Source organism: Nycticebus coucang, chromosome 12, assembly GCF_027406575.1.
Source record: "Nycticebus coucang isolate mNycCou1 chromosome 12, mNycCou1.pri, whole genome shotgun sequence".
NCBI classification, from domain to species: Eukaryota; Metazoa; Chordata; class Mammalia; order Primates; family Lorisidae; genus Nycticebus; species Nycticebus coucang.
This window is the reverse complement of record NC_069791.1, coordinates 84,532,804-84,676,982: the sequence shown is the minus strand read 5'-3', so window position 1 is coordinate 84,676,982 and position 144,179 is coordinate 84,532,804. Positions and strand designations below refer to the sequence as shown.

The window sequence follows — 144,179 nt, the reverse complement described above, 5'->3', positions numbered from 1 at the left end:
CTCAAAACAAGCACAGATTTCTAGGCTCCACCCCCAGAGTTGTGTTAGGTCTAATGCAATAGAACTTGTATTCCCAGCACACAATGATGCAGCTGCTACTGGGTAGAGGCCAGACTCTGAGAGCCACTGAGTAAAGGCTAAAGTGATTTATCAAGGAGAGCTTGCACTGCACCATTCATATTCCATATTAAATGAAGCTTCAAGAGAACAAAGTTTTGCATTCATGTAATAGTCCCAGCATGAACAATCCAGGTTGGTGGGAAGACCCTGCTCCATAAATTCCTGCAAGGGTATCGGGTTCCCTCCACGTGTGGCCTCACCCTCCCTTCACATGCATTGTGAGCCCTGGTCCCTGCCATACCCACCTCCCAGTGCTGGGGAAAGGTGGAGGAGGGGAAATCCAGTGCACACAGCTTCTGGACCAGGCGGGGAGGAAGCTGCATTCAGGGAAGGGCGTGCCTGAGATCCAGGAGCATCTGCAGCAGAAGTGAGAGGGCACAGACCAGCAATGACAAGGAAGAACTCAGGAACATCCCAACACTTTGGCACATCCTCTTTTGTTCCTTTGCTACTTCCATCTGTTTCCCATTGGACATGAGAAGAATAATAATTTAAAATTAAAATGGCCCAAAAGGTGGTTTCTGGAGCAAATCTTCATGTAGCTCAGCTCTACCAGGGCTCACTTCCTTCCCTCTCCAACTCTCTTACCCCACCTATCCACTCCAGCACCTGTGCTCTCTGTCTTCCAGAGCCATGGTGTGTGGAAAGCAGGGTCACTTAATAGAATGACCTTGGAGCTCTAGGTCCTGGACTGGGAGCAAAATGACTATAGAGTCTCCCTGGGCCCCTTCAGCCCAGTAGCGGTAAGGACAGTCAAACCTGCATCCAGGGTCCACTGGCCCCACTGTCTGCTGTGTGGTGACTTGCACTGCACCATTCATATTCCATGTGTTGCTAAAATATTTTACACACTAAGTGAGTCAAGGTCATTGAATTTGTGGAGAGATGGCTTCAGGTGTTTTCTCAGAATGTATCACCAGCTGAAACACCAAGGCTTTGAATGATTACGGGGAGCCCAGAGCAACTCATGGGTAAAGGGCCTGTTTTATTTCCCTTTGGAGAGTTTTAGCTCAGGTTGCCAAATGCCCTTCCACAGGAGTTGATGACAAATGTCTTAATTAAAGTAAGGGTTTTGGATGTAGTAGCTTTATCTCCTTCTGAAATGAAGAATGAAGCAACAATAAGATACACAACTGATGTAAAGGGGACCCGCAGTATCTTGTTGGAAATCACAGGAAAACTGGCTTTTAGTGATGATGATAACAATGAAGATGATGACAATAACATCAATGGTCACAGAATTTGTTGGTTACATATTAGGCACCAGGATCTTACATTGTGTGCATCCCATGGTATACCTACAATTACTATAAATGGAGACTCAGACAAGTTCAAATACTTGCCAAGGTCACACCACTTGCACATTAGTCTAAGGCGTGCACGTTTCATCACGTCAAATATTAAAACAGGCTACCCTAGTGCTAAACCCCAGCCCTCAGATAAGGGTTTTTTGACCCACAAAGTGCATTAAATTTTTTAAATTGATTGCCAATATTTAAGTATTGGGTTTTTTTTTAATATTACTGAAAGTATCCCACTTTCTGGCTTTTGTAGAAAATTCATAACATCTAACATGGCCAAAACCACAATCCCTACATGGTAAATGTTGTCCAGAGATGTCCACCTTAGATCCCACTTGTGTTTGCCCTTTTGCCAAAGTCCCCACCTACGAAATCCCTCTTGTTAGATCATAGGCTAGCCCATAGGCATTTGCATTTTCAACTCTACCACTTCCTCAAGAGGATGTGCAGGCTGGTGACCAGCCAACTGGCTGTTCTACACTGTGGGCGTCCTTGACCTGCTCCAAGGGTCAGAGACTAGAGACTGGCTTGGGAACTTGGTTGGCCTTCCAGATCCCTGGGAGGACCTGTCAGGGGCAGGGTATGAGCTGAGTCTGATGGTCCAGAAGCCACCATGGCATTTTCCTTGAAAAGCATGACACAAGCTTAGATGGAAAGATGAAATTGGTTTAGGAGGGAGTAAATTCTGCTGGGAGAAAACAATCTGCCTGGCACAAACATGATCAATGCCTGCTCAGTGAATTCCCCCAGAAACTGTGAAATTGCATAAAAGATTTGATCAAAGTCTCCATCAGCCACCAAGCTGTAATGACTTCTGTGATTTTTTTTAACCAGATTTTAATTTTTATGTTTATTATTTGGGGACTGATGGAGCAGAGGAAACACCTCAGCCTCCAAATTCCACTTTCATTCTCTCCTGTGAAGCACATGAAGGACTCAGGAAAACTCAATTGCAAAAGAAAAGCATTTGGCTTAGAGTGTTTCATGTTTTGTTCCCATTCCCAGGCTTGGAGACAGCTCGGGAACTTAATTAAAATCAATAGAAAAAAAGAATTGAATAAATCACAACATGAATATCTCTGAAATTCTATATCAGAGCACAGCAGCACAGAGATAAAAAAGAAAAAGATGTCTGTTCCCTCTCTCCCTCTGGAAAGACGGAAAATTAAAATCATCTCAGAGTGTACTTGATATCTCTCTCCCCCGCTCTTTCTTCCTCCCTCCCTCTGAAAACAGGAATATGATGAAGAAACTGTTAAGAGGTCAAAGGCCAAAAAAAAAAATAAAATAAAATAAAAAGAGGTCAAAGGCCAAAGGGTACAACACAGGAAAGATCTCCCTCCTTGACTACACAGAAAGCTGTTACATTCAGCTTCTTCGGCTTCTTCATGCAACCCTATAATGCCTTGTGCTTAGCTCTATTTTGCAAATGAGGGTAAATAATTCTCCCCAAGTTTACCTGGGCTTCATGTGGCTGGTGCTGCCCATCCTTCACCTTGAACTTGGCAAGACTGCCATCTCCAAAATAGCCCAGGGATGCTCCCTAGTGCTGGTGGGTAAATTATTTTCAGGGAATCTGAATCGCACCCTGAAAGAGATGGAAAAGGACTCCACAGGGCTGCCAGCCTGACCCCAAGCCTCTCAGCACACTTCAACCACTCTGCCCCCAAGAGAATTCAGCTAGTTCCTCTCTGGCTGCAGAGGAGGGAATTCTACTCTAGCCTTGAAAGCACACTTAAGCTTTTAACATCCCTCATTGTCTGTTGAGCAGGGCTTCCTCTAATCTAATCTGAATCTTCTGGGTTACGGGCAGATTATGTTCTTGGAATAAATCTGAGAATGAGTGATGGACCCTTCTTTCCCTCCTGCCTCCCTCCCTCCATCTTCCCCAAAGTTCGGCCTTTGTTTCCCAAAACATATAAAACAACCACCAGTGTCTGGTGCAAATTAAATATTAAGTTCTTCCTTTTGTGTTTTCCTTCTTCCACACCTGAGCTCTGAGGCTGCAGAGGGGAATGGCCATCACTGTCCTTCTCTTGGGGGAGCTTGCAGTCTAGAAGGAAGGACTGTGTTTAAACACGGAGCTGCGATGCAAAGAGATCAGTGTAGTAATAGATCCAAAACCACAGCAAGGCCCCAGGGAAGGACCTGCTCTGACCTTTCTTCATCCAGGTCCATGTTGAGTCACCACCTGCTTAAACCCTTCCCATTGTCCTTAGGACAGAGGCCAAGTCCCTGAGGCTCTGCATGGTGGTGGCCTCTTTTCTGACTCTCCCTCTCACTCTCTCAGCCCAACCATGCTGCGATGAACTTCCTGGAGGATTTCTGCCTTCATGCTCCTCTGGCCAAATCCTATTTATCTTTCATATCTCTGCTTAAATACCAGTGTCTGAGGAAGCCTTTCAGGACCTCTCCCCCTCCCAAAGGCAGGCACACATTTCTTATTATATGTTCAAGCTACGCAGTTAACGCTAAGAAGCTTCCTTTTCTAACCACTCAGCACATGTTATCTCTCAATGTCAATCTTTCTGGATAGACAGAAAGCAGCACTGGGCAGAGAAGGCTTCAAGTATAGAGGAGACAGTATTTTGGTTAGATCTTGATGGCCAGTGGGAGAAAAGGAAAGTCAGAGGGAGTGTGAACGTAAAGAATGTGTTGGATTTGCATCATAGCACATGCATCAGTGAACTATTATAACCCTTAAGAAAAACAACCTCAATCTCAGTGGCTTACAGCAAGAATCATTTCCCTTATGTGCACAGGTCTGCAGGTTGACTGCAGTTAAGGCCACGTGTGGCTGATAGCTCTGCTGTGAGATGCAGGTTGGCTGCATTGACTCCAGGCTCTAGGTTGGATAGACTTAGAGCAGTTTCATGTATGTTTGTTATAGACCTGCACCAAAGAGCCAAGGCCACCTGGGACATGCCCTTTTCATGATGGAACACCTGAGCCCAAGAGGATGATCAGGAACATGCAAGAACTTTTGCACCTTAACCCAGAATGAACACTCAGTCTCTCACCCCCATTCCATTGGGCAAGGCAAGCCATGAGACCAAGCCCAAAATTGGTGGGGTGGGAAAAGGCACTGTGCCTCTACTGGGAGGAACCACAGAGTCACATGGCAAAGAACACAGATCTATGGTGGTAAATGGGGAGCGGGGAGAAGGTATGAAAAATAGCAAAAAGGATTCCGTTTCTCACAGAAAGAGCAGAAGAAAAGGAAGAGAGAGAGGGAAGACTCCACATAGTACCCAGGCTTCTATATGTGCAAAACACTGAAGTGTGTGTCCTTCTCTGAGGCAGGAAATACAGGAGGGAGAGAACACTGGAGCAGGAGGGATGCAAAGTTCTGTTTTGAGTACATTGAATATGTGATGCCACTGGAAAACCCACATAGAAAGGTCTGAACTTCACTGGATCCCAAGGTCTGTGTCTCCAAGGAAAGGTCTGAGCATCGGTGTAAAGATGGCAATCAAAGCTTCAGGGGATGAAAGAGTCTAAAAACCCTTCCCTGCCTCCTATGCAACTAGGGTTGCTCACCTAGTTCCAGACAATATGTTGAAAGGAAAGATGTCTCAGGAGGGCTTCTAAAAGCATTCTTTCTTTTTTTAGCCAGTAAATAGGTAGATGTATGTAAAAGAGGTGCTAATGTTTCTCCTTCTCACTGCCCTGCCTTAAACACAGCAGAACACACCTGCCACAATATTTACTCACTATGAGATTGACAAATATGAGGAAGAAAGGCTAATGAGCCAAAGAGGTTAAGGGAAAAGTGTAGAAGGAACTTGGGTCCTCATGACGCCACTGCACAACACTAATACCTCCAGAGATCATTTCAGGGGAACAGTCAGTATTTTTACCATTTAAGCAACTGTTACCCAAACAATCTGCCATTCACAGATGACTGTGCTCCTAATTGACGCAAGAGCTATGGGCTACACCTGGAGGAAATTACAATAGATATTTATTAATGGAAGAGGGAAAGTCTGTGATATAGGCAGGAAAAGAAAAAGAGGCAGATATCTTAGAATGTGGAGAAAACATCAAAATATAATCAGAGCCCAAGTCTGCAAAGAGTTTTATTTAGACAATGCACCAAAATTATCCACTGAATTTCACAAGTAGGTCATTGGTTTCCTTGATGAAAGAAATTTGGGGGTAAGAAAAAAATAGAATGAAAGATCACAAAAAGGAGCAGAGGGCATCAGGGAAGCTTCAGGAAACATTCATCCCTTCCTCCCTTTTGACTGAGACTCCGGGGAAGAACCATATGGCCCAGAGATGGTCATTTAGCAGTACCAAATCCCCCTGACTTAAGCCATTATGTCAGAGGTTGGTGTGTGCTCACGTTGGGCTAATCAAAGTGGTGTGGTGGGCTTTGTGTTAAGTCAAAGAGATTCTCTCTCTAAAAAAAAATTGTTACATATTTAATTTAGAAAGATTGTTATAGTACCAAAGGAGAGGGAGAAAATATAGTATGTTACAGCACAAAGCATGAACAGCCACTCTGTAATGTTGAAATACTGTCAGTCTGTGATTAACACACTGTGCATCAGTCTGAAATCACAGATACTCTTTTTTTTTAATTTCACACATTTCTTTTTAATTTTTTAAATTTGACTACTAGAAAATTTGAAATTACCGATTTGTGGGGTTTTGTTTTTTTTTTTTTCTTTTTTTTTTTTATTGTTGGGGATTCATTGAGGGTACAATAAGCCAGGTTACATTGATTGCAATTGTTAGGTAAAGTCTCTCTTGCAATCATGTCTTGCCCCCATAAAGTGTGACACACACCAAGGCCCCACCCCCTCCCTCCTTCCCTCTTTCTGCTTCCCCCCCATAACCTTAATTGTCATTAATTGTCCTCATATCAAAATTGAGTACATAGGATTCATGCTTCTCCATTCTTGTGATGCTTTACTAAGAATAATGTCTTCCACGTCCATCCAGGTTAATACGAAGGATGTAAAGTCTCCATTTTTTTTAATGGCTGAATAGCATTCCATGGTATACATATACCACAGCTTGTTAATCCATTCCTGGGTTGGTGGGCATTTAGGCTGTTTCCACATTTTGGCGATTGTAAATTGAGCTGCAATAAACAGTCTAGTACAAGTGTCCTTATGATAAAAGGATTTTTTTCCTTCTGGGTAGATGCCCAGTAATGGGATTGCAGGATCAAATGGGAGGTCTAGCTTGAGTGCTTTGAGGTTTCTCCATACTTCCTTCCAGAAAGGTTGTACTAGTTTGCAGTCCCACCAGCAGTGTAAAAGTGTTCCCTTCTCTCCACATCCACGCCAGCATCTGCAGTTTTGAGATTTTGTGATGTGGGCCATTCTCACTGGGGTTAGATGATATCTCAGGGTTGTTTTGGGGAGGCGGAGCAAGATGGCAGTCGAGTAACAGCTTCCTTGCATCTGGGCACCGTGAGTCTGGGGAGATAGGACTCCAGGCATCTCTGGCTGGTGGGATCTGCCTATCATCACCCCTGAGAGGATACAGGGAGTCAGCGAGAGACTTCTGGACCCCAAGAGGAGGACTAAAACAGTGGAAAACCCACAGATACTCTTTTTTACACTGGATTTGAACCTGGAAAGATGTGAGGATCAAGTCTTGTTGCCACAATAAAGAAGGGGACTGAAGATGGGTCCAGTCCAGAAAAAAGCACGAAGGAGGAAAAGGGAGAAACTAGGTGACATTAGGTGAGCCCTGAAAGCCACACATGTCCCAGGCTTGGGTAATAAATGTCCTTATCATTCTCTTACAATGTGGGGCCAAATGTCTGCCACTTGTGTGGAAAGATTCTTGGTAAAAGGAGTGAAAAGGACTAGCGAAAGTCAAGGTCATGGACTATCCACTCTACTTTCAAACGCTGGCACTAATAGGTAGTGATTCAATGGCTCTCCAGCCCTCCCCCAGGATTACCCTGTTTAGTCACCATCATTCAGTCTGTAGCTTTAATTTCTGCCTTATGTGTTAGGAGAAGGAGGAGGAAGCTGGCTGGTTGTCTTGATCCCTTTCTGTCTAAGCACACTGGCATCTGATGTTCCTTCCCTCCAACAGCAGAAGATGACTTACCACTCCCTGTTTTTGTTTGCATTTGTTTTCATCAGCCTCCAGCAAGATGCTATGAGTGATTGCTCCCAAAAAGTGTATCCAAGAGAAAGCACTAATTTCACAGTTACCAGTAGTCTCTCTGCTAGAATGCAGTCCTGCTGGGATTTTCTACATGGGGCCAGAGCTCTTTGCCAAGATCTCTGAGTAATTCTCTGAGCATGGCCTGCAAAAGGCCCTGAATTACAGCAGGGCAGAGGCTACTGCTGGAGGCTAAGTGGCTGCAGCTGTGCAGGTCAACGGTTTGGAGAAGCAGGGATCTGGTGATGATTACAGTCATAGGACCACTCGATGCCATCAGTGCTCCACCCACCATCCCAGAGCCCTCCAGGAGGGAAATAACAAGAGGTAGAGGAGCCAGGAACCTACAAATGCCCTGATATGAGAACCTTCTGATATGCAGTTACCTCTTCCCATTAAGAGGAGCCTGGGTGAGCATTGACTGATCAATTTTAGCTTCACATGAGAGATCAATGACACCAGATGCAGACCAGAGAGAGATGGTATGCTGTATCTGTCATGATGTGGTTTGGGACTAGGAATCCACTCTGAGATCAACTACAAAACAACAAACCCAGGAAGCATCAGAAAGGGGAGAGCTGGAAAAATACCAAAACCTAAAGTAAGAATCACAGACTCAAATGACCTTAGGGCTAAAGCAAGAAAAATAACTACATAAACCATTCTGGAAAAAGTTCATGAGAACTAGAAAACATATGTCCTATTAAACTAAGCAACTGCTATTCAACGCAAACTAGGTAGAAGGAAGGGATAGTGTTGTCCTGTTGTCCTAGAGAGGCCAGAAATCTGTAGGATTATTTTAAGTGAAAATTTTTAATTTTCAAATATTAGTCACTAATTCAATTCATTCTTTTTTTTCTTTTTTTAAGACAAATGGACTTCTAGTTTCTGGTCCTGCACATACAGAACTTAAAAAGTTAACACTCCGTCCTAACAACCTGTTAAAAGCTGAAAAAATAGAAATCAGCAACACTTCTTAGATCTATCAGAGAAGTGAAGTCATGGTACAAACTGCTGCCCCGAAAGTGGAGAAACGTACAGGCAAGGTACAGAAAATCACAAATTACCAGAGCAGAAGCCCATAAGCAAAAACCTTGAAAAAAGGTAGGAAAATCTCAACTGTGAATGATAAGTTGCCATAGACTCAGTGTAGACAAGTCTGAGAGTAAAAAACTCCAGAGGGACTCAGTCTTGGGACCTGATGTATCTTAACCACACTTTGATGAGTTTTAACTTCTATGATCTCAGCCTGGTTCTCACAGCCAATATCAGAGAAAAATCCCCTTGGGCTTCCAACAGCAGGAGGGACAAAGGAACTGTCTTAAATACACCAGAGGATTCTGTTCTTAACAAGGTCTGCCCTCAGGGGAAATTATTTTTTCAGAACTTAACCTGCTAGAGTTTTATCAAAGATTAACTGGCCTGGGGGAAGGGAAATACCCAACTCTAACCCCATCTAGTCATCCTGTCCTATCTGGGGGAGAGAGGAGCTGAGAAGCACTGGTGAAGTTCACCAACCAGAGGCATAGGCTCACAGAAAGACCTAGACCTAACAGAGGACTGCAGAATGCTTCCTCTCCCCACCTTACCAACACACTTACTAAAGACCCATCATTTTTTGTGCCTTTTACTCAGCACATCATGTCCAACTTTCAACATAAAATTATAAGGCATATAAAAAGACAAAAACATAATCTGAAGAAATTGAACAAGCATGAGAATTAGAGTCAGATATGGTAAGAATGTTGGAATTATCAGATCAGGAATTTTTGAAAACTATGATTAATATACTAAGTACTTTGATGGAAAAAATAGATAACGTATAAAAACAGATGGATTGTGTAAAGATAGAGATGAAAATTCTAAGAAACAATCAAAAAGAAATACTAGAGATGAAAAACACTAACAGAAATGAAGAATGCCTTTGATGGGCTTATAAGTAGACTGAATATGGAAGAATCTCAGGAAGAGATCTCTATTCTCAGGAAGAATCTCTGAGCTTGAGGATGTAACAGTAAAAACTTACAAAACTGAAATGAAGAAAGAAAAAATACTAAAGAAAACAGAACAAAATGTCAGAAAAAAAAAAACCTGTGGGACAACTACAAAAGATTTCCAATACATGTATTGGGAATATCAGAAGGAGAAGGAAAACAAGAAGCAGAGAAATATTGATTTGTGATAGAGAAATTGATAATTGCTCTCAAACTAAATGTCAGACACCAAATCAAAAATCCAGAAACTCAAAGAACACCAAGCAGGATGAATACCCCACACACAAGAAAACACATATAGGTATATTGCATTTGAATTTCAGAAAATAAAACATAAAAAAATAAATCTTGAAAGAAGCCAGAGGGAGAAAAACAATCTCACCCACTGAGGAAAAAAGGTAAGAATTACATATGACTTCTCTTCAGACACAATCCAAGTAAGAAGACAGTGGAGTGAAATATTTAAAATACTGAGAGAAAAATAAAAACACCAACCTAGAATTTTGTACTCTTCAAAATTATCTCTCAAGAATTAAGGAAAAATAATGATTTTTCTCAGGCAAAAATTGAAAGACTTTGTTGCCAATAGACCTGCCTTTCAAAAAATGTTAAACAAAGTTCTTCAGAAAAAAAAAGAAAAGTAATGTAGGTAAAAACTCAGGTCTACATAAAGAAAGGAAGAACATCAGAGAATGAATAAGTAAAAGTAAAATAAAATGTATATTTTCTTCTTATTCTTAATTAATTTAGTACATAACAGTTTGTTTGAAATAGTAATAGCAGTGTATTTGAGTATGTATGCTTGTGTGTGTATGTATACATCTGTCAGTGTGTAATTGAAATTAATGACCACAGTGCCATACGGAATAGGAAAGAAGAATTAGAAATATTTTGTTATTATAATGTAAGGTTATCTACCTACATGTGAAGCTATATACTATTATTTGGAAGTGGACTTGGGTGGTTGTAAATGTATATTGCAAAGTCTAGGGAAAACACATTTAAAGAAGAAAGGGAAAAAGAAGTAAAATTAATATAATACAAGAGAAAATCTCACATAAGATTCTCAATTAAAACCACAAAAGGTAGAAAAACATAGAAGACAAAAATAGAAACAAAAAAGCAACAAATAGAAAACAATAAAAATTATGATAGATGTTACTCTAACTATATCAATAATTCAACACCAATAGTCTAAATACACCAATTAAAAGACAGACATTCTCAAGACCCAATATATATGTTCTCTACAAGAAACCTACTTTAAATATAGAGACACATATTGGTTAAAAGTAAAAAGATATAGAAAGATATACCCTACTAACACTAATCAAAAGAAAGTAGGAATAATGCTATAAATTTAAGACATAGCAAACTGTAGAACAGGGATGTCCAACTTTTTTTTCCTCTGCTGCATATTGGAAGAATAAGAGTTGTCTTGGGCCACATATTAAATACATAAACACTAACAAAAGCTGATTTGCCCAAAAAATGTTCATGCAGACTTTTTTGGTATCTGGCACCACAAATAAGCAAAAAAAAAAAAATCCTCACAAAGTCAGCATGCAGCTTATGGGCCACAGGCTGGATATCCCTGTAGTAGAGACAGGAAAGTAATCAGGGATAAAGTGGGGCATGACATAAAGGTGTTAATATATTCCAAGAAGAAATAACAACCCTTATTATATATGTACCTAAAAATAGATCATAAAAATATGGGTTGCAAAGCTTGAATGAACCACAAGGAGAAATAAAGAAGTCCACTATTACAGTTAGAGATTTTGACACCCCCTATCAGAAGTAGAAAATCAGTAAGGACAAAGCTGAACTCAACCAGAACCATCAATCAACTGTGTATAATGGATGCTTGTAGACTGCTTCATCCAATAGCAGCAGAATACATATTCTTCTCAAGCTCGTATGAAATACTCACCAAGATAGACCACATTCTGGGCTATAAAGCATGCCTTACTAATTTTAAAATAGAAGAGATTATGTTATGTCTGGTTTTGGATCACAGTGGAACTAAACTGGAAATTAATAAATTCTTCTTTAAATGTGTTTTCCCTAGACTTTGCAATATATAGATAGCTGGAAAATTCCACAATACTTGGACTTCAAGCAGCAAACTTCTAAATAACATATACATCAAACAAAAAATCCAAAGACAAATTTTAAAATATTCTCAACTAGATGAAAATGAAAATACAACTTACCAAACTTTGTGGGATGCAGGGGAAGCAGTGCTTAGAGGGTAATTTATAGCATTGAATGCATATATCAGAAAAGAAGGAAAATATAAAATCAATAAGCCAAGATTTCACCCTGGGAAATTAGAAAAAGAACATCAAATGTAATCCAAAGTAAGCAGAAGAAGCAATATAATAAAAAAATTAGGGTAGAAATCAATGAAACTTAAAACAGGAAATCAAAAGAGAAATCAACAAAAAAAAACTAGTTATTTGAAAAAATCAATCAAATCTATATTCCTCTAGCCAGGATAACTAAGAAAAGAGAGAAAATGCAAATTACTAACATCAGAAATGAAAAATGGAGTATCACTACAAACCCTGTGGACATTAAAACAATACTAGAATATTATGAACAACTTCATGCTCACAAGTTTGATAACCAGGATGAAATGGACCAATTCCTTGAAAACACAATCTGCCAAAGCTCACACAAGAAGAAACAGACCATCAAAGTAGGCTAATATCCATCAAAAAATGTAATTAATAACCAATAACCTTCCCAAATGGAAAACATCAAGCCCAGATGGGTTCACTAGTGAATTCTACCAAGAAAATTCTTTCTTTTAAGAAAGAAATTAAACCAATTCTCTACAATCTCATCCAGAATACAAGCAAAAGGTTCTCCACAACAGATGAGGTTGTGTGTATGGGGAGACAGGTGGTGTATGGGAACTCTTTTTCCCTTCTACTAATTTTTTTCCTATGGACCTAAAACTACTCCTAAACAGTTGATTAATATTTAAAAAGCAACAAAAACAAAGCAATATGCCACCAAACCATTTTGGTCTACTGAGTTTTGGCAGAAGAGGTAACGTGGGCAATCCCAATACTTCATAAAGAGAGGACTAATGGAGAAACTGGGCCATCTCTTCATCCATTCTTCCACCCACCTATCCATCTAACAGTTCACCTATTTATTCATTAACTCAGTCAACAGCAATACCTCCTACACTCATGTCAACATAGAACACAGTTAAATTAAACAACAAATATTTATTAGGTGCCTATTGATCTTTTAAACACTGTTACAGGGTCTGGTGTACAAAATAAATGAAAATCAAAAATTTTTTTCTTATGTGATTCATAATCTGGTGAAGACATTGAACAAACAAACAAGTTTTCGAACACGGTGACCTCTCTTTAGAAGGTGGTTAGTACAGCGGAGGAGGAGACCCAATTTTTAACGGAGTGGAAGGGATGGGTTTGGAAGACAATACTTGAGCAGACTTAGGGAAAGGGAGGGGAAACTATAAGGATGGCGAGCACTCTGAATGGAAAGAACAAGAAGTATAAAATCTCTGAGGCAGGAGCATGTGTGAGAAATAGCAAGGAGGCCAGTGAAAGAAGCCCAGAGACCAATGGGAGATGAGAGCAGAGAGGAACAGGAGACAGATTATGTACTCCATGGTCAGTACCTCACCTTCACCATGAGCAGCTAAGAAGCCACTGGTTTCCATCGAAGAAGTGACATGACGTGTTTGGTTGGTTGGTTGGTTGGTTGGCTGGTTTCTAATGCAATGAGTGGTAATCTCTGTCCACAAATTCAGAAAGAAAAGGAATATCACCTCATTTCCCTTAAGCCAACATCATTGTCACTGTTCTCTCACATCTTAGTCATAACGATACCTCCTTCCTTTATCTGAGGTTACACTCCAACAAGCAAGGTGTACAGGAAGGCCCCAATGTAAAGATGTGACTCTAGCTGAATTATATCACGGTCATCTCTGTGTCCTTGTGCCTGACCTCTAAGACGTTCTAAGTCATGAATGGGACGTGGCTTGAGACTCCTTGCTAAAAAGACTCCCTGTCTTCTTATCCAGGGTTTGCAAACTATATTTGTTCAGGTAACTCTAGGTGCTGAAACAAATTAATCCAATATGATAGAGGCTTAACAAAATAGAAGTTAATTTTTTGCTCATGTGATTGTTCAGGGCAGGTGATCCTGGTTGGTGAGAAACTTGTCTCCATGGAGTGATATGACAGCTTAACCATTTTCCATATTTTATACATCTACAACTCCCTAGAGAATCAAAGTTCCTCTGTATCCCGGGAGAAGGGTAAAGACAGAGAAGAAAAGACCCATCCATGTTTTAACCATGTTAGCTTAGAATTCATATACACCCCTTCTGTTTATATTGCACTAGAGGACTAGAGGAGAACTAGTCCCATGACCCCTCACAGAGATAGAAAGATTAGAAGAGATTGCCAACTAATACTGGGAGGTCTGAAAGATAATCAGGCTGAGTCTGAGCCAATGAGGACACCCTGATTGGCCACAGGTAGGTTGAGTGTAGATGCGTTACATTAATGTCAACATCCTCCATAGATGGTTCACTTTGTTAACTTGCTTAGCTCCCCAGGGCAAGCCATCCAACCTCTCTGAGCCTTTGCTTCCCCCATTAGATTTGCTGCTACATAAACCATACAAAGCACTTAGCACAGGGCTTGATGTTTAGGAAACACTCAGGAAATGGTATCCAATATTTAAACTACAAATTACAGACACCTGGAATCCAAATCTTTAATCGTATCCAGAGCCCCGAACCTACGGGGTTTGACCCTGATATAGGTTCTGTCCCAGTATTATGAGATGCTGGTCTTTTGACAACTCCATGGTTTTTGTCTATTACTGCCCCTCTTGTGTGAGTTAACTTAGGAGAGGGGCTTTCTGTTCTGGGAAAACAAATGCTCTTAACCAGAAGAGCAGACCAGATGACAGAACAGGTGCGAGGGCTTCCTGGGAAGTTAGAGCAGAGGATGCAAATAGACATCTTAATAAAATGTCAGGGAAGGAAAGGAGGGAAGAAGAAAGATAGGTAAAAAGGATGGAGCAAAGGAAGGAAGAGAAGATTGAAAGAAAGATGGAGAAAGGATGGATGGGAAGATGCAAAGATGGGAGGGAGAGAGTGAAGAAGGAAGGGAGACAGGGAAGGATGAAACTTGGAAAGAAGAAGAGCTGAGTTCTCTGAAAGCCTCCTCTACAACTTACAGATTTCTCTGGCTAGGGCCAAGCACCACTGTGAGCTGCGCCTGTTCCCAAATGCCCAGGGCTGAGCTACCACTAAGCAGCCTTGAGTGCAGCAGCAAGCCCCCTGCATCCACTGCTTAATAAAAATGTCGTCATTTTATTGTCAAGAGCACGTGCCAATCTCATCCAAATCAATTAATTCCTTAATCACACTGTGAATGGAGCAGGATATGAAGCGCCCACGTGGGAGCGATGAATATTAGTCGTATTTAACTGCCAAATGCTTCTGATACCATAAAGCATCTTTGAGGTTGCACAATAAAATCCAGAGTTTAATTGGTGGGTAACAAGGCCCCAGGCAATTGTACCTTATTAATGCTGACAACAGGAATATGTATGCAAGGCCGCAACAGCCGGCTACGTAGAGCAATGCCAGCCGCCAGCCCCAGAAACAAGAAGTGATTAATGTGTAGTCCAGTTGTGGAAAGATTTAGGATCTCTTTCACCACTGGATCTTTGTCAAACACAAAGATGTAAATACATTGTGTCCCCCATCTATCTGTACCCCAAGACATGTTTTGGAAATGGCAGAGGAATGGAGAATAAAGGCTAATGGGTATAGGTGGGTAGACACTGGAGAAAGATCTGATGCAAGCTGGTTGGTGCTGCCCTATCTGGTTGTACAAGTTGTGTACTGCACAAGGCTTCTGGTTGAAAGGGGATGAGTAGGGACTGAAACTTTTGCCTGAGTTCTGCCCAGCAAGCCATATGTTTTGGTATAGGGCTAAATCTTCCCTAAAAAGAATAGGTTTTTCTCTAATCTAACCATACAAAGGGCAAAACCTTTTCTAATTTATCCAACCTCACTGGACACTATTTTCTAATTTATTCATTCCAAAGGGTCACTTTTTTTTCTCATTTGCACAGAGGCATATGGGCCAGTAATTGCCCTGAACTAAGCCCAGGATGGTATGCACAGCCTTTAGAAACTATCAAAACACAAATGGGTGTAGGAGCATAAATTCCAAAGCCTCACTTCTTATCCTGGCCTGGAACAGTCAAAAATAGGGACTGTCACTGAGTTTAATAAGTTTCTCTGTGTGTTGGGGCGAGGATAGGAGGTTGGCAGGCCTGGCTTCATACTTCTCAAGAGCCACCAATTTAGACCTTGATGTCATCTCGAAATTGGGTGGTAGATATAGTCGCAGAGAAATCCTGGCAGGATAAAAAAGAAGAAATCATTCATTTAAAGGATTTAAGCCTGTGTCCCAGTACCAGACCCTGTATCTGGAATATAGCAGGCATTGATTTTTTTAAATAAATCCTGTAATTATCATGTGAATACTATAATTATATTTTACCATGCTTTTGCCTATTAAAAGCATTAAATGTAAACACTTTAAAAACACAATTTTGCTTATCCTACTCTGAGGCATTTCTTTACTTTAAAAAAAAAAAAAAATATATATATATATATATATATCAGGCAATGGCTTGAAGTTCTTTCTACCTCTGAGCAGTACTGGGTATTACAATCATAGGAGACAAAAGCCTCACCCCTGCATGTGTGACCTTGAGCACCTCTTACTCCTCTGTCACCAGCAGGCTGGGATCTCCTTGAGATCATACTATGCCTTATTTATCTCTGCATGCAAAAATCTAGTTCAGCGTCTGACACACAGTAGGGACCAGTAATGTGTTAATGTGCTTACTCTATGCTAAAAACTGTAAATAAGAATTTCATACGTATTAACTCATTCGTTCCTCATTTTAGCCCTAAAGGGGGCATTATCCCCTGTGCTGGTCACTTACCTACTATCTCTCAGCCCCTAAAACACTCTCTATATCACACTCCAGGGGGCATCACATATTTTCTGGAAAGGGCTAGATAGTAATTATTTTTGACTTTGCAGGCCTTAAGTTCTGTTTAAACTGCTCAAATTTGCCGTTGTAGCATAAAAACAACCATAGATGATCCATAAACAAATGAATGTGGCTGGGATTTATGAACACTGAAGTATGAATTTCATGTAAGTTTCACATGTCATCATTTCTTGTTTGTTTGTTTTTCCAAACATTTAAAAATGTCAGAACATTCTTAAATCCTAGGCCGTATTTGAACAGGCAGCACTCCAATGTAGCCTATGGGCCCTACTTAGCTAGCCTCTGCTTTGCACTGGAGCTGAATGTCCACTAAAATTCCTAGGATTCCTTGATGCCTGGCTCCAGATTCTGCCAAAAGGGGGCACTTCTGAGAGAAGTACAGGAGGAGGAAGGAAGGATTCACTCATTTTTAGCTGCTGTCAGTGTCCCTCTGACTGCAGAGGACAGCCAAGACTCTGGGCTTCAGCTTCTTTTGCTGCTCCCAGCATCAGGCACATAGTTTCCTCAGAGATGTAAACAGCAGCGACGCGGTATCCCCAGAGTCCTTAGAATGATCCGTAGACCACCTCCACCATCCAAGAACCTGCTTACAAGAGATCATGATATGAGCTCCTAAATTCTATAATATTATCTCTTCAGTCTTATTCCTCAGCACTAGGATATAAGTGTGGTTGCCGCTTTCTGCATTTCTAATATCCAGGACACAGTAACCTGCCCCTTTTGCTCTTTCAGTCTCCTAACACAGCCATAACCCATTCCCTATGTTTAATCCCCTCCATTTGAAATACCTATTTCTATTTTTCTGACCAACTTCCAACTGGTATGTCCCCATTTTATAGACCAGAAAACTGAGGCTTCTAGAAATTTAGGTCTTGTCTAGGTCAACAAAGCAAGTAAATCATGAGTATTTGTCTGGTATCACAGTAGAGGGATTGAAACCCATGACTGTCTGAGCCCCAAGAGTATATGCTCTTGGCCAGCGTGTGCTGCAGAAGGAAGAATTCGCTACCTGCACTGTTCTCAGGGAACCTAGCACAGTCTAAGCACCCCAGAGGCACCACATTCTCATGGTTGAATGAATAAATGAATGGTCTTTTATCTCTGAGCCTAACACTGGCCTGGGCATAAGGTACAATACATGACTGTCAAAATAAAAGGAGAATAAATGTTTTAGATCATTAGTTCTCAACTCTGGCTGCATATTAAAATTTTATTAAAAACTTAAATCATACCCAGGCCTTATCCTAGAGCAAACAACTCCAAATCAGGCATCAGTATTTTTTATGAGTTGCAAGTGATTCTAACACACAGCCAGAGCTGAGAATTACAGCTTTAGGCAAAGCTTAGCTGGAGCCTTGTTCTTCCCAAGATATTGCAAATCTCTCTGAGGAGGGTCACTGGAGCGAGGTGTGCTGCATTCTCCCTCGAAGGCTTGTCTTCATCACCCCAGGAGCACTAGCACATCTGAAGGTGAAGGTTCCTTTGTTTGGTCAGTATAGGACTTTTTTCCGAAGATAAAAAAAATCAGATTTAGATTCAATCATATTTTCTGAGCACCTCCTATGTTCTAAGCATTGTATACAATTCCTCTTAACAGACACATAAGGTAGCTACCATCGAGAGATAGAATATACAAAGGGACAATGGCCAGACGCTATATGACAATAGAATTCTAGAATTATGACCCCTAAGCTCTGCAGCAATTGTCTCAGAACTGTCAGGACTTGGTTGACTTCTCTATTTTTTGCCCCAGCTTCTAACTCAGGACCACCCAGCGAAGCCAAAGATGCTCCCTCCCAAATCACTCTTGAGAGATGCTCCATGCTCCACCTCCCTCCATGTTTCCCCATGTCAACAATCTCCACACAGAGTGTGCCAGAAACTTCCCTTTTGTTTACTGTGCAGCTTGGCTCCCTGCTTAGTCTTGGAGTTGACAAAGCATGAGCAATGACTCACCGGGCTGACCCCCTTGCTACACTAAGCTCTGGATAAGAAGCTTTTATTTGTTCTCATCTGAGTGCTCTTTGTTTATTTTCACATAGTTATCTATAATATTTTGATTGGCCAATGTTTTATGGTACAGATGATGAAATGTAATCTCAAATAATTTAGATTATATGTCTCAGGTCACACAGCTGAAAAGGGGCAAAGTGAACTCTGGAGAAGTAAGTTAGTATTATGAAGAGCAGTGAAGTGCAAGGTTGAAACGGGATAGGAGTAAGAAGGAATGGTTAAAATCCTACCGTTGTGGTTACTTAATACTGTCTGTGGCTTAGGTCCCTCTTATCAGTAATGAACATATAATACTTCACAAGGATTATACTGAACTGAGTACCCATCAATTAAAAATTCCAGAATAAGACTCATGGATTAAAACCCTGATTAAATTATGCACGAGCAGAGTGTTCTTCAGAAAACTGCTCACCCCCACTGAGCCCCAGTATTTTCATCCACAAAAATGGGAATAATTAATTAGGGAAGAAAAGGCGATCAAGGGTATCCACATAGGGTCAGAAGGGATCAAACTTTCACTCTTTGCAGATGATATGATCGTATATCTGGAAAACACTAGGGATTCGACTACAAAACTTTTAGAAGTGATCAAGGAATACAGCAATGTCTCAGGCTACAAAATCAACACCCATTAATCTGTAGCCTTTATATATACCAACATAACCAAGCCGAAAAAACAGTCAAGGACTCTATTCCTTTCACAGTAGTGCCAAAGAAGATGAAATATTGGGGAGTATACCTAACAAAGGACTTGAAAGATCTCTATAAAGAGAACTATGAAACTTTAAGAAAAGAAATAGCTGAAGATGTTAACAAATGGAAAAATATACCATGCTCATGGCTGGGGAGAATCAACATTGTTAAAATGTCTATACTACCCAAAGCCATATATAATTTTAATGCAATTCCTATTAAAGCTCCATTGTCATATTTTAAAGATCTTGAAAAAATAATACTTCGTTTTATATGGAATCAGAAAAAAACCTCGAATAGCCAAAACATTACTCAGCAATAAAAACAAAGCTGGAGGAATCATGCTACCAGACCTGAGACTGTACTATAAATTGATAGTGATCAAAACAGCATGGTACTGGCACAAAAACAGAGAAGTAGATGTCTGGAACAGAATAGAGAACCAAGAGATGAATCCAGCTACTTACAGTTATTTGATCTTTGACTAGCCAATTATTCAGTAGGGAAAAGACTCCCTATTTAATACATGGTGCTGGGTGAACTGGCTGGCGACCTGTAGAAGATTGAAACTGGATCCACACCTTTCATCATTAACTAAGATAGACTCTCACTGGATAAAAGATTTAAACTTAAGACATGAAACTATAAAAATACTTGAATAAAGTGCAGGGAAAACTCTTGATGGAATCAGCCTGGGTGAATATTTTATGAGGAGGACTCCCCAGGCAATTGATGCAGTATCAAAAATACACTAGTGGGATCTGATCAAACTAAAAAGCTTCTGCACAGCCAAAAACATAGTAAGTAAAGCAAGCAGACAGCCCTCAGAATGGGAGAAAATATTTGCAGGTTATACCTCCGATAAAGGTTTAATAACCAGAATCCACAGAGAACTCAAATGTATTAGCAAGAAAAGAACACGTGACCCCATCTCAGAGTGGTCAAGAGACTTGAAGAGAAACTTCTCTAAAGAAGACAGACACACAATCTACAAACACATGAAAAAAAGCTCATCATCCTTATTCATCAGAGAAATGCAAATCAAAACTACTTTGAGATATCACCTAACCCCAGTAAGAGTAGCCCACATAACAAAAGCCCCAAACCAGAGATGCTGGCGTGGATGTGGAGAAAAGGGCACACTTCTACACTGCTGGTGGGAATGCACACTAATACATTCCTTCTGGAAGGATGTTTGGAGAATACTTAGAGATCTAAAAATAGACCTGCCATTCGATCCTATAATTCCTTTACTAGGTTTATACCTAGAAGACCAAAAATCACAATAGAACAAAGACATCTGTACCAGAATGTTCAGTGCAGCCCAATTCATAATTGCTAAGTCATGGAAGAAGCCCAAGTGCCCATCAACCCACGAATAGACTAGCAAATTGTGGTACATGTATACCATGAAATATTATGCAGCCTTAAAGAAAGATGGAGACATTACCTCTTTCATGTTTACATGGATGGAGCTGGAACATATTCTTCTTAGCAAAGTATCTCAGGAATGGAAGAAAAAGTATCCAATATGCTCAGCCCTACTATGAAGCTAAATTATAGCTTTCACATGAAGGCTATAACCCAACTATAGCACAAGACTACGGGGAAAGGGCCAGGGAAGGGAGGGGGAGGTTATGGTAGAGGGAGGGTAATGGATGGGGCCACACCTACAGTGCATCTTAGAATGGGTACAGGTGAAACTTACTAAATGCATAATACAAATGCCTACATACAGTAACTAAGAAAATGCCATGAAGACTACACTGAATGGTTTGATGAGAATATTTCAGATTGTATATGAAACCAGCAGATTGTACCCCTTGATTGCACTAATGTACACAGCTATGATTTAACAATAAAAATAAATACATTAAAAAGAAAAAAGGGATGTATACCTGTATGTGTGTCTGTAACAGAATGAAAGGAGAGAAAAAAATAAAAAATTGAAAATTAAAAAAAAAATGAGAATAATTATGGTCTGTTTATCACATGGTTATTAAGAGAATTAAATGAGGTACTTTTTTTAAAAAAAGCATTTTATGTGACACTTACTATGTACCAGGCCCTGTAAGAAGTGTTTTATGGACATTAGTTTATTTAATTTTCATAACAGGGCTATAAGTTAGGCACTCATTATCATCTCCAGTTTACAGTTGAGGAAACTGAAGGAAAAGGAAATTAGGTAACTTAGAAAGACCTACCTACATTAGGAAAAGGAAGACCTTTATTGAAACTCCTATCATCAGCACACAATTCTGCCTCTTCAATAATAAAATATCCAAAGGATTTACCTCAGTGTCTGACACATTATAAGCCCAATGGTTGGAGCGATGATTAGTAGTTTATTAGTCTGACTTCAAAACTATTTCCAATATAGACAGACTAATGCCTTTCAGGAAGCAAATATACTATAAAATGATCACTTACTGTAACAGAGAGAAAGAGAGAATAAATTCATGACAGAAGTTCACATAAAAAGAAATATAAAAAGACTTTTAAATATATGGAAAATATGCTAAACTTTAGTATTTTTTAATTTACCTTTTTAATGAGATACTATTTTTTAGGCTGGCAAAATTCAAAAGTTGGAACAAAGCAAAAATGTCCAATTACACCACTTCTACTCAACATTGTGCAAAGACCCATGAAAGATATAAATACTAAAAAATAAGTAAAAATCTCTTTATTCAAAGATGACATGATTGTATGCGTAAAAAATTCAAAGGACTCTGACCAAAAACTCTATAACTAGTACGATAATTTAGCAAAATTATAAAATACAAGTTGAATATAAAAATCCAATTGTATTTCTATATACTACTAACAAAGACTGGAAAATGAAATAAAATATTATTTGCAATAGTTTAAAAAACATAAAATGTTTATGAGTTGATTAAATAAATACGATTTAAGAACTACGTGCTATAATATTATAAAACAGCAAAACATTGCTGAATGAAATAAAGTAAGACTTAATAAATGGAAAGATATACTATGTTCATGGATTAAAAGACTTAATTTTGTTAAGATGACAGTCTCATCACTTTGAATTATAAATTTGATACAGATTCAGTCAAAGCCTCAGCAGCCTTTTTTAATAGAAATCTACAAACTGATTCTAAAATTTACGTCTAAATGTAAAGACGATTCTAAAATAGTCAAAACAATCTTGAAAAACAAAGTTGGAGGACCTCCATGATCTGACTTCAGAACTTATAATAAAGCAAAAATTATCAAGAGAGCATGTCATTAGTATAAGGATGACAACAATAGGAGAGAGAATCCAGAAAAGACCCTTACAATTACACAGTCAGTTGATATTTTTTTTGTACTATGGTGTCCAAGCAATTCAGCATGGGAAAGAAACACCTTTTCAACCAACAGTATTGGAACAACTGGATAAACATCTGGACAAAACTGTCACAAATTTGACCTCTATCTCACACCTTATATGAGGTCCTTCCATTAAGTTCATGAACTTGCCACTATGAGCTTATGTTGGCAGCACTGTACAAACAACTCAGTAAGTTTTCATAACCTTTGTATACATGTGTCAGTGTCTCACAGTTATGTTCATGTCAATGTATGGTGCGGTGTCTGCCTAAGTGGAATTCATTATTGTTGTTGCATGTTTTTGTGTGCCATTGCAGAAGTGTGAGAGCTTGAATTAGAGCAATGAACAAACATTAATTTCTTGTTAAACTTGGCAAGAGTGGAAATGAAATCAGGGACATATTAGTCCAAGTTTATGGGGATAATGACATGTAAAAAATGGCAGTGTACAAATAGATTAAATATTTTTCTGAGGGGAGAGAAACTGTCACTGATGAAGAGAGGTCAGGGTGGCCAGTAGGAAGCAGAACTGACAAAAACGTTGCGAAAAATTGTCAAATTGTGTGGAAATCATCATCTGGCTCTAAGAAGTATAAGAGACCAAGTAAACATTGATAGAGAAACAGGAAAATCTTTTTCTTTTTTAAATTTTTTTTTATTAAGTCTTTTGTACATAGATCATAAATACATTTATGCCATTTTCAGTGTGTTGATTATTTGTACAAATTGGAGTCTTACATCATACTAATCAACATAGCTTTCACCTCATTTACCCAATTATAGCATTAGGACATTTGTGTTCTACACGTGACAGATCCAACTTGTACTCGCAATGTGCTCCATAGTTGTGGTCCCCCTACTACTCCTACTATCCCTCCCACCCTCCCGTCCACCCTTCCCTCCTTCATCCTAGGCTAAAGTTGTGTTTCATTTTTCATATGCAAGTGTGAATTATTATAAATTGGTTTCACAGTAGTACTGAGTACATTGGATACATTTTTTTCCATTCCTGAGATACTTTACTAAGAAGAATATTTTCCAGCTCCATCCATGTAAACATAAAAGAGGTAAAGTCTCCATTTTTTTACTGCTGCATAGTATTCCATGGTATACAGGAAAATCTTAACTGAAACTCTTGGCATGAGAAAGGTGTGGCTCTTGCATCACAACAATACATCAGCTTACAACACACTGTGCAGAAGTTTTAGTCAGTTAACAAATAACAGCATTGAAATACCTTCCTACTCATCTGATCTTGTCTCCAGTGATTTTCTTTCTTTGCCAGAAGATAAAGGATATATTGAAAGTAAGATACATTGATGGCATTCAGAACATCAAGGATAATACAACAACAGTTCTGATGATATTCCAGAAAAAGAGTTCCAGAAACTTTTTGAAGGGTGGACTAAGTACTGGCATTGGTTTGTACTCCAATGGGAGTACTTCACAGGTGACTGTAGTGACATTCACCAGTGAGGTATGTAGCACTTTTTCTAAAATCAGTTCACAAACTTATCAGACCTCATATACAGACCTATATCATTAATGAATACCAATGCAAAAATACTCAATTAAATCCTAGCAAATGGAATTCAGCTATACATCAAAAAAAACAAAATACATCACAACCAGACTGGTTTCATTCTAGAGATGCAAAGCTGGTTCCACATACGCAAATCCATAAATGTTATTCACCACATAAATAGAATCAAAAACAAAGACCATATGATTCTTTCAAAAGACTCAGAAAAAGCATTTGACAAAATATAGCATCTTTTTCTGACAAGAACACCTAGTAAAATGGGCATATATGGGAATTTCTTAAACTAATAAAAGCCATCTACAACAAACCCACAGTCAATATCATATTGAACAGAGAAAAACTGCCACTTAGAACTAGAACAAGACGAGGATGCCCACTATTGCCACTACCATTCAACATAGGGCTAAAAGTCCTAGCTAATGTAATCAGGCAAGAGAATGACATCAAAGGTATCCAAATGGGAACAGAGGAAATCAAACTTTCCTCTGATGATATGATCTTATACTTAGAAAATCCAAGGACTCACCTGCAAGACTCCTGGAAGTGATAAAGAATACAGTAATGTCTTGGGACTAAAATCAATGTTATAAAATAAGTGTTCGCAAATCAGTCGCCTTCGTATACACCAACAATCAAGCTGAGAGTCAAATCAAAGACACAATACCCTTCCCACTAGCATCAAAGAAAATGAAATACCCTGGAATATACCTAACAAAGGATATGAAGGATCTCTGCAGAGGGAATTGTGAAACCCTGGGGAAAAAAATAACAGAAGACATTAACAAATGGAAGAACATACCATACTGATGGCCAAGAAGAATCAACATTGTTAAAATGACTGTACTACCCAAAGCAATCTATAGATACAATGCAATTCCCATTAAAAACCAAAATCATACTTTGAAGAACTTGGAAAGTTTCATATGGAACCAGAAAAAAACCTGAATAGCCAACACAACTCCATGCAATAAAAACAAATCTGGAGGCCTTGTGTTATCAGGCTTCAGATTATACTACATCTATAGTAATCAAAACAGCATGGTATTGGCAGAAAAATAGAGACATGGATCTATGGAACATAACTGAGAACCCAGAAGTGAAACCAGCCTCACACTGCCAACTAAAAATATTAATGAGTCTGTGGAGCAACCAGAACTCTTTATGCATTGTTGCTGGGAGTATAAAATGGCACAGCTACTTTGAAAAACAATTTGGCAGTCTCTTATGTAGTTAAAAAATATACCCACTCTGTGATCCAGCAGTTCTATTACTGGGCATATATCCAAGATAAATGGAAACATAGGTCCACATAATGAGTTATTCAAAAATGTTATTGAGACCTTTATTTATAATAGAACCAAACCATGGAGAATGGATAAACAAATCTTGATATGTGATATTTTTGATATATATATTCTTGATATATAACAGAACACTACTCAGCAATGAAAAGGGAAGAAGTACTGGTAATAACATGCAGGCATTTCACAAAAGAAGTGAGACCCAAGAGTGCACACTGTGTGGCTCCATTTATATAAAATTCAAGACCAACATCTATAGTGATAAAAATCAGATTGGTGGTTGCTTCTTGGAGCAGGGTCAAAACTGATTGGAAGGGCGGCGCCTGTGGCTCAGTCGGTAAGGTGCTGGCCCCATATACTGAGGGTGATGGGTTCAAAGCCGGCCCCGGCTGAACTGCAACCAAAAAATAGCCGGGTGTTGTGGCAGGCGCCTGTAGTCCCAGCTACTTGGGAGGCTGAGGCAAGAGAATCACTTAAAACCCTGGAGTTGGAGGGTGCTGTGAGCTGTGTGAGGCCACGGCACTCTACCGAGGGCCATAAAGTGAGACTCTGTCTCTACAAAAAAAAAAAACTGATTGGAAAGGAGCATGAGAAAAATTTCCAAAGTGACAGAATTGTTCTCTGTCATGATTGGAGTTTTGTCAAGTCCCACTGAACTGTACACTTAAGGTTTGCACATATTACTATTTGTAAATTATTCACCAATTTTTTAAAGGCTTCCACAATGTTTGACAATAGATTGTGAGGATATGAGAAATTCACCAGCATACATTTCTGGTAGGTGGTACAACCTCTCCAGAAGGCAACTTTGACAATTTTTGTTTTGTTTTTTTTTTGAGACAGTCATCCTCTGTAGAGTGCTGTACCATCACAGCTCACAGCAACCTCAAACTCTTAAGCTTAAGCAATTCTCTTACCTCAGCCTCCCAAGTAGCTGAGACTACAGGCATCTGCCACAACACCTGGCTATGTTGTTGTTGTTATTTTTTTGCAAGCCTGAGCTGTGTTCAAACCCACTGGTCCTGGTGCACATGGCTGGTGCTCTAATCACTGAGATACAGGTGCCGAGCCAATAATATTTTTAAAATGAGCAGAACCCATACACTTGACCCAGTCATTTCACTTCCAAGAATCATCCTACTGATATAGATGCATGATGTATAAACACACACAGAAGAATATTTATGGAAAAATTATTTGTGGTAGCAAAAGACTGTAAATAGCATAATGATCCACCTATAAGGAAAGGTCAAATAAATGAAAGTCCTACATTTTAATAGAATAGAATGTAGCTGTTAAAATAATAAAGGAGATTGCTATGTACTGATACAAAACAATATTCAAGATATATGGTATATTGGTACACACACACAAAGTATAGAATGGAGCTGATAATATACTTCCATCAATGGAAAAATAAATGTACACACGTAATATATCTTGAAAGGTACATAAAACACTGGACTTAGCTGTTGGGTCTGGGAGATTGGAAGACTGGAGGTGAAACACGGGGAAAGAACTATTTTCTTGGTATTACCTCTTTTATTGTATGAGGTTTTCGGTTTTGTTGGTTTTTTTCTAAGCAAGTATATTATATAAATCAAGATTTAAAAAAAAGGAAACAAAAACCAATACTTGTGGGGCCAATCCATCTTCCATGGGACTTGAGCCAGATGCCGGTAGTTCCATAAATCCCTGGTTCGTCCTGTTCCTCCTGTGGTAGCTCACCCCAACATTTTTGTCTCCACTGTCTCCCTCTCTCCTCACCTCTGACCTTGGCCCCATCCACCGTCTTGCCCTTCACCTTCCCTTTCAAGCCACCTTGTGTCCCATGTACTTTCCCACTTAACGGCACCCTTCACCACTCAGCATGCCAATTAATGGATTTTTCAGCTTTTACTTATACCCAGCTTTTCCCAAGTGAAACAGAGCCACCCATAGCCGGGGACCATGTCTAGCCAAGTCAGATATATGTATGCCCCAAAATGAGACCATGAAATATCCCTGTAATTTTCAGATGCCTTAAGACATACACTCTTAAATATTTAGTAGATTATGAATGACTCATACCTTTAGTCCAGCTTTTAAATATAACTTTTTTACAAGCCTATGTGGACAGTTTGACCCCAACCCCAAATGTGAACACACTCATGGCTGATCTGATGAATATGAGGATAGGTGCATGAGAATCTCTGTGCAATATTAATGAGGTCATCTTTGGGGCTTTGGACCTGCCATCAGGGCAGATTCACTGCTCACAGCCTTTCTCTATGATCCCACAGTTTATAGTCTGCCGTAGAGAGATTTGTGGGGAATCACAGAACCTGGACTGAGGCCTGAATCTGCTACTGATTCTCTGTGGCCCTAAGCACACACATTCTCTCTCTGGGCCTCTGGGCCCTTCCTCACTACACTCAATAATTTTTACAGCCTTTGCAGCATTCTGTTTGGGACTTAGAATGTCTGTGATTATAATTATATTTCATGATAAAATAGGAGAACATAAGCAATAAGAATTTTTTTCAAAACTCTTAAAAAGTGGTTTAAAAAGGAAGAAATGTCACATTTCATTTAATCCTTGCTATTCCAACAGCACTGGCATCACCTGGGACCTGGTAAGGAGTGCAGGCTCTCAGGCCTCTTCCCAGACCTGCATTAAAGGCACAGTCATCCCATCGCTTTATCTACTGATATTTTTCTGAGTCCTGTAACTAATCTGTTGTGACAGCCACACACATTTTAAGGACAGTGAGGTCTTAATTTTTGTGCTACAGAGAGTCATCGAAAGGTGGCTTTTAAGGACTAAAGTTGTTGGTCAAATTTGCATTATAGAGAAATCCTGGGGTGATTAAGAGGAGACCAGCTTAAAGGAGGTGAGACTACAGCAAGGACAAAAGAAGCCGACCAAGAGTGAACTAAGGCGGTGAGGGTGCAAGGTTGGAGAGGAGCAGACTCAGTACGTTTTATGCTACAGAATCTTCAGGACCTGATCACTAATTGCATGTGAAGGGAGGATTAGGGAGATAAACAAGGAGGGCTTCTAAGTGTCAGGATTAGGTACTTTAATGTTTCCTTACAAGGAGATGAATGTGACAGAGGGAATCTGTTTGGGAGAGATGTCATAAGAGCTGTTCAACAGGTAGAACTTGGAAAAAGTTGGGCTAGAAATGGAATTTAGGAAACCATCACCATAGTAATAGGAAATAGTAGATTGACTCAGCCAGGGAAAGAGAGAATGAAAAGCTGGGGACTCCAATATCCAGAAAGGGACTGTTAAAAAGGAAACTTGTGAAAGAGTCTGAGAAGGAAGAACTGCAGGCAAATCAGCCCAGGTGGGCATCCCGGGGGCCAGAGAGGCCACTGCAGGGAGGAAGGTGAGGCCGACTCTAACAAACGCACCAGGAGCTGAGCCAGAGAAGTGTCAGCTGGGTTTAGCTACACAGGGTTATTGAAGGAATTTTCGAAGCAATTTCAAGGGGTTGATGGGGTGGAGCTGGATGGTGGTGGATTGAGTGAGGAATAGTAGGAAGGAGGGGGTGGCCTGATTTTAAACAGATTCTCCATGATAAGAAGAGGAACAAGAAGACAATGGCAGTGATTTTTCAATCCTGGCTGATTATAGAATCACCTGGAGAAGATTCCAAACACATTGATTCCTAGACTTGCCGCCACCTCAGATAGTTGTAATTGCTCTGTGGTGTGACCCAGGCCATCTGCTCTTAAAATCCCCCGAGGTGGTGCTGCTCTGCTGTTTTGAGTCCCAGAACCTCTGAGCAAAAGGAATGTGAGCAGGAAGAGAGTGTTGTTACAAAAATTCATTCCAGGCAGGAGAGATTCTTGAGCACTTCGAAATGGTGATGGCCAACAGTAGAGAAATGGAAGACTGTCACTGGGCCAGAATCCCTGCGTGGGCAGGAGGAGTTGGTACCTCAAACACAGGCAGAGTTCGCTGAACACAGGCACATTCCCTCGACCTTTAGAGGCGCTTTCCTCTAAATGGGAAGAAGGGAGGGAAGAAAGAGAAGATGTAGGATCTGGTAAGGAAGAAAAGAAAGATGAGGGGCTTTTTCCAACTGACCACAGTCTCTTTTGTAAAACTGGGAGGGGGTTAGTTTTCTAAGAGGAAGGGAGAGATGGGAACAGTGAGTTTGATAAGAAGGAAGGTTTGGACTCGTGTTGACTGTGCCCCTGGGGGCAGAGCAGAGGCACTCTCAGCTGAGACCAGAGACCAGGGATTAGCATGGAAACTCCACCATGGGTGCAGAGCCTTGCTCTGTGCTGGCCACTGCTCTGCCACCAGGGTTTAATTCCACATGCTTGACAACTACCGAGATGAATGAATGTGGTGTGACTTTTTATTTCAAATTAGTACGAGCGTACAAATTTTTAGGTTACATTGTTCTCATTTCCAAGGAAAAGTTCAAGTTGTAGTCAAGCCCTTCACCCAGGGGCATGCTGTCTGCTGTCACTTTGTGCACATTAGGTTGGAGAATTCTCAAAGAGCTAAAAGTAATGTGACATTTTTACCTCCTCAGCACCCTTTGGCAGGCCCGGATAAGAGCCTAGAGGCAATTCAGTAGAGCTGTGGTTCAGAGGGTGAGGCTAACCTGGGAAGAAGCCGTGGAAAGCAGGGTCCTGATCACAGAGCAGGAGTAGGCCATGCCAGAGAAGAGTTTTATCTTCCAAGCAAAAAGTAGAGAGACCCAGAGAGATTAGGACAGATCTGCCCTTCCAAAAGTTCACTCTGGGCTACGAGGAGATTATTTCAGAGAGAAGTAAGAGCTGTTATAATCATCCAGGTGAGAGAAGAGGGATCAGATGATCCTGGGAGGCTCCCACTGCAGCAGCGAGTCAGTTTGAAGAAGGCAAATTCTAATCATTCTAAGGGGCAGCTTAATAATTGTCAGAACTGCCCAAATGTGGGCCAGGCTGCTTCGAGGAGCAGCTCCCATCATCCAGTGGGGCTCTATCTGGGGAAGGAAGGTGAGCTGAGGGTCTGAGAGCACATTCTTTGAATCTGTGGGACCCAAACAACCATCTTCCTTGCCCTCACCCTCTGAAGGAGACCTCGTGGCCTCCGCTGGATGGGACCCGCCTCTCCTCTGCTTTACCAAATTGCTTTGCTGTGTTTAAAAGCCAAAGAGGAAAATAAACTCCAGCCCAAGGAGGAAGCAATTTTTGGCATTAAATAAAAGGAATGTTTTTATCCTGCAATGAAAACGCTGTGATCTTGGAACACAATTTGCATAAACAGACAGTTTGGCTATAAACAACCTCACCAGTAACTGGTATTTACATATAGAACAACTCAGTCAAAACCCAATTAAAGGCTCTGATGGATTGGGGACTGTCAAAACATTTAAAAGGCTTCACAGCAGCCTGGCGATTTATATGCCTCGGTTGGACCAGGAGTTCCTGATTTCTGCCCCCATCTGCTCTTTGCCCAGCCCCTAGCCTCCTGCCCACCACCTACCCCCTGTCTGGAACCCTGGCCTCCAGCAGGGCAGGGAAGGTAGGAGAGACTGAGAGGGAGCCCGCTGGCCCTGGGGAAGGGAACAGGCCCAGGCCGTTGTCCCTGGCTGGCCATGTGGAAAGCAGGGACAAGAGCCCATGTAGAGATTGGGCACATGAGGATCAAAGAGCATCTGTGCAGGTGAGGCAGGACTGCAGGAGGATACAGCCAGTGATGATGCCTGAAGTCAGGCCATCAGCACTACAGTGGCTCAGCTTCCAAATCTTCTAAGGAAGTAAATGATGGAAGAACAAGATAGGAAGTTAGAACCAACCCTTCCACCCATCCCCCAAAGAGCCAAGTTGGTCAGGGCTAAAACTGAGCCAGTATGCTGGGGAAACTTCAAGGGGAGGGTGGTTCCTAGGGCAAGAGGGTCACCCAGGGCAGGATGGAGACAATTACCAGGCCTGAGGCTTCCAAGATGGGCCTGCCCCAGGCACAGCTGGGGCCAACTGAGCTTTTAGGAGATGCTAGCTCAGAGCTGGCAGAGCAAAGGCCTGTACCCTGGTGCTGCCGAGACCCACTCTGTCACCGAGGCTCTCCACATGTCTCTTTGGCTTCTTTCACGATGCAAACCGTGCCTGGCATCCTCCTGGCCAAGGAACACAGAGCAAGCTGTGATGCACAAAGGAAAAGAAGGAGGGAGCAAGGAAGGGGAAAGAGAGAAGAGACAGAGGAAGGAAGGCAGGGAGGAGGGAGGGGAAAATAGAGAAAGAAGAGTAGGCAAGAAAAGAAGGAAGGTAGGGAGGGAGAGTGAGTTTCAGAATTTTCCAGGAGTGGCATACTGCGACCCCACAGAGGCCTCAGAAACACCAGAGCAGAAACCCCTGATTTCTGCACTAAGTGCGGGAAATCGGAGCAGCAGTCGACAAGCTGTTCTTTGCCACTCCTGAGCAAACCATCTGTCATGTTGCTTTCTAGAATATTTACTCCTGTGGACTTTAGGACCTTCATTCTCCAGATTTATAAAAACTGAGTGAGTACATACTATGTGCCAGCCACTGTGCTAAGCACCTTCTTGCATGGGGTCCCCTATCCCCCATAACCTCCTGCACATCCACTAGTAGGAAAAGGGACCTGACAACAAAGCCAATTCCGTGACCTCAAGATAGGTCTGCAAGCTGCAGCCATCACTTTGGATGTGTTGTTTTCATGTGGCAATAAAACATAACCACTAATGATCAAGCACTTACTATATACCCAGCACAATGCGGGATATATTATATTCATAATTCATTTAATACTGAAAATGTTCCTGTGGAAAATACTATTACCCCATTTTACAGTGAGGAAATTGGGGTTCAGAGAGTAGAAGACTCTTATTGAAGCTGATATGCTAGAAACTCGTGAAACCGGAAGTCTGTTTGAATTCACAGCCTGCTACGTTAGACCAGGTGCTTCTGGTTTCTGACTACACACCATCCCACTTCAGCTGTTGACATCTTAGTTGGGAATAGATAAAGCAAAACTAAACCAACTTCACCCTACTGAATCACCATCAAGGTGCAGCCTCAATATTGCCCTTCCTCCTTTCTCTGGCATCCCAACCAAATTCTCTACAGGCTCTGAATCCCCAAACACCCACCAAAACAAAACATGTGGCCCTTAGAAGATCGAGGATATTGGAGAAAGAAATGGAGATATTTGGACATCTCCTCCCTTCTTTATGTGGACTCAAGTCCATTGTTACTTAATGTCGAAAGTCAAGCAATTCAACCTTTCACTGCCAGTGCTCACTCATCCTCTGGCCCTGTGAACTCCCTGAGCTCTTCTCCTGCACATCCCACCATCCGTGCTCCCACCTTATCAGACATCCCTCCTCCTTTATAAAAACCGTCTGTGATTTCCTCATTGCAGAGTCATTATATTTACTCTGTCCCTATTACAAGCATCTTGATCACAGCCCAATTTACAGCTCACCACACTGTACTAGAGTGAGTTATTTGTAGGACTACATCTCCCAGTGGACAAGTTCCTTGAGGAAAGAGACAGTCAGGTAAACAATTCACCTTCACAAGCTTGGTCCAAAGCCTTGCACATAGTAGCTATTCAATAAATGTCCCGTGAATGAATGAATGAAAGGGCTTTCACAAAGACAAGACTTCTGGGAGTCCAGGCCAGTAGTTCAATCTAAGCATTCTACTTACTTGTTGGTCTTAGATAAATCATGAAAACCCTTTATCTTTTCCCTGATTTGGGGTAGTCCCTTATTTCAGATATTTTCCCTCCTTTCTATCAATGTTTAGAGTTTCTTACACTACTACTTTTCTGAATCCTGAAGCAGACCTTCTCCAGGCAAAGACAAGCTCTGTGGAGTTGAACAGAACTGATTATAAACCCCGTCTCCCAACCTGCAACTGGCCTCCTGTGTGATCTTGAAATGAGTAATCTGCAGCTTCTTTGGGGGTCAAATGCAGACATTCTACCCCACAAAGCTGCAGTGAGATGTCACAAGGTATACCTTTGTACAGTACAGCAAGCTCCAGGCTCCTAGGCACCACTCAGGAAATATAAGTTCCCTTCATAGAGATTCCTGAAGGCAAACGACCCTTACAGACCATCTAATCTAGCAACCTGTCTGTTGCTTCAATTTGATACCTGGGACAGATGGGTATTTGGCCTTTCTGAGGTATCCCAGCAATGGAGAATCGTAATAACAGTAAGAAAAGTAATAGCAACGTGTTTCCAGATCTTTTCATTTATAAAGCACTTTTGTAGAATCATGAATTAATGTCCTCGGTAAAAATGTGGCTCTGAGGTACAAAGGGGTCACTGACAGATGAGCCTCTGAAGCAGATGTGGTCCAAGGCCACTTGCCTTGAGCACTGTCTTCTAAGTGATTTCCACATGATGGGAATCTGCGAGTGGGGGGTGTTTGAGATAGAGTCATGCTCTGTGGCCCAGGCTAGAGTACAATGGCCTTATTATAGCTCACTACAGCCTCAAACTCATGGACTCAAGCAATCCTCCTTCCTCAGCCTCCCAAGTAGCAGGAATTATAGGCACATGCAACATGCACAACTTATTTTTCTACTTCTAGTAGAGAGAGTGTCTTGCTTAAGTTGGTCTCAAACTCCTGAGCTCAAACTATCCTCCTGCCTCAGCCTCCCAGAGTGTTATGATACAGGCATGAGCCACCATGCCCGGCCAGAATTGAGTTCTCTGCTGTACCTTTTTCTCCATGCTTCTCCCTCACAACATGTTCAGCAGGAAGTATGCACAATGTCAGATCCCAAAAAGACCATTGTTATCATTACCTCCATTTCTACCACTCTAGCTGAATGACTGTATTGATCAAGGTTCTTTTGGCTATAGTGATAGAAAATACCACTCAAAATGACATATGAAAATAATAATAATAGAAACAATAATTATAGTAATACTAGTTACAATAATACAGGCTCGTTTCACATAACTGAAAAATATAGGTGTGGGCTTTTCAGGAATGTTTAGGTCCAGGCCTAGACAATTCATTAGATCCCAAACTCTTCCCAGTTCTCTTTTCCTTTCCATCAGCCTTGATGTTGGCCAGATCCTATAATGGAGACCTCTTACAACCCCTGGATTACATACATTGTAGCCCTCCCAGGAATACGTGCCGGTCATGTAAAGCGTCCATACATGAAAAGTGACTGAGGCTGGTCACACACCTACCTCCGAAGTTGGAGGCATATTCAAATTCAGGCATATTTATATTTTTAAACTGGGAATGGAGAATGAATGAGTTTCCCAAAAAGAACCTGGGTGCTGTAACCAGAAAAGGGAAGGAAGAGATGCTAAACAATCAGGACAAGCCAAAGTAACAGCTGTCTCCTTCAGTGACTTTCTGGAGCTTCCGCTTCCACCTATGAACACGATGACATTAAAAATTCCTACCCCTTAGGGTTGCTGCAAACTGGGAACAAGTACAACTCCTTTTGCCGCAATTATAAGTGAGAGTTTGCCCTTTTATAGGTCTCTGCCCTCTGAGTCTGCATCACTGCCTTTATGGTGAGTCAGGACATTGTTCCCAGCCTACACTGTTGGGAAGGAGTCTTCACTGGGCTTCTGCCTTCCTAGCTCGCCCCGTCTGGCAGCACCCCTTCAGTGCCTTGCAGCCAGATTAATCTTCCATTTCAGCAGAGTTCAGGGAGCTACAGAGCTCAGTGGTGTTTAACTTGGCTTGCACTCAACCTCATGAATTTAAAGGCCATCTGAGCTGAACTACTCATCTGTTCCTTCTCGACTCCCCCGTGTGAGTACATTTCCACACCCATCTTTCAATACCCACCATCTGAGCTGCATACATATCTCTTTCTCAGGAAAGATCAGAGCTGAAAAAAAAATTAAAAATTAAAAAATATATATATGTCTGTTTGTATGTATCTCCAACCCTAGAATTTGCGTCCCTCATTCTATTATCTCATAAAACATCATGTTCATATCATAATTTCAATCCAGAGAGAGGATTTGTCATCTGAGCTCCAAGATGCATACAAATTGCCCTTCTAAACCTCTGGCTACAATAAGCAAACTTCAGAAGCCGACAGTTTACTTGATAAATACCTAATAAAGCTTAAATAATTATTGAAAGCAGACAAATGGAAGAGTGCAGTGGCAAGAGGTGTTGTGGTGATAAATCACAGGGAAGAAGGCAGAGCCCCAGCAATACAAGGGGAAGCTGATTCCAGGAAGTCAAAGAGAGACTGAGAGGCAGGGACTAGAGTCCTAGAAAGAATCGTCTGTGAGTGAGTATCTGAAAAAGCCAAGAGCTGTACAAGATGGGCTTTCTAGAGGCAACTATTTAATGCTTAATGTATAACCTTTCTCAGCTCATCTGGAAGAGAGTCCAGGGAGAATACAGTCCATCTCCCTGTCTGTATTGGACTACCCAGCTACAGAGGGAGTTCGGGGTCCAGGTATCATCCCACTTCTGAGATCTACCCTGCTCTAGGTCCAATCTTGAGGATGGAAGAATTCAAATGTCTCCATTCCATGAACTTGACCTAGAGTCCCATCCCTAATGAACCACAAGAAGGTATCCCAAACCCACCCTTCCTTCACTTATTCAACAAATATTAAGGCCAACCATGTGATGTAAATTAAAAAAGCTTTCAGTCTAACCAAAGATGGATATGGGAGCAAATAATTAAACACGCAATGATATGTGCTGAAAGTAGAAGTTGTAGGAGATCATAGGGTTTAATCTGGTCTGGGACAACATGAATAGGGAAACCTTCCCAGAGGAAACAAGACTTAACCTGAGATCTGAAGGCTGAATAGGAGTGGAGAAGGGAGTTTCAGAGAGCACGAATAACAAGCATGAAGGCCTTGGGACATGGGAGTTTTGTGGAGAGAAATCCTGAAACCTTAGCTCTTCCACTAATGCTACGGTAAGGCAGTTTCCTCCCTCTTAGGAACCTTCCCACAGGATGAATTTCTGATTCCAAGTTTCTAAGTCCATTACTGACAAGTTGCCATTCACTAAGGTGAGTTTTCTATTGCCCATTTTAGAGATGAGAACATTGAGTCCCAGATCTGCCTTGAGCTGGTTGCTGCATAGGAGAGCATAGATTGTGTTTCTGCTCTGGACACCATCCTCCATACACCAGACCTGCCTTTGCCCCTCTTTTCTCCTCTGCCCCAGCCTAGTGAACTTCTCTGATTATTCAGAATACTTCTGGGAGAAGATGCTTCCCTGTCCTGCCATATTCCCAGTCAGGGACAAGAACACTCCTGGAGTCCTAGATGAGTACATTCCCAGGGATACTTCTCTAATGTCCCCCTGATTGTCCAGCTATCATTAAACACACACACACACACACCACAGATGCAGACCACCTGGCTGGACCTGGGCTTCCTCTGACTTTCCACATATACTGGGGCCTCTCCTTCTCTTCTGAACCCTGAGTCAACTACTATGGCTGCATCCATTTCCAAAACCTTATCTTCTGAAGTGCAAAGAAGCTGCAACCAGCCCTCATTTGGTTGGGATTAACCTATGATAGACATTCTGCTTGTGAAATATGGAAATTACTGGGGGTCTTATTTGTCCATTCTCAAAGTCAGTCAACAAGTCAACAATACGGCTTTGAGCCACCATAGTGTTCTCTCCTACAACTAGCATAATTCTTACACCTTCTGCCTACTGACAAAGTTCTGAATATTTTAGATACCCTTGCATTTGGATAAATTATAAAAAAACCTTTTGAACATCATCACCAGGGTGATACAGGAGAGATCCCCTCCTCAGTTTAAGGCTAGTTAAGGACTAACCTTGATGTTTTGAACACTGGATATGACTAAATCTATGGTTCCAAAAAGCAAACAAAAAAATCTATCTTTTTAAAGTGGTTTATGGTTTCTGTGTAGTAGTATGTCAGAAACTTCTCCCAGTCTGGGGTTTAATCTTTATACAGAAGTATGTCATAGCCACAGCTCCTTCGGTTATGAGTTGGAGAAATAAAAACCTAAACCAGCTTAAGAAAAACAGCAATTCAGTGTCTTAGGAAACTAGGAAGGACACTAAGGTAGCTCCTACAATCAAAGACATATAAAACCCAGAGCTTCAAGGGTTCAGCCTTACCAAGTGCCTCTTTCCTACTTTTTTGAGCCCTGTGTTTTATCTCTGTTTCTAGTTTTATTCAAAAACAGCAATGACAACAAAACTCTCCATATTATGGGAAAAACAGCCACAGACAGCCCCAAATTCACTTCCTTTCAGCATACCCAAATAGCAGATGAGAGAAGTCTCTACTCCGTATAAATTTCAGGGAAGAACTCTGGTTGGTCCTGACTGTATCATGTTTTGACACCAAAGGTACTGTGATTGGTCAGATCTGGGTCACATGACCATCCTAATTGCAAAGAAGGTCAGGGACCATGATCAGAAGCAGGGAAATGAGTGCAGTGGTTTAATTATGGCTACCTGCAGCCTTAACTTCTTGGGCTCTAGCAGTCTTCCTGCTTCAGCCTCTTGAGTAGCCAAAAGTACAGGTGTGTACCGTCATGCTTTGCTAATTTTCTTTCTTTTTTTTTTTCCTTTTCTAGAGGCAGGGTCTTGCTATGTTGCTCAAGCTGATCTTGAACTCCTGCCCTCAATCAATCCTCAGCCTCCCAAAGTGCTAGGATTATAGGCATGAGCTACTATATCCAGGTAAAATGTGTTTTTTTAAATCTCTGAAGTATTTATACCTTTGATCCAAGAATTCAATTTCTATGACTGTGGGTTTAGGAGGGAAAGGTGTAGAAAGTTATATTTACATATAATAATCCTCATTGTAGCACTGTTTTCAATATCAAGAATAAATAAATAAAACCTATAATATTCAATAAATTTTTATACAGTGATTAAATGGGGTATTATTAATCTTTAAAGATTATGGTGGCTGTCTATACACGTTGACATGAAAAGAAGTTTATGTTAATAATTTTTATTTAAAAATCAGTTACAAAAATATTTAATCAATTTTTAGTTTATAAAAAAGAGTATTTACTTTTGGAAGCAGCATTTAGAATGGGAACAGAGGTGGGTTTCTTGAGTGCAAGAATGTTCTGTTTCTTGATATGCTGGTTAAAAGGGTGCATTCACCTTGTGAAAATTCATCAACCTGCCTATTTATGATATTTGAACTTTCTTCATGTAATATATACCATACTTTAGTAAAAATACTTTGCGCAAATGCACAAATGTAAAGAGAAATGCTTGGTGTGATTATTCCTGAATAAAGTAATAATAGTGACTTAAACTTCATTCTTTATACAAATCTTTATTGTCTCTTTTTACAATATGTGTTTGTATTATTTTTATACTCAGAAAAAAATGCTATTTCCATGGGAGATGGGAAAATGATGAAATCAAAGAACTAGAATTTCAGCGGGGAGTAAGAAGGACTGATCAGTTTGTGTAAGACTTAAAGATACAAACCAGTCTACAGAGAGAAGGCATAAGGGAATGTGTTGGTTAGCATAGGTGCTATAACAAATAGAACAAAATACAATGGCTCAAACACAATGGAAGTTTGCTTCTCCCTCATGTGGTCAGTTTAGGGAAGGTATTTCACATGGGCGGAGAGCTCTGCTCTACATTGACATTCAGGAACCCAGAATGGTGGTAAGTTTTCCTTCTTAAACACTTCAGAGATCTCTGTGATCATTACCATTCATTAGCAGAGGAAGTGAGAAGGAGCATAGGAGCATAAAGACATGCCCATTGGAGATTTTGAGTGGGTACTGAAAGGGGTTCACATTTGTCTGTTTCTATTTCACTGGAAAGAAACTTGGTCACACCACACCTAATTGCAAGGGAGGCTTGAAATTGCAGTACCTTACTGAGCATCTACACGTCCCCATGTATTTTATTGCTGTGGAAGAAGAGGAGAATGAGCGTTAGTGACAATCCACAGTTTATATCACATTACCGTGGGGCATAGAAGCAAGAAGGGGAAGTAGGAGGGAAAGAAATAGGAAGTTGACTTCATCAGAGAACCATGATAGTCAGTGTAAGATCCACATCAAAGTGGTCCAGGTACATGGCCTCAGCTCATTCCAGGCCATGGTGATGCTCAGCATTCACAGATACGTACGTATCATAGGTAGCAATGACCTGGCTCTACCGGACTGTCTGATTTGGCATGAGCTTAATAAAAGCTTTGTTCATAATGCAAAACAGAAGCACAATCATGTCCTCTGGGCAGGAGTTTGGAGAGGCTCCCCCAGGAGCATATCTACGACAGAAGATTGATTGCAAGGCGGCCCTTCCCCATGGACCCAGTACTAATAGGTCTTATTCAGAGTCTGAACAGGGCTGAGCTTCCAGGTAAGGCCTGAAAATTCCAGCTGGCATAGAAAGGAACCAACATGAACAAAGGTGAATGATGTCACTGCCTCCTTTTGCCTCTCTGGTAGGGAGTGACAATGAAACAAAGCACTAGGTTTGACATTTCACAAGTCACCAAATTCTACCCACCTTTGTCTTTCCCAAAATAATTATGCACAAAAGAGCCCTCAATTTCCCCATCTGCATCACTGGACCCTTTAGGAAGTGCATCGGATATCCATTCACAAACCCCAGACCCTCTCTGTAATGACAACAGTCGGTCTCAGCACAAAGAAAGTTGAGCAGTGTCTGCAAGCAATGTGTGTGTGGCAGACGCACAAATATGTGTCCAAATGAATTTTATCCAAAACGTATTAGCTGATAACATGTGCCCCAAAATCAATATGAGAATTATCTCCTCCACACAATTGGCACAAAAGAAGGAAATTTTCAGCATCCCTTCAACATGGCCCAGCTATTGTCAACCCTGGCGTGCGATATAATTAATGCATAAGTGACTACACATCAGGATTTCGATTTGCACAATTATGTGCATGGACCATTTTTTCCCCTTTATGGATCCTCAGCACTTAACTTACTCAATGGTTTTTATTTGCATTGATCACATTTTATGGTATGATTAAATTTGTATGGAAGAGAACCAATTAGTTTTGTTTTACACTTATTGAATGCACTTTAGAGTCAGACAAATTAACTCTCCACAGTTAGGTTAATTTATCCAGTGGCAGGAGGCTTGAAGGGCCAGGTAGGTACTTACCCATAGCTGGGTAGGGTGGTCATGGGGGACAGGGTCTGATGGAGCTGGGCTCCTGAGAAATGGACAAAGTGTCCTGCATCCCACCAGCCAGGAAGTCTCTGTGGAATCCAGTGAGGTTTCTCTAAGAGAAAGAACACCAGGCTTTTAGCTCCGTCTACATTTCAGGAGCCCATCAAGCTTTGTCTGAAAAGGAAACCTTTTCCCCTACAAAATGAAAGAGCAATGGAGTAGAAATCAGTCCTAGTGCCCCACCTCAATTACTTGGTAACAGAATCCAAGCTCATACCACTCACAGTACAACAGGAAGTCGAGAGACAAGGTGTTGAGGCAAGGAAAGCAACTTTATTTGGAAGACCAGAAAACCAACAAGATGGTGGACTGGTGTTCCAAAGAACCATCCTACGTTTGTATGAACTTTAGGCTCCTTTTATTGTTCAGGGAAGGGAGAAGAAGAGAGGATTGAGGAATGTGGCTACGTGCTCTGAGGCAGGCTGTACTGAAACTAATGAGGGGCTGTGTGCTTCAGGGCAGATTGTTTAATTCAGAAGTTACAGGTTAATGAGGGATGGTCAGTCTTGGTGTCAGGAAGTCTGTAGCTGAGGCTGTCTGAATCTCAGCTCCCAAACTTTGCAGAAATTGCCACCATTTCTTGAAAACAACTCATAAAGTCTAGCAGTCAGTTAAAAAGTTCCAGGGCTCTGGTCATCACATCCTAAGTCTAAGATCAGTCAGTGGTTTCTTCTGAGGCCTCTCCCCTTGACTTGCAGACAGCTTCTTCCTTGCTGCAGCCTCTCCTGGCCTGTGCATCCCTGGTGTCTCTCCTTGCTGCGTCCAAATTTCCTCCTCTTATAAAAATACTCAGATTGGATTAAGGCCCACAATACGGGCCTCACTTTTACTTAATCACCTCTTTAAAGGCCCTATCTCCAAAAACAATCATATCCTGAAGGTTATGGCTTAAAAATATGAATTTTACAGGACACAATTCAGTCCAGAATAGCACCACTTTATATTACATATTTATCTGCAATCATAAACTCCACGGGAGACTTTGTTTTCCTCACCACATAAACCTAATACTTAAGACAATGCCTGGTACATAACAGGTACTAATAAACACTTGTCAAATGACTGAATGAACAGAGCTTGGTATGACAGTTTCAATAGATCCTGCCTCCAGCACAAAGGCATCCATAGACCGAAGACCCTTCGGACCACTGCCCCAGAATCAGCTTCTGTTGCATTTTCCCTGTGACCCCAGAATTCAGAGAAAGCCCTGGGACTGACTTATTTGGTGTTTTTATTCCTAAAGCCATGGAAACCTTGAGCTTCAGGATTAAAGGGGAACTTAGCATCACTGGATTCGACTTACTCAGCAGTGAAAGAAACTCCTTAATGGCATTCTTTTGGGAGGTGGACAGAGTTTCACTCTGTTGCCCAGGCTAGACTGCCATGGTATAAGCCTTGTTCACAGCAACCTCAAACTCCTGGGTTAAAGTGATTTTCCTGCCTCAGCCTCCTAAGTTTGAGCACTCACCACAACTCCCAGCTAATTTTTCTATTTTTTAGTAGAGGTGAGGTCTTCTCTTGCTCAGACTAGTCTCAACCTCCTGAGGTCAAGCTCAGGCTGGTCTTGGACTCTTGAGCTCAAGAAAAGCAATCTTCCCTCCTTGGTCTCCCAAAGTGCTAGGATTATAGACATGAGCCACTATGCTGGGCCCTTTATAGAATTTCTTGATAACTTTTCTATAATCAGCCCCTTACCGCTGGAAGCAGCCAGTTCTATGGGTGAATGGTTCTGACTGTTAGAACCTGTTTTGGGCACGCAGAAAACAAACATTTTTTTTTTTACAAGTGATTTATAACAGTGAAAACTGAAAACAACTATCTATAAGTAGACACATGGAGAGTCCACTGATTTACCCATACAGTGGAGCGGTTTTTGTCAATTCAAATTAATTCATTGTATCTACATGCAATTAAATATGTCTCAAAAAACACAATATTGATATGTGCAATATAATACTATGCACACATACATATATTAACCTGTGTATATTTTATTTTTTTATTCTTAAAGATGGGAGAGGGCAAACTCAGAAATCTGCATATATTTTATATGTATATATGTAACATTATTAAATGTTGTATATTGCATAGTAAAAGTACGAAAACATATAGGAAGGACACATATCAACCTCAGAGTAGGTTGCTTCTGGGGAAGGAAGGAGAGGGGACACCTGAGAGTGGTCTCCAGCTCTATCTGCTACATTTATTTAACAGAAGCTCCAAGTAAATATGGCAGAATGTCAACATCTGTTGCATCCTAATGGTAGGTATACAGTTGAATGTTTATTTTCTGAACTTCTCCAATGATTGATGTCTTAATTTTTCTAATGTATTTTAGTGGACAGGAGAATGTGTCATTTTTAACTCAACTGACATGAGGCTCCACATTCCAGGTACTGATAGAAGCCAGGAGTGCTGGAATAAATTCTCTTTGTCTTCCATGCCATATCTGTGGTCTTTCTAGGCAGGGGGGAAGATGCGAGTGACCTTACCACCAGCCTTTAGGTTGTCAACATATGTGCGTATAAGGTCCAATATTTTGGTTGAATGGCACCTAGACATACAGGCTTGTACTTATTCAGTCATTTAATATTTGTAGAATACTGCTATGTGAATACTCATATTCTTCTCCTCCAGGCCCATAGTCTAGTGAGAGAAATAGATACCTAATCAGGTAACTAGGGGCAGTGCTGAGCTGGAGAGCTTGCACACAGAGGAAGATATGACTGACCTGCCTTAGGAGGAAGTGGAAGATGCTCAGCTAGAAAGATAACCCCTAGGGGAGCTTTAGGGAATGACTTGGGCATTCCCCAGAGGGTAAGGCATGAAAAGGCTCCCAGGCAGAGGCCGAAGGAATGAAAAGGAATGGCTCATGTGGTGTGGTGGTAGCAGAGGGGCAGGTGATAGGGAAATAGTGGAGGATGGTGAGTAAAGCCTCCTGTCACTCATGTCAGTGTCTTCACATGTGGTTGTGATTGTGTGTGTTTTTTATATTGTCTCTTGTAAGACTTGATACTAGCAAATAATATAAATAGGTGAGTATAAAGGTAGCTGGGGACGAGGTTGTTCCCTCAACTCAGTGAAATTGCAACTTACCTGCCCGTGTCATTGGAACCACCAATATCTGTTTCCATACACAACAGGTGATATCTGTGTTCTCTTTCATGCATAAAGCTCTGTTTTAGAGTGCTCTGATTTTTGTGTTTAGAGACTTTACAGGCTTCAACAGGAAGACAGTAGGAAATAAATCAGGAGGTGTAGGAAGGACCAGATAATAAAAAGCTTTGGGCTTTATCCTATAGGAATCTGGGAAGGATCTAGGAGCAAGAGAGTGAGCAACTGTGGTTAATCTTTCCTGTTTGTGTTATTGCTTTGGAAACCATGCGGAATGAGATTTGGGGAAGGAAAACCATTGAGGAGGCATTAAACATAGAGTGAAGATAGACTTCAGGCAATGCATGTGGATTATTTAGATTAAGGATTAATCCCTCCCACAACCCCTTAAACTGTGATGTCTCCGTACAGCGAAAGTGTATGACTTGCTCAGTCCCAACACAGTTGTTCCTGGCTACACATCAATCTTTTGAGAGTCTCTAGGAACCCAGGCTCCCTCTGTGTTGTGGCTCTGCCATCTCCAATGCTTGCCTCCCCATTTTACTGTGCTCATCTATATCAAATCAGCAACCAGGGAAAGTGCATGGGCAAACAAGCATGAGACAGCTTACAGGCCAGGTCTGTAAGTGGCATGAGCCACTTCTGCTCATGTTCTGTTGGAGAGAACTCAGTCACACAGTCACATGAAATGGAGTTAGCTGTGTCCCCAGAAAGAAGAGGTAATGGATTTGCTAAATAGTTTTCCAGCCCATGCCACAGGTCTAAGCAGAAAGGACCAGATTGAAGGGCATATTTTAAAACTACTGAAGGCCACCATAAACACTCTGGATGGGGTTGTCTGCCCATGGCTGGGAGCTCTCAGCAGGTAAGCTGGACCTTCTCCAGGGAGCAAATTCAGAAGCTACTCCATGGGAAATCTTAGAGTCAGCCCCTGCCACAGCACAGGGGCACATGAGGTCAGATACAGAGTCTCAGGGAAATGGATAGACTGAGGTGGAGAGTAGGACTCAGAGGCATAAACCAGGGGGTGTTACTCAGGAGAGACAGAGAGGAAATACTCACTGTTAGGTCCCATGCTTGTGCAAAGTCCAATATGCCAATATTCCAGGGGCTGGAAAAACACAGATTCTGAAAGGCAAAACGGGCTGAAGATCAAAGGCCAAAAAGTCTCCAATACTTGATTTAAAGACTAAGTTTTTAAGACAAGAAAACATGTGTAGCAAGGCTGATCTCTCCATGACTAAAAACCATTGTGTGCCTGTTAGTTACCAATAATTAGCATTTACTATGTTCCAGGCACAGACCTAAGCACTTACATACATTATCTTATTTAATTTTCAAACTAACTGTGTAGAAAAGGAATCCTTATAACCCTGATAGGAATGCAGCCATTTTAGAAAATCAGGCCAGAAACCAAAAATCCCCTCTCCAGCCTCTGGGAGTGCCTCAAGGCCAGAGTTCCTGGAAATACCCTACCCATAATACTGACCCTAAGGATAGGCCCATGATCCCCACCCACAGTAGAGATGAGCCCTTAGTGGTACTCCAGGATTGCCCCCCATTCTAGCTATACTGATAAGTCTAACATGTGTGGGAGCTGAGCTGACACCTACCTGGTCAGTTTCCACTCTGCTTCGCCCCTCTATTAAAGTCTTTCCTTGTTGCTGGACTGGCCTCCTCTCCTTTCTTGCAGACCCTCATGCCGTTTCTATGCCAGAATCTCTCACTCTGGGAAATAGACCCTATGATAAATTCCACGTTATAAATGGGAGAAATGAGACATCAAAAGAGACTAAACAACTTGCCGCAGGTCACTGATTTGCAGTCTGGCATTCAAGCCCAGCAAGTCTAACTTTATGACAGCTGTGCCCCGTCGCCTCTCCAAGAAAATGACTGGGAGCTATGCCTGCCTGGCCTCCTTGAGGAGACTTCTCCTGGGTGACTTCAACATTTTGTTACTGTTTGTGGTGCTTTCCAGTTTTTCATGGTGTGCTCACATCTCTTTTCACCTAATTTGACTACAACCCTAAAGGGTAGTTGTCATGGCGCTCCTCCTCTTGTGCACAAAGGAAGCAAAGCCCAGAGATAACGCATGACACTCCCAAGTTACCTGGTCAATAAGTGACACATTGAATCCAGGTCTCTTGCTTCCTCTGTCAGTGGACCTTCTGCCATAACCACATTTCAAAAAACATGCAGGCATGCAGGGTGCAGAAGAACTTTAGGGGGAATGTGGAGCAGAAATTATAATTGCATCATTTCAAGACACAATTTACGCTTTTCCTTTCCCAGAAAGTCAAACTGAGGCCCAGAAACTTATCTCCAAAGAGAACCATCTACCTGGAACCAAAGTGAGGAGTTTTACTTCTGTCTTGTGCTAAGGCCTTTTGCAGACTCTGGGGGGAACAATGCTTTGATATGTTAACTAGTGTGGGAGGGTGTATTTTCATTCCTAGAAGTTCCTGCTGCTCCAGGTGCTTCCTCTGCCCACACAGCGCTGGGGTGCCAGCATCCTGCCCCAGCCAAGGCATGTTGAGCTCTGACGCTCTGAACACGAAGACTTTTGTGAGTCAAAGACATTCAGTGACCCTAGAATTCACCCTCAAAAACATAGAAAACACATTCCCCAGACCAGATAAACATTTACCAGGCTTGAGGGAAGAAGGAAAATTAGAGGATAGGAAAGTTTGGCTTTGATGAGTCAACAAGATGTGCCCTCCCCGCAAGACTGATTGTAGGGTAGGAACCGGAGGAATTGCAGAACCCTGAGATAGCTGTGGGGACTCAAAAGCAGAGAAGACCCATGTTCTCCATCCCAGAACTAAAGTTTCTGAATATGGCAGGACCCCAGAGCCCCTGTACCAAGCCATAGTGGGAGCAGAAAAGCTTTCTGTGTACATCCTGAGAAGGTGAGCCTGAGACAGGCTAGCAGAGTTGGCCTCAGACCCTGCATGGAATAAGAACCACAGAATCTCTCTACGGGCCCTCAGTGGAGAGGTGGTGTGAACTAAAGCAATTGGTAGCTGGGCAGGAAGGAAGAGACAGCAGGGACCTCTATGGATGGAAGACAAGGCCAGATGGGGATTCCACGCGTCACAGGGGAAACCAGCAGAGAAGGATGACAACACCAAGACCAAATGCTCTGTCTTCTTCCTCCTCTCCCAGTGATACCTGCTGAGGTCTTGGCACCTCCAAATTTAGACGTGACCCCAGGCAGAGGGAGAATGCCCACCTGACTAATGTTCAGTTCTACCAGCTGAGTCAAAATCACATATATTTTTAAATTCTATTTATTCTACTCCTGAGATTATAAGATGAGATTTATACCCACCATATAACTAGGGCCCCTCAACCCCCAGAGCCCAGCTCCACCTCTCAGCTGCACCAAGAGATTCCCAGACTGAGAAGAGACTGGATTTCTGGGGAGATTGGCTCCTTCACTGCCTCCAGCTGCCTATGACAATAACAAATGGCTCTGCTGGAACAGGCGATGGGGTGGCAGGATCCAGGAGCATCCTGGAAGAAGGTCCCTCTGCAGCAGAGTTGCCACTGGCTAGCTGCAGACTAACCACAAAAGTCATGGAGAGATGGAAGGATGCTGGGCCTGACAATTGACATCTTCATCCCTGGATGGGTCGTGGGATTCCCCTTTCTCCTCTTCCAAGAACCCCTGGCCCTCACCTTGTTAGGACCCCTCTCAGCTTGGCTTCAGCAGAACCCAGTATCTTCCATTCTGCTCTTCCTTACTACCTCCAAAGACAACCCTCTGGCTCTTTTCCTAATTTAAGAAAAAAATGCAGTCACAGTGGAGAAAAGAGAGACACAATTATTGTCATCATTGTGATGTTGGTTAACATTGGTAGTGTCTGAGGCATGTCCAAGTGCTTTGCCAGTGTTGTATCTGTTCACCCTCACTACTGACACTATTATTGGCCATATTTGTGGTGAAAGTAATACTATTGGGACCCAGGTTTCCTGACTCCAAAACCCATAAGCTTAACCACTATGTTCATGGTTATTAGAAAGGCTACAGTTTTCAGGGCTCAACTCAGAAACATAACCTGGATTGTGATACCAAAATCATTCTCTATCCCACCAGGTAAAGAAGCTGTCTCTTCCTGGATGGGCCAAGTTATGGGATGGAATAAAGCTGTCCCTGAAGACCATAGGAATCTATACCTACGGTTAAAAGAATCTGGGAACAGTTGTGTTTGGCACGTCATTCTTCTCTACCTGTGTGTTCCAGCTGCCAAAACGTCTAAATGAACACCAGGAGTCAGCTATCCATCAGCTGGCTCACCTCAGCTGCCAGAAGACTATGCAGATGTTTGCCTGGATGAGGGTTAATGACAGCATCACTCACCTGGCTTTCACAGGCTTACAAAATTATACTCTCTATTCCTTTCTAAATACTTTGCATGAAAGAGACTTATGTCCTAGCAGGAGACAGTTTGAAGCTAACTCCCAGAACAGATTACCAGACAGCATTTTCTTGAGCTAGAACTTGAAGAAGTTATTGTGCTGCTCTATAGGGAACAGTTGGGCGGGTGTTGATGCTAACGCACAAAAAATAAATGAACCAGGTTGTAGGTAGGATTATTGATGTCCCATCCATCATTTTAAAGCCAATGATATGACTAAAACCTTGAGGCACAAAGGCCTTTAACTCTTTCATTTGTAAATTGCAGAAACTGGCCAAAACAAACCAACAAGAACAAAACAAAAATAAGAAAAAGGGAAGGAAGAAAGGAGGAAGTGGCCTTGTTAGATCCCGTAACTGAAAGGTCCATGTGTATTTCAGGTGTGGCTGGATCTGGGTGTTTTTAATAATGCCATCAGAAATCTGTCTCCCCATCTCTTGCATCTTTTTCTTTTGTGTTGTCTCCATTCTCTACCCTCATGATGGCAGGTTATTGAATGAAATCTCCAGATTCATATCAACCCAGCTCAGCAGCCCTAATGGAAAGAGTGTTTGTCTTTCCTAACAGCTACTGCAAAAGTTCTAAGACTGACTCATTCATGCAGTTTCTTTTTTTTTTTTTTTTTTTATTGTTGGGGATTCATTGAGGGTACAATAAGCCAGGTTACACTGATTGCAATTGTTAGGTAAAGTCCCTCTTGCAATCATGTCTTGCCCCCATAAAGTGTGACACACACCAAGGCCCCACCCACCTCCCTCCTTCCCTCTTTCTGTTTCCCCCCCCATAACCATAATTGTCATTAATTGTCCTCATTCATGCAGTTTCAATCACATACTCATCCCTACAACTACCAATTCCCACAACTCAAAATGGCCGGCTCTGGCTCTTGAGCTCAATTCTAGAGCCAGAATAAAGTTTGCTTAACCAGATAACAGAAAGTGAGAAATCGGGGATTCTTCCAGTGTAGCAAGAAGAGGAGAAAGTCTGGGTAGTCCACTCCACTAAGGAGGACATGCTGAGGAACCAGAATTGACTGACTACCTCTCTGAGCCAGGAGCTCTCTTCTATGTCAGCCCATAAAGCTTCCCAGCATTCCCATAAAGTACCTTTGATCCTCCCAATATTTTTGTTGTTGTTGAGGAATCTCAGACTCCAAAAAGGCAACCAGTTTGCTCCATGCAACACGGGCTCATGTTCAAAATCACACTAACTAATTTTATTGGCAGGGCTCCATCTTCTGTTCTATGACGTAGCCCAGAAAGACAATTGAAAATCCAATTTTAAAAAGTATCCCCGTTCCAAAACAAATGCTATGTGATGAGATTACTGTGCACTAATTACTATTCTTCTCTGAGCTGTAGGTCCACAGTTGTAAAATGAGAATGTTATCCTAAATTAGTGGTGGTAACCAGTAGCAGAGGAGTTTAGGAGTGACATGGTTTTTGAAAACCTAGAGGATATTTTCTCTTTCAGCCAACAAAACCCTGCCAAATGTGATGTTCTGCTTCTTTTGGACCCAACAAACATAGAATTGTCCCTCAATGACCTTGAGCACTCAGTTTAAAAATCACAACGACCTTGAGCACTCAGTTTAAAAACCAAGGTGGCCTCAGTGCTTTGGGCACATTATCTCGTTTAATCTTTTCTGTTTTTCTTTCTAGTTATGCAACACTTCAGACATATGGAAAATAATGTGTCAGACACATATATACTCTTTTCCAAGATTAAACAGATGTTAACATTTCATCATGTTGCACTAAAACTCCTTGTAAAGAAATAAAATGTTACAAACACTAGTAAACTGCCCCTCGTCAATTTCTCTTATTCTTTCTCTTTTTTCCTCCTTCCCTAGAGTAACCCCAATAATGAACAAGGTTAATGCATGAACATGTTTGTGTTAATTTAATTGTTGTATAGATGTATATACTATATATCATATTTTATATGTGCATGTGCACATAAAAATATGCGTGTACATGTAGAATTTTGTGTTTAAAATTTTTATGTGCGATATCTTTTATTTTTTTTTCTTTTTTTTAACTTTATTCAAATTAATATGAGGGTACAATATTTAGGTTACATTGTTCCCACTTCCAGGGTAAAGTTCCATTTGTAGAAGAGCCCCTCACCCAGGGGGCTTGTTATACAGCCTCACAATGTGCACATCAGGTGAGATCCCGCCTCCTGCCCTCCCTCCTCCCCCTGCCATGCATCCTCCCCTCTCCCTCTTCCCTCTACCCCCTGAACTGGACAATAATGTGTTTTACTGTTCTTAGGAACATGTAATTATTTATGTATTGATTTCATATTAGTATGGAGTAAATTGAATATTTATTTTTCCATTCTTGTAATACTTTACTAAGAAGAATATATATTTCTTTTTTATTATTATTAAATCATAGCTGTGTACATTGATATGATCATGGGGCATCATACACTTGCTTCATAGACCGTTTGACACACTTTCATCACACTGGTTAACATAGCCTTCCTGGCATTCTCTCAGTTACTGTGCCAAGACACTTACATTCCACATTTACCAAGTTTCACATATACCCTTGTAAGATGCACCGCTGGTGTAATCCCACCAATCACCCTCCCTCTACCCACCTTCTCCTTCCCTCCCCTCCCTTTCCCCCTTCCCTCTATTCTTAGGTTGTAACCTAATAACTGCACTTCTCTCAAACTTTTTTTTTAATTCTCATGTCTCTCATTCACTCATTTAAACTGCGATATCATATCCTATTGTGAATAAACCACAACTTATTTATTATTCCCTAAATGAGAGAAATGTTGGTGGCTTTTACATTCTTGCAGTTACAAAGTACAGAAGTAAGAATTCTTAGATAGTTCTCCTTGGGCACATAAGGGAGTTTTTCTAGCACAAACATTTAAAAACGGAATTGGTAGGTAATCAATGTGGACATCTTCAACTTTACTAGGGAATGCCAAACTGCTGTTCCAAGTGGTTTTTACCAATTTATGTTCTCATCAGAAACATGAACTTCTATCTCTCCATGTCCTCACCAATGCTTGTGTTGCCAGATTTATTGATTCTGTCAATCCGAAAAGTACAGAATGGTATTTCACTGTTATATTTTGGATAGACCCAATAGTGGCATTGAGAACATTTTTATAGTTTGTTGGATATCAGATTTCTTTCTTTGAATGGTTTTTACATGTACTTTGACATTATTGGGTTCTCTGTTTCTTAAAGATTTGGAGGGGTCTTAATACAGTCTAGACCAGTGGTTCTCAACCTTCCTAATGCCACGACCCTTTAATACAATTCCTCATGTTGTGATGACCCCAACCATGAAATTATTTTTGTTGCTAATTCATAACTGTAGTTTTGCTATTATTATAAATTGCAATGTAATATCTGATATGCAGGATGTATTTAGGGAACCCCTGTAAAAGGGTCATTCCACCCCCAAGGGGGTCGCAACCCACAGGTTAAGAACTGCTGGTCTAGACGCTAATCCTTTAAAAATTATATGGTCTGTAAGTATCTTCTACTCCCGGGGTACAAGATGCTCTTTGTCACACAGAAGTTTTTATTTAATGTAGTGGTGTCTATCAGTATTCTCTCCTGTGGCTTTATTTTATTCTGTTGTATTTAAAATCCTTTTCACCATCAACCATGTCATAAAAAAGATTCTCCTAGGCACTCTTCTGAAGGTTTTACATCCTTGACTTTCACATGTATAATTTGAATACATCTGGAATACACTTTTTCATAAGTTGTAAAGTTAACCACCTCGTTTTATCTCTTTCCATGTGGATAGCAAGTTGTCTCAGCACTAATAGTTCACTAATTCATAATGTTACGTATTCATACAAAACACCCTTATTACATGAAGGTCTGGGTCTGGTGGATTGGGAACATTGCTCTATTTTGTTGAGTTTTAATTCTGTGTGGCATCTCCAGATATTACATTATTGTTGTGTGTTTACACCAAATCCACCCACACTCTGCTTTGTGACTCTCGGGCAAGGACTTTGCAAACCCCACTTTTGCTTTGCCTGTTGCTCCTATTAGACTTTGCTGGGAGAGGAATAAGGGACTCACTCCTTCCTTTCTGTGTGTGTTTCTGTGAGCATCCCTCCACCCTCACTTCTTCAGCCAGGGAGCAGCAGTTCTGTCATGGAACTCTACCAGGTGCTTACCCAGCTGGCAGTTTTCCCAACTCTTGCCGAGCCAGCTTCATCATGTCCCCCTCAGAGACACCAACTGAGGCATCATCCCTTCAGAACTCCGAGTTTCAGCTTCCTCTGTTCCCTAGTCCCAGACTTAGTAGATGACTTCTGTTGTCACTGGCTCTGTGAAACCTTTGTGTTCCATTTATCCCTCCATTGACTGCTCTCCACCAACAATTGTACATGTAGTTTACAGTTCCTTATATCAAATCCTCTTTGTTCAAACAACTGATGAGGTTTCTGTCTCTTGACTATGCCCTGACTGATACAGCAGCTCTACAGTAACTTTGACGCCTAAGAAGGAAATATTTCAATCTGATAACTTAGATGGCTACTAAGCGACAAGAAAGAGAGAAAGAAAGAAAAGAAAGAAGGAAGGGAGACAAGGAAGAATGTTTTTCTTCTTCAACATTATCTAGGTTCTTTTTGGCCATTTTTTTCCCACATGAATTTTGTAGACCTTTTGGCAATGTTCTACCAAAATAATAATATTATTAATTATAGCAGGCATCGAGATATTTTATAGCAATTGCACAAATGTATAGATAAATATATGAAAAATAACCATCTTAACTAAGATTTACTAATCTATGCACACAGCATTATTTTTCCATTTTGGGGGGTGTTCTCAGTTATTTTTCCATAGGATGTTATATTTTTCTCCATAAAGTTTATATACATCTGCTAGATTTATTCCTAATTAATTTATAATTTTTTGTGATGGTACATTGAATCTTTGTAATTACCTTTTTTAATTGTTTCTAGCTGGCTTTTAAAAGCACAGCTATTTTTTTTTCTGTATATTGAACATGTTTCCAGCAACTTGCTGAACTCTTGTTTTTGTTATTAATGTGATAGTATAGTCTATAGATTTTTCTTTTTTTTTTTATTAAATCATAACTGTATACAATGATATGATTATGGGGCATCATACACTCACTTCATAAACCATTTGACACATTTTTAAATACCCAATGTACACAGCCCTACTATGAAACTAATTTAGTCTATAGATTTTTCTATGTAACCATGTTAGGTATAAATAGCGACAGTTTTGTTTCTTCCTTCACAATTGTTATGCCTGTTATTTCTTTGCCTGTACACGTACAGGCATGTGTTTGTGTGTCTTACTACCGTCACCATGACTCTGTTCAATATTGAGTAGAAGAACTTCCTTTTCTAGCCAAGATGATAAAACAGATACCAGACTTACCTTCTCACCTGAAAAACCTAAAAGAAAATGTAAAATATTACAAAGCAATGGTTCTCAAGACATTGAACATTAGGCAAAGAAGATCAGTCATTTCTGAGAGACAGGAAATAAACAAGGTGAGCCCTATAATGGCCCAACTTATTGGCAAGAGATCTTTCCATCTTTCCAGGTGGGTGACCCCAAGCAGAGCAAGTGACTCTGCTGAATTAAGGAGATAGAGCTGATCCAGGGAGGCCAGGATAGCCAGAGTTATCAGGACAGGATACCAGAGAGAAAGGCTAATCAGAAAGAGATCTCCAAAGGTATTCAGTAGGTGCTTGGTGAGTCTTCAGCTGCCTACCAATCATCTCAGGAATATTAGAAAACTCCTGTGAAGGATTATAGGATACAATATTCAGAAATCATACAAGGCCAGGAAATAATGCCTATTCCCACCATTCATAGAGGGAAAAAAGCACCATTCACTGAGCACTGGGTAGTGTAATCAAAGGGTTTTGCCTCAGTAGTGGGATAAAACTCACCCACAACTAAATGTTAAGTCTCATGTAACAAAACTCAAATGCAAGGCCCAAGAGGATCAAATGGGTTTCAAGTAACATAATAACATCCAAGAACAAAGTTCAAGAGTGGTCATAGGAGGAAAAAAAACATCTAGCACACAATAAGATGACATTTAAAACCAGAAAGCACATCAGAGGTTGCCTATGCAGGAAGGAAGATAATAAATAGCACCAGAAAACATTCGCAGATAACTGACATGTTCATTGATGGATTGTGGTAAAGGTTGCATGGGTATATACACATGTCAAAACATACCAGACTGCACACATTAAATACGTCCTATTTATTATTATAAATATCGATTGTACTTCAGTGAAGCTGTTTTTAAAATAGCAGAAATTATGGGACACAGGCAGCAATAGAGATGTACTGTTGCCAACGCTAAAAAAAAATGTTACTTACATTTCACCATTTGTATATGGTGACTATGAATTTTGGTAAGTGCTTTTGGATGCAAAATAATATGTCCTGTATTCTTCTTGTTAAAATTCTTTCTGCCTATCCTTTTATCTTATGGTGTGTTTTAAGAACTTGGGTCTACTCTTTCTCTTGGTGCAAACTAAGGGATTTCCAGTGCCTAACCTTGAAACAGAAAACCCTTTCAACTGCTATTGAGAGAAATTTCAGGAAGAAGTAAATGTTTCTTCCATCCCCAAAGAGCTAAGGGAAAAACAATAGACTGTATACCTGCATCATGAAACTACTGCAAAAGTGAAATGATGAGAATATTAACACATTCATCAGCTTTACGTCCCTAGTGAGGGTGGAGAATGGTGTGTAAATACCAAACTGTTCTGTTCCCTGTTACTATAAACCTGTATGTGGAAATAGTCACACAAAGGAATCTATTAAGTCACCCAGTCATCAGATATTACCAGTGAAATATAACCTGTACCTTAAATGTCTTCAATTTTAAGCAATTTAAGTTCTTCCTCCATAATTTGTTGCACTGGTAGTAAAATTTAAATTGACATCTGTTTGCTGAAAGGTGCAAATCTTTGGAAGTTTCCATGTGACAGAAGAGGAGCAGGATTTGGTTATTTCCTTTTTTGTGGATAGAAGTATAATAAATTCCATGGCTGTTGGCATCCTCATTCAACCTAAGGAGCTGACAGTCTTTTCTCCTTAAGTAGCAATATTTTTCATCAAGTTTAAGGAACTTTACTCCATTCCAACTCACTAAAACGTTTTTTCTTAATTTCTTCATTTTTCTAAATTTTATAATTTCCTCATTTTTTAATGGTGATTATTATTTTTTTTTAATTAAATCATAGCTGTGTACATTAATGCAATCATGGGGCACCATGCACTGGATTTATATACAATTTAAAATATTTTCATAAAACTGGTTAACTAGCCTTCCTGGCATTTTCTTAGTTATTGTGTTAAGACATTTTTATGAATTTTATAATTCCTTCATTTTTATAAATTTGAGAATTTCATTTTTATAAATTGTACTGAATTTATTGGAAGAATAATGTGGTTTTGTGTTTATATCTTAATACAGTGAACTACGTTAACTAGATATTTTTGGATTTTATTTTTTAATTTTTATTGTATACAGTATATTTAAAGTGCACACTATGACGTTTTGAAATCTTGATATACTTCTACATAGTGAAGTGATTATTACATTGAGCAAATTAACATAGTTAACACACCCATTATCTTATGTAACCACCTTGCTTTGGGTACATGCATGTGTGACAGTATACCTACAATCTTCATTTGAAAATTTTCTACTCATGTCTTTTTTTTTTTTAATTAAATCATCCTGTGTACATTAATGCGATCATGGGGCACCATACACTGGTTTTATAGACCATTTGACATATTTTCATCACACTGGTTAACATAGCCTTCCTGGCATTTTCTTAGTTATTGTGTTAAGACATTTATATTCTACATTTACTAAGTTTCACATGTACCCTTATAAGATGCACCACAGGTGTAATCCCACCAATCACCCTCCCTCCACCCTACTTCCCCCCTCACTTCCCTCCCTCTCCCCCTTCCCAATATTCTTAGGATATAACTGGGTTATGGCTTTATATGAAAGCCATAAATTAGTTTCATAGTAGGGCTGAGTACATTGGATACTTTTACCTCCATTCTTGAGATACTTTACTAAGAAGAATATGTTCCAGCTCCATCCACATAAACATGAAAGAGGTAAAGTCTCCATCTTTCTTTAAGGCTGATAATATTCCATGCTGTACATATACGACAATTTATTAATCCATTCGTGGATCGATGGGCACTTGGGCTTTTTCCATGACTTAGCAATTATGAATTGGGCTGCAATAAACATTCTGGTACAAATATCTTTGTTATGATGTGATTTTTGGTCTTCTGGGCATATGCCTAGTAGTGGAATTATAGGATTGAATGGCAGATCTATTTTTAGATCTCTAAGTGTTCTCCACACATCTTTCCAAAAGGAATGTATTAATTTGCATTCCCACCAGCAGTGTAGAAGGGTTCCCTTTTCTCCACATCCACACCAACATCTCTGGTCTTGGGATTTTGGGATATGAGCTAATCTTACTGGAGTTAGATGATATCTCAAAGTAGTTTTGATTTGCATTTCTCTGATGATTAAGGATGATGAGCATATTTTCATATGTCTGTAGGCCATGCACCTGTCTTCTTCAGAGAAGTTTCTCTTCAAGTCCCTTGCCCAGACTGCAATGGGATCACTTCTTCTTTTCTTGCTTATATGTTTGAGTTCTCTGTGGATTCTGGTTATTAAACCTTTGTCGGAGACATAACCTGCAAATATCATCTCCCATTTTGAGGGCTGTCTGCTTGCTTTACTTACTGTGTTCTTGGCTGTGCAGAAGCTTTTTAGTTTGATCAGATCCCAGTAGTGTATTTTTAAAGCTGCTTCAATTGCACAGAGGGTCCTCCTCGTAACATATTCGCCCAGACTGATCTCTTCAAGAGTTTTCCCTGCACTCTCTTCTGTATTTTTATAGTTTCGTGTCTTAAGCTTAAATCTTTCATCCAATGAGAGTCTATCTTAGTTAATGGTGAAAGGTGTGGGTCCAGTTTCAGACTTTCACAGATCACCAGCCAGTTCACCCAGCACCATTTGTTAAATAGGGAATCTTTTCCCCACTGAATGTTTTTAATTGGCTTGTCAAAGATCAAATAACGGTAAGTAGCTGGATTCATCTCTTGGTTCTCTATTCTGTTCCAGACATCTACTTCTCTGTTTTTGTGCCAGTACCATGCTGTTTTGATCACTATCGATTTATAGTATAGTTGAGGTCTGGTAGCGTGATTCCTCCTGCTTTCTTTTTATTGCTGAGTAATGTCTTGGCTATTTGAGGTTTTTTCTGATTCCATATAAAATGAAGTATTATTTTTTCAAGATCTTTAAAGTATGACAATGGAGCTTTAATAGGAATCACATTAAAATTGTATATTGCTTTGGGTAGTATGGACATTTTAACAATGTTGATTCTTCCCAGCCATGAGTATGGTATGTTTTTCCATTTGTTAACATTTTCAGCTATTTCTTTTCTTAGAGTTTCATAGTTCTCTTTATAGAGATCTTTCACATCCTTTGTTAGATAAACGCCCAAATATTTCATCTTCTTTGGCACTACTGTGAATGGAATAGAGTCCTTAACTGTTTTTGCAGCTTGACTATTGTTGGTACATATAAAGGCTACCGATTTATGAATTTTGATTTTGTAACCAGAGATGCTGTATTCCTTGATCACTTCTAAGAGTTTTTGTAGTAGAATCCCTGGTGTTTTCCAGATATACAATCATATAAACTGTGAAGAGCGAAAGTTTGATCTCTTCTGACCCTATATGGATACCCTTGATCGCCTTTTCTTCCCTAATTGTGATGGCGAAAACTTCCATTACAATGTTCAAGAGCAATGGAGACAATGGGCAGCCTTGTCTAGTTCCTGATCTGAGTGGAAATGATTCCAATTTAACTCCATTCAATACGATATTGGCTGTGGGTTTGCTGTAGATGGCCTCTATCAGTTTAAGAAATGTCCCTTCTATACCCATTTTCTTAAGTGTTCTGATCATGAAGGGATGCTGGATATTATCAAAAGCTTTTTCTGTATCAATTGAGAGAATCATATGGTCTTTGTTTTTTAATTTGTTTATGTGCTGAATTATATTTATAGATTTATGTATATTGAACCAGCCTTGAGACCCTGAAATAAAACTGACTTGGTCATGATGTGTAATTTGTTTGATGTGTTGCTGGATTCTGTTCGTTAGGATCCTGTTGAATATTTTTGCATCTATATTCATTAGTGATATTGGTCTATAATTTTCTTTTCTTGTTGAGTCTTTTCCTGGTTTGGGGATCAGGGTGATGTTTGATTCATAGAACATGTTGGGTAGTATTCCTTCTTTTTGTATGCTTTGGAACAGGTTGAGTAATATAGGTACTAGTTCCTCATTGAAGGTTTCGTAGAATTCTGACAAGAAGCCATCTGGACCCAGGCTTTTCTTTTTAGGGAGATTTTGTATGGTTGATACTATTTCAGAACTTGATATAGGCCTGTTCAACATTTCCACTTGATTCTGGCTAAGTCCTGGAAGGTGATGTGCTTCCAAGTATTAGTTAATATCCATCAGATTTTCATATTTCTGAGAATAAAGTTTCTTATAATATTCATTAAGGATTTTATGAATTTCTGAGGAGTCTGTGGTTATTTTGTCTTTGTCATTTCCGATTGATGTGATTAGAAATTTTACTCTTTTTTTCCTGGTTAGGTTAGCCAAAGGTTTATCTATTTTATTGACCTTTTCAAAATACCAACTTTTTGATTTATTGATCTGTTGTATAATTATTTTGTTTTCAATTTCATTTAATTCTGCTCTAATTTTGGTTATTTCTTTTCTTCTACTGGCTTTGGGATTGGATAGTTCTTCCTTTTCCAGTTGCTTGAGATGTCCCATTAAGTTGTTAACTTCCTCTCTTTCCATTCTATTGGGGAAGGCTTGCATTGCTATAAATTTCCTTCTTAGGACTGCCTTTGCAGTATCCCAGAGGTTCTGATAATTCATGTCTTCCTTGTCGTTTTGTTCCAAAAATTTGGCAATTTCCTTCTAATCTCATCTCTGACCCAGCTATCATTCAGCATAAGGTTATTTAACTTCCATGTTTTTGTATGACTATGCAGATTCCTGTTGTTACTGAGTTCAACTTTTATTCCCTGTTGGTCTGAGAAGATGGAAAGAATAATTTCTATTCCTTTAAATTTACTGAGGTTAGACTTGTGACCTAAGATGTAATCAATTTTGGAGTATGTTCCGTGGGCTGATGAGAAGTATGTGTATTCAGTTTTGGGGGGATAAAATGTTCTATAGATGTCTGCTAAATCCAAATGTTGGATGGTTAGGTTTATCTAAATTTTCTTTGCTCTGCTTCTTATTGGGAGTTCTATCCAACACTGCCAAAGGAGTGTTGAAATCTCTGACTATTATGGATCTGGAGGAAATCAAGTTGCTCATGTTTGTTAGAGTTTCTCTTATAAATTGAGGTGCAGTCTGGTTGGGTACATAAATATTAATATATTAATAATTGAAATCTCATCGTATTGAGTATTACCTTTAACGAATATGAAGTGACCATTCTTATCCTTCCTTACTTTTGTTGTTTTAAAGACTATTGCATCTGCAAATAGAATTGCAACACCTGCTTTTTACTGATTCCCATTTGCCTGAAATATGGATGACCATCCTTTCACCCTGAGTCTATATTTATCTTTTAAGGTAAGATGTGATTCTTGTATGCAGCAAATATCTGGCCTGAGTTTTTGTATCCAGTCAGCCAACCTGTGCCTTCTTTAGAGGATAGTTTAAGCCATTCACATTAATGGAGAATATTGATAAGTCTGGTAAAATTTTGGGTATCGAGTTTTTCAAAAGTCCAGTGGACATTTTTAATCCTTTCACCACTATGGAAGTTGGAGTTTGATCAAAAGTTTCTGAGTGAGTTTACTTTTGTGATAGAAGATTGGGCTGGTCATTATGGAGGATAGGTCTGAGAATATCCTGAAGAGCTGCTTTGGTTATGGCAAATTTCTTCAACATGTGAATGTCATTAAAGTATTTAATTTCTCCATCATAAATGAAACTCAGTTTAGATAGATACAGGATCTGGGGTTGAAAGTTATTTTGTTTTAGGAGATTAAAAGTCAGTGACCACCCTCTTCTGGCTTGAAAAGTTTTAGCAGAGAGATCTGCAGTCATTCTAATATTCTTCCCTTTATAGGTAATGTTTTTCTTACATCTGGCTGCTTTCAGAATTTTCTCCTTCATATTAACTTTAGTGAAGTTAATTATGATATGCCTGGCGGATGTCTTTTTCGAATTGAGTCATGCTGGGGTTCTGAAACTGTCTGCTATCTGAATTTTAGAATCTCTTGGCATATCTGGAAAATTCTCTTTCATAATTTCATGGAGAAGGGCCTCTGTGCCTTGTGAAGCCACTTCATTGCTTTCAGGGATTCCAATGAGGCAGATATTAGCCTTCTTTGAATTATCCCAGAGCTCTCTGAGAGAATGATCCATTTTTGCTCTCCATTTCTCTTCCTCTTTGAGAGTTTGGGAGCATTCAAAAGCTTTGTCTTCAATGTCAGAAATCCTTTCTTCTGCTTGCTCCACTTTGTTACTGAGGGATTCTGCTGTATTTTTCAGAAATTTGAGGACTGCAAATTCTTGCTTCCATGTGTCAAAATCTTTGGTGGTTTTGTCTTTAATTTCATTGAATTATTGAGACAACTTTTGAATTTCTCCTCTTATTTCTAATTGCAACTTTTGAATTGCTCCTCGAATTTCTAATTCCATTCTATTAATCTTGTTTGTGATCCAAATTCTGAATTTGATTCCTGACATCTCAGCTATCTGTTTATGAATGGGGTTTTCAGTTACATCTGCCATATTTTTCCTTTGAGTGGTTGATATACTCTGGTTATTCATGTTGCCAGAGTTTTTTCCCTGATTCCGCCCAATGATTATTTTACAACATTTGACTTTTCCCCTGAATCTTTGCTGAGGACCTGTACAGTGCTATGGCCTGAGAAACTGGGGACATGTTTGGTGTGGTGGGGCTAAGTGGCTCTGTCTTCTTTTCAGCTGGTCTCTGTTCAACCCTAGGGAAACAGTTACTCTGGGTTGAAGTCTCAGCTGTGGAGAAATACCAGCAATTAAGTCACCCCACCCCCTACAGGCAATAATTGGAAAAGGAAAATCAAAGCTTCCTACAACTACACACCCAGGGCACCACTTGGATAGTCCTCGGGTAATTGCCTCAGTTCAAATGGTCCAAATCAATTGTCTTAGTCAGCTCTGTCTCAGGTGGAAGAGTTTAAAAGGTCTCTGGCAACTAGATCACAGGGGTCTGCTGATAACTCAAATATGACTTGCTCTGGTGTTCCGTGAGGTTAGGAGGACCCACCCAGCAAATAGATTAGTCTGGGAGGGTTGATGCCTCCTTCACAACCTTGCACCTCTGTCACCCCCAGTCACTGATAACCCCTCATGGCTGTGACCCTGTTGTCTCCAATGAGCTGATACTCCAGGTGTTTGCACCTACCTGAATCACAAGGAGATCAATGTCTCTTCAGCCAGGCCACTGCTGTCTGCCTCTATCCAGCAGACGAAGGTGTGGCCTGACAACCTCGGGTGCTTGATGGAGGCTGGGGGTGGAGGTGTCCACTCAGTTCCATTCCCACCCCTGATTGGTGTTGCTGACCGAACAGAACAACTTTGCAGAATTTTTTTCTGTCCCTGCTAAATTCCTCTGCAGAAGAGAAGCTGTTTTGAGTTCACAGAACTTGCGCCTCAGGCCCTGTCTTTGCTGTTGCCCAGTAGTTTGTATTCGCAGCACAGTTAGCTGTCAGTTCTAGCCTCCTGCCCTCCTTTGTCTAGGCTGACGATCCCCTGAGGGCCAGTTGCGTCTTAGGCTCAGTAAAGCAGTCCTCTGGGTCAGCCCTGCCCTGGGAGTCTGCAGCACTGCATGTGCATTTTCTAGTCCCCATGCTCCACCCAGGCCGGTACTGCTTCAGGCAACCCTTTACTCACGGGGCCTGCATTTCCGTCCCAGATCTTCCACCAGTGGTTGCCACCTGAGAAGATGCCCAGCCTCCTCTGGTTGCCCAGAGAGACAGAGGGTGTAACTCCAGAATATCCAGGGGTGAGTCCTATTGTTGTCAAAAATGGCTGCTGCTCTGCGCCTTGGGGCACCGCTGCTCTGGCGAGTTCATTCCCTCTCAGACGACCGTCCTCTCCTCACTCCTGTGCTGCAAAATCAGCACTGACCAGCTGAAGTCCAGACCCTGCCTACACCCCTTGAGAAATCACCCAAGAGTCTAAACTCCTGGGGATCAGGCCTCCAGACCTCAGAGTGAGAATGGAGGGGAGTGCTGGGAGCTCAGAATTGCAGGTAGAGAATATATACAGTTTTACACAGTTTTATGCCTGGCAGGAGAGTGCTCTGGCACCCTAGTAGAGGAAGTAGGTCCAGTTTTTAGAGGGTCTTTCCCGTGGAGTATAATGGGAGGACTTTTGAACTCTGCTCATTTATTTATGGGGTACTCGAGCCATTCTAATTGGGGAGATGACTCCTGTCTGCTTGGTGATGGATTTTATACCTTTTGTTTGTATCCTTGGGGTCACAGCTCGCCTCAGTGGGGTTGATGTGCATTCTTCAACCTTCTCTCTTGGCACAGCTCTAATCCACCAGGTTACTTGCTAAATTTCTGTCCTTTAACTCTCCTTCTGGATGGGAGCCTCTGTGGAAAGCTGGCTTCAGTCAGCCATCTTGTCTCTGCCCCACTCTCCCCCCAGATGTCTGCTCATGTCTTTTGCCTGCTTTTCTTTTTTTTTTTTTTTTTTTTTTTGTTTTTTGGCTTTATGGTTGTGACTTTATTGCGTTTTGTTGTTGTTGTTTTTAATTTTATTGTATTTTTTTTTGTAACACACTATGACCCCCAACTCCTCTCTCTCCTTCCATTTGTAATAGGATTTTTTGGTTGTTTCTCACTGATTTGCTTGAGTTCTTTGCAGATTCTGGTTATCAGCCCTTTATCAGATGTACAGCATGCAAATATTTTCTCCCATTCTGTTGGTTGTCTATTTGCTCTTTTGATTGTGTCCTTGGTTTTGCAGACGCCTTTTAATTTGACCAGGTCCCACTCATTTATTTATTTTTGTTGTTGCTGAGGTCTTCATGAATTTTCTGCCTAGGCTGTTATCTATAAGAGTTTCTGCAACATTTTCTTCTAGGATTCTTACAGTTTCCTGCCTTAGGTTTAAATCGTTTATCTATCATGAGTCAATTTTTGTGAATGATAAGAAGCATGGGTCCTATTTCAGTCTTTTACATACAACTTCCAGTTTTCCTAGCAGCATTTGTTGAACAGGGGTTCCTTTCCCCAGTGTATGTTTTTATCTGTTTTGTCAAAAATCAGATTGGAATATAAGGGTGCATACTGTGGGATACTACCCAGCCATTAAAAAATGGTTATCTAGTGTCTTTTTGGAGAACCTACAGCAAATTGGAAACCATTCTTCTAAGTGAAACATCACAAGAAGGAAGAAACAAACACATGTACTCAATACCAAATTGGAACTAATGCACCCATACTTCAGTGCACATGTGGAAGTAAATCGCAATGAAAGTCAAGCTGGGGGAAAGGAAAGAAGGAATGAGTAAATGCACACCTACTGGGTGCAGTGCACACTATCTGGGTCAAGGGCACATTTACATGTATAACTTTGACTCAATCTGTACAGAAACAAAGTATATAAACACAACATGAACCCCATAACATTCTTAAATAAAAATAATCTAAGAAAAGTAACTAAAATCTACTCTCTTGGCAAAGTATAATATTATGGTATAATAATATTGTAATAGCACATAATACAATATTATTAACAATACCTTCATGCTGTAAATTGAAGAGGACTCTAGACTTACTCATCCTATATAACTGCAACTTTGTACATTTTTAAAAAATAAACTATTCTTATGTTGCTGGAAAAAATCCTACTTGGTCATATTGTCCCTTTAATACAAGTTGCTGAGGTTTGTTTGCAGATGTTTCACTTTTAAGATCTTTGTTCCTAAGTATAATTTGAAAATTATTTTCTGTCACCCTGCTATTCTATTACATGATTCTAGTTTCCAGGTTCTATTATCCTCATAAAAGGCATTAGAGAGCTTCCTTTTGTTCTTTCTTGCATTAGAGATTATCCGTTCCTTAAATGTTTGGTAAAATGCACTTATGTTTGGAGGAGTCTTCTTTTCTAAGAAATAACCTCAAAACACACTTTTGCCCCTACCTATATTTCTTTTCTTTCTTTTATTTTCCTTTTTTTTTTTTTTTTTGTTCAGATACAGGGTCTTGCTTTGCTGTTCCTGGCTGGAGAGGGTTGGCCTGCTCATAGTTCACTCCTGGGCTCCAGAGGTCTTCCCACCTCAGCCTCCCAAAATGCTAGCATTACAAGTGTGAGCCACCACACCTGGCTTACTATTTTACAAGTCCAAAGGTTTTCTTTATCATTCACATATATACATTTCCTAATTTCCATTGTGATTTTTTTCTTTGGTACATAGATTATCTACACATGTGTTGTTGAATTCTAAACTACATATCTGTTTTCTCAGTTTATAGTTTTATGGCATTGTGTTTAAAGAGTGTGGTATTTATTGATAGTTTAGATTTACTATGTGGCTGGATCATAGTCATTTTTTTTTAAACATTACATGAATTTTAAATATTACTTGCAAAATTCTACAAAATTTGAGCTATGTTCATTAGCTCAAAACTTGCTGGTTTTGTTATCCATATTTTCTACAGACTTATATTTTTTCTTTCTTTTTTTATTAAATCATAGCTGTGTACAATAATGCAATCATGAGGTACAATGTGCTTGTTCCATATACAGTCTGAAATATTTTCACCGAACTGGTTAACATTGCCTTCATGGCATTTTCTTAATTATTGTGTTCAAACCCTTATACTCTACACTTAGTAAACTTTACCTGCACCCTTCCAAGATGCAGCCTAGGTGTGGACCCACCAATCACCCTCCCTCCACCCTTCCTTCCCCTACCTTCCCCTCCCTTGCTCCCTTCCACATATTCTTGTACTGAGATTGGGTTATAGCCTTCATATGAAAGCTATAAATTAGTTTCATATTAGGGCTGAGTACATTGGGTACTTTTTCTTCCATTCTTGGGATACCTTGCTAAGAAGAATATTTTCCAGATCCATCCATGTAAACATGAAAGAGGTATACTCTCCATCTTTCTTTACGGCTGCATGGTATCACGCAACTATGGTACAAATTGTGGTACCACAATTGTGGTACAAATACCACAATTTATTAATCCATTCATGAGTCAATGGACACTGGGATTTTTCCATGACTTAGCAATTATGAATTGGGCTGCAATAAACATTCTGCTACAAATATCTTTGTTATAATGCAATTTTTTTGGTCTTCTGGATATGTACCTAGTAGAGGAATTATAGGATCGAATGGCAGATCTATTTCTAGATCACTATGTATTCTCCAAACATTTTTCCAAAAGGACCATATTAGTTTGCATTCCCGCCAGCAGTGTAGAAGTGTTCCCTTTTCTCCACATCCATGCCAACATCTCTGGTCTTGGGATTTTGTGATATGGGCTAATCTTAATGGAGTTAGATGATATCTCAAAGTAGTTTTAATTTGCATTTCTCTGATGATTAAAGATGATGAGCATTTTTTCATGTGTCTGTAGGCCATGTGCCTGTCTTCTTCAGAGAAGTTTCTCTTCAAGTCCCTTGCCCAGCCTACGATGGGATCACTTGTTCTTTTCGTGCTAATACGTTTGAGATCACTGTGGATTCTGGTTATTAAACCTTTGTTGGAGACATATCCTGCAAATATCTTCTCCTATTCTGAGGGCTGTCTGTTTGCTCTACTTACTGTGTTCTTGGCTGTGCAGAAGCTTTTTAGTTTGATCAGGTCCCATTAGTGTATTTTTGATGCAGCTTCAATTGCCCTGGAGGGTCCTCCTCATAAAATATTTGCCCAGGCAGATTCCTTTAAGAGTTTTCCCTGTGCTTTCTTCTAGTATTTTTATAGCTTCATGTCTTAAATTTAAATCTTTAATCCAGTGAGAGTCTATCTTAGTTGAAGATGAAAAGTGTGGGTCCAATTTCAGTCTTCTACAGGTTGCCAGCCAGTTCCCCTAGCAACATTTGTTAAATAGGGATTCTTTTCCCCACTGAATGTTTTTAATTGGCTTGTCAAATATCAAATAACGGTAAGTAGCTGGATTCATTTCTTGGTTCTCTATTCTGTTCCATACATCTACCTCTCTGTTTTTGTGCCAGTACCATGCTGCTTTGATCACTATTGATTTATACTATAGTCTGAGGTCTGGTAGCATGATTCCTCCTGCTTTGTTTTTATTTCTGAGTAATGTCTTGGCTATTCAAGGTTTTTTTCTGACTTCATATAAAATGATGTATTATTGTTTTGAGATCTTTAAAGTATGACAATGGAGCTTTAATAGGGATTGCATTAAAATTGTATATTGCTTTGGTTAGTATAGTCATTTTGACAATGTTGATATTTCCTAGCCATGAGCATGGTACATTTTTCCATTTGTGAACATCTTCAGCTATTTCTTTTCTTCGAGTTTCATAGTTCTCTTTATAGACATCTTTCACGTTCCTTGTTAGATAAACTCCCAAATATTTTATCTTCTTTGGTGCTACTGTAAATGGAATAGAGTTCTTGATTGTTTTTTCACCTTGGCTATTGTTGGTATATATAAGGGCTACAGATTTATGGGTGTTGATTTTGTATCCTAAGACACTGCTGTATTCTTTGATCACTTCTAAGAGTTTTTCAGTAGAATTCCTGGTGTTTTCCAGATATACAATCATATCATCTGTGCAGAGTGAAAGTTTGATCTCTTCTGACCCTATATGGATACCCTTGATCGCCTCTTCTTCCCTAATTGTGATGGCTAAAACTTCCATTACAATGTTAAAGAGCAGTGGAGACAATGGGCAACCTTGCCTGGTTCTGATCTGAGTGGAAATGGTTTCGATTTAACTCTGTACAAAACAATATTGGTTGTAGGTTCATTGTAGATGGTCTCTATTAGTTTAAGAAATGTCTCTTCTATACCCATTTTCTTAAGTGTTCTGATCATGAAGGGATGCTGGATATTATCAAAAGCTTTTTCTGCATCAATTGAGAGAATCATATGGTCTTTATTTTTTAATTTGTTTATGTGCTGAATTATATTTATAGATTTATGTATATTGAACCAGCCTTGAGACCCTGGGATAAAACCCACTTGGTTGTGGTGTATAGTTTTTGGGTGTGTTGCTGAATTCTGTTTGCTATGATCTTGTTGAATATTTTTGCATCTATATTCATTAGTGATATTGGTCTATAATTTTCTTTTCTTGTTGGGTCTTTTCCTGGTTTGGGGATCAAGGTAATGTTTGCTTCACAGAATGTGTTGGGTAGTATTCCTTCTTTTTCTATATTTTGGAAAAGTTTGAGTAATATAGGTACTAGTTCCTCTTTAAAAGTTTGGTAGAATTCTGATGCGAAGCCATCTCATCCTGGGCTCTACTTTTTAGAGAGATTTTGTATAGTTGATGCTAGTTTGAACTTGATATAGGCTGGTTTAACATTTCCACCTCATTCTGGCTAAGTCTTGGGAGGTGGCATGCTTCCAAGTATTTGTCAATTTCCTTCAGATTTTTGTATTTTGGAGAATAAAGTTTCTTGTAGTATTCATTAAGGATTTTTTTGAATTTCTGAGGAGTCTGTTGTTATTTCGTCTTTACTATTTCTGATTGATGAAATTAGAGATTTTACTCTTTTATTCCTGGTTAGGTTAGCTAAAGGTTTATCTATTTTATTGACCTTTTCAAAAAACCAACTTTTTGATTTATTGATCTGTTGTATAATTCTTTTGTTTTCAATTTCATTTAATTCTGCTCTAATTTTGGTTATTTCTTTTCTTCTGCTAGGTTTGGGATTGGAATGTTCTTCCTTTTCCAATGGTTTGAGATCTCCCATTAAGTTGTGAACTTCCTCTCTTTCTGTTCTCTTGAGGAAGGCTTGCAGTGCTATAAATTTTCCTCTTAGACTGCCTTTGTAGTATCCCAGAGGTTCTGATAATTCATGTCTTCATTGTCATTTTGTTCCAAAAATTTATTTCCTTCTTAATTTCGTCTATGACCTAGCTATCATTCAGCATGAGGTTATTCAGTTTCCATGTTTTTGTATGCGTATACAGGTTCTTGTTGTTACTGAGTTCCACTTTTATTCCATGATGATCAGAGAAGATGCAAGGAATAATTTCTATTCTTTTTAACTTGCTGAGGTTAGATTTGTGACCTAAGATGTGACCGATTTTGGAGTATGTTCCATGAGCTGATGAGAAGAATGTGTATTCAGTTGTGTTAGGATGAAATGTTCTGTAAATGTCTGTTAAATCCAATTGTTGGGTGTTTACATTTAAATCGAAAATGTCTTCATTTAGCTTCTTCCTGGAGGATCTATCCAACACTGCTAAAGGGGTGTTAAAATTTTCGACTACTATGGAGCTGGAGGAAATCAAGTTGCTTATGTCTGTTAGAGTTTGGGTGCATAAATATTAATAATTGAAATCTCATCATATTGAGTCTTGACCTTAACAAATATGTACTGACCCTCCTTATCTTTCCTTTCTCTTGTTGGTTTAAAGCCTATTGTATCTGCAAATAAAATTGCAACACCTGCTTTTTTCTGTTTTCCATTTTTTCAGGAATATAGATGACCATCCCTTCACCCTGAGTCTATATTTATCTTTTAAGGTAAGATGAGATTCTTGTATGCAGTAAATATCTGGCCTGAGTTTTTGTATCCAGTCAGACAGCCTGTGCCTCTTTAGAGGACAATTTAATCCATTCGCTTTAATTGAGAATATTGATAGGCCTGGTATAATTTTGGGTATCGAGTTTTTTGAAAGACCAGTGGACATTTTTAATCCTTTTGCCACTGTGGAAGTTGGAATTTGACCAAAAGTTTCAGAGTGAGTTAACATTTGTGGTGGAGAGTTGTGCTGGCCATTATGGAGGATAGGTCTGAGGATATCCTGGAGAGTTGGTTTAGTTATGGCAAATTTCTTCAACATATGAATGTCATTAAAGTATTTAATTTCTCCATCATAAATGAAACTCAGTTTAGCTGGATACAGGATCCTGGGTTGGGAGTTATTTTGTTTTAGGAGATTAAAAGTCGATGACCACCCTCTTCTGGCTTGAAAAGTTTCAGCAGAGAGATCTGCAGTCATTCTAATATTCTTCCCTTTGTAGGTTATGATTTTTTTTATGTCTGGCTGCTTTCAGGATTTTCTCCTTCATATTATCTTTAGTAAAGTTAATTATGATGTGCCTGGGGGATGTCTTATTCAGGTTGAGTCGTGCTGGAGTTCTGAAACTATCTGCTATCTGGATTTCAGGATCTCTTGGCATGTCTGGAAAGTTCTCTTTCATAATCTCATGAAGAAGGGCTTCTGTAGCTTGTGAAGCTACTTCATCACATCAGGGATCCCTATAAGATGAATATTGGTTTTCTTCGAGTTATCCCAGAGCTCTCTGAGAAAGTGATCTGTTTTTGCTCTCCATTTCTCTTCCTCTTTGAATGTTTGGAATAGTTCAAAAGCTTTGTCTTTGATGTCGGAAATCCTTTCTTCTGCCTGTTCCATTCTGTTACTGAGAGATTCTACTGTATTTCTCATATCATGTAAGGATGCAAATTCGTTTCTCAATGTTTCTAAATCTTTGGTGACTTTGTCTTTGAATTCATTGAATTCTTGAGACATCTTCTGAATTAATCCTACAATTTCTACCTCCATCTTTACTTTCATTCTGTTGATCTCATTTGCAATCCAAATTCTAAATTCAATATCAGACATCTCAGCTATCTGTTTGTGAACGGGATCCTCTGGTTTGGCTGGTTTGTCATTCCTTGGGAGAGTTGAACTGTTCTGTTTATTCATGTTGCCAGAGTTTTTCCACTGATTCCACCCCATGATTGTTTTTCAGTGATTAGCTACATGAGCAGGTAAGGTGAAACTGGACTGGAAATTTCTACTGTTGTGGTTGACCAGCTCTTCACCTAGGAACTGGGACTGGTGACTACAGCTTTTCCTCTACAATTTTGCAAAGGACCTGTACAGTACTACAGTGTGACTCTAGAGGCCTGCTTGGTATAGTGGGGGTAGGTGGCTCTGTCTTTTTTTCAGCTGATTTCTGTCAAATCCTAATGAATCAGTGACTCTGGGCTGCAGTCTCAGCTTTGGTGAAATACAAGCAACTAGGACATCCCTTCCCCAACTGGTAATATCTGGAAGAAGACAATAAAACCTTCCCACTGCAGTAAAACCTGGGTCCCACCTTGGAGGGTCCTCAGGTAATTTGTCCAGTTCAAGAGTTCCAGACCATTTGTCCCAGACAGCCCCCACTCTCTAGCTGGAAAGTTCAAGAAGACTCCAGCAACTAGATGTTAGGGGTATATTGGCAGCTCAAGTGTGATTTGATTCCCTCTGGTGCTCCGAAGGGTCAGAAAGGCCCATCCAGTAGGAGGTTTAGAGCCAGGGGGTTGATACCTCTTACCCCACCTTGGTCATCCTTCACCACTGGACTCTGGTCACCCCAGTCTCTGGTAGTCCCACCGGCACTTTCTGTTAACCCAGTCTCTGTGGCCCTGTTCTGTCCAATAAGCAAATGTGCCAGGGTTTTGTGCCTGCCAGAGTCAAAGTGAGGTTGTTGCCTCCTCCTCGTGGTTACCACAGTCTGCCACGATCCAGCAGGGGAAGCTGAGGTCTGCCTGCCTCGGTGCTCAATGGTGGCTGAAGTAAGTTCCACCAGAGCTCAGTCCAAACCTGAAAATAGTTTCTTTGAAGTCGAAGCTTGCCTGAGCAGGGAAGAAGAGCAATTATCTATTTCATCTCTCAGCTTGGCTCCCCTCCTTTGGCTTTGTTGGGTTCTGCTGTTATCTCTGCCTCCGGACTGGAGCTCCTGTTGGGAGCTGGCTCCAACCAGCCATCATCCCCTATACCCCCTTGTTCTGGCTGGTTGCCATTTTTGGAGTTTCTATATAAGTTTATTTCCTAACTGTTGCCCAACCTTGGCTGCTCTGTTTCAGATAGCACTCCTATCCAACCTCCAAACTCGGTGCAGAAGTCCTCGCTTCACAAATCTTTCCACTCTGCTCCCAGGTTCTCCCGCAAACTGGCAACTGCAATTGGCTGTGGGGGAGGGGATGGCTCCTGCCAGCGCTCCTGCCCCTGTGGTGCGCGGACGCCTTTTCCTCAGTTTCCATAGCTCAGAGTCTCATTTTTGAGTCCATCAACTTGCCAGTTCACCACACACCCCAAATTGCCAGTCCACACCAATATTCCCCACCAGGAATGGTCAGATCTATTTAATCACTCCTGTTGTTCCGGGAAAAAAAGGTGTCTGCCATTTTGGACAATTCAAAATGTCTGTTTCCCAGATGGGATCCCCTCCCCTCAATTTTCCATTGGGCTGCCTAGCCCTCTGTAGCTCTGAGTGGCACCCCTTTCTAGTCACCAAACTCCGCTCAGGAATCCACACTTCACCAAAATTTTCATCAATTAGATTTTGCCACAAACTGTGAACTACTATCCTCCTTGAGGGAGGGGGCAGCTGCCAGCCGCCAGCCACTGGACGGGCAGGGGAAATCTCTACAGCAGAGTCCGTGGTTTTGAATAACACCTCAAATACAGCAATCTGCCAATTCGCTGCATGTCTCAAGCTGTCTACCCACACCAATAATCCACTTGGGGAAAAGATCTAGAGCCCCCTCCCTCTCACCTGATGACTTGGGAGAAATGGGATACACATCTGTCCCATCCACCATCATGCTCTGCCTCTACATTCTTATAATTTTTTGTTTGTTTCACCTGTCAAGTACTGAGAGAGATGCTAAACTCATCCATTTTGATTGTGAATTTGTATACTTTGATTTTGTCAACCTACTTTATTTATTTTTAATTTATCTTTATAAACTATACAAGTCCAGAAGTGTTATATATTCCTGACAGATTATTCCTACTACCATTACATACAACCCTTTTTTCATTAATATTTCTCTTTATAAATATTTTGGGTTTATTACTATAGATGCTTAAGATTTGTTTTGACTAGTATTTGCTTGTATATAGTTTTCATTTGTAATTGATTATATAAAAGAGGGGTCAGCAAACTATATTCTAAAGACCAAACCCCATCACCACTTGCTTTTGTAAACAAAGTTTTATTGGAACACAGCCACATTCATTCATTTCCATATTGCCTATATCTGCTTTTGGTCTGCAACAACAGAGTTTAGCAATTGTCATGAAGACTTTATGGCTGACAAAGCCCTAAAATATTTATTATGTGGTTCTTTACATAAAAAGTTTCTTGACCACTGTGATATAATATTAAATAGATCCAGATGAGTATTTATAGCATATGGGTAAGACAGGAAGCAATGCCATGCACATCTGTGTCCCCAATATCCAGTGTAAGAAATAAAACTACACAAGCACCTTTGAGTTGTTTTTAGGTTTCTCCCTGATCTCAGCCTGGCCATTCTCCCTCAGATTCAGCCTCTGCCTACCCATCATTTTATATTTATCATTCCATTGCTTTTTCTTTATAACTTTACCATGTTTATATTCATAAACAACATAATGTTTTATTTCCCTTAGGTTTTCAACTTTAAATAAATAGAATCATGGCATATTATTCACCAACAATTTTATTTTTTCATTCAATTCATTGTGTTTTTGAGATGTGTCCTTGTGGGTGCATGTAGCTGCACCTCATTTTCACTGCTCTATAGAATCCCATTGTAGGTACCAAAATGTAATTTTCCCTTCCAAAGCTGATAAGTATTCCCCATCCTTCTGCTCTGAAAAGGCATATTTCTGTGTACCTTCCTGTTTGTATCACACGCTACACATGATCCAGTATTTACCCAGGATAAATATATAGAGTCCCGGTGAATTTCCTGGCTATAATTATCTTCACTTTCACCAGAAAAGACCAAATTACATTCCAAAGTGGCTACAAATTCACCCTCCCATCAGAAATATAAGATTTGCCATCATGCCTTAGACTCACCAACAATTGACATAGTCTTCATCTCAGTAAATTAGATAATGTGCTATCTTATGGTTGTTTTAATTTTTATTTCTCAGAATATTGACAAATGTACCATCTTTTCATGTGGTGGAGACAGTTATATTTTCACTTCTGTGAATTTCTTTACAAGTTATTTGTCCATTTTTCACTTTCATTATCCTCACAGTATGGCTTGCATTTTAACTCCTTTTTGTTTGTTGTTTTTCTCAGGAGGTTATTTTTTATGTCATCCAATTTATTAATCCTTCCCTTTATGATTTTTGCTTGTCATGTTTTGTTTTAAACACATTGTTAACTGGCAGGAGGTGGAGCAAGATGGCGGCCGAGTAACAGCTTCCCTGCAACTGGGCACAGTGAGTCCAGAGATAAGACTCCAGGCATCTCTGCCTGGTGGGATCTGCCTATAGTCATCCCTTTGAGGATACAGGGAGTCAGAAAGGGATTTCTGGACCCCAAGAGGAGGACAAAAACAGTGGAAAACTGGCAAGAGGTTGCGTGTGTTTGATCGACCTAATCCCGCTGGCAACCATAAGTACAAGCAGCAGTGAGACTGCAAACCGGAAAGGCCTTACCTGTGAACTGTTTTGGTGTTTTTGGACTTGGCACTCAGTTGAACTGCCTTGGGGAGAGCTTGAGCAGGAGTGCGGAGAACTTTGGGCATTGTCTAGGGCCCCAGACTGAGCTGCTGAGCCGGATGGAGCTAATACTATTCACCTGTGGGCCACAGGGAGCCATTGTGAGAGAACTACCCTGGCAAGCTGCACCCTCAGGGTCGCAGAGCAAGGACAGGCGGGAGCTAGTAACCTAGTGACTGAGCAGCCTGACAGCCTTAACTCTCAGGGGCAGAGTGAGACCGGTTTTGGCACAATGGATCCTCAGCCTTTGCCCTGGGTAGAGTGCCGTGGCATCACAGCTAATAGCAACCTCAAACTCATGGGCTTGGCACCACCCGGACCTCCATAAAAGCTGCGCCCGCCGGGCCTCCACATGCCCTGACCAGGCTGTGGGAACCACACAACCCCATGTCCTCCCTCCCTCCTGTACCCTCTCTGCCTCCACACTGGCCTGCTTGTCTGGCCAGGGACACTGGTAGCCAGGTGCCCTCTGGAGCCCTCCCTGCCTCTCTGCAGAGCCCTTCTCCTGGCCAGAGACTACTGGAGCCTTGGGCTCTCTGTGCCAATCTCACTGGGTGCCAGGCACTACCAGAACCATGCGCACCACATCCCTCCCTGTTGTGAGATCTGGGTGTGTCACACTCTGGACCTGCTTCCACAACCAGAACTCCCTAGCTGGGGCAACCACAGAGGAACTACACAGGATCACACCCTACAACTATCCAGCAACAATAGAGTGATCCTGCTAGTGTCTAATCTTGGAGAGACACCTCCCCAACTCTGAGGACGGCCAGAGGCAATGGTGAAAAACAATTATGAGGCGAAATCAACAGAAAATCTCTGGCAACATGAATAATCAGAGTAGATCAACTGACTCAATGATCAATGGGGCAGACACAGCACAAGATCCAATGCACAAACAAATAGCTGAGATGTCAGAAATCGAATGCAGAATCTGGATAGCAAATAAAATCAAATTAGAATTCCAAGCAGTAACCCAAAAGATATCTCAAGAATTCAACTAATTTAAAGACCAAATGACCAAAGATTTTGACACATTGAGACAAGAAGTTGCAGCCCTCATAGATCTGAGAAACACAGTAGAATCCCTCAGCAACAGAATGGAGCAAGCACAAGAAAGTATTTCTGACATTGAAGACAAAGCTTTCGAACGCTCCCAAACTCTCAAAGAGGAAGAGAAATGGAAAGCAAAAACAGACCACTCTCTCAGAGAGCTCTGGGACAATTCGAAGAAAACCATACATTCATCTTATAGGGATCCCCGAAAGCGAGGAAGTGGCTTCACAAGGCACAGAGTCTCTTCTCCATGAGATTATGAAGAACAATCCAGACATGCCAAGAGATTCTGAAATTCAGATAGCAGACAGTTTCAGAACTCCAGCATGACTCACCCAAATAAGACATCCCCAGGACCCATCATAATCAATTTCGCTAAAGTTAATATGAAGGAGAAAATTCTGAAAGCAGCCAGATGAAAGAAAACCATCTTCTACAAGGGCAAGAATATTAGAATAACTGCAGATCTCTCTGATGAAACCTTTCAAGTTAGAAGAGGATGGTTATCGACTTTTAACCTCCTAAAACAAAATAACTTTCAACCCAGGATCCTGTACCCAGCTAAACTGAGTTTCATTTATGATGGAGAAATTAAATACTTTAATGACATTCACATGTTGAAGAAATTTGCAATAACTAAACCAGTTCTCCAGGATATTCTCAGACCTATCCTCCATAAAGACCAGCATAATCCTCCACCACAAAAGTAAACCCACAAAAAAATTCTGATCAAATTTCAACTTTCACAGTCCAAAAGGATTAAAAATGTCCACCAGACTCTCGAAAGGCTTCTCAATATTCTCAATTAATGTGAATGGTTTAAATTGTCCTCCAAAGAGGCACAGGTTGGCTGACTGGATACAAAAACTCAAGCCAGATATCTGCTGCATACAAGAATTGCATCTTACATTAAAAGACAAATATAGACTCAAGGTGAAGGGATGGTCATCTATACTACAGGCAAATGGAAAGCAGAAAAAAGCACACGTTGCTATCCTATTCACAGATGCAATAGGCTTTAAACCAACCAAAATAAGGAAGGATAAGGATGGACACTTCATATTTGTTCAACATAATATTCAATATGAGACCTCAATTATTAATATTTATGCACCCAACCAGAATGCACCTCAATTTATAAAAGAAACTCTAACAGACATGAGCAACTTGGTCTCCTACAGTTGCATAATAGTTGGAGAATTTAACACCCCTTTAGCAGTGCTGGAGAAATCCTCCAAAAAGAAGCTAAGCAAAGACATTTTAGATTTAAACTAAATGATTCAACATCTGGACTTAACAGACATCTACAGAACATTTCATCCCAACAAAACTGAATACACATTCTTCTCATCAGCCCACGGAACACACTCCAAAATTGACCACAACCTAGGCCACAAATCTAACCTCAGCAAATTTTAAAAAGTAGAAGTTATTCCTTGCCTCCCCTCAGACCATCATGGAATAAAAGTTGAACTCAATAACAACAGGAACCTGCACACCCATACAAAAACATGGAAGCTAAACTACCTTATGCTGAAGGATAGATTGGTTATAGACGAGATTAAGAAGAAAAATCACCAAATTTTTGGAACAAAACAACAATCAAGACACGAATGATCAGAACCTCTGGGATTCTGCAAAGGCAGTCCTAAGAGGTAAATTTATAGCACTGAAAGCCTTCCTCAAGAAAATGGAAAGAGAGGGGAACAAGATGGCAGCCGAGTAACAGCTTCCTTGCATCTGGGCACCATGAGTCTGGGGAGATAGGACGCCACGCATCTCTGGCTGGTGGGAACTGCCTATCATTACTCCTATGAGGATACAGGGAGTCAGCGAGAGACTTCTGGACCCCAAGAAGAGGACTAAAACCGTGGAAAACCGGCAAGTGGTCGCGTGTGTTCAATCCGTCTAAACCCGCCCACAACTGTAAGTTCAGTAGCAGCGAGACTGCAAACCAGAAAGGCCTTACCTGTGAACAGTTTTGATGTCCTTGGACTTGGCACTGAGTTGAACTGCCTTGGGGAAGGCCTGAGCGGGAGTGCGGAGAACTTTGGCCATTGTCTAGGGCCCCAGTCTGAGCCGCTGAGCCAGACAGAGCTAATAGTGTTTGGCGGTGGGTCACACAGATCCATTGTCAGTGATCTGCCCCTGCAAGCTCCGCCCTCAGGGTCACAGAGCTAGAAACGGGTGGGAGCTGGTAACCCAGCAACCAAGTAGCCTAAGGGTGGGGTCTGAGCCGCCTTGCAGCCCTAACCCTCAGGGGCAGACTGAGACTGGTTTTGGCACACTGGGTAAGTGGATAGCCACTTCAGCAGCGATTCCAACGAGAATGCTGGGAAAGCTTCTGCTCAGCAAGTTTACAAGTTCAAAGTGCCTTTTAAGTAGGCTGAAGAGAGATTTAGGGTGTCTACCTGCTGGGGTTTGAGAAATCAGCAGCCTCCAGTCGTATCAGAACTGTGACTAACATCTCATACCCCAGAAGACCACGTGTTGCCCAGACAATATTCAATAACATATACAAACTGCTTTGTTTTTGGTTGTGTATTTTTTACTTTTTTTTTTGTTTGGTTGTTTTTTTTTTGCTTGTTTATTTTGACGTTGCTGATGTTCTTTTGTTTTTTTAATTTCAATCTTTTCCACACAGATCCCTTTTTCTTTCTCAATTTTCCTAGTTTAATTATAATTTCCCATTGCTGCCTTTTTTAATAACTTCAACTTCATTTTTGCTAGTGTTTCTACCGATATAATTTGGTTTTTCACCCAATTTTATCCCTGTAAAGTTTTCTGTTTGCTTGTTTTGGTTTGATTTATAGCATTTTTGTCTTTGCTCTCTACTTGGTGGAGGTGGGGTACTGTGTCTGATCAGGTTAGCAAAGAGCTGCTGACCTCAAGGGAACCACGCAACTGGGCACCCCCAGAAGGTGGGGTTTTTTAAGGTTGTGTAAAAGTACCCTACTGTACACCTATATTGCCCTGCCTCCCTCTTTCTGTGCCTCTCTTCTTTTTGTCAATATTCCTTATACCCACCCCCTCTCCTTTCTCTATCTTTCTTTTTTTCTTATCACTCGGTCCTCCTTTCTTTCATCCCCTTTTTTCTGCTCTTCAACCTTCTCACCCTTCTGCTCCTCACAAGAGATCTTATGGAATTGGAAAAAGAAGAACAATCTAAGCCTAAACTCAGTAGAAGAAAAGAAATATTCAAAATCAAATCAGAGATCAATGAAATTGAAAACAAAAGAATCATTTAGAAAATTAATGAAACAAGGAGTTGGTTTTTTGAAAAAATAAATAAAATAGATAAACCATTGGCCAGACTAACTAGAAATAGAAATAGAAAAGTAAAATCTCTAATAACCTCAATCAGAAACGATAAAGGGGAAATAACAACTGATCCCACAGAGATACAAGAGATCATCTCTGAATACTACCAGCAACTCTATGCCCAGAAATTTGACAATGTGAAGGAAATGGATCAATATTTGGAATCACACCCTCTCCCTAGACTTAGCCAGGAAGAAATAGACCTCCTGAACAGACCAATTTCAAGCACTGAGATCAAAGAAACAATAAAAAAGCTTCCAACTGAAAAATACCCTGGACCAGATGGCTTCACTCCAGAATTCTATCAAACCTTCAAGGAAGAGCTTATTCCTGTACTGCAGAAATTATTCCAAAAAACTGAGGAAGAAGGAATCTTCCCCAACACATTCTATGAAGCAAACATCACCCTGATACCAAAACCAGGAAAAGACCCAAGGAAAAAAGAGAATTTCAGACCAATCTCACTCATGAATATAGATGGAAAAATTCTCAACAAAATCCTAGCCAATAGATTACAGCTTATCATCAAACAAGTCATTCATCATGATCAAGTAGGCTTCATCCCAGGGATGCAAGGCTGGTTTAACATACGCAAGTCCATAAACGTTATCCACCATATTAACAGAGGCAAAACTAAAGATCATATGATCCTCTCAATAGATGCAGAGAAAGCATTTGATAAAATCCAGCATCCTTTTCTAATTAGAACACTGAAGAGTATAGGCATAGGTGGCACATTTCTAAAACTGATTGAAGCTATCTATGACAAACCCACAGCCAATATTTTACTGAATGTAGTAAAACTGAAAGCTTTTCCTCTTAGAACTGGAACCAGACAAGGTTGTCCTCTGTCACCTTTACTATTCAACATAGTGCTGGAAGTTCTAGCCAATACAATTAGGCAAGACAAGGAAATAAAGGGAATCCAAATGGGAGCAGAGGAGGTCAAACTCTCCCTCTTTGCTGACGACATGATCTTATACTTAGAGAACCCCAAAGACTCAACCACAAGACTCCTAGAAGTCATCAAAAAATACAGTAATGTTTCAGGATATAAAATCAATGTCCACAAGTCAGTAGCCTTTGTATACACCAATAACAGTCAAGATGAGAAGCTAATTAAGGACACAACTCCCTTCACCATAGTTTCAAAGAAAATGAAATACCTAGGAATATACCTAACGAAGGAGGTGAAGGACCTCTATAAAGAAAACTATGAAATCCTCAGAAAGGAAATAGCGGAGGATATTAACAAATGGAAGAACATACCATGCTCATGGATGGGAAGAATTAACATTGTTAAAATGTCTATACTTCCCAAAGCAATCTAGCTATTCAATGCCATTCCTATCAAAGTACCTACATCGTACTTTCAAGATTTGGAAAAAATGATTCTGCGTTTTGTATGGAACCGGAAAAAACCCTGTATAGCTAAGGCAGTTCTTAGTAACAAAAATAAAGCTGGGGGCATCAGCATACCAGATTTTAGTCTGTACTACAAAGCCATAGTGCTCAAGACAGCATGGTACTGGCACAAAAACACAGACATAGACACTTGGAATCAAATTGAACACCAAGAAATGAAACTAACATCTTACAACCACCTAATCTTTGATAAACCAAACAAGAACTTACCTTGGGGGAAAGACTCCCTATTCAATAAATGGTGTTGGGAGAACTGGATGTCTACATGTAAAAGACTGAAACTGGACCCATACCTTTCCCCACTCACAAAAATTGATTCAAGATGGATAAAGGACTTAAATTTAAGGCATGAAACAATAAAAATCCTCAAAGAAAGCATAGGAAAAACACTGGAAGATATTGGCCTGGGGGAAGACTTCATGAAGAAGACTGCCATGGCAATTGCAACAACAACAAAAATAAACAAATGGGACTTCATTAAACTGAAAAGCTTCTGTACAGCTAAGGACACAATAACCAAAGCAAAGAGACAACCTACACAATGGGAAAGGATATTTGCATATTTTCAATCAGACAAAAGCTTGATAACCAGGATCTATAGAGAACTCAAATTAATCCACATGAAAAAAGCCAACAATCCCATCTATCAATGGGCAAGAGACATGAATAGAACTTTCTCTAAAGACGACAGACGAATGGCTAACAAACACGTGAAAAAATGTTCATCATCTCTATATATTAGAGAAATGAGAATCAAAACAACCCTGAGATATCATCTAACCCCGGTGAGAATGGCCCACATCACAAAATCTCAAAACTGCAGATGCTGGCGTGGATGTGGAGAGAAGGGAACACTTTTACACTGCTGGTGGGACTGCAAACTAGTACAACCTTTCTGGAAGGAAGTATGGAGAAACCTCAAAGCACTCAAGCTAGACCTCCCATTTGATCCTGCAATCCCATTACTGGGCATCTACCCAGAAGGAAAAAAATCCTTTTATCATAAGGACACTTGTACTAGACTGTTTATTGCAGCTCAATTTACCGTTGCCAAAATGTAGAAACAGCCTAAATGCCCACCAACCCAGGAATGGGTTAACAAGCTGTGGTATATGTATACCATGGAATACTATTCAGCCATTAAAAAAAAATGGAGACTTTACATCCTTCGTATTAACCTGGATGGACGTGGAAGACATTATTCTTAGTAAAGCATCACAAAAATGGAGAAGCATGAATCCTATGTACTCAATCTTGATATGAGGACAATTAATGACAATTAAGGTTATGGGGGGGAAGCAGAAAGAGGGATGGAGGGAGGATGGTGGGGCCTTAGTGTGTGTCACACTTTATGGGGGCAAGACATGATTGCAAGAGGGACTTTACCTAACAATTGCAATCAGTGTAACTGGCTTATTGTACCCTCAATGAATCCCCAACAATAAAAAAAAAAGAATAGGGAGAAGGGGGAAAGGGAGGGGAGGGAGGGGGGAAGGAAGTGGAGGAAGGGGGATTAATGGGATTACACCTGCGGTGCATCTTACAAGGGTACATGTGAATCCTAGTAAATGTGGAATGAAAAGGTCTTAGCAAAATAACTAAGAAAATGCCATGAAAGCTATGTTAACTAGTGTGATGAAAATGTGTCAAATGGTCTATGAACCAAGTGTATGGTACCCCATGATCATACTAATGTACACAGCTATGATTTAATAAAAAAAAAATAATTAATTAATTAAAAAAAAATCAACACCCATGAATCTGTAGCCTTTATATATACCAACGATAACGAAGCCAAAAAAACAGTCAAGGACTCTATTCCTTTCACATTAGTGCCAAAGAAGATGAAATATTTGAGAGTATACCTAACAAAGGACGTGGAAGATCTCTACAAAGAGAACTAGGAAACTTTAAGAAAAGAAATAGCTGAAGATGTTAACAAATGGAAAGACATACCATGCTCATGGCGGGGAAGAATCAACATTGTTAAAATGTCTATACTACCCAAAGTAATATATAATTTTAATGCAATTCCTATTAAAGCTCCATTGTCATACTTTAAAGATCTTGAAAAAATAATACTTAGTTTTATATGGAATGAGAAAAAACCTCGAATAGCCAAAACATTACTCAGCAATAAAAAGCTCCAAATTCCTCCAAAGCTGGAGGAATCATGCTACCAGACCTGAGACTGTACTACAAATCCATAGTGATCAAAACAGCATGGTACTGGCAGAAAAGCAGAGAAGTAGATGTCTGGAACAGAATAGAGAACCAAGAGATGAATCCAGCTACTTACTGTTATTTGATATTTGACAAGCCAATTAAAAACATTCAGTGGGGAAAAGATTCCCTATTTAACAAATGGTGCTGGGTGAACTGGCTGGCAACCTGTAGAAGATTGAAATTGGACCCACACCTTTCACCACTAACTAAGATAGACTCTCACTGGATAGAAGATTTAAACTTAAGACATGAAACTATAAAAAATACTTGAAGAAAGTGCAGTGAAAACTCTTGATGGAATCGGCCTGGGTGAATACTTTATGAGGAGGACTCCCCAGACAATTGAAGCAGTATCAACAACACACTCTTGGGACCTGATCAAACTAAAAAGCTTCTGCACAGCCAAGAACATAGTAAGTAAGGCAAGCAGACAGCCCTCAAAATGGGAGAAAATATTTGCAGGTTATACCTCCAATAAAGGTCTAATAACCAAAATCCACAGAGAACTCAAACGTATTAGCAAGAAAAGAACAAGTGATCTCATCTCAGGGTGGGCAAGGGACTTGAAGAGAAACTTTAAAGAAGACAGATGCGCCATCTACAAACACATGGGAAAAAGCTCTTAATCCTTAATCAACAGAGAAATGCAAATCAAAACTACTTTGAGATACCACCTAACCCCAGTAAGAGTAGCCCACATAACAAAATCCCCAAACCATGGGCGGCGCCTGTGGCTCAGTGAGTAGGGCGCTGGCCCCACATGCCGAGGGTGGCGGGTTCAAACCCAGCCCCGGCCAAACTGCAACAGAAAAATAGCCGGGTGTTGTGGCGGGCACCTGTAGTCCCAGCTGCTTGGGAGGCTGAGGCAAGAGAATCGCGTAAGCCCAAGAGTTAGAGGTTGCTGTGAGCCGTGTGACGCCACGGCACTCTACCCGAGGGCAGTACGGTGAGACTCTGTCTCAACAAAAAAAAAAAAAATCCCAAAACCAGAGATGTTGGCGTGGATGTGGAGAAAAGGGCACACTTCTACTCTTCTGGTGGGAATGCACACTAATATGTTCCTTCTGGAAGGATTTTTGGAGAATACTTAGAGAATACCTGCCATTCGATCCTATAATTCCTTTACTAGGTTTATACCCAGAAGAGCAAAAATCACAATATAACAAAGACATCTGTACCAGAATGTTTATTGCAGCCCAATTCATAATTGCTAAGTCATGGAAGAAGCTGAAGTGCCCATCGACCCACGAATGGACTAGCAAATTGTGGTACATGTATACCATGGAATATTATGCAGCCTTAAAGAAAGATGGAGAGTTTACCTCTTTCGTGTTTACATGGATGGATCTGGAACATATTCTTAGCAAAGTATCTCAGGAATGGAAGAAAAAGTATCCAATGTCCTCAGCCCTACTATGAAGCTAAATTATAGCTTTCACATGAAGGCTATAACCCAACTATAGCACAAGACTATGAGCAAAGCACCAAGGAAGGGGAAGGAAGCGGGAAGGTTAGGGTGGCTGGAGGGGAATGGGTGGGGTCACACCTACGGTGCATCTTAGAATGGGTACAGGGGAAACTTACCAAATGCAGAATACAAATGTCTACATACAATAACTAAGAAAATGCCATGAAGGCTATGTTGAACAGTTTGATGAGAATATTTCAGATTGTATATGAAACCAGCACATTGTACCCCTTGATCGCACTAATGTACACAGCTATGATTTAACACTAAAAAATAAATAAATAAATAAATATTGTTAACTGACTCAAAGTGACAAATAAGTTCGCCAATATTTTCTTCTAAACAATTTTGTTTGCCTTTCACATTTAGCCACCTGTGATTGAATCCACCTGTAATTAATTTTAAGGTTGTTGTGAGGGAGGGATACAACTAGTGCATCCCTATGTCACATTATCTTAATTAGCATGCATTTGTTATAATTTTAACTAATATAGCTTTATATTAGTTTTAATGTGAGATAAGATAAATGTCCCCTTACTTTTCTTCTTTATGAATGTCATACGTATTCTTAGTCCTTTATTCTTCCATAAAATTTAGTACCATATTAGCATCAAATTCTACAAAGAAAAAAAATCTGTCGGAATCTTGATGTGAATAGCATGACACTTTAGATCAGCTTGGGAAGAACCGACACCTTTATCCTACATAAAATTGAGTCTTCTTATCCACACATAAAATATCCCTTTATGTCTCCTTTAACTTCTATCAATAATGTTTTATAATTTTCTCCTTAAATATCTTGCAAACCTTTAGATTAGGTTTCTTTAAATACAGTGTTATAAATGGTATATATTTTATTACACTTTGTACCCATTGGAGGCTGGTTATTACAATGCAATTTATTTTTATGCATTAAATTGTGTGTAAGAATTGTGTTAAATTCTCTTTTATTAATTCTAATAATTTATCTATAAGCTCTTTTGAGACTTTTCTATGTAAATATTGTATCATCTAAGAATCTTCCCAGTTTTCTTCTTCTCTAACTTTATAGCTTTTTTATTTTTTTATGTTACTGTGCTGGCTAGGACTGCCAAGATAATGTTAAATAAAAGTAGTGACAGTAGATATTATTTTGTTGTTCTTAATCTTCAAAGGGATGTTTTTCTCAATTTTATATTAAATTTGACATTTCTGAGAGTATTTTTGGTATGTCTAAGGGAAATTCCCTTCCATTCTTCTCTTGCTAAGAAATTTTATCAAATTTTTGTACACATATTAAAATTGTTGCAAGCTATTTCTCCTTTAAGCTGTAATGGAGTGAATTAAATTAATCGATTTACTACTATGATACAAATTCACATCCCTAAAATAAACTCAGCCTGAACATCATGTGTTCCCCGTTTAACGTATTGCTGGATTCTTTTTTTGTAACAACTTTTTTTCCATGTTCATAAATGAGATTGGCCTTAAATTTTACTACCTTATACTATTCTTATTAGCTTTGAGTGTAAATGTTCTGCCTCATGAAATGAGTGAGGAATATTTCCTCTTTGTTTTTACTCAGTAAAATGTCCATGAAAGAAAAATCCGAGACTGATATTTTATTTTCTCATCTTGAGGATCCTCAATATAAATCTTAGTACGAGATATATGTGAGGAACATGAGGCCTGTGTTTGAAAGTCATACAAGGTCTTTTTCTACCCAGAGATTAGAAATAGACAAACTTTCTATCTATCCTTGAGTAAAGAGTAGATATTTTTCCTGGTTTATCATTTCTCAAAATATGAAACCTTTTAAGCGTCCTGGAGGCTCAGTTCCAGCATCCCATGTTGTGTGGCTAAAGACCTTGTCTCTATACTCAGTGCATACTACAACTCACTCCTCATATTCTGAAATACACACACACACACACACCCTAGATGGGCATCCTCCTGTTTACATGTCTGTTCTCCTAGTTTTCAGGCAATTAAGCATCTCTATCTCCCTTTCCTTTTCTACAAGCTCATCTAAGCATTTAAAATTATAACCATACTATTTCCAGCATTTCTAGATGTTTCTAATGGGAATACTTTTTGGTTTCTGATGAGTCACATTGTTGGTGACACAGCACTCCCTCAGTGACTCTTTACAATAATGTTGTGACACAGGGATTATCATCCCAAATTCACAGATGAGGAAGATAAACTGAAAGAAATCAAGCACTTTGTTCAAGATTATTCAGCCAGTAAATATCAGAATCAGGATTTAAACCAAAGAATGGCTGATGCCAAAGTCTGCATTCCTAACCACAACTCCAAGTTTCTATTCTTCATGAAGTGCTTCTGATCCAAGATTACCCATTTACCAGGAAATTATAGAAGGGATACAATTCTGTGATCCAGTCATAAGCCCAATTATAGATGCATCCCAAGAAGAAAATCTTCCCTTTTATTCCTATAGTCAAGACTCTGGAGTCCCTTTACTCAATAATTGGTTTTAAAAAAAGTTTTTAAAGTTACAAAGCAAAATACAAACCAGAATGTTAAATTACAGCAAATAAAACAAAGCACTAACACACAATACATAAATTACTCACTAAAATCAGTAAGAATAAAAACCAACCTAATGGGGAAATGAACAAGTCAGATAAGCATAAAATTCACAAAAGAAAAAATATGAATGTGTAATCTGAGTATTAATTTTTAAATGCACTAGACCTAAGTATAAGAGCTAAATATATCAAACTATTAGAAAGAAACATAAAAGTAAATCTTCCTGACTTTTTTTTTTTTTTTTTTGGTAGAGACAGTCTCACTTTATGGCCCTCGGTAGAGTGCTGTGGCCTCACACAGCTCACAGCAACCTCCAACTCCTGGGCTTAAGCGATTCTCTTGCCTCAGCCTCCCAAGTAGCTGGGACTACAGGCGCCCGCCACAGTGCCCAGCTATTTTTTTTGGTTGCAGTTCAGCCAGGGCCGGGCTTGAACCCGCCACCCTCGGTATATGGGGCCGGCGCCCTACCGACTGAGCCACAGGAGCCGCCCTCTTCCTGACTTTTTGTGAGACAATAGTTTCTTAACTGTAATCCTAAAAGCACAATATAAAAATGGAAAAATATAGATAAATTGGACTTTATCAAAATTAAAAACTGCAAAAAATGCCAAGAACATAAAAAGACAATTCACAATTTGACAAAAGATATTTACATATCACATGTTGATAAGGAACTTCTATCTAAAACACAGAATGAACTCAAACTCAAAAATAAAAAGATAAATAATCTTTTCTTTTTTTAAGACAGAGTTTCATTATGTCCCCCTTGGTAAAGTGCTGTGGCGTCACAGCTCATAGCAAACTCAAATTCTTGGGCTTAAGCGATTCTTTTGCCTCAGCCATCCAAGTAGCTGGGATTACAGGCGCCTGCCACAGTGCCCAGCTATTTTTTTGTTGCAATTGTCATTGTTGCTTAGCTGACCCAGGCTGGTTTCAAACCTGCCAGCCTGGGTGTATGTGGCCAGCACCCTACCCACTAAGCCATGGGCACCCATTTAATATGGGCTTTGCCCATATTAAAATAACCTATTTTAATAGGTTATTTTAATAAAATATTTTTATTTTATTTAATAAAATATTATTTAATAAAATAATTTAATAAAATAACCTATTTTAATATGGGCAAAGGATCTGAACAGACATTCTCCAAAGAAGGTATACAAATAGCAAACAAGCACGTGAAAAGGTTCAACACCATTACCTGTCAGGGAAATACAAATCAAAACCACAATGAGATACCACTTCCCATCTGCTAGAATGACTATACCAACAATGAAAAGAAAGAAAGACAATAAGTATTGGTAAAGATATGGAGAAATAAGAATGCTCATTTATTGCTGATGAGACTACCCTTTTCCCCGAAAATAAGACACTGTCTTATATTAAGGTGTACTCCCAAAGATGCGCTAGGTCTTATTTTCAGGGGACATCTTATCTTTCCTGTGAGTAGGTCTTATTTTCGGGAAAACAGGGTATAAAAGGATACAGTCACTTTGGACAAGAGTTTATCAGTCCTTCAAAAAGTTAAGTATATAGAATTATTATATGATTCAGTGATTCCACTGGTAGGTATATACCCAAGAGAAATAAAAGAGGAAAGCCACAGAAAAACTAGTAAAGGAATGTTCATAGTGGCAATATTCACAATAGCCAAAAAGTGGAGCCAACTCAAATGTCCATCAACAGATAAGTGGATAAACAAAAGGTATCTACAATGGAATATTATCTGGTCATAAAAAGGAATAAAGTATTGATACATACTACAACATGGATAAACCTTGAGTGAAAAACAAATAAAAGACCACATAACATATGATTCCAGGATATATATGGAATGGAATTTATGCAAAATATTCAACATAGACAAATAGAGTTACAGAAGGTGAATTAGCGATTGTCTTGGAAGAAGGAGAAGAGATGAGGAGTGACTCTAGTGGGTACATATTTGCTCTCAGGGAGATGAAAATATTCTAAAATTAGGTTACAGTGATGGCTGTACAATACTGTAACTATACTAAGCACATTAAATCACGCATGTTAAATGGATGAATTATATCTCAATAAAGCTGTTTATAAAAAGAAGCAGAGAAAAATAATGAGACGCTTTTATTTAACTATCAACTTTTTTTTTCCCCAAATGATGCTAATACCATGCCTTGGCAAGGGTTCAAGAAAATCAGTACTAGCAGAAATGTAAATTGATGCAATTTTCTAGAACAGTTTTAAGCACATATCAAAATCCTGAAAATGTGAATAGCCTTTATTTCATCAATTTCCCCTGTAGGAACTACAGCCTATGGTAGTATATCTATAGATAGACACAAAGCTTTATGTATCATGAGGCTAATTGTATTATTATTATTATTATTGAGGCAGAGTCCCAAGCTATCGCCCTGGGTAGAGTGCCGTGGCATCAGAGCCCCCAGCAACCTCCAACTCCTGGGTTCAAGCGATTCTCTTGTCTCAGCCTCCTAAGTAGCTGGGACCACAGGCACTCGCCACAATGCCCAGCCATTTTTTGGTTGTAGTTGTCATTGTTGTTCAGCAGGCCTGGGCTGGATTCGAACCTGCCAGCTCTGATATATGTGGCTGGCGCCTTAGCCACTTAAGCTATAGACACCAAGCCAACTTTTTGTTTTTCTTTTTGAGATAGAATCTCACCCTGTCACCCTCAGTAGAGTGCTGTGGTACCACAGCAACCTCCAGTTCTTGGACTTAGGCTTAATTCTCTTGCCTCAGTCTGTGGAGTAGCTGAGACTACAGGTGCCTACCACAATGCCCGGCTATTTTTTTAATTAAATCATAGCTGTGTACATTAATCATGGGGTACCAAGCTCTGGTTTTATATAGAATTTGAAATATTTTCATCACACTGGTTAATGTAGCCTACAGTGCATCTTATACGGGTACATGTGAAACTTACTAAATGTAGAATATAAATGTTTTAACACAGTAACTAAGAAAAAGCCAGAACAGCTATTTTTTTTTGTCGCAGTTTGGCCAGGGCCAGGTTCAAACCGGCCACCCTCAATATATGGGGCCGGCGCCCACTGAGCCATAGGCACTACCCCTGTATTATTATTTTTAATAGCAAAACAAAAGACCCCTAAATATACAACAATGAGAAAATAATTAAAGACAATATATGACAACATACTATCCATTCATTAAAAATCATGTACACATAAAAGGCAGTAGCAAAGAGAAATTGCCACCATGGTTCACAATAAGTAAAAGAACAGTCTACAAAGAAATATGTAGTGAATAATTTTAATACTGTCAAAAATATTGAAAATACATACTTCAAGATAGTAACAGTGATTTTCTCAATGTGATAGGATAATACACAATCATTTTTATTTGCTTCTTTGCTCTTTATTATTCTAATTTTCCCTAGAGAACATGTACTGAGCTGTTAAAGGTAGGGAAGGTGGAATTTTAATTTTAATGTGATTAGGATTTTCCACTTTCCTGGCCATCCTTCCCTAAAATACAATTGATGGCTTATAAGATTTGAAAGTCAAGAACCTCTGAGTTAATTTCTAAGATGCTCTCCAATCTTAGACTATGACTCTGATATTCCATGCTTAGACAATTTCCTTTTATAATCTACCAAAGAAGTTCTCAGAGACAGGACAGGACCTTTCCATTTTCCTATAAACTGGGCCCCCCACTTCCAGAGAAGGAGGAGTTGTGGTCTTGAAAAATAAGGTTATCAGCAGTCAGCAGAACAAGACATTGTGAGATGAGGTGAGCCAAACACTGCAGAGACCTGGAAACGATTTTTCTCTCCCAAAATATAATTAATCAATTATGTCCAAAGAAGTGGAATCAATATTTTTATAAATGAGATGTTCATACTCCAAGAAGGAATTGTTGTTGTGGTCACCTAATATTTCACCTGCTAATCCAATGTAAATTGTGAGCTGTGTTGAGATGATGTTTTCAGCATTTGCCAACCAAACTTTTTTCCCCTTTGGCATTCCAGTCACAACTTCCCAATTCTTTTGTCCAGACCCTGGCAGATGCTATGTGCCAGGGTCTCTTAATAAACAATACACCAGTAATAACAAACCTTGTATTCACCGGCTGTCCTCCTTGCCCAGGCCTTTGGAATATTGTCACATTGATTTTCCCAGCATCCTCTAGGATATAGGGAAATGATGTGCAATTGGGGACCCCGTCAAGGCTTAGATAAATTGCAGCTTAATTGAACCCTTTTAATGCAAGAAACATTTATTAAGTGCCTACTATGCACCACGACTCCTGCAGGCACTAGAGCTCCAAAGATAAATGTCACAGTCACTGCCCCCTGGGACTCACAACTTCGTGAAGAAGACAGGCAAGGAATCAGCAGTTGCATTACATCATCACAGGCTCTGAGCTATAGATCACAGCACAGCATTATGGGAATACAGAGGAAGGAACAATGAACTTTTCTTACAGTGATAAAGAGCAGTTCCTTGCAATTCTTGAGGGTAAGGAATTGTTCAGGAAGCAGATGAAGGTTAAAGAAGTGTTCTGGCAAAAGAAGGGAAACTGAGAAAAAGAATATTCCATTCAAAGAATGGGAAGAGGGAAGATTCCAGAAAGGCAGACCAGGGCGGGGTTCTGGCAGGCTTCATCCAGGAGCCCTTGCAGTGGACAGCTGTTGATCCACCCACCCTGCAGCCACCTCTCCTTCTTCTGATACAACCTTCCACTTTGGCCTTGGGGACCCATCCTTTCACCTCACAGTCCCATCAACTTCAGGCATTCATAGGCAACACTCACCAGCCCCCACCCAGGTCACACTGATTGGTTCAGGGACGGGTGCATGACTCGGTTCAGTCCTGGAATTGTGAATTCTGGGATTTTTGATAGATAGTTGGGGAAAAGGCACTGTCCTTCAACTGCGGTTGCGAGACTGGTATATTGAGCACTTGGAGTGCCCCAGGCCCCTGGGGAGAGGCTGCCTCCGCAGAAGGTAACGTAAAGAAAAGGCAAGCCAAGAAGGAAACAGGTTCAAGACCAGCCTGAGCCAAAGTGAGACCTCCTCTCTAAAAATAGCCAGGCATTATGGTGGGCACCTGTAGTCTCAGCAACTTGAGAGGCTGAGACAGGAGAATCATTTAAGCCCAAGAGTTGAGTTTGCTGTGAGCTATGATTCCATAGCACTCTACGGAGGGCAGCATAGTGAGACTCTGTCTCACAAAAAAAAAAAAAAAAAAAAGAATGTAATTAATTTCAACTGGATAGGTACTATGAAGAACCTCAAGGTGCTAAGGAAACACACCTAAAAGCAGTCTGGGAAATCAGGTGAGATCTCCCCAAGAAGATGTCAGTAAGCTAAGACATGAGGTGCAACCATGAGCTGGGCAAGGAAACAAGGACAAGGCTGGGGGTGATGAGGGGGTTTTAGGCAAAGCTGGTTCAAGGTAAAGAGGTGCCAGGTGAAAAAGTCCAGAGGCATGAAGGAACTTGGCTTAATAGACTAAATGAAAGAAGAAAAAGGTTGCAGGAGCAGAGTGAACAAAGCTTCAAACTTATATTTCCAGAGAAGACACTGGAAAGATTCTAGGTTATGAGTCACCCTACTGCTTCCAAATTCCCAGCAGTAGCCTTCTCCTTAGCCTCACTGCTCCCACTCTTTCTCACCTAATACAGTGCATCTTCCAGCCAGCAGCCAGAGGTAATCTTCTGAAAAGGTAAAACTACTAATCACATCACCCCTTTATTTAAAGCCATCAAGGAACCTCTCTTCATCCCTTCATCGGCAGCACACACACCTTCCCAGCCTCTGGTCATTGTCCTTTTACTCTCTGCTCCCATGATACTATTTTAGCTCCCACATGTAAGTAAGAACGTGTGATATTTGTCCTTCTGCACCTGGCTTATTTCTCTTAACATAATGACCTCCAGTTTCATCCATCACAGGATTCCATTTGTTTTTATAACTGAATAGTATTCACTGTGTACACCCAGTACCTATGCGTGTGCACCACATTTTCTGCATGCATTCTTCCACTGATGGACACCTAGGCTGATCCCATATCTTTGCAATTGTGAATAGTGCTGCAGTAAACATGGTAGATGGAAGGCATATCTAATGCTGGATAGGGTGACTATAGTTCACACCAATGCATTGTATATTTCAAAAGCTAGAAGAGAGGATTTGAAATGTTTCCAACCCAGAGAAAAATTAAATGCTTGAGGTCATGGAAATCCTAAATACCCTGACTTGGTCATCACACAGTCTAAGCACATAACAAAAAGTCACTTGTACCCCATAAATATGTACAAATATTATGTATCAATTTAAAAAGTAAATTTAAAGATAAAAGATAAATCTAATCACATTTCTTTTAAAAAAAAAAAATCAATGGTCAACATTTCCCCTCTACCCCCAGCCTCTGGTAACCTTCATTCTATTCTCTGAGTCTATGAATTGGACTTTTTTAGAGTCCACATATAAGTGTGATGATGTGGTGTTTGTCTTTCTGTACTGGCCTGTTTTACTTAGCGTAATGTCTTCCACACGCATATGTTGTTACAGACAACAGACCTTTCTCCATTGTTAAGGCCAAGTGCTGTTCCATTGTGTATATACACCACAAGTTCTTCATCCATCCACCCTTTTATAAGCACCTGTGCTGCTTCCCTATCTTAGCCTTTGTGAATAATACTGCAATGAACAGCATTGTACAGAATGGTGGCTATGATCAATAATTATGTATTATATATTTTAATTTTCTAAAAGAGTAGGTTTTAAATGTTCTCACCGCAAAAAAATGTAAGCGAGCACCCGTAGCTCAGTGGTTAGGGTGCCACCACATACACCAGGAAAGGCAGGTTCAAACCTGGCCCAGGCCTGCTAAACAACAATGACAACTACAACAAGAAAAATAGCTGGGCATTGTGGCAGTCACCAGTATTCCCAGCTATTTGAGAGGCTGAGGCAAGAGAATCACTTAAACCCAAGAGTTTGAGGTTGCTGTGAGCTGTGACGCCACAGTGCTCTACTGAGGATGACATGGTGAGACTCTGTCTCAAGAAAAAAAAAAAATTAAGGGAGGTGATGAATGCCACCATGAGCATGATTAAATCATTCCACAATATAAACATCATATCACTCCAAACATATACAGTCATTATTTGTCAATTAAAATTAAATAAATTTTAAATAGGGGGGGAGGAGACAAGATAGCTGACTGAAGCCAGCTTTCCACAGAGGCTCCCGTTCAGAAGGAGAGTTAAAGGACAAAAATTCAGCAAGTAACCTGGTGGATTTGAGCTGCACTAAGAGAGAAGGTTGTAGAACGCACGTCAACCCCGCTGAGGCGAGCTGCGACCACAAGGATACAAACAAAAGGTACAAAATCCATCACCAAGAGGACGGGAGTACCCTCCCCCATGAGAACGGCTCAGAGTGCCCCACAAACAATTGGGCAGAGTTCAAAGGTCCTCCCACTACACTCCACGGGAGAGACCCTCTAAAAACTGGACCTGCCTCCCCTACTAGGGTGCCACGGCGTCCTCCTGCCAGGCATAGAACTGTATAAATTGTATATAGTCTCTACCTGGAATCCTGAGCTCCCAGCACTCTCCTTCGCTCACACTGGGGTCTGGAGGACAGTCCCGGTCGGTCGGCGGAGAGGGGACTGCACCAGAGTGGCAGTTCCCTGAGGCACAGTGCGACAGCCGTCTTTTGGTGATAATACGGCCAGGCATAAAACTGTGTAAAGCTGTGTGTGTTCTCTGCCCGCAACCCCAGGCTTCTAGCGCTCCCCACGCTCCCCTCTGCTCTCACTCCAAGGTCTGGAGGCCTGTCCCCCAGGGGTCCAGACTCTTGGGCGATTGCTCGAGGGGTGTAGACAGTGCTGGGCTGCAGCCTGTCGTGCAGACTCTGGGGTACAGAGCGGAGACAGGACGATTGGCCGGAGGGGAGCTACACCGGAGCAACGGTTGCCTGAGCCATAAGGCAGCAGCCCTCTTTTGCTAGCAATACGGCTCACTACAGAATATTCTGAAGCCACACCCCCTGTCTCCCTGGGCAACCAGAGACTCTGAGTTTGCCTGAGGCAACATAAACTTGCAAACCAGAGAAACTCCCAGGGCAGGGCTGACCCAGAGGTCCGCTTTACTAAACCTAAGATGCACCTGGCCCTCAGGGGATCGCCAGCCTATAGACAATACAAGAGCAAAGACAAGCTGATTTGGAAATCAATTCAGCTTCTCTTCTGCAGGGGAAACGCAGAGTTGTTCTGTTCTGTTCTGTCAGTAACATTAATCAGGGGTGAGACTGGACTGAGTGAAAACCCCTCAACCTTCATCTAGCACCCGAGGTTGTCAGGCCTCACCTCCTCCTGCTGGAGAGAGGCAGAGCGCAGCGGCCTAGCAGACTTCCTTGTGATTCAGGCAGGTACAAACTCCTGGAGTACTGATTCACTAGGCAACTGGGTCAGCCAACTGCAGGGCTATCAGTGACTGGGTGTGAAGTGGTGCAAGGTGGGGAAGGAGGCAGCAACCTTCCCAGACTGATTTATAGGCTGGGTGGCTTCTCCTGACTCCACGCAGCACTGGAGCAAGCCACACCAGAGTAATCACCAGACCCCTGTGATCCAGTTCCCAGAGACCTCTTAAACTCTCTCACCCAAGATAGGTGCAGACTGAGACAATTGATTTGGACATTTTTGAACTGAACCAATCACCTGAGGACAAATCAGGTGGTGCCCTAGGTGCACGGTGGTAGGAAGGTTTGATTTTTCTTTTCCAATTGTTTGCCGGTGGGGGGTGGGGTGACTTAATTGCTGATATTTCTCCACAGCTAAGACTTCAATCCAAAGTATCTGTTTCACTAGGGTGCAACAGAAACCAGGTGAAAATAAGGCAGAACCATTTAGCCCCACCACACCATACAGGGCCCCCGTTTCTCAGACCACAACACTGTACGGGCCCTCGACAAAGCCCCAGGGGAAAAAATCAGAGGGAGTAAAACAACCATGGGGCGGAATCAGCGGGAAAACTCTGGTAACATGAATAACCAGAATAGATCAACCCCCCCCCCAAGGAAAGATATGGCAGATGCAATTGAAGATCCCCTTCATAAACAACTGGCTGAGATGTCAAAAATCGAATTCAGAATTTGGATTGCAGACAAGATTAACAAAGTGGAATTAGGAATTCGAGGAGAAATTCAAAAGTTGTCTCAAGAATGTACTGAATTTAAAGACAAAACCACCAAAGACTTAGACACACTGAAGCAAGAATTTGCAGCCCTCAAAGATATGAAAAATACAGTAGAATCCCTCAGCAACAGAATGGAGCAAGCAGAAGAAAGGATTTCTGACATTGAAGATAAAGCCTTTTAACGCTCCCAAACTCTCAAAGAGGAAGAGAAATGGAGAGCAAAAATGGATCATTCTCTCCGAGAGCTCTGGGATAATTCGAAGAAGGCAAATATCCGAATCATAGGAATTCCAGAAACAGATGAAGTGGCCTTGCTGGGCACAGAGGCCCTTCTGCATGAAATTATGAAAGAGAATTTTCCAGACATGCCTAGAGATTCTGAAATTCAGATAGTGGACAGCTTCAGAACCCCAGCACGACTCAACCCCAATAAGACATCCCCCAGGCATATAATAATTAACTTCACTAAAATTAATATGAAGGAGAAAATCCTCAAAGCTGCCAGGAGAAAGAAAACCATTACCTTCAAAGGCAAGAATATTAGAATGACTGCAGATCTCTTTGCTGAAACTTTTCAAGCCAGAAGAGGGTGGTCACTGACTTTTAATCTCCTAAAGCAAAATAACTTTCAACCCCGGATCTTGTATCCAGCTAAACTGAGTTTCATTTATGATGGAGAAATTAAATACTTTAATGACATTCATATGTTGAAGAAATTTGCCATAACCAAACCAGCTCTTCAGGATATTCTCAGACCTATCCTCCATAATGACCAACCCAATCCTATACCACAAAAGTAAACTCACTCAGAAACTTCGGATCAAACTCCAATTTCCACACTGGCAAAAGGATTAAAAATGGCCACTGGACTTTTGAAAATCTCGATACCCAAAGCTTCACCAGACTTATCAATATTCTCCATTAATGTGAATGGCTTAAACTGGCCTCTAAAGAGGCATAGGTTAGCTGACTGGATACAAAAACTCAGGCCAGATATCTGTTGCATACAAGAGTCACATCTTAACCTAAAAGACAAATACAGACTCAGGGTGAAAGGATGGTCATCCATATTTCAGGCAAATGGTAATCAGAAAAAAGCAGGTGTTGCAATTTTATTTGCAGATACAATAGGCTTTAAACCAACAAAAGTAAGGAAGGACAAGAACGGTCACTTCATATTTGTTAAGGGTAATACTCACTATGATGAGATCTCCATTATTAATATCTATGCACCCAACCAGAATGCACCTCAATTTATAAGAGAAACTCTAACAGACATGAGCAACTTGATTTCCTCCAGCTCCATAATCGTCGCAGATTTCAACACTCCTTTGGCAGTGTTGGATCGATCCTCCAATAAGAAGCTGAGCAAAGAAATCTTAGATTTAAACCTAACCATCCAACATTTGGATTTAGCAGACTTCTAGAGAACATTTCATCCCAACAAAACTGAATACACATACTTCTCATCAGCCCATGGAACTTACTCCAAAATCGATCACATCTTAGGTCACAAGTCTAACCTCAGTAAATTTAAAGGAATAGAAATTATTCCATGCATCTTCTTGGACCACCATGGAATAAAACTTGAGCTGAGTAACAACAGTAATCTGCATACTCATAAAAAACATGGAAGTTAAATAACCTTATGCTGAATGATAGCTGGGTCAGAGATGAGATTAAGAAAGAAATCGCCAATTTTTTGGAACAAAACAACAATGAAGACACGAACTATCAGAACCTCTGGGACACCGCAAAGGCAGTTCTAAGAGGGAAATTTATAGCACTGCAAGCCTTCCTCAAGAGAACGGAAAGAGAGGAAGTTAACAACTTAATGGGACATCTCAAGCAACTGGAAAAGGAAGAATATTCCAACCCCCACCCAGTAGAAGAAAAGAAATAACCAAAATTAGAGCAGAATTAAATGAAATTGAAAACAAAAGAATAATACAACAGATCAATAAATCAAAAAGCTGGTTTTTCGAAAAGGTCAATAAAATAGATAAACCTTTGGCCAACCTAATCAGGAAAAAAAGAGTAAAATCTCTAATCTCATCAATCAGAAACAACAAAGACGAAATAACAACAGACTCCTCAGAAATCAAAAAAATCCTTAATGAATATTGCAAGAAACTTTATTCTCAGAAATATGAAAATCTGAAGGAAATTGACCAATACTTGGAAGCACGTCACCTTCCAAGACTTAGCCAGAATCAAGTGGAAATGTTGAACAGGCCCATATCAAGTTCGGAAATAGAATCAACCATACAAAACCTCCCTAAAAAGAAAAGCCCAGGACCAGATGGTTTCACGTCTGAATTCTACCAAACCTTTAACGAGGAATTAGTACCTATATTACTTAACCTTTTCCAAAAGGTAGAAAAAGAAGGAAGACTACCCAACACGTTCTATGAAGCAAACATCACCCTGATCCCCAAACCAGGGAAAGACCCAACAAGAAAAGAAAATTATAGACTGATATCACTAATGAATATAGATGCAAAAATATTCAACAAGATCCTAACAAACAGAATCCAGCAACACATCAAACAAATTATACATCATGACCAAGTCGGTTTTATCCCAGGGTCTCAAGGCTGGTTCAATATACGTAAATCTATAAATGTAATCCAGCACATAAACAAATTAAAAAACAAAGACCATATGATTCTCTCAATCGATGCAGAAAAAGCTTTTGATAATATCCAGCATCCCTTCATGATCAGAACACTTAAGAAAATCGGTATAGAAGGGACATTTCTTAAACTGATAGAGACCATCTACAGCAAACCCACAGCCAGTATCATATTGAATGGAGTTAAATTGGAATCATTTCCACTCAGATCAGGAACCAGACAAGGCTGCCCATTGTCTCCATTGCTTTTTTAACATTGTAATGGAAGTTTTAGCCACTGCAATTAGGGAAGAAAAGGCAATCAAGGGTATCCATATAGGGTCAGAAGAGATCAAACTTTCACTCTTCGCGGATGATATGATAGTATATCTGGAAAACACTAGGGACTCTACTACAAAACTCTTAGAAGTGATCAAGGAATACAGCAGCGTCTCAGGTTACAAAATCAACATTCATAAATCGGTAGCCTTTATATATACCAACAACAGTCAAGTTGAAAAAACAGTTAAGGACTCTATCCCATTCACAGTAGTGCCAAAGAAGATGAAATACTTGGGAATTTATCTAACAAAGGACGTGAAAGATCTCTATAAAGAGAACTATGAAACTCTAAGAAAAGAAATAGCTGAAAATATTAACAAATGGAAAAACATACCATGCTCATGGCTGGGAAGAATCAACATAGTTAAAATGTCTATACTACCCAAAGCAATATATAATTTCAATGCAATTCCTATTAAAGCTCCACTGTCATACTTTAAAGATCTGGAAAAAACAATACTTCGTTTTATATGGAATCAGAAAAAACCTCGAATAGCCAAGACATTACTCAGAAATAAAAACAAAGCAGGAGGAATTATGCTACCAGACCTCAGACTATACTACAAATCAATAGTGATCAAAACAGCATGGTATTGGCACAAAAACAGAGAGGTAGATGTCTGGAATAGAATAGAGAATCAAGAGATGAATCCAGCTACTTACTGTTATTTAATCTTTGACAAGCCAATTAAAAACATTCAGTGGGGAAAAGATTCCCTATTTAACAAATGGTGCTGCGTGAACTGGCTGGCAACCTGTAAAAGACTGAAAGTGGACCCACACCTTTCACCATTAACTAAGATAGACTCTCACTGGATCAAAGATTTAAACTTAAGACATGAAACTATAAAAATACTAGAGGAGAGTGCAGGGAAAACTCTTGAAGAAATCGGGATGGGCGAGTATTTTATGAGGAGGACCCCCTGGGCAATTGAAGCAGCTTCAAAAATACACCACTGGGACTTGATCAAACTAAAAACCTTCTGCACAGCCAAGAACACAGTAAGTAAAGCAAGCAAACAGCCCTCAGAATGGGAGAAGATATTTGCAGGTTATGTCTCCGACAAAGGTTTAATAACCAGAATCCACAGAGAACTCAAACGCATTAGCAAGAATAGAACAAGGGATCCCATCACAGGCTGGGCAAGGGATTTGAAGAGAAACTTCTCTGAAGAAGACAGGCGTGCGGCCTTCAGACATATGAAAAAATGCTCGTCATCTTTAATCATCAGAGAAATGCAAATCAAAACTACTTTGAGATACCATCTAACTCCAGTGAGACTAACCTATATCACAAAATCCCAAGACCAGAGATGTTGGCGTGGATGTGGAGAAAAGGGCACACTTTTGCACTGCTGGTGGGAATGCAAATTAATACATTCCTTTTGGAAAGAGATATGGAGAACACTTAGAGATCTAAAAATAGATCTGCCATTCAATACTGTAATTCCTCTACTGGGTATATACCCAGAAGACCAAAAATCACGTCATAACAAAGATATTTGTACCAGAATGTTTATTGCAGCCCAATTCATAATTGCTAAGTCATGGAAGAAGCCCAGGTGCCCATCGATCCACGAATGGATTAATAAATTGTGGTATATGTACACCATGGAATATTATGCAGCCTTAAAGAAAGATGGAGACTTTACCTCTTTCATGTTTACATGGATGGAGCTGGATCATATTCTTCTTAGTAAAGTATCTTAAGAATGGAAGAGAAAGTACCCAATGTACTCAGCCCTACTATGAGACTAATTTAGGGTTTTCACATGAAAGCTATAACCCAGTTACAACCTAAGAATAGGGGGAAGGGGGAAAGAGAGGGGAGGGAGGGGGGAGATGGGTAGAGGGAAGGGGATTGGTGGGATTACACCAGCGGTGCATCTTACAAGGGTATATGTGAAACTTGGTAAACGGTCTGTGAAGCTAGTGAATGATGCCCCATGATCATATCAATGTACACAGCTATGATTTAATAAAAAAAAAAAACACCTATGGCAGGATCAGTGGCAAAAGAAAATAAATAAATAAATAAATAAAATAAATTTTAAATAGGTAGCTAAATAAATACAGGCCACCAATGGCTCCTGGTCACACACTCAGAATAAAACCCATGGCCAAGGGTTTGGCTCTGTGTCCTGGTGTCGAAACAACTCTGCCGTATGGGTCTTCCTGCTGTCTCAGGGCCATGCCACACTCGTTCCCACCTCCATGCTTTTTTCCTGGGATGCTCTTTCATCAGATGTTGACATGTCATTCAAGTCTCAACTCAAATGTTACCACCTAAAGACACATTAGCCAAACACCAGCTCCTCCCCTTACTCTCCATTCCTCACCATTTTCATTTTCTTCCTGGCACTTGTTACTATCTGACACTGTGTTAGAATTCAGTTCTCTATCAATCATCTGCCTCTGCCTAGAAGGTGGGTATTCCACGAAGGTATAGAAGGTATAGCCTTGTTGCCTATACTATCAATGAATTGATTGAATGGATGAATGAATATCCAACTTACTAATAAGAATCTCACTTAGGTGACTGATCCACATGTAATTCAAACTCAGTATGCCCCTAATTACACTTGACTATGCCACCCTGCAGGAGACACCAATGCTCTGTCCATACCACTGGATCCCATGGCTGGTTTTACACTGCTATTGTCCTGTGGTTTCCACTCCTGACAGGCAGCCCATGTTCCTTCATCAGGGGCTGCACACAGACTGCTGGAACCCACTATTTCTCTATGTGCACAGGGCCATAGCAGCTAGGAATTTATGTCCTCACTGGGGACAGTTTTTAACCAACAACTCACAGGTGCAGGGATATAAATACTTCAGGTCTCATGCCCATGACAGGGACATCTCAGGGGTTGACATGGCTTCTTCCCCTCACTGTCTCAGGGCTCTCCTGCAGGGCTGAGCCACAGCTACCCTGTACCTTCTACTGAACACACTATTGCTTACTCTCCTGCCTTTCTCTGTCCTACTTACTTATGTTCCTACCCATGTTCCCTGGGATCACTTGCTGATAAAAAGAACACTTCACAGGAATTGTGCTCTCAGGATCAGACTCTGCTTCCCAAAACTACTCCTCCAATCTTCCCCATCTCAGGGTGTACTTTCTCTACCCAGTCATTGATCCAAGCAGACACCAAACCCATTCTGACCTCCTCCACGATATAACCAACAGACTCCCTTGTCCCGATCACTGTTGGTTTAGTCCATTTTTCTTCATCCCCAATCCCAACTGCCCCTCAGCCTGACTCCAAGCATGGTCCCAGTCCATTGAAACCTGGTGGTGGCAGGAAGGGTAGCATCTACAGGAAGCTTCCTTATCTAACCCAAGCAATCAACATAGCACTTATAATCCAGCACATATCATGTCTACCCTGGATCCCACCTTCGTTTTCCACCAGACAGTCTACGGACTGCTTTCTGCAGGGTTCCATCACCTGTGTTGCACTATAATAGATTTCCTCCTTTACTTGATAGGAATCTATCAACCACCTACTTCAAGCCAGACACTGTGCTGAGCTAGTGAGGTAATAAAAGGCACGGCTGCAGACTTCAAGAAATTCATTGTCAGAGGAGGAGGATGCAAGATGGCTGACTGGAGCTAGCTTTCCACAGAGGCTCCCATCCATCAGGAGAGTTAAAGAACAGAAGTTTATCAAGTAAGCTGATGGTTTGGAGCTGAGCAAAGATAGAAGATTGAAGAATGCACATCATCCCTGCAGAGACAAGCTGTGACCCCAAGGAAACAAACAATAGGTACAAAACCCATCGCAAAGTGGACAGGAGTCTCCTCCCCCACGAGAACAGCTTGCAGGGTACTTTCAACAAATAAGCAAGCAGAGTTCAGATGTTTTCTTTTTCTATTCTATGAGAGAGCCACTAAAAATCAGATCTCCTTCCCAGAGAGGACCCACTAGTGTTCCATGGCACTCTCTTGCCAGGCATAAAACTGAACATATACTCTTACCCACAATTCTGAACTCCCAGCACTCCCCTCCACTCCCACCGAGTGGTCTGGAAGCCTGTCCTCCACAGAGTCCAGACTCTTGGGCATTTTCTCAAAAGGGGGAAAGGGAGGGGAGAGAGGAGGGAGGGTGATTGGTGGGATTACACCTGTGGTGCATCTTACAAGGGTATATGTGAAACTTAGTAAATGTGGAATGTAAATGTCTTAACACAATAAGTAAGAAATTGCCAGGAAGGCTATGTTAACCAGTGTGATGAAAATGTGTCAAACGGTCTATAAAACCAGTATATATGGTGCCCCATGATCGCATTAATGTACACAGCTATGATTTAATTAAAAAAAAGACATTAAAATTTAAAAAAAAAAAGAGGTATGGACAAGGTGTGACCTGCTACAAGTCAGTGCTGAATCAGCGGCATGGGTATAAAGCGGGGACTATGGTGCAAAGGAGCCATACAGGAGAGTGATAAATGGTGCCTCGCCACACAGCGCAGCAGCAGCAATGGGAACAATAGGGCTCACACCCCTAGTGATATTTTGGAGAATCATTTCCCATCTTTCTTAGCATCCAGAGGGAGCTGGGCCTCTACTCGAGTGGCAGCCACAGAAATGCAAGCCCCATGAGCAAAGGGTATGCCTGAGGTAGTACCTGCCTGGGTGGGGCACAGTGGGCACAGAGACTAGAATACACATGCACAGAGGTGGCATACTCCCAGGGTGGGGCTGAGTCAGAATTGCTGCTTTTGTGAGCCCAAGATGCACCCACCCCCCAGCGGAGCATAGCTGGGACAAAAGCAGGCATGGCAGCAGCATCAGCTCAGGGAGAGGCAGGAACTGAAAGCCCTTTGTGAGCTCTAACAATGCCCACCCCAACACAGAGTGTGGCGGAGGCAGAGGGGCCAGTTCTGTGAGAATTGGCTCAGTGGCAGCACCACAGGGCGGGGCTTAGTCACGGTTTCTGTGAACTCAAAGAGCACCTGGCCCTCAGTAGAATACAGCTGGGACAGAAATGCAAATTCTGTGAGAATATAAGTGGCAGCAACATCAGTCTGGGGCAGGGCTGGAACTGAGTGAAACTCCCCAGCTTCCATTAAGCACACAAGGTAGCCAGGCTTCAGCTCCCTTTGCCGACTGGTGGCAGAGTGCGGTGGTCGGGCCGAGGAGACCTAGATCTCCCTGTGACTCAGGCAGGTGCAAAAGCCTGGTGCATCTGCTCATTGGAGGGAACTGGGCCACAGCCCTGCGGGGTTACCACAGTGACTGGGTGTGACAGAAGTACAAGGTGGGGAAGGAGGCATCAACCACCCCAGACTAATTCATTGGCCTGCTATCTAGTTGCTGAGACCTTTTGAACTCTCCCACTTGAGACTTGGTGCTGACTGGGACAATTGATTTGGAACTCTTGACCTGGGCCTATCACCTGAGGACCATCCAAGGTGGTACCCTAGTTGTGTTGTTGTGGGAAGGTTTGATTTTCCTTTTCCAGTTGTTGCCCATGGGGAAGCGAGGTCTCTTAGCTGCTTATATTTCTCCATAGCTGAAACGTCAACCTAGAGTTACTGATTCGCTAGGATTGGACAGAAACCAGCTGAATGTAAGACAGAGCCACCTAGTCCCACCACACCAAGCAGGTTCCCAGTGTCTCAGGCTATAGTACTTAAGGGTCCTTTGCAAAGCCATAGGGGAAAAACCTTCAGTCACCAGTCCCAGCTCTTGGTCAAAGAGCTGATTAATAACTACTCCAGGAGCCCCCAGTCTAATTTCACCTTACCTGCTCATCTAGCCAAATGGTGAAAAATAAACATGGGGTGAAATCAGTGGAAATACGCTGGCAACATGAATAATCAGAGTAGATCAACTCCCCCAAGGAACAACAAGGTGGACACACCAGAAAATCCCATTCATAAACAAGTGGCTGAGATATAAGTAATTGAGTTTAGAATTTGGATGTCAAATAAAATTAACAGAATGGAAGTAAAGTTGGATTTAGAAATTCTAGGAATCATTCAACATTGTCTCAAGACTTCAATGATTCAAAGACAAAAAATCACCAAAAATTTTGACACATTGAGACAAGAATTTGCAGCCCTCAAAGATCTGAAAAATATAGTAGAATCCCTCAGTAACTAAATGGAGTAAGCAGAAGAAAGGATTTCTGACATTGAAGACAAAGCTTTAGAATGCTCCCAAACACTCAAAGAGGAAGAAAAGTAGAGAGCAAAATGGATCATTCTCTCAGAGAGGTCTAGGATAATTAAAAAAAAAAAAAACCTAATATTCACCTTATAGGAATTCCCAAAAGTGATGAGGTTGCTTAGAAAGGCCCAGATGCTCTATTCCAACAGATAATCGAGAACTTCCCAAACATGGCAAGAGATTCTGAAATTCATACAACAGACAGTTTCAGAACCCCAGCATGACTCAATCCAAATAAAGCATCTCCCAGACACATTATAATTAACTTCACCAAAGTTAATGTGAAGGAGGAAATTCTGCAAGCAGCCAGATGAAAGAAAACCATAACCTACAAAGAGAAGAATATTAGAATGACTGCAGATCTCTCTGCTGAAACTTTTCAAGCCAGAAATGGATGGTCATCAACCTTTAGACTCCTAAAACAAAATAACATTCAACCCAGGATCCTGTATCCAGCTAAACTGAGTTTCATTTATGATGGAGAAATTAAATACTTTAATGACATTCACATGTTGAAGAAATTTACTATAACTAAACCAGCTCTCCAGGACATTCTCAGATGCATCCTCCACAATCGCAAGCACAATGCTCTACCACCAAAGTAAACTCACTCAGAAACTCTTGATCAAATTCCAACTTCCACAGTAGTGAAAGGATTAAAAATATCCACTGGACTTCTGAAAAACTCAACACCCAAAATACTACCAGGCTTATCAATACTCTCAATTAATGTGAATGGCTTAAATTATCCTCTAAAGAGGCACAGGCTGGCTGACTAGATACAAAAACTCAGGCCAGATATCTGCTGCATACAAAAATCTCATCTTACCTTAAAAGATAAATATAGACTTGGGGTGAAAGGATGGTCATCTATAATTCAGGCAAATGGAAATCAGAAAAAAGCAGTTGTTGCAATTTGATTCACACATACAATAGGCTTTAAACCAACAAAAGTAAGGAAAGATAATTTCCTTATCACTTCATATTTGTTAAGGGTAACACTTAACATGATGAGATCTCAATTATTAACATTTATGCACCCAACCACAATGCACCTCAATTTATAAGACTAACAGACATGAGCATCTTGATTTTCTCCAGCACCATAATAGTTGGAGATTTTAACACCCCTTTGCCAGTGTTGGATAGATCCTCCAATAAGAAACTAAGCAAAGAAATTTTAGAATTAAACTTAACCATTCAACAATTGGATTTAACAGACATCTATAGAACATTTCATCTTAACAAAACTGAATACACATTCTTCTCATCAGCTCATGGAACATACTCCAAAATTGATCACATCTTAGCTCATAAGTCTAACATCAGCAAATTTTAAAGAATAGAAATTATTCCTTGCATCTTCTCGGACCATCATGGAATAAAAGTTGAACTCAGTAACAACAGGAATCTGCATACTCATACAAAAACATGGAAACTAAATAACCTTATGCTGAATGATATCTGGGTCATAGATGAGATTAAGAAGGAAATTACCAAATTTTTGGAACAAAATGATGTGAAGACACGAATTACCAGAACCTCTGGGATACCACAAAGGTAGTCCTAAGAGGGAAATTCATAGCATTGCAAGACTTCCTGAAGAGAATGGAAATAGAGAATGTTAACAACTTAATGGAACACATCAAGCAACATTACAATCCCCAACCCAGAAGAAAAGAAATAACCAAAATTAGAGCAGAATTAAATGAAATTGAAAATAAAGGGATTATACAACAGGTCAATAAATCAAAATTGGTTGATTTTGAAAAGGTCAGTAAAATAGATAAACCTTTGGCTAACCTAACCAGGAATAAAAGAGTAAAATCTCTAATTTCATCAATCAGAAATGACAAAGACAAAATAACAACATAATCCTCAGAAATTCAAAAAATCTTTAATGAATATTACAAGAAACTCTATTCTCAGAAATATGAAAATCTGAAGGAAGTAGACCCATACTTAAAAGCATGCCACCTTCCTAAACTTAGCCTGAATCAAGTGGAAATGTTGAACAGGCCTATATCAAGTTCTGAAACAGCATCAACTATGCAAAATATCCCCAAGAAGAAAAGCCCGGGACCAGATAGCTTCACATCAGAATTCTACCAAACCTTTAAAGAGGAACTAGTACTTATATTACTTAACCATTTCCAAAATATAGAAAAAGAAGGAATACTACCCAATACATTCTATGAAGCAAATATTACCTTGATTCCCAAACCAGGAAAAGACCCAACAAGAAAAGAAAATTATAGACCAACATCTGTAATGTATATTGATGCAAAATTTAATAAGATCCTAGCAAACAGAATCCAGCAACACATCAAACAAATTATACACCATAACCAAAAGGAGTTTTATCCCAGGTCTCAAGGCTGGTTCAGTACATGTAAATCTATAAATACAATTCATCACATAAACAAAATAAAAAACAAAGACAATATAATTCTCTCAATTGATGCAGAAAAAGCTTCTGATAATATCCAGCATCCTTTCATGAGCAGAACACTTAAGAAAATAGGTATAGATGGGACATTTCTTAAACTGATAGAGGCCATCTATAGCAAACCCATGGCCAATATCGTATTGAATGGAGTTTAAATTGAAATCATTTCTTAGATCAGGAACCAGGCAAGGTTGCCCATTATCTCCACTACTTCTTAACATTGTAATGGAAGCCTTAGCCATCATGATCAAGCAAGAAAGGCAATCAAGGGTATCCATATAGGGTCAGAGGAGATCAAACTTTTACTCTTCACAGATGATACGACTGTATATCTGGAAAACCCCAGGGATTCTACTACAAAACTCTTAGAAGTGTTCAAGGAATACAGCATCTCTGGTTACAAAATCAAAATTCATAAATCGGTAGCCTTTATATATACCAACAATAGTCAAGCTGAAAAAACAGTCACGGACTCTATTCCATTCACAGTAGAGCCAAAGAAGATGAAATATTTGGGAATTTACCTAACAAAGGGTGTGAAAGATCTCTATAAAGAGAACTATGAAACTCTAAGAAAAGAAATAGCTGAAGATGTTAACAAATGGAAAAACATACCATGCTCATGGCTGGGAAGAATCAACATTGTTAAAATGTCCATACTACCCAAAGCAATGTACAATTTTAACGCAATCCCTATTAAAGCACCACTGTCATACTTTAAAGACCTGGAAAAAATAATACTTCGTTTTATATGGAATCAGAAAAAACCTTGAATAGCCAAGACATTACTCAGAAGTAAAAACAAATCAGGAAGAATCATGCTACCAGACCTCAGACTATACTATAAATCGATAGTGATCAAAACAGCATGGTTCTGGCACAAAAATAGAGAGGTAAATGTATGGAACAGAATAGAGAACCAAGAGATGAACCCAGCTACTTACCATCATTTGAACTTCGATAAGCCAATCAAAAACATTCAGTGGGGAAAAGACTCCATATTTAACAAATGGTGCTGGGTGAACTGGCTGGCGACTTGTAGAAGACTGAAACTGGACCCACACCTTTCACCATTAACAAAGATAGACTCTCACTGGATTAAAGATTTAAACTTAAGACATGAAACTATAAAAATACTAGAAGAAAGTGCAGGGAAAACTCTTGAAGAAATTGTCCTGGGAGAATATTTTATGAGAAAGACCCCTCAGGCAATTGAAGCAACACCAAAAATACATTACTGGGATCTGATCAAAAAAGATTCTGCACAGCCAAGAACACAGTATGTAAAGCAAACAGATATCTCTGACAAAGGTTTAATAACCAGAATCCACAGAGAATTCAAACATATTAGCAAGAAAAGAACAAGTGATCCCATCTCAGGGTGGGCAAGGGACTTGAAGAGAAACTTCTCTGAAGAAGACAGTCACACAGCTTACAGACACATGAAAAAATGCTCATCGTCCTTAATCATCAGAAAAATGCAAATCAAAACCACTTTGAGATATCATCTAACTCCAGTAAGATTAGCCCACAACACAAAATCCTAAAACCATAGATGTTGGCATGGATGTGGAGAAAAGGGAACACTTCTGCACTGCTGGTGGGAATACAGACTAATACATTCCTTTTGGAAAGATGTTTGGAGATCACTTAGGGATCGATCTGCCATTTGATCCTTCAATTCCTCTAGTAGATATAGATCCAGAAGACCAAAAATCACTTTATAACAAAGATATTTGCACCAGAATGTTTACTGCAGCCCAATTCATAATTGCTAAGTCATGGAAGAAGCCCAAATGCCTATTGACCCATGAATGGATTAATAAATTGTGGTATATGTACACCATGGAATATTATGCAGCCTTAAAGCAAGATGGAGACTTTACCTCTTTTATATTTACATGGAGGGACCTGGAGCATATTCTCCTGAGTAACATAACTCAAGAATGGAGGAAAAAGTATCCAATGTTCTCAGGACTTCTATGAAACCAACTTATACTTACTCACACTTTCTTACGAAAGATAGAACACAACTATAGCCCAGGATGAAGGAGAGAAATGAAGTGGGAAGGGAAGGGAGGAGGGAGGTTTGATAGAGGGAGGGTAAACAGTGGGACCACACCTATGGAGCATATTGCAAGGGTACAAGTCAAATCTGCCAAGTGTAGAACATAAATGTCTTAACATAACAATCAAGTAAATGAGGCAAAAGCTACGTTGATTGGTTTGATGTAAGCACATCAGATTGTATAAAAAAAATTAACATTGTACCCCACATAAGCATAAATGTATTCATTATCTATGTGTGTATGACTTAATAAAAAAAATTGTGGTATATGTACACCATGGAATATTATACAGCCCTAAAAAATATTGAGGCTTTACCTCTTTTATGTTTACATGGATGGAGCTGGAATATATTCTTCTTAGCAAAGTATCTCAAGAATGGAATAAAAGTATCCAATGTACTCAGCCCTACTATGAAACCAATTTATAAACACCCACACTTCCATATGAAAGCTATAACCCAACTATAGCCCAAGATGAAGGGGAAAGAGGAGGGGTTGGGGAGGGGCGAGGATGGGTGGAGGGAAGGTAATTGGTGGGACCACACCTATGGTGCATTTTACAAGGGTACATGTTAAATCTACTAAGTACAGAATACAAAGGTCTTAACACAATAACTAAGAAAATGTGGTGAAGGCTATGTTAACCAATTTCATGAAAGTATTTCAAATTGTATATAAAACCAGCACATTGTGCCCCATAATTGCATTATTGTACACACCTATGATGTAAATTAAAAAAAAAGAATCTCATTGTTTAGCAGAAAACATAGACATGTAAATACTTCCAGTGCAATGGTTAAAATGCCACAGTGCACATCCCCATGTCCCTGGACTATATTATGTCTATCTTTAAATCCCTGACATGGTGCCTAACACACAGCAGGCTCAGGATAAATTAGTGGACTCTGCCTGGTGCGTTAAGCAGACATATTCCTAGAAGTAACATTTCTACTGGGCTTTAAATAATAAGGAAAGAGGGAGAGAGCTTGCCAGGAAGATGTTGGAGCATGCACAAAGACCCCAGTAAAGGAAAAAGTGTGGTGTTTTAGAGAAAGAGCAAATTGCACAGAATATTTGGAGAATCACATACATCATTAAAAGTAGCTAAGATGGATTAACACCAGGAATATTAATACAAACTTCATGAGTCTAGATTTGATCCTAAGGCAAGAGGGAGCCATGGGAAGTTTTTGAGCTCCACCACTACTAGGAGCCCAGGGGAAGCAAGATCATTAGAGTCTGTACCAGCCTCCAGTCACACAGACGACACTTGAAAAGTCCACTGATTGTATTTTGTGAGCCTAAAATATCTGTATCCCTGGTCTTACGTAGCCACTGTCATGATGATGCTAAATCTTGTATCTCTAAAAATCCATCATGTGGCACAGTGCTCATGCCTGCAATCCCAGCACTTTAGGAGGCAAAAGTGGTAGGATCATTGGAGGTCAATAGTTCTAGACTTGCCTGGGCAACATAGCAAGACCCTATCTCTAAAGAAGAAATAAATGAAGGAAAAAAATTAGCCAGGTATAGTGGTGCGCACTTGTAGTCCAAGCTACTTGGGAGGCTGAAGCAGGAGGATCACTTGAGCCCAGCAGCTTGAGGCTGCTGTGAGCTATAATGACATCAATGCACTCTAGCCCAGGAGACTGTGATATCCATCACATGAAACTGTCATCAAGATTAGTGATCACCAAGTGAAGTCATCACTCAGCCAACTCTACCCCAGATGGACAGGAAATAGATCTGCTATCAAATCAGATAAAACTATGGTATCCATCATTGGGAGACATGTTTGTGCTCTGTGTGCGGGGGACAGAGGTGTCTATATGCATGTGGCTATGTGTTTGGGTCTGCCTGTGAGTACAAGGCTGGTTTAGATGTCTGAGGGCACACGCATGTGCATTTGCACGTGTGAGCACTTACCTCACACTTGAGGACCAGTGTTTACTATGTGCACGTTTGCATGTGGACCTGTGTACATGTGTAAACATGTCTGTGCCTGTGTGGTGTGCCCGTATGCAGGTCTGTATTCATGTACGAGTTGCCACATGTGGGTATATATGCTCAGCCTAGCACGTTTTGTTTGTGAGGTGCCCAGAGTTGGCCCCGTCCCTTCGGCTCCCCACTGCTCATTAACACAGTCTGCATTGGTTATGCCTGTGGCAACGGGCCTCTGTAGAGAGTGTTAAATATCGCAACTGTTTATTGCTTAATATTTTTCATGCTAATAGCAGGCTAATTCACAGGGATTCAGGGCAGTGTATAAAACACCTTCCACTGACTGCTCATTTCGTGCCAAGGAAGGACTTGGCAGCCAGCAGACTCTGCCCAGGGCCTCTTTGGCTCCAAACGCGATGCCACACTGCCTCCCATTTGAGCTTTCCTGAATATATTTGTAGCTAAGCTGAGAGCACAGCAAACGGGGGGCATTTCCATTTCTCTGCTGAGTGAGTGGTGGGAGAAGGGATACGAGAGCTATACCCTGTGGGGTCTGTGCAGTCAGCCCTGGAGAAACAAATTTTAGAAGAAGGAAAAAAGAGGTGATCCTGCAAGAGTAGCAGGAGATGACTAAGATCAAATCACGTTTGCATTTTGATTGGCCACAATCCACTGCCCTGACTGTGGCAAAAGGCTATTTGACCATCAGCCCTAAAAAGCCATACACCTTTCACACACAGGAGGACTCTGACAGCCACCACTTACTATTTGCTGGCAGAACAGCAAGCTTTACACAAGAATTTTCTGATTTCATTCTCAACAATAACCCTTCTAGGCAGATAGTCAGGTCTCCATGTTAGTGATAAGGAAATCGAAGTTGAGAGAGTTTTAATGACCCTGACAATCAGCTAGCAACTGACAACACTGGGAGCCAAGCCCTGGGTCTTCCCACTCCATACTCTAAACACACTGCTTATATTCTACACTGAAGAGGCTGCATGTCTGAGTCCAAACTGATCCCATAGGTATGTTCTGTTTGTCTCACAGAGCTTTTTTTTTTAAATATCAGTAGTTGTTGGCATTTAAAAACTGGAAGATTACTGATAAACAAGATTTCCAAACTTTTCTTAAAAATTAGACTGTCTGAGTACACTGCATTCCCACTCCTGCTTTATAAACATTGACCAAAGCTGAGTTGAGTCTGCCTCTTTTAGACAGCATCTGTGTTCCTCAGTTTGCCACACTCTTCACCATTCCCTATTATCCTACACCAAAGCCTTTTTACTTATGTCATTGACCCATCACCTACCACAATGTTTTAGACCATTTTTGCAAAAAATAAAAAACTCTCTTTCTTTTTCAGGTAAAGGGTGAGTCACAGAAATTATTTATTCAAATGGTTGGGCATGTGCTTACAGGCTGTTACATAATCAGGCTGATATTGCTGATAAGACAGTACAAATCAGAAAGGCAGAGCAGGGGTGAGTAACTTTTAGTACTGTGGAAAGGGGCAATTGATGGGGGAAAATATGGGTTACAATTTTTCCTGCACTCAGAATGAAAAGCATATTACTAAGTCCCATGTGCATATCTAGATAATCTAAGGACTTAAATTACCTAGTCTCTAAACTAACGTTAGGATGACTAACAGCTGGGCATATTTGAAAACTAGTGACATGGAGATTCTTTACAACCTTTCAGTATGAAATTCTACATTGAGCCTTTTGGGGATTTTAGCAGGTCCTGTGTGGTCTAAGGCTGGTGGAGTTACTCAGAAAACCTCAGCCAAGAGCATGGCTCTTCTCAGTCAAGACTAGAAAGTCATTCCATGGCAGGACAGTGCATTTCCTAAGCTTCACTGGATGAGCATCTCAAGAGAGAAGAAGGGCTCTGGTGGCCACAGCCTTGAAGAAGGAGTCCCCACCCAGATCAGCAATTGTTACCATGTGGAAGCCAGAATTTTTCCATTCTTCTCAAAAGAAACTAGAAATCTGCATTTTATATGAAATCTTCAAATTATTAAATGCTAATAAGTAAAGCATTTCTGGAGGAGTCACTTTGTAAATAATGAAAGCTACCTGGCTATTATGTGCTGGGCATGAGCTAAGGGCATAGTGCATGATAATGTAAAAGGAGCTGCCATTAAACTGTCCTTACCATTTTCCAGGCATTGCAAGGTGCTTTCTACATACAACCCACTCATTAATCCTCCTAAAAACCTCGTGTGCTAAGTGCTATTATTGCCACCTCCATTTGACAGAGAAGGAAACTGAGGCAGGAGTAGTGAAATAACATAGCTGATAAGTGGCAGAGCTGGGATTTGAAACCCAGAAGCTCTGGTTCCTAGCTCTGGCTCTCAGTCACTCCACAGCACTATCTCAGTGGGTTTTCACAACAACTCTTAGAGGTATAGGTGTTCATAGAAGAAGAAATTGGGACCAGAGAAGAACGGCCACTTACCCAAGGTCAAAGGGGGCCATCTGATTCCAATGCTGGGGTCTTTCTGGACAAGCCTCCAAGTCCTTGCACTAGGCAAAGGGGAAGCAGGGTGGGTTATTAGAGAGGAGTGCAGGAAACATTTTCTAAGAACCCAAATGTCATTTTTTTTTTTTCTGATAAGGGAAAGGCTACTCTAGCTGTCAGACCATAAGCTGCAACCTTTATGTTTACAAAGCAAAAAGGGCAATTAAGTGAGACAAAATAAATCTTCTCGGGCTTCCGTCAGTGGACCTTGCAGGTCTTCGGTCTGAGGGCTGATTGACAGGACACATTATATTCTGGAGTGGACTCAGCCTCTGACATTTCTTTGATGCTGCACTGAAGCATGAGGGCTGGTTTCTTAAAGTGCCCCTGCCCCTTTTGCAAGCTACAGGCATCCCCAAGGCAGAGGGGTAGAGGGCAGGACATGTGCAATGCTTGGCTGAGACAGGAAGGTGATGGCCACAATCACGGTGGAGATGACAATCCTGATCTCAGTGATGCCTTGATAATTGGCACCCACTGAGGCTCACGGTGCCCAGCACTGTGCTAAACGGCATTAACTACATCATTCTCAGTAAGATGCAGCCCTCTGTGGTTGTCAACTGTCAGGTTCAGGGGCATGCGATGAATTCCCCAGTGTCATACAGAATAGTTTTATTGGAGATTGAGAGACCAAGATCCAGATGGAGAGAACAAGATGGTCTCTGTGAATGTGTGTAGACATTTCCTAGAAATAGAATCATATAATATGTGGTGTTTTATGTCTGTTTTCTTTCACTTAGCATAATTTTTTATGGTTCCTCCATGTTGTAACATGTATAAGTACTCCATTTCCTTTTAAATTCTATTGTATAGATACATTAAATTTTGAATGCAATTATACTGATTACTTCATGGGCGTTTAGATTGTTCCATTTTTTAGCTATTATGAATAATGCTGCTATGAACATTTGTATATAAGTTTCTGTGTGAACATATGTTTTCAAGTCCCCTGGGTATATACCTAGTAGTGGAATTTATGAATCATATCTATATTTAACTTTTGGAGGAACTGCCAAATTGTTTTTCAAAGTGGATGCCCAATTTCGTATTCCCACCAGCACAGAACGAGAGTTTCAGTTTCTCCACACCCCTGCCAATACTTGTCTACCGTTTTTATTATAGCCAACATGTTAGTGTTTAATTTTAAATTAAGTTAATTAAAATTAAATAAGGTTTAAAGTTCAGTTCCTTAAATGGACTGGCCACATTTCAAGTGCTCAATAGCTTACATGTAACTAAGTGTCTACCATATTGGAAAGCACAGAACATTCCCTTCCAACCACACTAAACCACACTAAACTATCCCCAGAGGTTCGCGTTCTCTCCCACCTCCAAGCCTTTGTGTGTGTTATTTCCGTTGCCTGGGATGCCCTTAAACACTGCAGGTGCTTTGAAAATTCCTACTGTCTTTCAAATATCAGCTCAAGAATGAGTCAAACTCAATATCCAGGTTATATCAGGGACCCTTCCTTGATGGTCCTACAATTGACACCATTGTCTTGTCATGCACTAGAGTCTACTGCAATTATTGGCTTCATGGCCACCACTCCTTATGTTTCTTGAGTAAAGGAATCTTTTTTCAGTCTTTTATACCGGTACATAGCCCAGTACCAATATTTGATGAATGAATGAATAGAATAAGTAACACCTGAATGTGTGTCTCAACATCCCCATTTGCTAACCTAGGAAATGAGACTGGGTAATAACAGCTCTAACATTCTATGACTCCATCAACTTGCATTCGGTTCTGAGAGTCATTGGCAGGGATTCAAACCGTTTTATTAGTCCTTGTAAGTCAAGTGAGAGAGAGATGGGATAAAATAGGGAAAATATCCACATTTATCTCTTTCAAACAGGACACTTAGCAAAAGTGAGATTTACTGTCTTCTGTGACTTGAATGTCCAAGGCTTAGGGATTGGTTTCAGGCAGAACCAAACACAAGGATTCAAATGATGGTGAGGACCTGTCTCTCCACTCACTCTGTGTGCTATTTATCTTATTTTTTATTTTTTTTATTAAATAATAACTTTGTACATTGATACATTTATGTGGTTCAGTGTACTGCTTTGAAAGACAATGTGAAATGCTTATATTGGACTAACACATCCATCACAATTATACTCATTTCTTAATAGTTTTGAAATGTACCATTGCATCATGCACATTGGGTGAGGTCCCCCCAAATATCCTCCCTCCTCCCATATCCCCCCTTGTCTCCCCTCTCTCTCTTCTTCCCTTCTACTTTCTGGACTATAGTTATGTTTTGCCATTCATATGAATGTGTAGGTGATTATATATTGATTTCATAGTAGTGTTGAGTACATTGGATACTCTTTATTCCATTCTTGAGATACTTTACTAAGAAGAATATGTTCCAGCTCCATCCAGGTAAACATAAAAGATGTGAAGTCTCCATTTTTTTATGGTTGCATAGTATTCTATGGGGTACATATACCACAATTTGTTAATCCATTCATGGGTCGATGGGCATGTGGGCTGTTTCCACGTATTGGCTATTATGTATTGGGCTGCAATAAACATTCTGGTGCAAATGTCTTTGTTGTAAAATAATTTTTGATCATCGGGGTATATACCTAGTAGAGGAATTGCAGCTAGGTCTACTTTTAGTTCCTTGAGTGTTCTCCAAACTTCTTTCCAAAAAGGTTGCATTAGCTCACATTCCCACCAGCAATGTAGAAGTGTTCCCTTCTCTTTGCATCCATGCCAACATCTGTAGTTTTGGGATTTTGTGGTGTGGACTAATCTTACTGGAGTTAGATAATATATCAAAGTGGTTTTAATTTGCATTTCTCTGGTGACTGAGGATGATCAGCATTTTTTTCATGTATTTGTAGGCCATGCATCTGTCTTCATCAGAGACGTTTCTGTTCAAGTCTCTTGCCTACATAGAACTGGGGTTATTTGTTCTTTTCTTATTGATCAGTTTGAGTTCTCTGTAGATTCTAGTTATCAGACCTTTGTGGGAAGCATAACCTGCAAAAATCTGCTCCCATTCTGAAGGTTGTCTGTTTGCTTTACTTGCTGTGCTTTTGGCTGTGCAAAAGCTTTTTAGTTTGATCAGATCCCAGTAATGTATTTTTGGTGTTACTTCAATTGCCCAGGGGGTCCTCCTCATAAAATATTCTCCCAGGCCAATTTCTTCAAGTGTTTTCCCTGCATTCTCTTCTAGTATTTGTATAGTTTCATATCTTAAGTTCAAATCTTTTATCCAGTGAGAATCAATTTTTGTTAATGGTGAAAGGTGTGGGTCCAGTTTCAGTCTTTTACAGGTCTCCAGCCAGTTCACCCAGCACCATTTGTTAAATAGGGAGTCTTTCCCCCACTGAATATTTTTGATGGGCTTGTCAAAGATCAAATGATGATAAGTAGCTGGGTTCATCTCTTGGTTCTCTATTCTGTTCCATACATCTACCTCTCTGTTTTTGTGTAGAACCATGCTGTTTTGATCATTGTAGATTTATAGTATAGCCTGAAGTCTGATAACGTGATACCTCCTGATTTGTTCTTATTTCTGAGTAATGTATTTGCTATTCAAGGTTTTTTCTGATTCCATATAAAACAAAGTACTATTTTTCTAAGTTCTTTAAAGTATGACAATGGTGCTTTAATAGAGATTGCATTAAATCTGTAGATTGCTTTGGGTAGTATTTTAACAATGTTGATTCTTCCCAGCGATAAGCATGGTGTGTTTTTCCATTTGTTAACATCTTCAGCTATTTCTTTTCTTAGAGTTTCATAGTTCTCTTTATGGAGATCTTTCATGTCCTTTGTTAGGTAAATTCCCAGATATTTCTTCTTCTTTGGCACTACTATAAAAGGAATAGAGTCCTTGACTATATTTTCAGCTTGACTATTATTGGCATATATAAAAGCTACTGATTTGTAAGTATTGATTTTGTATCCTGAGATGCTGCTGTATTCTTTGTTCGCTTCTAAGAGTTTTGAAGCTGAGTCTCTGGGATTTTCCAGGTATAGAATCAGATCATCAGTGAAGAGTGAGAGTTTGATCTCCTCTGACCCTATTTCGATACCCTTGATTGCCTTCTCTTGCCTGATTGCAATGGCTAAGATTTCCATTACTATATTGAATAGCATTGGAGACAGTGGGCATCCTTGCCTCATTCCCAATCTGAGTAGAAATGTTTTCAATTTTACACCATTCAATATGCTATTGGCTATGGGTTTGCTGTAGATGGCCTCTATCAATTTAACAAATGTCCCTTCTATGTCTACTTTCTTAAGTGTTCTGATCATGAAAGGATGCTGGATATTATCAAAGGCTTTTCCTGCATCAATTGAGAGAATCATATGGTCTTTGTTTTTTATTTTATTGATGTGATGTATTATATTTGTAGATTTGTGTATGTTAGACCAACCCTGTAACCCTGGAATAAAACCAACTTGATTTATCATGGTGTATAATTTTTTTGATGTGTTATTTACTTCTGTTTGCTAAGATCTTATTGAATATTTTTGCACCAATATTCATTAATGATATTGGTCTATAATTTTCTTTCTTTGTTGAATCCTTTCCTGGTTTGGGGATCAGGGTGATATTTGCTTCATAGAATGTGTTGGGAAATATTCCTTCTTTTTCTATGCTTTAGAAAATGTATCATATAGGTACTAGTTCCTCTTGAAAGGTTTGAAAGAATTCAGATGTGAAGCCATCTGGTCCTGGACTTTTCTTTTTTGGGAGATTTCATATTGTTGGTGCTATTTCAGTGATTGATATAGGTCTATTCAAGATTTCTAATCCTTTCTGGTTGAGTCTAGGAAGGTGGTGAGCTTCTAAGTATTGATCCATTTCCTTCAGATTTTCATATTTCTGGGAATAAAGATTTTTGTAGTAATCATTGAGGATTTTTTTAATTTCAGAGGTGTCTGTTGTTATTTCTCCTTTATTGTTTCTGATAAATAATATTAGAGATTTTACTTTTCTGTTTCTGGTTAGGTTGGCCAAAGGTTTATAAATGTTATTAATCTTTTCAAAAAACCAACTTTTTGTTTTGTTGATCTTCTGAATGATTCTTTTGTTTTCAATTTCATTTAATTCTGCCCTAATTTTGGTTATTTATTTTCTTCTGCTGGGTTTTGGGTTGGAATGTTCTTCCTTTTCCAGTTGCTTGAGATAATCCATTAAGTTGTTGGCTTCCTCTCTTTCTTTTTTCTTGATGAAGGCTTCCAATGCTATAAATTTCCCTTTTAGGACTGCCTTTGCAGTATCCCACAGGTTTTGATAATTTGTGTCTTCTGAATCATTTTGTTCCAAAAATTTGGTGATTTCCTTCTTAATCTCATCTTTGACCCAGATAATTCAGCCTAAGATTATTTAGTTTCCATGACTTTGTTTGAGTATGAAGATTCCTGTCACTGTTGAGTTTGACCTTTATTCCATGATGATCCAAGAAGATACAAGGAATAATTTCTATTCTTTTAAATGTGCTGAGTTTAGACTTGTGTCCTAGCATATGATCTATTTTGGAGGATGACCCGTGGCTGATGAGAAGAATGTATATTCAGTTTTATTAGGATGAAATGTTCTGTAGAGGCCTGTAAACTCCATTTGTTCTAGGGTCAGGTTTAAGTCTAATATGACTTTGTTTAGTTTCTTCTTGGAGGATCTCTCCAAAACTGTCAAAGGGGTGTTAAAATCTCCAACTATTACAGTGCAGGAAGATATCAAGTTGTTCATATCCATTAGGGTCTGCTTTATGAATTGAGGAGCATTCTGGTATGGTGCATAAATATTAATTATCAAAATCTCTCCATGTTGTGTGTTTCCCTTGACAAATATGTAGTGACCATACTTATCTTTATCTTTGTTGGTTTAAAGCCAATTGTATCTGCTACTAAAATTGCAACCCCTGCTTTTTTCTGATTTCCATTTGCCTGTATTATACAAGTTCATCCCTTCACCCTGAGTCTATTTTTATCCTTTAAGGTAAGGTGAAATTCTTGTATACAGCAGATATCCAGTCTGAGTTTATGTATCCCATCAGCCATCCTATGTCTCTTTAGAGGACAATTTAAACCATTCACGTTAATTGAGAGAATTCATAAGCCTGGTTGTGTTTTGGGTGTCATGATTTTTGAATGTCCAGTGGACATTTTTAATCCTTTCACCACTGTGGAAGTTGGGTTTTGCTCAAAACTTTCTGGGTGAGTTTACTTTGGAGGTAGAGCATTGTGCTGATTGTTGTGGAGGATGGGTCTGAGAATATCCAGGAGAGCTGATTTACTTATGGCAAATTTCTTCAACATGTCTATGTCATTAAAGTATTTTATTTCTCCATCACAAATGAAACTCAGTTCAGCTGAATACAGGATCCTGGGCTGGAAATTGTTTTGTTTTAGAGATTGAAGGTTGATGACCATCCTCTTCTGGCTTGAAACATTTTGGCTGAGATTCTGATATTTCTCCCTTTGTAGGTGATGTTTTTCTTACATCTAGCTCCTTGCAGAATTTTCTCCTTCATCTTAACTTTGGCAAAGTTAACCACAATGTGCCTAGGAGATGCTTTATTTGGATTGAGTATTGCTGGGGTTCTCAAACTGTCTGCTATCTGAAGTTCTGTATCTCTTGCAATGCTTGGGAAATTTTCCTTAAAAATCTCTTGAAATAGAGCATCTGTATCTTTAAGATCATTCTCTTCTCCTTCAGGAATTCCTGTGAGAAGAATGTTTGATCTTTTGGAGTGATCCCACAACTCTCTCAGGGAATGATCAGTTTTTACTCTCCATTTTTCTGCATCTTTGAGTGTTTGGGAACGTTCGAAAGCTTTGTCTTCAACCAAAAATTACATCATAACAAAGATACTTGTACCAGAATGTTTATTGCAGCCCAATTCATAATTGCTAAGTCATGGAAAAAGCCCAAGTGCCCATCAATCCACAAATGGATTAATAAATTGTGGTATAGTATAAAAAAAATAAAATAAATTGTGGTATATGTACACCATGGAATATTATGCAGCCTTAAAGAAGGAGACTTTACCTCTTTCATGTTTACATGGATGGAGCTGGAACATATTCTTCTTACTAAAGTATCTCAAGAATGGAAGAAAAAGTATCCGATGTACTCAGCCCTACTATGAAACTAATTTATGACTTTCACATGAAAGCTATAACCTAGTTATAACCCAAAAATAGGGGGAAGGGGGAAAGGGAGGAGAGGAAGAGGGGGTTGGGCGGAGGGGGGTGATTGGTGGGATTACACCTGCGGTGCATCTTACAAGGGTATATGTGAAACTTAGTAAATGTAGAATGTAAATGTCTTAACACAATAACTAAGAAAATGCCAGGAAGGCCATGTTAACCAGTGTGATGAAAATGTGTCAAACGGTCTATAGAGCCAGTGTATGGTGCCCCATGATCACATTAATGTACACAGCTATGATTTAATAAAAAAAAAAAAAATACAAACCCAAAAGCTTTGTCTTCAGTTTCAGAGATCCTTTCTTCCGCCTGGTCAACAATATTACTGAGGGATTCTACTGTATTTCAGAGCTCCTCAACTTTTTCATTTCCTTGAGCTCTGTGATCTCTTTTCTCATTGTGTTCATATCTTTGGTGAGTTGGTCTTTGAATTCATTAATTTCTTGAGACAACTTTAGAACTACCCTTTGGAATTCAATTTCCATCTTTTTTTTCATTCTATTTATCTTATTTGCCATTCATATTCTGAATTCAATTCCTGACATTGCTGCCATTTGTCTATGCATGGCATCTTCAGTTGTATCTCCTTCATCATTTCTTGGGGGGGTTGATCTACTCTGGTTATTTATGTTGCCAGAGTTCTTCTGTTGGGTCCACACCATGTTTATTTTCCACCATTTTGTTATTAGAACTGATAGGGTGAGATTGAATTGGGGATCCCAGGTAGAAGAGATATCTAGCCCCTTACCAGAGCGCTAGGCTTTGTAATTGTGGTTTATTTCCTACAACCTTACAAAGACCCCTTTCAGAGTTTTGGCTGGAGACTCTGAGGACCTACTTGGTGAGATAGTGCAAGCTAGCTCTGTTCTAATATCAGCCAACCTCTACCCTATTCTAAGAAGCTACAGTACAAGGTTTAAATCTCTACTGTGAAGAGATACAAACAGCTGAAGCACCGAGCCCCCACCCTTCAGTTCTTTTCCACTATAGAACTTCGCAGGTCAACCTGAGAATGTCCCCAAGTGGACAGCCTCAGACACGAGTTCCAATTAAATTGTCTCAGGCAGTACAGACCCTACTCAACAGAGAGGGATTCAAGGGTCTCCAACAGCACAATTGGAGCCAGGGATCCACACCCCTGCCCACCAGACTCAGTCCACACTGTTGTAAGCTTCTCTGCTCACAGGCCCAGTTGGAGCCAGGAGCCACCCACCACCCACCAGTCTCAGTCCACACCCAGCTAGCCTCTGCTTGCCAGACCAGTTGGAGTCAGGAGACCACACCCCACCTGCTAGTCTCAGTCCACTGCCTGGCAAGCCTCTGTTTGCAGGCTCTATTGGAGTCAGGGGACCATTCCCCACCCCCAGTTCTCAATCCTCACCTGGTAAGCCTCTGCTTACCAGCCTGCTGGAGCCAGGAAACCACGCCCTTGCCCTCAGATCTCAGTCCATGCCTAGCAAGCCTCTGCTCACAGGCCCAGCAGGGGCTGGGAACCAGCCCTGTCTGCCAAACTCTGTTCACACATGGCAACCACTCTCCTGTTGTGGGTACCATCAGACCTAGGGTTTCTGCACCCTGTCCCACCAGACACAGCCTGAACCGAGGGTCAACACCACCAGTGGCCAGGCATAGTCATAACCAAGGGACTGCTCATCCTCCTGCTGAGCGTCCCTTTCTTCCCACACCCTCTTCTTTCCTGTTAGTCACAGATTCCATCCTGATGGTTGGAAGTCCACACTATGCTCATATCTCTCCAGAAAGACCAAACACTTTGGGCTCTATAGGGGCAGAACTTCAGACCGCCATTTGTGGGGGGAAGGGTGGACTGGGACTTTGGACTTGTGGGGGGAAATATCTGTTCAATTTTATGCCTGGCAGAATGCTGTCTATGTTCACAAGTGGGACCTCCCTAGAGAAAGAAACCTGATATTTAGTGGCTCTCTCCAGAGAGGTATAATGAGAGGTCTTTTATCCCCTGCTCACTCGCAGATAGCCTATGGTGAGCTTCCTGCTTGAGGGAGGGGTCTCCCGTCCTCTAGTTGATAGGGTTTGTACCTGTAATTTGTTTCCTTGAATGTCCTTCCTTGGAGTTACAGCTTGCCGAATTTCTTTCTTGACTTAGCTCCTCACCTTTGGCTTCATAGAGTCCAATTCCATCCAATTTTTCTTCCTCTTGTCAGAAGCTTCTGCCAAGGGTTGCTACCAGTCAGCCATCGTCCCAGAATTCTGGGTGCTATTTAGATCCATCATCAGGTTCTCTCCTGTTGAGACAAGATGATAGCCCAAGTTGCAACTTCACATCCCACTTTGTTTAAGTCCAGTGGTCCCACGTGAGTCTACTTCCATAACAGTTGGTTCTTCTTGACCCTTATTGACCCTTCTTGGCCTAACTGGGCTCTAGTACCCATCCCTGAACCAATCACTGAGTCCAGAGATAGACAGTGGGACTGGCATAGGCCTGACTCATGTGAATTACCCTAAGACTTAGAGTGTGGAGCCAACATGTCATATGGGGCAAAAGAATGAGGTATGGCTCCTGAAACAAAAACCAGGGTCTAATGGCAGAGGAAGAGGATGCTGTGTAGACCTCCAAGTCTCCACGCCCTCTGCCTGGACCCTGAACTCTACCTGACCAGGACATGAATAATAGAAATCTTATCTCCACCAGCAGTTCTGGAATCAACCTTGCTGGTTCAAATCCATCCCCTAAAAGGAGAAAATCTCCTATATGCTCATGAGCTTCCATAATCTTAAGCTTTTCTGATGGACTCCTCCCCCCTATCCCACATATCTCTGGGATCAAGCCAGGAGTTTGCAATCTCAATTCTCTGCTCCCCTACTCTACAGTGGCTCAATCTTGTTTCCCATGTCTAACAGTGATGCCATCAGCTGACTTTGATAACACTTCATGGATTTACCCTAATGCCCAGCCTAGCTGACTTTTGGACCATTGGTGATTGAGTGATGGTCACTTCCCTGTAAACTAGTCAAAAAAGACTCATTTGTCCCAAATAAGCCCAGATGATGCCTATTACCTTTTCTCTTGACCAGCTGAGCTGCCAGGCTATAAGAATACACAGCAGTACATTACAAAGAGGCATCCTCCTGTTATTTATTCACTCACTCATTCAACAAATATACCTGATGCCTCCTACATGCCAAGGGCTGTGCTAAGGTCTTAGAATACAAGATTGAACAAGACTGACAATACCTGCTCCCCAGGAAGTCTTCAAGCCTAAGAGGGAGGTTGGCATTTACTAAATAATCACAAATGATTATTTGATTTCAACTGTACCAGTACTAGAAAAGCTTGCTATGGGAGTATATAATGTACTCTGGAAGATTATCTTGAGGAACTTATTTTTAAGCTGGACCCAGAAGATCAGGTAAACCTTGTCCAGGTAAAGAAATGCAAGAGGAGTAAGGCCAAGGAATCAGCACAGGCAAAGGCCCCGAGGCTTGAAAGAGGTTCGCAGAGGCTTGAAAGTTGTCCAGTGCACCGGGAGGAGAGGGCCAGGCTGGGAGATATGTTTAAGTCAGTGTATTCCAGGTGTAAAGTTTTAAAAATTCTACATCTCATTTTCTTAGAAATAGAAAATCTCTGTAAAGACGTCAATACTGATTCTTTTTTTTATGTGTGTGTGCCCTTTCTTATTTATTCTCAACTAATTCAAACTTCAAATAGCCATTTCCTATACTGCCTCAGGGCACCTAACTAGGTGCCTCTCTGAAACTCTGCCAATTACAGTAGTCCACTTAGTAATTCCTCTACCTACCGACAAGGTTTCCCTGAGAAGCAAGCCTGGGGTACCTTGGGGGACCGAATGTGAAGTTGGGCTATTAGAGCACACTCTCCCAGACACTGCTGGGGCACATGAGACTGCTGCTATCTGGGAGCAGTTAATCTGCAATATCCAAATGGCTATCTCATTCAAAGAGGGGGAGGTCTGTTTGGAAAAAAAAAAAAAAAAAACAAGAAAAACTCCCTGCCAGTCAAACCTTCTCCAAGTGTGATGTCACAGTGGGCTCTGTTGAGGCTATTTGAGCACTGTCCACAGCACATCAAATCTCACTCCGCCCAGCTGCCTTGGCAACCTCCATTATTTATGATGGAGAGTGAAATTGATTGTGGTTGAAAGATCCACACTAAAACCAAATGAACTCCTCAATTATTGCTGCACAAATAAATCTCTGTTTCTGGATTTCCCCTGGGGAGAAGGCATCTAACCCCAGGTTCAAGGTAATAGATATTTCTAGATGGAAAGTACAGGTGACTCCAGTGTAATGATTGTCAAGTTATAAGATTCCTGGGGTTAAATTATTCTCACTCTCCCTCTCAGTTCCCCCTCCTTTAACAATTCTGAAGGAAGAGTGCTCCAACAATCCTCCTGATGTGTGCCTACACAGACTTCCCCCGTTGCTGAGTACATGACATATTTTCATACTGTGGGGCTCTGGTCATTTGCAATCCTTTTTCACAGGAAATATGCAGTGAGTGTTAATGGGGTTATAGAAAGATTAATAGAGCTTTCAGGGTGTTCAGGCTTGGCTGTTATTTCTTCTGCAGAAAGGCTTCAGCTCGGGGAAATTTAATGATGAGACTTAACCCATTAAGACAACAAACAGACAACCTCCACCCATCTTGGGCTTAATCTTATTTTCCTTCCTGATCATACAAAGCCCTCCTGACTAGGAAAGAGAGACAGAGAACTAAAGACTTACTGTATGCCAGGCACTGGGCTGGGTATATTTAAACGCTATCTAAACCCATGATCACAGGCCATATTGAGCCCTCAGATATATTCTGGTTGATTTTGGAAAGTAAGGATTTGTAAATTTCACACACAAAACCTGGCTTTCCTTGTAATGATACTTATATCTTCACATGGACTCACTGGGCAGGTGCTTGGGAGTGCTGTCCCCTGTACGTAGCAAAGGGCAAGTACCCACTAATATGCTTTAGTCACTCCAAGGCTCAATTCATTAACTGTCTGAGCCTGTAAGTATTTGAATATGTGTGCCCCTGCTGGACAATTCCCATGTAGCTGAGGTTGCCACTGCTACTTCCCCTTAATAGCTATGACCACATCCATCCTAGCACAAGGTAGAGAAGGGTGAGATGAGTCTGTCTTCAAGTATACAGACCTCACAACTGGCAAGCAGAACAATGTCTCAAGCCTCACTAAAAACAAAAAGTGAATTAACAAAAAGTATCTTTATTTTTTATTTCTATTGCGATGTTTTATAACCTCTCCTACTTTTAGCATCTTCTGTCTCCCTAATGGTCCACATCTTACGAACTGGTTTGGAATTTCTGGGATACAGGAATCAGAAACAGAAAGTAAAATGGCTATGTTCACAAGACTTTGGACACATGCTTGCCTGCTGTACAGCCCAGGGGACCAATCAAGTTATCTGGAGAAACAGAAGGATGGTGGAACTTGGTATCGCAACCTTCACCCACCCATTTGGAGGTACATCCTTACCACCCACACCAAGACATCTTACCACCTTCTTGCTGAATCATGGCATTTTGTGCTATGCAGTATCTTCTATCCATGCAGGAAAAGGTAAAATTTCCATCTGTCTGCAGGAGATCTTAATGTCTCTCCCTGGTGTTTATCATCAATAGATTCACCTACTAAGCACATTACACAAGGCCATGTAGTGTTCTTGTTGCCTTTATGTCACACCAGTCATCAACTTCAAGATCATGATGAAGTCAGATCAATTCCACTCTACCATGACATCATGTATAGAATTCATATACAAAATGTAACCTGACTCAAGAGGAGTAAACAATGCTGAAATTATTTGCCATTCATCCAGCTACCTTTTATAGAATATGTCCCAATAAGTTTGTTCTTCCATAAGCCTTTCTGGATCATGTGCTCTCAAGAAAGAAAGAAGAAATGGACCAAGACGGCCAAATAGAATCCTCCAGTTGGTCCCTGCAGGGGCATCAACATCAGCTTCTATCCAAGAAAGAGAGTACCTCTGCAAGAACCAAAAGTCAGGCAAATGATCACTGTACCTGATTATAACATAATGACAGGGAAGGAGGCATTGAAGATGGTAGAAAGGACAGTTTTGCACTGTCAACACCACCTCTACCCTAACCCCAGACAGCACAGCCCAAAGAGAGAAACTGGTGTGCTTGAGGGAGGGAGACTGAAGCAAGTGTGGGACTTTGCATTGAAGATCAATGCTGCCCTGTTACAGGGAACATGAACAGGGTAAAACTCCCTCAGCAACCACAGAGGGATCATTTAGTCCGTCCCTAGCCAGAGGGAAATCCTCTACCTCAACAAGAGGAAACTGAGTCCTAGCCAGCTTTACTGCCAGCTGCATAAAGTAGCCTGAAGACGTCAATAAATATGAAAGGAAGTTGAGCTACAGAGACCTTAGTCCTTGGTCAAACCCTAGTGCTTCACTGGTGTCAAAGGCAGTGGCCTGAGGGCACAAGTGACCCAGTGCAACACCAGCTATAGTGACCATGGGAGTACCTGCATCATCCCTCTCCCAGTTCAGTGCAATTCAGGGAAAGGCTCTTCTCACATGGGGAAAGAAGACAAAGAATACAGAGTTTCATCTTGCAACTTGGATACCTGCTTAGCCACAGTAAAAATATATGACCAGGCAGATTCCTAAAGCTCCAGATTCCAGGCCTTTGTTCCAGGATGGTGCTTCTAGAACCACCCTGGGCCAGAAGAAAATCCTGGCAGGATTCGTCACCTACTGGCTAAAAAGGCCAAAAGCCTTGAATAAACTCAGTGGCCACAGGCCTCATAAACCCCAGTACCGTGCTGGTCTGGGAGGCCATGGGCTTCAAGTGAGACCCAGCAAGATGTCAGCTGTACCAATGTCACCCCTTCCCCAAGTACACTGAGAATATGTATCTAGGAATCTACAAGATTTGTACTTTTCCTAGGTTTAGGGTATCCTCTAGTGCTGAAAAGTCTCTGGTAACCACAAGCTTATGTCTCAATACTCAATCCCCTTTGAATTCTTGGAAAGCCCTCTCAAGAAGAATGGTTACAAACAAACCAAGACTGTGAAGATTGGAATAAAAACCTAACTTTTCAATGCTCAGACATTGACAAAAGTCCACAAGCACCAAGAACATTCAGGAAAACATGACCTCACCAAAAAAAAAAAAAAAAAAACTAAATTAGACACCAGTGACCAATCCAGGTGTTTATCATCAGTAGATTCACAGAGTGAATCTAGTGACAGAGATATGTGACCTTTCCAAACAGGGAATTCAAAATATAATAGCTATCTTGAGGAAGCTCAATGAACTTCAAAATAACCTAGACAATTAATTCAGAATTCTATCAGGGAAATTTAACAAAGAGATGGAAATCGTTAAAAAATCAAGCAGAACTTCTGGAACCAAGAAATTCAATTGACAAAGTTAAAAATGCATCAGTTTCTCAACAGCAGAACCGATCAAGCAAAAGAAAGAATGAATGAGTTCAAAGACAGGCTGCATGAATATACATAGGTATAAGAGAAAAAAGAATAAAAAAAATAAAGCACACCTACGAGATTCAGATAGCCACTAAAAAGCAAATGTTATTGGCCTTAAAAGTAAGTGTTATTGGCCTTAAAGAGAATGTAGAGAGAGAGAGAGAAATCAGGATATAAAAGTTATTCAAAGAAGAATAACAAAAAACTATCCAAACCTAGAGAAAGATGTGAATATCCAAGTACAATAAGGTAAAGAACACCAAGCAGATTCAACCCAAAGAAGCATATAATAATAAAACTACCACAAAGCATATGATAATAAAACTCTCCAAGGTTAAGGATAAAGAGAAGATCTTAAAATCAGCAAGAGAAAAGAACCAAATAACATATAAAGGAACTTTGATACAGCCAGCAACAGAAACTCTCAGCAGAAACTCTAGGAGTAAGTGTCAGCAGATATTCAGAGTACTGAAGGAAAAGAAACTTTCAACTTAAGACTACTATGTCCAGAAAAATTATCCTTCAAACATGAAGGAGAAATAAAGACTTTCCCAGAGAAACAAAAGCTGAGGGATTTCGTCAACACCAGACCTGTCTTACAAGAAACCCTAAAGGGAGTTCTTCAATCTGAAATAAAAGTATGTTAATGAGCAACAAGAAATAATCTGAAAATATAAAACTCATTGATACACAGACAAATAGAGAATACTCTAACACTGTAATTACAGTGTTTAAATCACTCATATCCTTAGTAGGGAGACTAAAAGACAAAGATAGCAAAAATAATAATTAAAATAATTTTTTAAAAGAGAGACAATATAAAAAGATACAAATAGAAGAAAAAGTCAAAAAGTTAAAGTATAGAAATTTTTAGTTTTCTCTTTCCTTGCTTTTTTTCTTTTCTTTGTGATCAGAGTTAAGTTGTCATCAGTTTAAAATAATTGGTTAGGGGAGGAAAAGCAGAAAGAGGGACAGAGAGAGGGGGGTGGGGCCTTGCTGTGTGTCACACTTTATGGGGGCAAGACATGATTGCAAGAGGGACTTTACCTAACAATTGCAATCAGTGTAACCTGGCTTATTGTACCCTCAATGAATCCCCAACAATAAAAAAAAAAAAAAATTTAATTTAATTTAAAAAAAATAAAAATAAATAAATAAAATAAAATAAAATAATTGGTTATAAGATGTTATTTGCAAGCCTTATGGTAATCACAAAATGAAAACCTATAATAAAAACAGAAAACACAAAAAGCAAGAAATTAAAATATGCTATCAGAGAAAATTACTTTTACGGGAAGGAAGGAAGGTAATAAGGCAGGGAGGGAGAGAGGGAGGGAGGAAGGGGGTGGAAAAGAAGGACCAATAAAACAACCAGAAAAAAATTAAATAGCAGTAGTAAGTCCTCATCAATCAATAACACATAACATTAAATGCAAATGGACTAAATTCTCCAATCAAAAGACATAAATGTTTGGGTATGATGGCTCACACCTATAATCCTAGCACTTTAGGAGGCTGAGGCAGGAGGATCATTTGAGGCCAGGAGTTTGAGACTCACCTGAGCAATATGGCAAGACCCTGTCTCTCAAAAAAAAAAAAAAATTATCAAGACATGGTGGCATGTGCCTGTAGTCCTAAGTACTCAGGAGGCTGAGGCAAGACGATTGCTTCAGCACGAGGGTTTGAGGCTGCAGTGGGATATGACAGGGCCCCTGCACTCTTGCCTGGGAAATACAGCAAGATCCTAGCTCAAAAAGAAAAAGAGACATAGAATAGCCAAATGGATTAAAATAAAAGACCCAACTACATGCTGCCTATAAGATACTTGGTTTGCCTATGAAGACACAGACTGAAATGAACTGATAGAAAACAATATTTTATGCAAATAGAACAAAAAAGAGCAATAGTAGCCATACTTATATCAGATAAAATAGAATTAAAGACAAAACCTATGAAAAGGAACAAATAAGGTAATTGTATAATGATAAAGAGGTAAGTTCATCAAGAGGATATATGTGTAATAATTATAAATATATATGAACCCAAAGCTGGAACACTCAGATATATAAAGCAAATATTAGAGCTAAAGAGAGGGCTAGACCTCAATACAATAATACATGGGAACTTCATCCTACTTTCAGTATTAGACAGATCATCTAGACAGAAAATCAACAAAGAAACATTAGACTTTATCTACCCTATAGACCAAATAGACCTAACAGACATTTACAGAACATTTCATTCAACACACATGTCATTTATTTCATTCATCAGCACATGGAATATTCTCAAGAATAGACTATATGTTACAAAACAAAGATTGAAAAATTCAAAGAAATTGAAATCATATCAAATGTCTTTTCTTACCGTAATGAAATAAAGCTAGATATCAATAACAATAACTTTGAAAACTATACAAACACATAAAAATTAAACAATATATCTTGATGACCATGGGTCAATGAAGAAATTAAGAAGAGATTGATAAATTGAGATTGTGTTGTCTTCAAACAAGGATAATTTGACTTCATTTACGACTTAGATGGATGCCTTTAATTTCTTTTTCTTGTCTAATTGCTCTGTATAGGACTTCCAGTGCTATGTTGAATAAAATTCAATACAGAAATTCAAAGAACCATTAGACTATTTGTGAGTAATTATATGCCAGTAAGTTGGAAAACTTAGAAGAAGTGAATGAATTTTCTAGACACATACAACCTTCTGAGATTGAACCATGAAGAAATCCAAAGCTTAAATAAGCCAATAACAAATAATGCAATAGAAACAGTAATAAAAGGTCTCCCATCAAAGAGAAGCCCAAGGCTTGATAGATTCACTGCTGAACTCAAGCAAACATTTAAAGAAGAACTAATATCAAACCTACTCACTCTAGTCTCAAAACTAAAGGAGAAGAAAATACTTCCAAACTCATTTTATGAGGCAATTATTGCCCTACTACAAAAACTAGAAAAAGACACACATACAAAAGAAAACTATAGGCCAATATCGCTGACGAACTCAGAAGAAAAAATCCTCAACAAAATACTAATAAACTGAATTCAACAACACATTAAAAAGATTATCCATTGTGATCAATCAGAATTCATCCCAGGGACACAAGCATGGTGATTCAACATACACAAATCCATAAATGTGATACATGATATCAACAGAATAAAGAACAAAAACCCTGTGATCATTTCAATAGATACTGAAAGAGCAATCAATAAAATTCAAAACGCTCAAAAAACTGAGTGTAGAAGGAACTTACCTCAACATGATAAGAGCTTCATATGACAATGCCACAGCTGGAATCATGTTAAATAGGGGAAAACGGAAAGCTTTTCCTTTAAGATCCAGAACAAGACAAGGACGCGCACTTTCATCACTTTTATACAACATAGCACTGGAAGTCCTATGCAGAGCAATGAGACAAGTAAAAGAAATCAAGGGCATCCATCCAAGTTGGAAATGAAGTCTAATTATCCTCATTGGCAGACAACATAATCTCATATTTAGAAAAACCTAAAGACTTCACAAAAAAACTTTTAGAACTAGTAAACAAATTCAATAAAGTTGCAGAATACAAAACCGACATACAAAAATAAGCAGCATTTCTATACGCCGAAAACAAACAAAAAAGAAATCAAGAAAGTAATCCCCTTTACAGTAGGTACAAGTAAAACAAAATACCTGGGAATAAACTTAACCAAAGAAGTAAAAGATCTCTACAATGAAAACTATAAGACATTGATGAAAGAAATTTAAGAAGACACCAAAAAACAAAACAAAAAAATTCTATGTTCATGGATTGGAAGAATCAATATTGTTAAAAAAATTAAATCCATGTTACCCAAAATAATCTACAGATTCAGTGCAATCACTACCAATGGCATTCATGTAGTATAATTAAAGTCAGATAAGGTGATGCTTCCAGCTTTGTTCTTTTTGCTCAGGGTGGCTTTGGCTATCTAGTCTTTTGTGGTTCCATATAAATTTTAGAATTTTTGTTTTTATTTAAGCTCCAGCAGCCATTTCAACAATGGCTATGGTTCCTGGAACCCAATAACTTTGGTGCAACTTACATAAATTGATTGAAGTGAGGAAGGAGCTATAAATTAAAAGGAGACTGCTGGCCAAGTACAGTGTCTATAATCCTAACATTCCAGAAGGCCAAGGCAGGAGGATCACTTGAGCTCAGGAGTTTAAGACCAGCCTGAGAAAAAGTGAGACCTCTGTCACTACTAAAAATAGAAAAATTAGCCAGGCATTGTGCCAGGCATCTGTAGGCTCAGCTCCTCAGAGGATGAGGCAGGAGGATCACTTGAACCCAGGAGTCTGAGATTGCTGTGAGCTATGCTAATATCATAACACTCTAGCCTGGGCAACAGAGTGACACTCTTTCCCAGAAAAAAAAAGGAAGAAAAAGAAAAGGAAACCACTGACTACCATCAAATACAGGGGTGTTAGGTCTTAGAACAAAGGGCTAAATTAGAAGCACCAAAGTCAGCTCTTAACAGAGCAATTATTCTCTCTCTCTCTCTTTCTCACACACACACACACAAACACTGGCAGCATTTTCCTAAGCAGCATCCATGAACAGCACCAGCTAGGTAGCAGTATCACAGCCATCTGATTCTCAAGAGCAAACCCTTCCTACAGTTATTTAGTGAGCTGCCAGGGTGGCAGCAGTACCAGGTTCGAGCCTGCCATGTTCTTCAGTTTTCTGGAAGAGCATCACCTGCCCATGCGCCCTGGGCCCTTGGCCACTGATAGCCTCTTCCATAACAGTACTATTCTGTCCAGCCATCTTCTGGGCACAGCGATCCTCACTGGTTGTCACCTTGAGCCTTGAAAGCACCAACAGGGACAGTGGGCAGAGAATGACCCTCTTCCTAACTCTTTCTCTTGGTCACCATCTTAGTCTGTTTGCATTGATCTGAAGAATGCCTGAGGCTGGGTGATTAATGAAGAAAAGAGGTTTATTTGGCTGACAGTTGTCCAGGCTGGACCAGAAGCATGGCACCAGCATCTGCTTCTGGTGAGGAGCTCAGGGAGCTTCCCATCACAGCAGAAGGGAAAAGGGGAAGTCAAACTCACATGGGGCAAGGAAGGAAGAAAGAGAGCAAGCGGGGAGGTTCAAGTCCTTTCTAACAACCACATCTCACAGGATCTAATGGAGCATCACTCACCCATTGCCATGAGGACAGCACCAAACTGTTCATGAGAGATCTTCCCTCACCACCCAGACACCTCCCACTAGGCTCCACCTCCAATACTGGGACAAAACTTCAACATGTAAGATTTGGAGGGGGCAAATATCCAAACTATATCAGACACTTACATCCTTCAAAACATCCCTCAACCCTGAATCCCATAAATGCATCGATGTACAAAGTTATGATTTAATGAAAAATAATTAAATAAAAAAATCCCTCAATGGGACCTCAAAAATATTTTAAAAGGCCAAGAGAGAGGGAAAGACACCATCCCGTCCCTGCACTGTATTGCCCCGAAATCTCCAACTCTAACCCAGAAGTGACTGTGGATAACGCCTCAAGCACCAGAAGTTACCTGTCTGCAAAGAAACCCACAACCCCAGCGATACTGTAGAATAAACTTCCACTGCAGAAGGTAATTGGCGTGTTCTTTTCTTTGCGGCCCTATTGGTTTCACTACAACATATATAACACGTGGATTACGTACTCGTGTCCTGCGGCTTTCTCTCCCAAACCACAAACTTCTAGTTCTTACCCTGTCAGCCACAAGTCTTTCCAAGGGTAGATGGGCAGGGAAAAGCAAGCCCTTTTACTAATTTTCCAACTTTTCTTGTGCCTCACTTCCCCTCCCCTACTCCCAAACCACTTAGGAGGACCTAAGCACCAGAGTGCGCTTAATGACATTGTCTAAGGGTTTGTTTCTGCCCTAGAATTGGAGTTACATCTGAAAGGTGGAAGTGGTAGCACCCAGAGATGAGACCAGAGCAGAAATTTTCAGGTCAGCTTTATTGAAGAGGGGGTGACCCGCCTGGGCAGTGCTAAGATGGTGTCTGTGCCTGGGGGCAGTTAGAGACCCCTTTTATATGGGGCCATAGGAGGTGGGCAAATTCCCCAGCTTGCCTGGAAAGTTGGAGTCCTTTGGCATGAACTTCTCTGAGGGTGGGGCTAGCCAGATGCTTTGTGCCTTTGTCTTGGAAGGAGGAGGAGGAGGAGGAGGAAGAAGCGGGGAGAGGGTTCATGTGTGGCTGCATTAGGCCCCCCAGCACTCTCTACTCTTGTTAAAAGAAGTGATGGAGACGAAGGTCTGTCTTCCAAAATTGCTTCTAGCTGGATAGTTGTTTTCAGTGGGATGAGTCAGGTGTTGGCAGAGCTATGTGGATTTGGGGTACATTGGGAGAGGGTTTGGGGAGTAGTAGGAATTGGGTTGCAACTGCGGCTGACATCTTTTGTGCCTGTCTTGAATAAATGAGGACAGGACTTGGATGACATACCAATGGACTAACTCTAAGCACAATCACAGAGCTTAGTGGGGAGGGGTATCAGCTTCAGGCTATTGCTCTTTAACCAAAGCTGATGGTCCTGAAAGACCCCCATCTCCAGCAAAGACAATCTTGTGACCTCTTCTCCAGTATCAAAAAGAAAAAAGAAAACCAAAGAACACTCCCATTCCCCTCTTATTACTGTCCTCCAGCAGGAATGCAGGTTTTAGTTACAAAAGGGGTGAGAAGATTTTAAAGAAACAGCTCATAAAACATTTTTCTGCTTTGTTAGGACTTTGCTTATGTTATGTTTCCACCAACTTTAAATCTTGCAACTCTGTCTAGATATTTTACCAATATTTCTCTTTCACAGATAGAAAGACTGAGGCTGTAAGCACTGGGATGTTTAGCAGACAGAAATGAACAAGAACATTCAGGTTCACAGCTGACGTCCATCATTGAGTCTCTGTGAGCAGCAGGCATAATGAGACAGGTTCTACTTATGTAAGCTTGGCTAGTCCTCAGAAACAACCTCAGGGAAGGCAACAGAGGATAAATCACTCACCTGAGGACACCCCGTAAGTGCTGGAGGTGAGATCTGGACTCAAGCCATCAGGCCCCTACAGCTCTGCTAGTCTGGCTCTCTTGAAGGGAGTTCATGTTGCAGTAGGAACAGCCGGGGCCTGCAGGCTGCCCCAGGCTCCATGCTCAGCTGTGTCCACTGTGCACACCTGGGATAACTACTGTGAACCTCGCTGGCAGGTTCTGGGGCAAGCATCCCCACGTGATTGGCTTGGCGTACTATCAGATCATGAAGTGCCTTCAGAATTCAAATTGCGGAGCTGGAAATGCCAGCTCAGCCAGTAAATGCCTGCCCAGCTTACAGACAAAGGGGAAATCTGAAGTTGAAAAGCTGATGTGTCATATTTTTCAGGTATGGAACCCAATGCCCAGATAAGAGCTGGGCTTCCTCTGGATCCTCAGACCCATGTGTCTTTCCCCATTCTTATTAGCTCTGGATTCGTGACAAGCCCATTTCACCCCTTTGCCTGCACAGTTCCAAGCTCCTGTTAGTTTTTACAGCTGTTCTTTCTGGTTTCCTCCTTCAAAACACCAAGTTCACCAAACTTCCCAGCTCCTACCATTTAAATGGGGCTGTGTGATTTTTCTTTGTCCAGTGAAATGTGAGAAGTCACTTGTGACTCCTAGGTGTCTTTAATATTCAGTGTGACACCCACCACATTTCTGTCTCCCTTCCCTGGAGCCTGGGAGCAGCCCAGGTGCTGAAAACTCCATTGATCAGGCAGGGGCCAGAGTGAGGATGACATGGACCCATGATGGACACATTCTGTGAGCAAGAAATGGGCCCTTGTCATGTATGAATGCAGCACGCTGGTCCTCATGGATACAGGGGGCAGGATCAACAGAGATACCAGATGGCCCTGCCCACAAGGTAATCACAGTCCAGTGGATAGAAAAATCAGTACATGAGTAACAGTTGACAGCGCAGCCCATGTGACTTCAGAGGATCTGCCTCACTGCTGGGGAACCGGCTGGGAGGAGGCTGGGAGTATGTCAGTGCCCTTCTGGGAGGGGGAATTCACTCCCCTCCTAGTTGTTTCCTGAAAGACCATTGAAAGGATATGTGGTCCATCTGGAAAATTCATTGTTCTCCAGCCAGGCGATATGGCCCTATTCATCCTGGAGTCAGGAATCGCCCTGTGGGCAGCTGTGGAAACTCCAAGGGAAATGGGATATCGATTTGCAATCCCTTAGATACACACGCACACACCGCTGTGTGGCTTCCAACCCCTTTGTCACCAACACATTTTTGTTCTTTTCTTCTTTTGGCCTTATGTTTGGAAAGACATTTCTTTCCTCCAAAACAATTGGTATATATGAAGTAATATTCCTGCCTTCCATGTAGTTTAATAGCTCTTTGATTTCAATGTCATCCCAGATTTTAATGTGCAATCTTTAGTCAGCAATTGCTCTTTATTTTGCTGTGTCGGTGGTTTGCAAACTCAACATGCTCTATTAGGGCTTCTGGGTCCCATCCCCAGAGACTCTGAGCAACTGTGCCTGGGAATCTGCACTTCAGCAAGACCACCACCCTTGTGGCTGTTGTGCTGGCAGTCAGTTTTACACTGAAGAAATGCAGATTTCAATGACTATCAGGAAGGTGTTGTACATCCCCAACTCCAGTGACTATGGATGACCTGAGATGTCCAGTGACTTGCCCCAGGCCTCAGCCCAGGACAGTCCAAATTCCCATCAACTCTGTGACCCCACTGTCTTTAGCTCCCATGCCCAGCCCATCCTCCACACACACCCACATGTCCGCATGCTGTCTGCAGCCTCAAAGCCCCTTTGAGAACCTGTTTCCTACAATAAGCCTTTATTGAGCACCTAGTGAATACTAAGCAGGCATTTTACATCTGACATTTTATCTACCAAATACCCATGATGCCAGGTCTATTTTGCATCCCACTTTACAGAACGGAGACTAAGAAGCAGGCAAGTTAAGAAACAGGCCTTCCAGGACACCTATGGGGCCCAGGCAGGCACAGGCCTGGAACCCATAGCCCACTCCCTTCTCTTTTTGTCTTGGCTCCCTTTCTGGCTAAGAGGTCTCACCACCTGCATGTGGACACCTGAGCCGAAAGCCCCACCCACATACCCTGGTAACAGCCACCCCTGTGCACACCTCACCTCAGAGGGGAAATGTGCACACCAGCAGCACAGTGCATCCTCAGGGCCTGCACTCTGCAAACAGGTTTGTGCAAGACCCCGGAACCAGGTTAGGGGATGTTAGTACAGGAATCACAGGTTGAATTGCCCAGAAGGAAGAATGGACATGGTGGGCATGTCCCCTTAGCCCCACTGACTCCTCATCCCACGTGAGGGGCACAGCCAAAGGAGGGCCAGAGTGGGGCCTTCTTTGGTCCTTTTTGCCTGGACTAAGGCACTGTGGGGAAGGTCTGCAGTGATAGGTGAGAATTGGAGCCCAGCTAGACTCCAAAGCCCAAGACCTTAGTTACTCCTTCCCACTTCTCCCTCCCCCCAGGTTCAGACTACCCAGCGTGGACTCTGCAGTCCGGCCCTGGCCGCCTTTAGCAGCTTCTCTCCTGGATCCTCTCTCCTCCACGCACAGAACATCTATGTCTATTTCAGACCTAAACTATGATTTGCCAATTACAAAACATAGCATGCTATCCCCTCTCTCTCTGGCTTTATAAGCTCTATTTCTGATATTTGAAATGTCCTTCTTTTTCCTTTTTTTGCTACTTAAAGCTCAGATCAAATGTTCCCTGTAAAGCCTTCTCTAATTCCTTTCCAGCCACCCCAGAGCAAGGGTTGCTCACCCATCCCTTAGGGCCCTCATCACATGAAACCCACATTACAAGGCTGTGTTGATGAACCTGAACTCCTCTCTGTATTCACAGAACCCAGCATGTGGTCTGGAACACATGGTGCTGAATAAATACTTTCTACAAGAATCATGACAAAGTTGATGCCAAATTACTCTTAGCTGTTTCCAAAGTCCAAATATTTTTCGGGAGATAAAAATCTGTCTTGCAAGGGAGACTTATAGCACGCATGTCCTAAGTAGACAAAGATATTCATCATTAGCAAAACAATTGGATATAACTCAAATAAAAATTAATTGGTTAATCAGATTAAGGACACAGGATATAATGGAATACTATGTAGATGTTTAAAAAAAGAACAAAGTACATTTATTTTGACATTAGAAAATGTTAAATGAAAGAAGGCAGGTACAGATAAGAGAATTATCACATTTAAAATCATATTTTATAAATATATAAAAGATAAGTGTGGTCATAGAAAAATGCTTGGTATTATGTGTATCAAAATATTAAAGAGTTGTGTACCCCTTGCTATGTAGTATTGGGAGATATCATGACTTTAATGAGTTGTTAGATGATCCTATTTTAAGAATGTGCTGATTTTATGTTCTAAAAAATATGAAAGGGGAAAGGGAGGGGAGGGGTGGGGGGAGGATGGAGGAGGGAGAGTGATTGGTGGGACCACACCTACAGTGCATCTTACAACGGCGCGTGTGAAACTTACCAAATGTAGAATATAAATGTCTTAACACAATAACTAAGAAAATGCCAAGAAGGCTATGTTAACCAGTTTGATGAAAATATTTCAAATTGTATATAAAACCAGTTCATGGTGCCCCATGATTGCATTAATGTACACAGCTATGATTTAATAAAAAATAAATAAATAAATATTTGGGGAGGAAAAAAGCGGCACAAAGTTGGCAAGCTTCTGGTAGTCCACCTCCCTTGGCAAATGCCTTTCAAACATGGGCCACTCCTCAAATGCATATATCAGCTCAGTGGTATCTGCTATAGCCCAAGCAGACAGTGTCCTCTCCCCACTGAAAAGAAGTCACAAGCTTGTATCCATCCTTGCATCTAGTCCCTTGTCAGAGGATGTAGTTCCAAAAAGTAGAACTCTAGTTGCAGAAGCAAAACTGGCCTTGGGTGAGGAAGGAACTCCAGTCAACTGTAGGCTTCAGAGGACCATGGAAGGGAGGGCAAAAAGTCACTTCCTTAGATACTACACTTGATCTTAGGCAAAAGGCTAAAAAGTCAGTTACTTTCTTAGAGAAAGAGAAGCAAAGATTTATTAAATGCCTGATTTGTGTCTAGGTCCTTTCAGATACATTATATCTGATTCTTCCAACAACACAACAAAATGCAGAATACATATTCACATCCCCATTCTACTGATGAGGAAACTGAGGCTCAGAAATGCTAAGCAGTTTGCCAAAGAGCACATACCTAGTACAAAAGAAAGTAGGTATTGAAACCGCCTCATTCAACAAACACAAACACCCCAGAGATATTGCAGGTTTGGTTCCAGAAAGGCACAATAAAGTGAGTCACACTAATTTTTTGGTTTCCCAATGGATATAAATCTTACATTTACACTATTCTGTAGTCTACTAAATGTGCAATAATGTCTGAAAATCAATGTACATATATTATATATGTCAGGTCAGAAAACACAGCTTTCCGAGGCAAAGTGTCATGGGAAGTTGAGGATGAATTCCTGGCAATAAAAAGGGAAAGTCACATTGTCAGCAAGGCTTCCTATATGATGGCGTTCAAAGGCAACAAAGACTGCAGAACAAGGCTGCCTCATGGGAGCTGTCCATGGTGAAACACCTGGACTACCTCTAGCTGTTTTGACCTCCTGGCTGTGTGCCAGAGTCTTCCCTATTCATACCCCTCCCCTGGACATAAGCAATGCCCTGATGTGTCGTGACCAACACCTAAGGGAGCACCGGCATTGTCCATCACCTAGACTGTCAGACAACACTGCAGACTGCCTGCCTCAATGTGGCAGCTGATGATGATCTTCAGGCCTGGGATTGGCAACCTAGGGGAAGCTTCCTTTTGTAGACTGCAGGGCTGGAGACATTGCTCTGGGCAGACGCGTTTTTTCCATCCCCCTGCCATCATGCTCAGCCCCTCTGGATATGTTTTGTGTTGTCCTGTCCCTCTTAAAGAAAGAAGTACAGTGTAAGCTGATGTTTTCAAGCTTTAAAAACTCTAACTTACAGCAAGAAATCCATTTTCCATCACAACCCAACACATATAAACACATGCATAAACATCCACACCCACAACACATGCATTACTGGAACAAAAGCTTTACAAAGCAACTCCTTACCACTTGCAATGCACTCTGACATTTTCTGATATCTGGTCATGACTCATGAACTTGATCTCATGACCACAATTGAGTAAGGTTCTCAGACATTTTGTCCCTGGTAAGGACACAAACTTACTCATTGTGAGGCACTAGGTAAATGATTTATCTAAGCCCCAATTTCCTCACCTATAGAATTTTTTAAAATACTATTTCATGTACCAAATGATGCTGTGAGAATTAAAAAATATATATCCACATAAAATACTTAGCTCTTGCTAGGCACAGTGGCTCACACTTGTAATCCTAGGACTCTGGGAGGCCAATGTGGGTGGATTGCCTAAACTCAGGAGCTTGAGACCAGCCTGAGCAAGAACGATACCACATCTCTAAAAGTAGCTGAGCATTGTGGTGGGTGCCTGTAGTCCCAGCTCCTGGGGAAGCTGAGGCAAGAGGATCACTTGAGCCCAAGAGTTTGAGGTTGCTGTGAGCTATGACGCTATAGCACTCTACCAAGGGTGACAAAGGGATATTCTAGCTTAAGATAGATAGATAGATAGCTCAATGCCTTCTATGGTGTAAGTGATTAATAAACACCACCTTCCATCATTATTATTTTGTTTTCCAACTATAATCTCACCAATCTAGAGCAGAATGAGACCATGCATTTTCTACCTCTCTTAAGGCAAAGGAGAATCATATTAACATTTTTACAAGCACAACAACATTGTCATTGTTTGGCTAATATTGAGTTTGCTTTTGTCAATCAAAAACCCTTCAATCACAACAATCCAAGAAGGCAGCTGAGTAACAGCTTCCCTGCAACAGGGCACGGTGAGTCTGGGGAGATAAAAATCCAGGCATCTTTGGCTGGTGGGATCTGCCTATAATCATCCCGTTGAGGATATAGGGAGTCAGCAAGGGACTTCTGAACCCCAAGAGGAGGACAAAAACAGTGGAAAACTGACAAGTGGTTGCGTGTCTTCGATCAACCAAATCCCGCCGGCAACCATAAGTACAAGCAGCAGTGAGACTGCAAACCAGAACAGCCTTACCTGTGAACTGTTTTGGTGTTTTTGGACTTGGCACTCAGTTGAACTGCCTTGAGGAGAGCTTGAGCAAGAGTGCAGAGAACTTTGGGCATTGTCTAGGGCCTCAGACTGAGGTGCTGAGCCAGACAGAACTAATAGTGTACAGCTGTGGGCCTCAGGGAGCCATTGTGAGAGAACTGTGCTGGCAAACTCTGCCCTCAGGGTCGCAGAGCAAGGATCAGGCAGGAGTTAGTAACCTGGTGACTGAGCAGCCTAAAGGCGGGGACTGAGCTGCCTTACAGACTTAACCCTCAAGGGCAGAGTGAGACCAGTTTTGGCACACTGGAGCCTAGGGCTGTTGCCCTGGGTAGAGTGCCATGGCATCACAGCTCATAGCAACCTCAAACTCCTGGAGTTGGTGCTGCCCACACCTCCATAAGAGCTGCGCCGCAACGCCCGACCTGCGACCCATGCCCGCTGGGCCTCCGCATGCCCTGACCAGGAACTGCAGGAGCCACACAACCCTGTGTCCTCCCTCCTGTGCCCTCCCTGCCTCCACACCGGCCCACTCGTCTGGCCAGGGACTCTGGTAGCTGCATGCCCTCCGGAACCCTCCCTGCCTCTGCACGGAGCCCTTCTCCTGGCCAGACACAGCTAGAGCCTTGAGCTCTCTGTGCCAAAGTCACTGGGCGCCAGGCACTCCCAGAATCATGCGCACCACCTCCTGCCCTGTTGCTGGATCTGGGTGTGTCACACTCCAGAGCTGCTTCCACAACCAGAACTCCCTGGCTGGGGCAGCCCCAGGGGAACTACACAGGGTCACTCCCTACAAAGATCCAGCAACAATAGATTGATCCTGCTGGGGTCTAATTTTGGAGAGACACCTCCCCAACTCTGAGGATGGCCAGAGGCAACAGTGAAAAACAATCAGGAGGCAAAATCAACAGAAAAACTCTGGTAATATGAATAATCAGAGTTGATCAACTCCCCCAAGGATCAATGGGGCAGACACAGCACAAGATCCCATGCACAAATAGCTGAGATGTCAGAAATCAAATTCAGAATCTGGATAGCAAATAAAATTGAATTAGAATTCCAAGCAGTAACCCAGAAGATATCTCAAGAATTCAATGAATTCAAAGACCAAATGACCAAAGATTTTGACACATTGAGACAAGAAGTTGCAGCACTCCAAGATCTGAGAAACACAGTAGAATCCCTCAGTAACAGAATGGAGCAAGCAGAAGAAAGGATTTCTAACATTGAAGACAAAGCTTTCGAACACTCCCAAACTCTCAAAGAGGAAGAGAAATGGAGGGCAAAAACAGGTAAATCTCTCAGAGAGCTCTGGGATAAATCAACCTAAAAAGAAAAGCCCAGGACCAGATGGCTTTATGTCACAATTCTACCAAGCCTTTAAAGAAGAACTAGTACCTATATTACTAAACCTCTTCCAAAATATAGAAAAAGAAGGAATATTACCCAACACATTCTACAAAGGAAACATCACCTTGATCCCCAACCAGGGAAAGACCCAACGAGAAAAGAAAATTATAGACCAATATCACTAATGAATATTTATGCTAAAATAATAAGATCCTAACAAACAGAATCCAACAACACATCAAAAAAATTATACACCACGACCAAGTGGGATTTATCCCAGGCTCTCAAGGCTGGTCCGTAAATCTATAAATGTAATTCGGCACATAAACAAACTAAAAAATAAGGACCATATGATTCTTTCAATTGATGCAGAAAAAGCTTTTAATAATATCCAGCATCCCTTCATGATCAGAACACTTAAGAAAATTGATATAGAAGGGACATTTCTTAAACTAATAGAGGCCAACTACAGCAAACCCACAGCCAATGTCATATTGAATGGAGTTAAATTGAAATCATTTCCACTTATCAGGAACCAGGCAAGGTTGCCCATTGTCTCCCTTTAACATTGTAATTAGGGAATTCTAATTCGATTTAGCCATTGCAATTAGGGAAGAAAAGGCAGTCAAGGGTATCCACATAGGGTCAGAAGAGATCAAACTTTCACTCTTCGCAGATGATATGATCGTATATCTGGAAAACACCTGGGATTCTACTACAAAACTTTTAGAAGTGATCGAGGAATACGGCAATGTCTCAGGCTAAAAAATCAACACCCATAAATCTGTAGCCTTTATATATACCAACAATAACCAAGGTGAAAAAACAGTCAAGGACTCTATTGCTTTCACAGTAGTGCCAAAGAAGATGAAATATTTGGGAGTATACCTAACAAAGGATGTGAACGATCTCTACAAAGAGAACTATGAAACTTTAAGAATAGAAATAGCTGAAGACGTTAACAAATGGAAAAACATACCAAGCTCATGGTATGGAATAATCAACATTGTTAAAATGTCTATACTACCCAAAGCAATATATAATTTTAATTCAATTCCTATTAAAGCTCCATTGTCATATTTTAAAGATCTTGAAAAAATAATACTTTGTTTTATATGGAATCAGAAAAAACCTTGAATAGCCAAAACATTACTCAGCAATAAAAACACAGCAGGAGGAATAACGCTACCAGACCTGAGACTGTACTATAAATCAATAGTGATCAAAACAGCATGGTATTGGCACAAAAACAGAGAAGTAGATGTCTGGAACAGAATAGAGAACCAAGAGATGAATCCAGCTACTTACCGTTATTTGATCTTTGACAAGCCAATTAAAAACATTCAGTGGGGAAAAGATTCCCTATTTAATAAATGGTGCTGGGTGAACGGGCTGGCGACCTATAGAAGATTGAAACTGGACCCATACCTTTCACCATTAACTAAGATAGACTCTCACTGGATAAAAGATTTAAACTTAAGACATGAAACTATACAAATACTTGAACAAAGTGCAGGGAAAACTCTTTGAAGAATCGGCCTGGGTGAATATTTTATGAGGAGGACTCC

At 40.5% G+C, this 144,179-nt stretch overlaps 1 long non-coding RNA gene across 1 annotated transcript; it reads right to left on the bottom strand.

Moving 5' to 3' along the window:
• Window positions 1-44,668: 44,668 nt before the first annotated feature.
• On the bottom strand, window positions 44,669-113,371 carry LOC128562441 (uncharacterized). Its single transcript, XR_008373423.1, has 3 exons — window positions 113,307-113,371; window positions 45,424-45,552; window positions 44,669-44,938 (listed from the first exon to the last, which is right to left on the bottom strand). It is a non-coding gene; the product is annotated as an uncharacterized LOC128562441 (long non-coding RNA).
• Between the last annotated feature and the right edge of the window lie 30,808 nt (window positions 113,372-144,179).